This window comes from Bos indicus x Bos taurus, chromosome 2 (assembly GCF_003369695.1).
Source record: "Bos indicus x Bos taurus breed Angus x Brahman F1 hybrid chromosome 2, Bos_hybrid_MaternalHap_v2.0, whole genome shotgun sequence".
In the NCBI taxonomy this organism is placed as follows: Eukaryota; Metazoa; Chordata; class Mammalia; order Artiodactyla; family Bovidae; genus Bos; species Bos indicus x Bos taurus.
This window is the reverse complement of record NC_040077.1, coordinates 111,972,959-112,117,137: the sequence shown is the minus strand read 5'-3', so window position 1 is coordinate 112,117,137 and position 144,179 is coordinate 111,972,959. Positions and strand designations below refer to the sequence as shown.

The 144,179-nt window shown below is 43.9% G+C and overlaps 1 protein-coding gene and 1 pseudogene across 1 annotated transcript; both read left to right on the top strand.

Annotated features, from left to right (window-relative positions):
• The first annotated feature begins 41,190 nt into the window (after nt 1-41,190).
• LOC113881156 lies at nt 41,191-41,779 on the top strand (annotated as a pseudogene).
• A 21,829-nt stretch (nt 41,780-63,608) lies between these two features.
• SERPINE2 (serpin family E member 2) lies at nt 63,609-133,894 on the top strand. The gene is made up of 9 exons (XM_027514776.1): nt 63,609-63,792; nt 103,487-103,767; nt 106,821-107,048; nt 114,142-114,339; nt 124,422-124,620; nt 126,625-126,725; nt 128,897-128,983; nt 132,023-132,106; nt 133,263-133,894. The coding sequence occupies exons 2-9, from the start codon at nt 103,509-103,511 to the stop codon at nt 133,298-133,300; spliced, it is 1,194 nt and encodes a 397-aa protein (XP_027370577.1). The 5' UTR covers nt 63,609-63,792; nt 103,487-103,508; the 3' UTR covers nt 133,301-133,894.
• The last annotated feature ends 10,285 nt before the right edge of the window (nt 133,895-144,179 follow it).

The window sequence follows — 144,179 nt, the reverse complement described above, 5'->3', positions numbered from 1 at the left end:
GCTTTGTAGTAGAGCTTGAAGTCAGACAGGTTGATTCCTCCAGTTCCATTCTTTCTCAAGATAGCTTTGGCTATTTGAGGTTTTTTGTATTTCCATACAAATTGTGAAATTATTTGTTCTAGTTCTGTGAAGAATACTGTTGGTAGCTTGATAGGGATTGCATTGAATCTATAAATTGCTTTGGGTAGTATATTCTTTTTCACTATATTGATTCTTCCAATCCAGGGCTTACCAATGGATGATGAAATTATTTATAGGTTCTTTTGATTTCCCTTTTTATAATTTCTATGCTTTCAACATTTGTAATTTTTATAAACAGAAAAATATGTAAACAATAAAGAAACTTTATTCTATAGTAAAAAAAAAAACACATTCCAAACACATTAGGGGCAGACAAATTCTGTTTTATTCCACTTATTCAAAATGCCTAGACTTGTTAAATTCATACAGTCAGAAAGTACATTGGTAGATACCAGGAGCTAGGGGGTAGAGAGGGTGGGGAGGGGGAATGGGGAGTTAGTGTTCAATGGAGACCAAGTTTTAGTTTAGGAAGATGAATAATTCAGGAGATGGATGATGGTGAGAGTTTCATTGTACATTCGTACAACTATGTGAATGTACTTAGTGCCACCGAACTGTTCAGTTAATATGGTTAAAATAGTATGTTTTATATTATGTGACTTTTACTACAATTTAAAAAAAAAAGCATATGATCCTGGCCCTGTCACTTTGTCATGTCACCATGGAGGAGGTATGAACCTCTCTGAGGCTCAGTCTCCTTACCTAAGAAATAGGGATCACCGTAAGAATTAATGATATTTTGTAGAGTCCATCTGGTGGCTCAGATGGTAAAGATTCTGCCTGCAATGCAAGAGACATGGGTTCTATCCTAGGGTTGAGAAGATCCACTGGAGAAGGAAATGGCAACCCACTCCAGTATTCTTACCTGAGGAATCCCATGGACAGAGGAGCCTGGCGGGCTACAGTCCATGGAGTCCCAAAGAATCAGACAGGACTGAGCAACTAAGAACACACACACACACACACACACACACACACACACACAAATACACAAAGCACCAGTTCAGTGCCTTTCCCCTATACAGCAAAGAGTCAGTCAATGCTAGCCAGTATTACTGTTCTTCCAGTGAACACATTTTTTTTTTTTTTTTCTGGGTGACATTAAGTGTCTACACTTGGTATGGCACAGTAGTAACAGGCTTAATGGGAATGTTTCTGAAGCTGGAGAAGAAACATCATTGCTTCTAGAGAATTAACAAAGAGATTTTCCTGTGTTCTGAAATTCCTAGAGGAAGATTTGGTAATGCTCTTGAATGCAACCAGCGCAGGTCATGGCTTTTTCTGCCTCTAGGAAGGCAAGTACTCTCACCATTACTGATGATAGGATTATTTATCTTAATTTAAAAACCTCTTCCAAAAAGAAATTACCTTTCCTCTCTTGAAAACCTGCTTTAGGTAGCAGCTTCTTGGCAACTCTTACAAACTAGATAAGCCCATGTCCTGCTAAGTTTTCATGTGATTACTGACTTTCCACCTTTCATTCACTTTTTAGCAATCTTCTCTTGTTCTAAATTGTGGGCAGTGGATTCTAAAGATCTAACCTAATCACAGCAAGTTCCTAAGAGCATTAAATCCCTCCTTGTGTCCCCCTCTGGATTTCCCTGATACAATGAGACTACTGTTCAAAGCATCACCAGGCACTTTTAGTGTCTTCTGAATCATTAATATTAGTCGTTAAGTCGTGTCTGACTCTTTCACGACTCCGTGGACTATAACCCGCCAGGCTCCTCTGTCTGTGGGATTCTCCAGGCAAGAATACTGGAGTGGGTTGCAATAATGAATCATTAAGAGAATCAATAATAATAAGTCAAGTTGGGATGCTAAATACATTTTCCCCTCTGCCAATTTCATGGAAATGGCAAATCTGCATGTTGTTGGTAAGATAAAACTCATGGCTTGCAATCGTGAATCAGAAATCATGATGTTGATAAGCCATCTGCTCTGTTCCCTAGTCCTACCAGATAGCAGAACATTATTATTTTCTAGGATCATTCTGGCTGCTATTACTTAAATCTTGTGTCTCAGTTTCGGGGCCTCCCCGATGGCTCAGCAGTAAAGAATCTGCCTGCAATGCAGGAGACATGGGTTCCGTCTCTGGTTCAGGAAGATCCCCTGAAGGAGGCAATGGCAATCCACTCCAGTATTCTTGTCTGGAGAATCCCATGGACAGAGGAGCCTGGGGGGCTACAGTCCATGGAGTCACAGAGTTGGACACAACTAAGCAAGTAAGCACACATGCACATCTCTCAGTTCAAGACAAGGGCTGTACACTGATAGCTCATGTAACTAATACTGTCCCCAGGTGAGTTTTCTTTGGAAGACATAGGATAAAAACCTTTTTATTTTTTTGCTTTTAAGTGATCAAGTACTCCCCAGTTCAATGTGGTTCCTACCACTTTCCTTTTCATTTTTATTCACTTATGCCATTGCCTGAGGCATCTGAAATGATTTCTAGAGAGATGTAGCAATTTCACTGGAAGATGTTCGGTAGTGTTGGCTAATAGACCCACATAGGATTATTAATGACTCCTAAGTCTGCTAGGCACACCCATGCAGAGCTGGTTTGTTCATCCTGACTCATGGATTCATATTTCAAGTTTACTCAGATAGTTAATTGTCAGATTGTTTGATTCCAAGAACCACAGGCTAACTTTCACTGGGTTATGGTACTTTGGTATTTCCTAAGATGTGCTATAAAAACACCAGAAACAATATACCTGAATTTTTCCTTCAGTGGAATGTTTAATTTTTAATTTAGAATTTTAAATAAAATCTAAACTGGCCCAATAAATCCCAGGACAAAAGTGAAAAATGTACCCAGGAGACTGAGTTCTTGTGGCAGAACAAACACCAAACAGCTAATATCAGTTTTCCCACTTTTGATCTCAAGTTAGTGGATGTTCCACACAACAAGTGTTCATTGGTCAAATATATTGGGCAAATTCTCTGATTGTTGTTGAGTTCAGCTCAGTCACTCACTCATGTCGGACTCTTTGTGACCCTATGGACTGTAGCTCATCAGGCTTCCCTGTCCATCACCAACTCCCAGAGCTTGCTCAAACTCATGCCCATTGAGTCGGTGATGCCATCCAACCATCTCATCCGCTGTTATCCCCTTCTCCCTCCTGCCTTCAGTCTTTCCTAGCATCAGGATCTTTTCTAACGAGTCAATGCTTCAAATCAGGTGGCCAAAGTATTGGAGCTTCGGCTTTAGCATCAGTCCTTCCAATGAATATTCAGGACTGATTTCCTTTAGGATGGATTGGTTGGAACTCCTTGTAGTCCAAGGGACTATCAAGAGTCTTCTCCAACACCACAGTTCAAAAACATCAATTCTTTATCCATACTGGACTACTGGAAAAACCATAGCTTTGACTAGACCGACCTTTGTTGGTAAAGTAATGTCTCTACTTTTTAATATGCTGTCTAGGTTTGTCATTTAATATGCTGATTTTTGTTGCTGTTGTTATTTAGTTGCTAAGCTGTGTCTAACTCTTGTGATCCAATGGACTATAGGCCGCCAGGCTCCTTTGTTCATGGGATTTCCTAGGCAAGAATACTGGAATGTGTAGCTATTTCCTCCTCCAGGGGATCTTCCAGACCCAGAGATCAAAGCTGCATCTCCTGCATTGGCAGGCAGAATCTTTACCACTGAGCCACATAGGTAAAGAAAGCCCAAATTCTCTGATAAATGTAGTCAAATGTAGTTTTTACTGTAGAATCTGTGTTGTCAGTATGTTCCAAGAAAAGATACAGTACATGCTACTTTGTAAATTCATCTGTCTAGCAAAATCTATGCCCAGAGCCTCTGTTCACCAGTATTGTAAGGCACATACTTTGAAAAAAATGCCAGTGCAATCTGTTGGGCAGAATTTAGGACAAATGCTAAATACTTTAGCATCACCCCTGGTGACTGAGCCACCCTTAAAAATTATAAGACCTTTATGAGACCTTGAGCAAGTTTCAAAACTCCTGTGAGTCACTCTGTCTTCATCTGGAAAGTGAATAAGTTTTCTTCCAGCTCGAAGTTTCTGATTTGCCCCAGAGCATTATGATATGGCATTTGGTCTTTTTCACTAAGTAGCTAAAGGGGATGAAGAAAAGGAATGCTATCCTATAAAACAGAGTTCTAGGACTTCTCAGACCCACCTGACTTGGCAGAAATACAGTTAGGATTTCAAGGCTAAGTGGTTATTTTTCCCCAGAGACACGCCGATTTGCTCCTTAAGTGGCATTTCAAGCCTTTGTGTGTTAAGATCACTAAAAATGTCTGCTGATGGCTGCTTCATCAATTCAAGATTTTTCATGGAATTATCATGAGAACTCTTACTCATTTGAATAAGGAAATTGAGAGAGGCTAACAGACTTTATTATTCAGTTTCTTAAACATGATAGAAGTGGGTCTGAAGTTAGGACCCCTCCAGTGTTTCCAGTTTATCCTCGGGTTAGATTTTCTTTCTTCATTACACTAAGCAAGGATGGAAAAGGAGGTCACAGACTCAACTCCTCTCCCTCTGAGTCTTCACTTCCTGGGGTTTAAATCTAATGACTCATCTTCAGGATTGGCTTAAATGACCAGACAACAACCCCACTATTTTCAACATTCAGAAAGAAGTAGAAGCAGTTTGTGCAAGTCACAAATACAGGTCACCAACCTCTGCAACTTATGAGTTTTCTTTCTAATTCCAAGAAATAAAAATAAATATTTCTGCTTGTTTCCCAACCTAAGGAAGAAAACAGGTTTTTTGGTTATGTATGAGAACAGAGCTTTGTCTGAAAGTTATTCTTCCAGGTAGGTAAGAAGGTTGTTATAAAGTAAAATTCCCATTAAGCAACTATTCTTATTACTGTTTGTTCTTATCACAGATGCAAACATATGCTTTGATTTTTTTTTTTTTCTGGATGGTAATCTGTACTTGAAGAATTAAAAGTCTTCTGTTACAAATTTGAGAGAGTCCAGGAAAGCTACCTAACTGTCCTCTATGAGGAGCTGCCAATGTTTGGTGGTGGACGGAACCCATACATGAATTTATATCTAAGTTTTCTATCAAAATTTGGTGAAAATGAGGAAAAAAAATTGGAAGTTGTGTTGACTGAAAGAGATGGAAATAAAACTCAGACTAGCATTTCAGCCAAAAAGACAATGTGTTGGCTGGGAAGTCTGATATGTGCATCTTGCTTCAAGGATAGTGAGATCTGAGACTGTTTGTGACACTTGAACTCGCTCCCTCTTCATCTTTCCATTCACCACTGCTCGGTTTTAGTCTCAGGCACTTTCTCCATCTGACCTGAAGACTCTATTCATGGCCCCAAGCACCCCTTGTCTATCTTCTGATTCTGGAGGAAGAAAGAGACTATCTTCCAGTATTCTCAATATAAAAATCTCATGGAAGGCTCTGGTGGGACTTGCTTGAGTCACATGCTCATGGCTACTCCAATAAACGTGACCAGAGTAAAGAGCTACTCTGATTGGCCAATCTTAGGTCATGTGCCCACGCTAGGTCAAGAAAAGCATGGCTGATATCCCACTATCATGGTGGAAGGGACAGTTTTCCAAAAGAAGAAAGTCTGACAGGCACACACAAGGGATGGCTAATACAAAAGACACCGGCTTCCTGACAACCATAGCACTGGAGAGCTGAAGGGAACTTCAGCTCAGCTAGCCTCCTCTCCCTATGCAAGGCACTGCTAAGGACTCCTAGCAGTTGTGATATCTTATACCACATGTGTAAAACCTCTTCCCCAACTATCCCCCTCTCTCTGAGATGCATGAGAATTGGAGACTTGACACCCAGACACTCAAAAATGTGCCAGCAATAAAAAGAGGTTTAGTGAGACAAAATGCCTCGAATTCAAAGAAAACATTTTAAAAATGTATCTGTTGAAAAATTATGCTTCATTTGTGTGCTTGTGTGCTCGTGCTCAGTCACGTCTGACTCTTTGTGGCCCCAGGGACTGTAGCCTGCCAGGCTTCTCTGCCCATGGAATTTTCCAGGCAAGAAAATTCTGGAGTGTGTTGCCATTTCCTACTCCAGGGGGGATCTTCCCAACTCAGGGATCAAACCTGCGTCTTTTGAGTCTCCTGCATTAGATAAAGAATCTAATCTGTATTAGATTCTTTACCACTAGCCTCAACTGGGGAACTCCTATGTTTCATTTAGACTTCAAGAATTCCCTCTCACCCCAATCCCCCCACCTCTAGTATTCAGTTGCTTAAAATGAGGTTAAAAACATTTTTTTAAATACTATCCTTCTATCTTACTCAGATATCCCCCAACCCAGAAGCTAGTCAACTGTTATGAGAACTATGAATCATCCTATGATTGAATACTCAATACTAATACTAATACTGAATACTCAATACTCAGCCTAAAAACATTTGCTGAAGATTTTAGGTAGAGTCAGTGATTCATGGTAGAACATTCTTAAAATTCCAGCTTGCCCTCTGAGTCATGGTTTTCACACTTCCTATTTCCCTTCCTGAGACATCCATCTTTCCTTTCACATCTATATCCCTTCTCCCTTTTCTTTTCAACTTCACAGAGAAGCTCTCTTGCCTGATGTATAATAAAGGCCACTTATCTGTTATTCTCTATTATAGAGCTTCATTTGCTTCCCTCATGGGGCTAATCACACTTGACTACAGGTTTATTTATTTCTTTGCCTGTCTCCTGTTAGTCCTAGATTGTAAGACCCATGAACTCAGGGACATGCATTATTTGCTAACACACATCGAGCAACTAGCACAATGTCTGGCACATTGTAGAGAATGAAAAATGACTCTTATCAAGGGGAAGAGTTGGGGAAGGGATTGTTAGGAAATTTGGGACGAACATGCACACACTGCTATATTTAAGATGGATAACCAACAAGGTCCTACTGGGAACTCTGTAGCTTCCACAGGGAACTCTGCTCAATGTTATGTGGCAGCCGGGATGGGAGGGGAGTTTAGAGGAGAATGGATACATGAATATGTAAGGCTGAGTCACTCTGCTGTGCACCTGAAGTTGTCACAACATTGTTAATCAGCTATACTCCAATATAAAATGAAAAGTTAAAACCAAAACAAAAAAGAAAAATGACTGAATAAAGTTAGCCAGAAGAAAGAAGTAACTTAGGACTTCTTGGTTATTAGCCAGGCTAAGAAAAGTAGGGAGAATTTAACCTACTAGGCACTGACCATTTCTTTTTTGCAGAAACTGAGAAGGTGATGAGCTGGAGTGGCAGGAGGGGACCAGAACCTCCGCTTTAACCATCTTGTATGATTCCTCCCATCTCCCAGTTTCCATTTCACTATATGTTGTCCACTCTTTGCCCTGGCAAAACTTGCTGTTAGGAAGGAGCGAATAAACTCCTACACTCTATTGTATGTGACTAAGAACAGCTTAACATAATAACTTTTTAATAGAACTGATACTGAAGCTGAAGTTCCAATACTTTAGCCACCTGATGCGAAGAGCTGGCTCACTGGAAAAGACCCTGATGCTGGAAAAGACTGAAGGCTAGAGGAGAAGGTGGTGGTAGAGAAAGAGATGGTTAGATAGAATCACCGACTCTATGGACATGAATTTGAGCAAACTCTGGGAGACAGTGGAAGGCAGAGCAACCTGGCGTGCTGCATTCCGTGGGACCACAAAGAGTCAGACGTGACTTAGCAACTGAACAGCAACAACAAAGCCTCAAACATCCGGCTATAGATTTCCGCCTTGGAAGCTGGGGGACTTAGGCAATATATTGGGTGTCCATAGAGTCTGGGAAAAAAGTAAATAAGTAAAATATTCTCTGTGAGACTCTCAGTATATAAAGAAATAGCATAACATTATGTTTCTATACTTAATGGACACCCTGTATTTCCTATCTATATTCATATTTCTTATAATGTGTTCATGAAAGGAAAGGAATCTTTAAAATGCACACTTTTAGAAGGTTCTGGGGCTGAGAGAAAATAGATTTTTCTTGATTAAAAGTAAAGAAGAGAAAAGGCAAATAGTCTAGCACTCTGGAGAAATTTTCATGAAAGGCTTTGGGATAAGGGAGAGAGCAAAGTGGGAAAACACAAGAAAAGGAGAGGGACTTCCCTGGCTATCTAGTAATTAAGATTCCATGCTTCCAGCTCAGAGAGTGCAAGTTCAACCCCTGGTCTGGGGACTACGATCCCACATGTCATTCGGTGTGCAAAACAAAAAGTAAAGATGAATGGGAAAAAGGAAAATGGGGCAAAGCCTTCTTAACTTGATGAGTTCTAAGAGGAAAGCTGGAGGGAACTACTTTCTCCTGGAGCAGATTAACCAAGGTATTCCCTTCTCCAAGGGATCTTCCCGACCCAGGGATCAAAGCCGAGTCACCCACATTACTGGCAGATTCTTTACTGTCTGAGCCATCAGGGAAGCCCTAACAAGGGTATAAAGTGTGTTTACTTGTTGGAACATTTTTTTTTCTTTGATCTTATGAAGACTTGAATCTGAAGTCGGAATAAATACATCCTTTACCACTGGCTCAAAGAATTGTCTAGTCAATATCAACGGAATTTAGATTTCTTAAAAAAAGTCTGCTTCTTCTGGGACACACCCTCTTGGTTTATAGGCTTTTACTAATCCCTCTTAAAACACAGAAATGCATTTAATCACTCTCTGAGTATGAATCCAAAGTAAAAACTCTATCATAGTGCCCTATTAATAAAGGCACTAGGTCATCCATGTTTCCATGGATGAAGTCTCTACGCAGTAGCCTGGCCACAGTAGCCTGGTTGTTGTTTAGTTGCTAAGTCATGTCTGACTCTTTTCGACCCCATGGACTGCAGCAGGCAGGCTTGCCTGTGCTTCAACTATCTCTGGAGTTTGCTCAAATTCATGTCCATTGAGTCAGTGATGTTATCTAGGGCATCTCATTTCCAGACCAGCCATTCCCAGATGATATGGTCTTTTGAGTCCTTGCAGCTGAGCTCACCTCTACCCTGTTACCTATTTCTCCAACTCAGCACTTCAGTGCTCTAAGTAGTATTTATGCCACAGAGTCAACTAAGTGCAACTTACTCAGGAAAATGTAAATAATGCTACCAACCATTATAGATGTTGGGACTTGCTTTACATTACCCTCCCCAACCCCATGGAAGCCACCACTAGAGTTTTAAGGGTGATGAAATGAATAGCTAGGTCCTAGAAATCGTCTCGACCCCAGAAAAGACTTGCTGATATCACAGAAACCAAGAGAAGCAGACCTGACTTCCTTCTACTTGTGGTGCTAGTGAAAGTGACACTGACCCATACAAAAGAACCTGAAACCGAGGCTCAAGTGGCAACTCATGTGCAGGTCATGTGTTTCTGAACCCTGATGACCACTTTTCTGTGGTCAAAGAATAAACATAGTGGTAATAGTGTGCCGTTGTCCCCACCAACAAATCTGCCAAGGGGATTTCTCAATACCTTTGTTCTTAACATTAAAGAATAATTTGTTGATACCTTAGTAAATAAGGCCATTGCTTCAAGTATGTGAAATATTTTGATACACCACAAAAGTTTTGAGTTTCCTGTATGTTATTTGTAACCATTTTGAATGGTGGATCCTACTGCTTGATTGAATTTGTATTGGAAATTTCTACACTAACTGACCGTATCCTCTCTGTTAAGTGGTTTGGGAAATCATGAATCCTGGAATTTAATTACATGGATGTATTTTTCCAATAAGGACTTGTTCAGTTTTGGCTGTAGATACACCTTGGGTCAGAACAAGCTGCTTTATGAAAAATAAGGTACATAAATCACTTAGAAAGAGAAACTCCTGAGGTGATGCTACAGCATAAACTAGCACAGTTGTGAAACTCCAAAATGTCTCCAGTCTGTGTCAGTTCTAGTCACATAACTGCAGTCAGGCTGAATCCCTTCTGACCTTTCATTTTACAGGTGAAGACCAGAGAGACTGAAAGCTGTGTCCAAAGTTAGGGAGCTGGTTACTAACAGACCAAGACCAACTCTATACCTTGACACTAAAATGAAGCCCTGCTTTTGCCTTCACATCCTTTTCAAGCCAAACCCGTTCATTATTATTTATTCAATCAGCATGAGCTTATTGGCTGATTACAAAGTACCAGGCACTGGGATTTGACTGTGAAATAATGCAGAATTGGTCACTGCCCTCATGGAGCTTACATCCGGCTGAGTGAAATAGATGAACACATAAGTAAGATGATTACAATGCGTGTGTTCAGTCATGTCCAATTCTTTGTGACCCCATGGGCTCACCAAGTTCCTTTGTCCATAGAATTTTCCAGGCGAGAATACTGCTGTGGGTTGCCATTTTCTCCTTCAGGGGCTCTTTCCAATCCAGTGATCAAACCTGTGTCTCTTGCATCTTCTGCACTGGCAGGTGGATTCTTTACCACTGCCCCACCTAGAAAGCTCCCAGATGATTACTAATTAGCCTATAAGCTCTTAAAAATATTTTTTTAACAGGATGAAGAGAAAAACAGGGAAGTATCTACTTTAGATACAGCAGCTGCCTATCAAATAATAGCTCCCAACTTTAGACACAAGAGGCATTTAAGGTCAGATCTCTGAGGGGAGAAAAAGAGATAGCCATGAGAAGAGTTCGGAGGGGCATAAGAAAAAGATTCTGAGCATACAAAGGTGCTTTCAATGTTGCTGAGCATGAAGGTCAATCCAGACTGTTCTCTGACATGCTTAAGATGTCCAAGGATGAACCATGCCTGACTCTTACATATACCTGGTTCAACTCTTCATTCAATTCAAAATAATAAAGCTGGCTTAAAACTCAACATTTAAAATAACTAAGATCATGGCATCCAGTCCCATCACTTCATGGCAAATACAAAAATGGAAACAGTGACAGACTTTATTTTCTTGGGCTCCAAAATCATTGCAGTGACTGTAATCATGAAATAAAAGACGCTTGCTCCTTGGAAAGAAAGCTGTGACAAACCTAGACAGAGAATTAAAAAGCAGAGACATCACTTTGCCCACAAAATGTCCATATAGTCAAAGCTATAACTTTTCCAGTAGTCATGTATGGATGTGAGAGTTGGAACATAAAGAAGACTGAGAGCCCAAGAATTGATGCTTTCAAATTGTGGTTCTGGAGAAGATTCTTGAGAGTCCCTTGGGCAGCAAGGAGATCAAACCAGTCAATTCTAAAGGAAATCAACCCTGAATTTTCACTGGAAGGACTGAAGCTGAAGCTTTGCTCATTTTCATACTCGTAGCTCTGCTCAAACCAGCTTGACTTCTTCCCGATTAGACTGAGAGCTGAGCTTCCTGGCAAGAGGGAAAAAAATCAAATATAGGACTTAGGAAATTATTCAGATGATTCATGAGCAGGTGAGAATCCCACCTGTTCTCGTCAGGTATTATATGGTCAGGCCACTCAAGATGGCTGTTCTCTTGCTCTCTGTACATTTGGGCTTTAACAGTCCCTGCTTCACCTACACGGTACTTCCATAAATGTGTTTGCTCCTTGTCCCTCAGACCAGAAGAGCTCCACCTGCTGGTTGGACAAAGGGAACCATTCACCCTTGTGAAGGTCATTAACCTGAGGGTCTGTGAAGGACATTCCCCCCGCTGCTGGTTTCCCTGATAGCTGATGCACTACCCTGATGTCAATTCCCCTATAAGAGGTAACCTCCTCTCCCACAGGTAACGAAGCCTTCTGCTCTGTCCTGCCCGCTGTCAACTGCACGCTGTGGGAGCCTCATTGCCCCAGGACCTTGCATCAGCTGTGTAAGCCCCCATCTGTTAAATCACTGGTGTCTCTGTCACTGTCTCAGGCTCTTTCTTCCGTCTCGAGGCTGGGCAGCTACAAGGCTGGCAGGCCTGAGGGATACAGGCCAACAGTTATACTTATTGCATAATGAGCTTGTTTTTCAATATTTTATACACTAAACAGATGTGTAGCAAAAACGATGCCCAGAAAGTACAATTACAGTGGACTTGCTCATTTGATAACATGGAAACTTCTGATTGCATCTGAATCTATCGGCCACCTTCAAATTTGTTCTGTTAAAATATCCCAGAGTCACTTATGTTCATCTTTTTGAAAAATAAATCTATTCTCCCTTTTGGGCATAAATAGGATTGTTTCCTCAAAGTTTCAGCCAAACCCCACTAGACTCCATAACATCAGACCTCACACGCTATGATATAAATGTTTTGTAGATAACGCGTATCTAAACCCACCCTGTCTGTCTGACTCAGTCAATAACTTGACCTCCCAGATAATCCTGGATTTAACTGCTGCAGCTTGCCTGAAGACTGGTTGCTCTCCAGCCAGCCGATTCAGCTGGAATGGAAGTAACGAAACTGGGACTACAGACTTGGTTCCCCTGAGGACTAATTAGTTTATCACAGAGAAAAAATTTGTCCAAACTTCCCCCACAACCCCAGCCATCTATTTTGGAAGTGCACTTACTGGGGAAGGAAGGTATTCTAACTCACTCTCCCCAAATCTACAGACTCCCTCTTCTTCTCGACATTTTCTTGCCAGGGATGTTTAGAGTCATTAGCTCAGTTTCCTTTTTTTCAGAGTTATTTCTTCTATGCCCGGATTCCTACCTCCTCCTAACACTCCACTGAAATAATTCCTTCTAAAAACCTCCAACAATCTGCTAACTGCTCTGAGAAAGGACCATTCAGAGCCAATCTATTCTCCCGGGAAGAAAAACAGTGGCAAACATAGTCTTGCTCATAGAAGATAAATGAGCCCTAGTAGAGGCTGTGCTGTCAGCTCCTTCCCCAGCTGCTGGGGCGGTTGGAAGTGAAGGCGTTCAGCTGGGTTGCTCTTTGGGAATCCGCGGCAGCTGAAAGCAGCTGTCTGTCCCGAAGTCTTTACCTTTCTGGGGACCCCATGCGATGACTGGTTGGTGGAGAAGTGAGTATAAAGTGTCAGTCCTCTCTCCTTAAATTAAGACCACCCTACAGGACCATCCTTTCCCCAAGCCCTCTGTGGGATGGACAGAAACCTTTGTTTCAAATGCCGTGACAAAACACCATCTCTTGATGAGAACTACCTTGGACTCTCCACCATAGAAGGGACAGCAGTTGACCCTGACAGACATATAAACACATTTTATGGGGTCTGGGTTGGCCTCTTCTTCCCACAGGACCTCAACCAGCAACACTGTGTGAGCATCTGATCCACTGACATGGGTCCTGCATAACGTCATATTGGACCAAAGAACCCACTATAGAGCACAGAGGTGTTGCAGGGGTCACATGACCATGGGCACTACTGGTCCCATGACTTACTATACCACTCCGAAACTGCTGGCCTGATAGAACAATAGAATGGACTTTATAAGGTATAATTAAGGCACCATCTTGAAGGTGATACCCTGAAAAGGAGCTACCTTCCCTCCCCTCCACCCCGCCAGGACTCAGCATATACTCTAAATCAGTCACCACTGCATGATGTTGGCTCACAGAAGGTAGAACACAGGTATCTAGAATCAATGGGCGGAAGTAGGAGTGGTCCCATCGGCCATGATGCCCAGTGAAATGCTCTTGGTCTTCAAAACTCTACTTCCTATGGATGTAAAGGTCCTAGTTCCCAGAATGGAAACATGCACCAAGGGGCAAGGCAAGGGTCCCACTAAACTTTAAGCTACTGGGCTGCACCAGTCACTTCGCTCTCCTTGTGCCAAGAAACAAGAAGGTAAAGCAAGTTGCCTCTACCCTGGCAGGAGTGGTTGATTCTGATACTCACACGAGATGAGGCTGCTGTTCCAGAAGGAAGATTACATTTCGTACCCAGGTGACCCACCTGAGCCTCTCTTGGTAATGTCATGCCCAGTTTTGATAGTGAATGGGTAACGGTAGCAGCTGCAGCCTGAGAAGGGCAGACTGACCAATGTTCAGACCTCTCAGGCTGGGGGTTCTGGGTCATCCCACCAAGGAACCCCGCTGAACCAGCAGAAGTGACAGCTGAGGGTGTGAGAGATCTGGAATAAGCAGATTAGTGGCAGCTCTGAGATGAGCTAAAGTGATGGGACCCATAGTTCATCCTACTAACAGTTTTCTTCCAAGTATCTCTAGAGAAATAGATCAATAGAATCCAAGGAGAGTTATCCCCAGAATGTATTATATGACAAAGAGTGGATCCAAGCAGTGTAGAGGGTAAACAGCTGTGCACATGTTCGGGTACAACCCAGATCCTCCCTCTCAAGACTCTGATACCTTCGCCCTCTATTGCTGCAAATTGACAGCAGAGGACTTTCAGATGAGTCGTCTTCCAGAAACTGTCCTCTGCCAAGTAGAGCCACTTCACACAAAACCATGCCTTCTTCTCACTGGCAGCCCATGTTCAGTGACCGGATAATCCTAGGAGAATATAAATAACCACCCCCTTTGCCTCAAGGCAGGATTCACTGAAGGACCATCTCAGTTTCTGAGCTCCCCATAAAACAGGGTGAGGCCTTTGTGACTGCTGTTGTTGTTGTTCTTCAGTCGCCAAGTCGTGTATGATTCTTTGCAACTTCATGGACTGCAGCATGCCAAGCTTCCCTGTCCTTCACTATCTCCCAGAGTTTGCTCAAACTCATGTCCATTGAGTCGGTGATCCATCCAACCATCTCATCCTCTGTCATCCCCTTCTCCTCCCTTCCTCTATCTTTCCCAGTATCAGGGTCTTTTCCAATGAGTGGACTCTTCGCATCAGGTGGCCAAAGGATTGGAGCTTCAGCTTTAGCATCGGTCTTTCCAATGAATATTCAGGGTTGATTTCCTTTAGGATTGATTAGTTTGATCTCGTTGCTGTCCAAGGGACTCCTAAGAGTCTTCTCCAGCACCACAGTGCAAAAGTATCCATTCTTTAGTGCTCACTCTTGTTTATGGTGTGTTACAATCCAATTTGTTCCTCTGACCAACTCACAATCTCCCATGGGTACTAAGATTGCTGACACTCCCCAATGAACTTTTTACTGACCAACCTCCAACTCACAGTCTGTTCCCTGGGGAAGCTAAGACAGGAGCTTGAATATAAAAATCAGGTATCACAAAGGGTTTAAGGAGAGTGTGGATTCTGAAGATCCATAGAGCTAGTTCCAATTCCATGTACTACTTACTACCTGTGAACTTGTAAGCAAGATGCTTACTTTCTGTTTCTGCATCTGTAAAATGATAATAAGAATGTGACATTCAATGGCATTGAAATATGTATAATATCATATAAGAAACGAATCACCAGTCCAGGTTCGATGCAGGATACAGGATGCTTGGGGTTGGTACACTGGGATGACCCAGAAGGATGGTATGGGGAGGGAGGTGGGAGGGGGGTTCAGGATTGGGAACATGTGTACACCCGTGGCGGATTCATGTTGATGTATGGCAAAACCAATACAATATTGTAAAGTAATTAGCCTCCAATTAAAATAAATAAATTAAAAAAAAAGAATGTGGCATTCAAATGGCTGCTGCTGCTGAGTAAATTAGATATGATAAAGTTGTTAGCACAGTGTTTGGCATAATAAGCACTCAAATGAAAGCACATATGCTTAAATGTGCCTTCTGCTGGGTTCCTCCTGAAGCAGACCTTGAGTCTAGTTATTTCAATGTGGGTAGATTACTGGGGAGGTGATCCCAGGAAGCATTCACTGGGGAAAAAGTATGTGAGATGGAGAAAAAAGAGGAAGCCAACAAGGTAGTTAATGATGTGGGCAATTAGGACTCAGTCCCACCAGGGAACTCTGAAAGGTTGGGTAGAACTCGCTTTCCTCAAGAAGGGTAAGGAAGGACTTCCCTGGTGGTCCAGTGGTTAAGAACCCGCCTGCCGATGCAGGAGACACCAGTTTGATCCCTGGTCCAGGAAGATCCCCCATGCTTCAGGGGCAACTAAGCCCTGTGCCACAACTACTGAGCCCAGGCTCTAAAGCCCATGCATAGTGACTTTTTGGCCCGAATGCCATAATTACTGAAGCCCAAGCATCGAAAACCCACACTTCACAACAAGAGAAGCTCCCTGCTCACTGCAGCCAGAGAAAGGTTATGCAGCAACAGAGATGCAGCACAGCCAAAAATAAATAAATACATGATTTATTAAAAAAAGAAAAGTAAGGAAGCTGGGACATTGCCCCTAACTACTATCTGTCATCTGCCGGATCCTTTCCCTAGAGTGTTAATTCCTTGGTAATTTTCATTCTGCCTCACCTGCTCTGGAGCAAACACAATCCAGCAAAGAGAGGGAATACTTAGGCAGAGTGTGAGAGGTGCCTGCAGTTAGAAGCCATAGGTGTGTGGGAATGGTGGATGCTGGGGTTTACAGGCGAGGCAATGACAGCACTTGCTGCTGTCTGTGTTTGCACATGTTATACAATAACAGTAATCTTCTTACACATTTTCACTTTATTCATACAATTTCATTTTCTCTGATCCTCTCCCTTTTTTGTGTTTGGGAGAGTATAGTGGGTTGGGTGTATGCATGCATGTGTGCTCAGTTGCTTCGGTTGTGTCCAACTCTTTATGACCCCATGAACTGTAGCCCATCAGGCTCCTCTAACCATGGGGAGTCTCCAAGCAAGAATACTAGAGTGAATTGCCATGCCCTCCTCCAGGGGATCTTCCAGACCTAGAGACTGAATCTGCATCTCCTGAGTCTCCTGCATTACAGACAGATTATCTATCCCTGAGCCACCAGAGAAGCCCCATAGTGGATTGGATGGTGTCCCCCCCAAAAAGATACAACTGCATCATAACCCCTGGGACCTGTAAAAGTCAACTTACTTGGAGAAAGGGTCTTTGCAGATGTAAGTCAGTTAAGGATATTGAGATATGGATCTGGGTGGGCCCTAAATTCAATGGTAAATGTCCTTATAAGATAGAGAATCTTATGACTGAGGAGGAGGAGGCAATGTGACCATGGGGTCAGAGATGGGACTGATGTTGCCACAGTCAAGGAATACCTGGAGCCACCAGAAGATGGAAGATGCAGGAAAAGATTCTTCCCTAAAGACTGGAGGGCCACAGCCCTGCCGACACCTTAGATTTGGTCTTCTGGACTGCAGAACCATGCAAAGAATCAATTTGTGTCTGATGTTTTAAGCCTCTCAGTTTATGGCAATTTGTCATAGCAGGCCTAGGAAATGAAAATAGGAAGTCTCCATAAATTTGTTTCTGAATGTGTTTGGCATTCTTTCGAGAAGGGCAGTAGCCATTGCCCTCTTAGAGCCTTTTTGTTTTGTTTTTAAGATTTATTTATTTTATTTTTTGGTTGTGGTGAGTCTCCATTGCTACGGGTGGGCTTTCTCTAGTTGAGGCGAGTGGGGCATGCTCTTTGCTGCAGTGCTCGGGCTTCTCATTACTGTGGCCTCTCCTGTTGTAAGGCATAGGCTCTAGGTGCCTGGGCTTCCACAGTTGCAGTGTGGGCTCAGTAGTTGTGGCACACAGGCCTAGTTGCCTTGTGGCATGTGGGATCTGCTGGGATCAAGGATCGAACCAGTGTCCCTTGCATTGCAAGGCGGATTCTTAACCACAGGACCACCAGGGAAGCCTAAGACAGCTTTTTGCTGCTGTTGCTGCTGCTAAGTCACTTCAGTCGTGTCCGACTCTGTGCGACCCCATAGACGGCAGCCCACCAGGCTCCGCCATCCCTGGGATTCTCTAGGCAAGATCACTGGAGTAGGTTGCCATTTCCTTCTCCAATGCATGAAACTGAAAAGTGAAAGTGAAGTCGCTCAGTCATGTCCGACCCTCAGTGACCCCATGGACTACAGCCCACCAGGCTCCTCCGTCCATGGGGTTTTCCAGGCAAGAGTACTGGAGTGGGGTGCCATCGCCTTCTCCAAAGACAGCTTTTTACTGAGGAATAAAGAAGCTTGCACACAGACCAGTCCTCCAGTCCTACCCAGGCTCTCCCTTGGAGGATCTACACTGACTGCATTTCCCTGACTGGCAGAGGCACACCACGCCTTGAGAACCAGGAGATTCTCAGCACTGGTCCCCTGGCTCCAGACCACAAGCATTATCCTTCTCTGAGGTTCTCTGGCCATTTCAGAGAAGCCAAAGGAGATGGAATCTCTTCTGTACTCACTTAGGCAGTCTGGGTAGAAAAAAATGAGTTAAATTAGAGCTAATTGAAGAAGCTGATTACTCTATTGGAAGCATTTCAAAATGCATTCTGCAAATTGATGAACAAGATGGATATTTATTCCACAATCATTTTTCAGCTTCTCTGGGGCACCAGGAATTTTCCTGGGTGCTAACAGAGATAGGACTCCATAGCGAAAAGTAATGATTTTCTTTTCTATAAAATGGTTTATTGAGGTGCATATTCTCACTCCAGACAAGGGTTTGTGCATGTGGTATGTCAGTGGGGTGAAGATCCGTTTTGACTCTGTTCAGAGTTCTAGTCCTCTGTCTGACCTGTTACTTGGGGATGGATGCTCCTCCTATGATTTGCTTACTTCTGAATGTGCTGTTCTGTATAATGTAGCAGGGAGCCCTGTCTCTAGGGGATATTAGGTGCAAAAGCTAAAAGGCTCCCTGGAGCTCCTTTCACATTTTAGAGGACAACATCTACAGGCTTAAAACGGGGGGAGAGAGGGAGCAGAATATGATCCTTTCCACCCATCCTTCCTGGGCCATTTAGTCCAACCTCCTCCAAAATGCTTCTCAGACTTTTCTGGCCCAAGTAACCCATCTACCGATGGTGCTCTGGGCTGAGCCACCTATGCTGACCTGTACATCTATATTGTTATTTGCCTACTTTGTTAAGTGCAGGGACAGGATCCTAACATTGTCCTAGCTCAGGAAATCTAGTAGATGTTCAGTAATTTGTTTGAATGAGTATAGAATGGAATTCATTAAGCATTTGGGGGAAAAAATGAATAAATCATGACATTTCTCTGCTCAAAGCCTCCTGCTATCATATCACACTCAAAGGCCAAGGTCAAGGTTAGTACAGTAGCTTAAAGACTCCCTGTGACCCAGCCATCTGCCACCTATAGGACCTCATCTCCTATCAGTCTTCCTCTTGCTCATATCTTGGGCCTTCTTGTTGTTCTTTGAACACACCAAGTGTACTCTTTCCTCAAGACCTAACAAGCCTTTCCAGATTCAGCAAATAAAATACAGCATGCCCAGCTCAAGTTGATTTTCAGATAATTTTTTTTAGTATAAATATGTCCCATGCAATATTGGGGACATACTTATACTAAAAATAATTTGGTTTTTTATCTGAAGTTCAACTTGAACTGGACGTCCTATATTTTATCTGGCTACCCTATGTGGTGATTCTTCCACACAGACCACCCTTTCCCTGGGCCCAGTCTGCATGGCTCCATTCCTCACTTCCCTCAGATAGCATCCCATTAGAGAGGGCTGCCCTGGACACTCTGTCTAAAAGAGCAGGTCACCATCATCAACTCCATCCCTCTCCACCCCCATTCCCAAACTAATTCTTCTTCTTAACACTTAGGACCCCCTGACAGAGTATTTTTATAAGGCTCTTGTCCAGATTCTCTACCTGCCTTGTCAACCCCACGTGAATAGGGATTTGTTTCATTTACTGACATTTTTTTTTTTTTCATTCCTGAGACAGAGTTGGCACAGGATAGATCCTTAGCAACTATTTGTTGAATAAATAAATATCAGTGGCTTATTATTGTTGTTCAGTCTCTAAGTTGTGTCCAACTCTTTGCGACCCCACGGGACTGCAGCATATCAGGCTTCTCTGTCCTCATCTGTAACACAGAGTTAGCTCAAGTTCATGTCCATTGAGTAGGTGACACTCTCCAACCATCTCATCCTCTGCTGCCTTCTTCTCCTAATCTTTTCCAGCATTAGGGTCTTTTCCAATGAGTCAGCTCTTAGCATCAGGTGGCCAAAGTCCTGGAGCTTCAGCTTCAGCAATAATTCTTCCAATGAATATTCAGAGTTGATTTCCTTTAGGCTTCCCTGGTTTGATCTCATTGCTATCTGATGGACTCTCAAGAGTCTTCTCCAGCCCCACAGTTTGAAAGCATCAGGTCTTCAGTGCTCAGACTTTTATGGTCCATCTCTCACATCCATACATGAGCTTTGACTATATGCACCTTTGTCAGCAACATGATGTCTCTCCTTTTTAATATGCTGTCTAGGTTTGTCATAGCTTTTTCTTCCAAGGAGCAAGTGTCTTTTAATTTCATGGCTGAAGTCACCACCCACAGTGATTTTGGAGCCCAAGAAAAGAAAATCTGTCACTGCTGCTACTCTTTCCCCTACTATTTGCCATGAAGTGATGGGACCAGATGCCATGATCTTAGTTTTTCTAATGCTGAATTTTAAGCCAGCTTTTTCACTCTCCACTTTCACCATCATCAAGACGCTCTTTAGTTCCTCGTCACTTTGTGCCATTAGAGTAGTATCATCTGCATACCTGAGGTTGTTGGTATTTCTCCTAGAAATCTTGATTCCAGCTTGTGAGTCTTCCAGCCTGGCATTTTGCATGATGTACTTTTCATATAAGTTAAATAAACAGGGTGACAATATACAGCCATATCGTACTTTTTTCACAATTTTGAACTAGTCAGTTGTTCAATGCAATGTTCTAACTGTTGCTTTTTGACCCACATACAGGTTTCTCAGGAGACAGATAAGGTGGTCTGGTATTCCCATTTCTTTAAGAATTTTCCACAGTTTGTTTTAAATTGTTGATTTCTATAGAGATGATTTGTGTGCTGTGCTTAGTTGCTCAGTTGTGTCCAACTTTTTGCGACCCCATGGACTGCAGCCCACCAGGCTCCTCTGTCCATGGGGATTCTCCAGGCAAGAATACTGGAGTGGGTTGCCATGCCCTTCTCCAGGGGATCTTCCCAATCCAGAGATTGAACCCATGTCTCCCGCATTGTGGGTAGACTCTTTACCAGCTGCACTACCAGGGAAGTCCAGAGATGATTTGCAGGTAAATATTTAAGTGTTAGATTTTAATATTTGTATTCTATCAAGAAAATAGTCTCTCTCACCTTCCCCTTCTCACATCATGACAGACCCTATCCATAAGAAAACACCTTAAACAAGAAGGGAATAGTTTTCTCCAGTCGAATCTTTTACCTTCTTTCTTCCATGCTGAAATCCAGCTTTGAAACATGGAAGTGTTTTTTAAAATGTAGTTGATATACAATATTATGCCAGTTTCAGGCATACTATGTCATGATTCAATATTTGCATACATTATAGAATGTTCACCATAATAAGTCTGGTAGCCAGATATCTGCCCCCATACAAAGTTATTACAACATTATTGACTATACTCCTAATGTGGTTTATTCCATCTCTGTGGCTTATTTATTTTATAACTGGAAGTTTGTACCTCTTCAGTTCAGTTCAGTTCAGTTCAGTCACTCAGTCGTGTCTGACTCTTTGCAACTCCATGGACTGCAGCACACCAGATTTCTCTGTCCATTACCAGTTCTCAGAGTTTACTCAAACTCATGTCCGTTGAGTTGGTACCTCTTAATGCTCTTTAATATTTTCCCCACCCCACCCCACTCCCCTATGGTGACCACCCACTTGTTCTCTATATCTGTAAATCAGTTTTCATTTTGTTTTGTTTGCTTTGTTTTCTAGATACTGCATATAAGTGAGATCATATCATACTTGTCCTTCTCTGTCTGACTTATTTCACTTAGCAAAATACCCTCTAGATCTGCCCATGTTGTCCCAAATGGCAAGATTTCATATTTTATTTCATTGTATATGTGTATATTTGTGCATGTGTACTATATATGTATATATACACAAAGCTTTTGCATAGAAAATGAAGCTATCACCAAAATGAAAAGGCAACCTACTGAATGGAAGAACATATTAGCAAAAGGTATATCCCCTAAGGAATTAATGTCCAAAATAGACAAAGAGCTCATACAACTCAACATCAAAAAAACAGACAACACTGTTTAAAAAAAAAAAAAAAAAATGGGCAGGGGACCTGAATAGACATTTTTCCAAAGACACAGAGGGCCAACAGACAGGAAAATATGCTCAATGTCACTCATCATCAGGGAAATGCAAGTCAAAACCACAATGAGGTTATCACCCCAAATCTGTCAGAATGGCTATCATCAAAAAGTCTACAAAGAACAAGTGTAAATAACAAGTGACAAGGATATGGTGGAAAGGGAACCATATGCACTATTGATGGGAATGTAAATTGGAGTAGCCACTATGGAAAAAAGTATGGAGATTCCTCAACAAATTAAAAATAGAACTGCCATATGACTCAGCAATTTCACTTCTGGGTATTTACCTGAAGAAAACATAGGCAGGACTTCCCTGGTGGTCCAGTAGTTAAGAATCTGCCTGCCATCGTAGGGGACATGGGTTCATTCCTGGTCTGGCAAGATCCCACATGCTGAGGAGCAACTAAGCCCATGAACCATAACTATTGAGCCCATGCTCTAGAGCCTGGGAGCCGCAACTACTGAAGCCCACACACCCTAGAACCTGTGCTCCGCAACAAGAGAAGCCGCCTTAATGAGAAGCCTAAGTACCACAGTTAGAGAGTAGTCCCTGCTCGCCACAACTAGAGAAAGGCCATGTGCAGCAACAAAGAGTCAGCACACCCAAGAAAGCAAGCAAGCATATGTACCCCAATGTTAACTGCAGTATTATTTGCCATAGCTAAGATATGGAAGTAATCTAAGTGTCTGTAGTTAGATGAATGGACAAAGAAGAAATCATTTGTTTAAAACGTATAAGTTCTCATCCTTTAGTTGTCAGAAAAGTATAGCATTAGAAGTCCAGCTGACTCTTGAATTAGAGGATTCATTTGACCTTCACTTTTCCCTGAAGTGGCCTGAGGACCAATTTATCTCTAATTAACAATCTAGGGAAGGCAAAAATGAACGTTAGTCATTAAGGGAATGACCCATGTTATTTCATCCCATGTTCTACTTTTCTATTTGTCCCTTCATATAAGGGGATGGGGAGAGAATTGCCTGTTTTACTAGAGTTCAGATAGAAAGAAAATTGTAGCTGTTGTATCAACTGCCAGGTGAGGCCCACTGTTGTGATTCCTATTTGTCTAGCACTTGAAGGACTAGGCATTGCTTGGAAACATGTAATAGGCAGGTCCCTTAGGAGCTGCAAAGTTGACAACAAGGAAAGTGATGCTGAGTTCATCCAGCCAGTATCCAACAGGACAGATTTTGCCTTCTGAATCTTTACCCAAAGCAGATATTGGAGCCAGGATCACACTGGTGTTCAGTTGACTAAGTGGGGCCCAGGAGAACCCAAAATTCCAAAGCCCTCCAAAACTCCAGTAGTGAAGAGTCTCTGTGACTTCTCCCTGCCCCTACTACCACTACATTGGGCAGGGTTCTGTCACTATGTGCCTGACTTCCTGCCAACCAACACTTGAGTCCAGGCTCTGCCTCAAGAATCTGGAGGTCCCTGCCATGCATTAATCTTCAGGATGTCTTCCACTTATTCAGAAATTGTAGTGATAATATAGCCTCTGCCCAAACAAGAGTCTTCAAAGGCATTCAAAACTTTCCATTATCTACTTTTCCCCACCAGATCAGCCTGCACCCACTCATATCTCTAATTTCTACCTGTCTTTCTGGTCTATATTACCCTCCAGGTGTTCTTTCAGATGCTCTCTTTGACATGTCTTTACCCTAAAACTTACCTCATTTTCAAGATCCTCTTAAGCCTTTATCGATTTCTGCTCGAAGGCCGGAAAGGTCCAAGTTTAAGCATTTCATTAAATACTCACTGCATTTTAAAGTTTTCTATTGTTTTTTTAACCAAGTAAATTGTAAGTACCTTGAGATCTTGAATAATTATATAGAAAATAAAAACTATACCTGATGATCGATTTATTTGTAAATGGCCCCAGTGGCATAACATATAAAACCTAACACCAACACCTAAGTTCATAGCTACACCCTTGGTTTTCTCTTATAAGTAACTAGAAGAAAAGGGGTCTTTGTTGGTTCACAATACTGGCCTTAGGCTTATTTGACCAAATTTGGGAAATCCTATTATCTTGACATTGGTCCAATAAAGGCTGGTTTATAGACTCTTTTTAAGGAGTCAAAAATAAACATGTATATGCTTAACATTGATTATACGTTATCTTTAATCCTTATTACAAATGTATGCAAAAGGATTGTTATCCTCATGTTAAGAGTTTAGAAAAGCTTAGTCAGGTAAGAAATGTGCCCAAGCTCACATAGCTAGTCAGGATTTGAATTACAGGTTGGTCTAACTTTCAGGGCATTTCCCATTCATTCTGTAGGTATTACAGATCTTAAGCACGAACACCATTATTGTAGAAAATGGTGAAGAAAAGTGTGTGGGCTCACAGGAGCTGTCAAATGTTCAAATAAACTGGCAGCATCATGAGCCTAGAAATTAGTCAATACACGATTTCTTTACATTCCCACGGATATTTGAAAAATCTCAAATCACAAAGTCTTCAGAAAACACCACGTTCACTCAAAATTTTGACTTGCTAAACCTGAGAGTACCCAGAAAATATTAAACATCAAGATATGATTGATTGTCCTCTTGGGGGATGGGGGTGGGGGACGGTGCAGAGAGTCAATGTTTTAATTTTCCTCAAGTTTGGTAGAGCTTTTTTTTTTAAAAAAAGGTCTTCCTTTAGAAGACTAAATGCTTAATCCAAATGAGTCCTGGGACTCCACAGTGCTTCGCCTTACACAGTTGCATTTTAAAAATGCATGGCTCAACAGCCAAAAAGATTACATAATAGAAATTTCATTCTTTACTTGCATCTCTTATAGAATATCAAGAGATCAAATTCTTAAATCATGGGAATGCGTATCCAAATCCTGTTTCCTCTTATACCTATTTCTCTTCTACACTGAGGCTGTTGAAAGCCTCTCATTTACCAAATCCCCAAAATTCTTTCTGACATTCAACCCACATGAACTCTCTTCTCTTCCATCCTCCTTTCTGGTCCACTATCCCTCTCATATCCATTCTTCTCATTTGACACCACACACAGAGACAGACAGACACACACACACATATAGACAACCAGACTAGCAGCATTGCAACATTCCTAAGTGTGAGAAATAAAAAATGGCCACAATTTTTCATGCTTCTCTATATCCATACCATTTGCAATGTGATTTTGTATCTCCTCTTCTGGACATAGAAGGCTCTATGTGCCAATTCTGAGTTTAGAGTTCAAAAAATACCTTGCCTGTTCTCTCTTTCTAACTTCCTCCCTCCCTGCCACCCCCACCCCCCACCACCGCATTTCTCTCTGTCTCTCTCTCAGCCTGGACATGGCTATATGAACAAGTATAGGTAGCATGCTGGAAGATGAGTAGAGGAGAGCCTGGTAGTTCCATCTGAGAACATCTTAGATAAATATATAGTGAAAGTGTTAGCTGCTCAGTCGTATCTGACTCTCTGCAACCCCATGGACTGGAGCCAGCCAGGTTTCTCTGTCCATGGGATTCTCCAGGCAAGAATACTAGAGTGGGTTGCCATTTCTTTCTCCAAAACATGTAAGAGTATAGCCAATATCAGCAAAGCCAGCCAGCAGCCAGCCCATGAACCCATCACCTATGCATGAGCAAGTCCAGCTGAGACCAGAAGAACCACCGTGCCAACACACAAATTGATGAGCTAAGTAATGTTTGCTGTTTTAAGCCACTGCTTTTTGGAGTGGTTGTTACACAGCACTAGCTAACTGATAACATTTGTGAAAGAGAGAAATCAAAACTAGAATCAGAAGAGAAAAAGAAAATCCTCATAAAAAATTTCAAATTCATATGACATTCATATGTCATTCTGTTATTCATATGCAATTCTGCATATATATGGAATCTAGAAGAAGAATTTACTTACAGGGTAGCGATGGAGAAACAGACATGGAGAACAGACTTATGGACATGGGGAGAGGGGAGGAGAGGGTGAGATATATGGAGAGAGTTACATGGAAACTTATATTACCATATGTAAAATAGATAGCCAACAGGAATTTGCTGTATGGCTAAGAAACTCAAACAGGGGCTCTGTATCAACCTGGAGGGGTGGGATGGGGAGAGAGATGGGAGGGAGGTTCAAAAGGGAGGGGATATATGTATACGCTCCAAAATCACTGCAGATGGTGATTGCAGCCATGAAATTAAAAGATGCTTACTCCTTGGAAGGAAAGTTATGACCAATCTAGATAGCATATTCAAAAGCAGAGACATTATTTTGCCAACAAAGGTCCGTCTAGTCAAGGCTATGGTTTTTCCAGTGGTCATGTATGGATGTGAGAGTTGAACTGTGAAGAAAGCTGAGCACCGAAGAATTGATGCTTTTGAACTGTGGTGTTGGAGAAGACTCTTGAGAGTCCCTTGGACTGCAAGGAGATCCAACCAGTCCATTCTAAAGGAGATCAGTCCTGGGTGTTCTTTGGAAGGACTGATGCTAAAGCTGAAACTGCAATACTTTGGCCACCTCATGCAAAGAGTTGACTCATTGGAAAAGACTCTGATGCTGGGAGGATTGGGGGCAGGAGGAGAAGGGGACGACAGAGGATGAGATGGCTGGATGGCATCACTGACTCGATGGACGTGAGTCTCAGTGAACTCTGGGAGTTGGTGATGGACAGGGAGGCCTGGCGTGCTGTGATTCATGGGGTTGCAAAGAGTCAGACACAACTGAGCGACTGAACTGAACTGAACTGATGGCTAATTCATGTTGAGGTTTGACATAAAACAACAAAATTCTGTAAAGCAATTATACTTCAGTAAAAAAATAAATTAAAAAAATGTTTTTGTTCCCTCCTGGTAGAAGCTGATATTTACCAATGAGAGTTTCTCATAGTCAGCAGCACTGAGTTCAGTGTTACCATCACCTTCTTCTTTTGATCTGATCTACCGAAATAACTCTGGTTAAAAAAAAAAGTACCCATGGACTTCCCATGACAAATGTAAAACTTTTCTCCAGCCCCTACTTATCATATTGAATAACAATTTAATCTGCAATTTTCTATATAATCCAAAGCAAAGGTCTTTTCTATCACACACGTGGCTTCTGGTCAGAGTCCACTGCTTGAGGGTTTTGCTGAGAGTAGTGCCTACATATCAAAAAAGCATTAATCATATTCTGTGAAAGGTTTATGTGTGAGCAACAGCAATGTATAAGTCATTGCTTCCTGACAGAACTGTAATAAAATCTACATATTGGCCTCATCCACTTAGGAAATATTCCCCTTCTGAGGATATTTGTTTGCTTTCAGACATAAATTTTTTGAAGTTAGAGTACATACTTCTGAGATACTGCCAAAGAACTGCTTACATCACATCCAAATTCTATCCCCAGAAGATATTCTGTAGCTTGTTTTCTTTAAAGCAGAGCTATAACATAATAATGATGATAAGGCATTTCCTCAAGATTTAACAAACACATTTCAAGATAAATTGGATTAGGAAATAATATGTAATGTCACCATCTGGTGACTTCTCCAAAATGTTACAACTATCTCCATGCCAATAATCAACATTTTTATTAGTGCCTTAAAGCAAGAAAAGATGTTTTTTAAAAGAACATATGGGAATTGTTTTGTAATATTTAATAATCTACTAAAGAACAGTGTACTGGAGTGTCTTTGAGGGTTCTGTGCTTATAGCACAGAAGTCAATTGTAACTAAATTAAGCAAAAAGGAACTTGTTGAGAAGGATATGGGATGACTGTCATAATCAAAAGAAAAGCTAAAATGAACAAATAAAAAGCCCCCACAGACTACTGAAAAGACAAGAAACAGAGTAGTTCCAAGTATGAGGTGCCAGGATCTCTTTACTATGTCACCCCTTCAGATTGTCATTGTCTTGATGAACAGCCTCCAGCTGTTTTCAGTCTTTTTGTGCCGATTTTCTTTATGATTCCACTTCCAGGAAGACACTTGGCCTAACTTGTGACACCTACTTACTCTTGCCCAAGGGAGGGCTAGGTTGCCTCAGATCCGAAAGGAGTGCATTCAGTGGTGTGTATAGAAGAAAAGGAGGTGGGTCCCCAAAGCAAATCAGGGCTCCGTAATCTGAATAACAAAAAGCAGGTGCTGAGAACTCAAACGTCAGAAGTCTACACAGACAACTACGCCCAGAAGACTTTGGAAAGCTGAATAAAACCTAAAGAAATATCTCCCTCCCATTGCTCCATCATCTTCAGCTCTATGTCAAGACTTACCTGTTGTGCTTACCACTCAGTTGTGTCCAACTCTTTGCAACCCCATGGACTGTAGCCCACCAGGCACCTTTGTCCATGGGGATTCTCCAGGCAAGAATATTGGAGTGGGTTGCCATGACCTCCTCCAGGGGATCTTTCCAACCCAGGGATTGAACCCAGGTCTCTTACATTGCAGGCAGATTCTTTATCATCTGAGCCACCAGGGAAGCCCAAGAATACTGCAGTGGGCCCCAACCCAGGAAATGAACTGAGGTCTTCTGCATTGCAGGCATATTCTTTACCAGCTGAGCTACCAGGGAAGCCTATCAAGATTAAGATATCACTAAAAACAATTCATAGACTAGGCCTGGAGTGAAGATGGGGGATAAAATATGTTAAGGGCAATTTGAAAGGAGAGAAGGTATTAGCTTTCAGCTTAATTAGGCATAAAAAAGATCTTACTATAGTCACTAATTCAGATGACCATTATATCTACTAAGGTGGGCAAGAATCCCTTAGAAGAAATGAAATATCCCTCATAGTCAATGAAAGAGGCCGAACTGCAGTACTTGGGTGCAATCTCAAAAACGACAGAATGATATTGGTTCATTTCCACGGTAAACCATTCAGTATCACAGTAATCCAAGTCTATGCCCCAACCACTAATGCCCAAGAAGCTGAACAGTTCTATGAAGACCTACAAGACCTTCTAGAACTAACACAAAAAAGGTGTCCTTTTCATCATACGGACTATAATGCAAAAGTAGAGAGTCAACAGATATTTGGAGTGATAGGCAAGTTTGGCCTTGGCGTACAAAATGAAGCGGGGCAAAGGCTAACAGTTTTGCCAAGAGAAAAATACACTCTTCCAACAACACAAGCGACAACTCTTCAAATGTACATCACCAGATTGTCAATACTGAAATCGGACTGATTATATTCTTTGCCGCCACAGATGGAGAACAGTTAGCAAAAACAAAACCTGGAGCTGACTGTGACTCAGATCATGAACTCCTTATTGCAGAATTCAGACTTAAATTAAAGAAAGTAGGGAAAACCACCAGGACATTCCCTGGTAAATCAAATTCCTTATGATTATACAGTGGAAGTGACAAATAGATTCAAGGGATTAGATCTGATAGACAGAGTGCCTGAAAAACTATGGACAGAAGTTCATAATATTGTATAGGAAGCAGTTATCAAAACCATCCCCAAAGAAAAGAAATGCAAAGAGGCAAAATGGTTGTGTGAGGAGGTCTTACGAATAGTAGAGAAGAGAAGCAAAAGGCAAAGGAGAAAAGCAAAGATATACCCATTTGAATGCAGAGTTCCAAAGAATAGCAAGGAGAGATAAGAAAGCCTTCTAAGTTAACAATGCAAAGAAATAGAGGAAAACAATAGAATGGGAAGGACTAGAGATCTCTTCAAGAAAATTAGAGATATCAGGGGAACATTTTATGCAAAGATGAGCACAATAAAGGACAGAAACAATATGGACCTAACAGAAGCAGAAGAGATTAAGAAGAGGTGGCAAGAATACGAAGAAGAACTGTACCAAAAAGGTCTTAAGAACCCAGATAACCATGACAGTGTGATCACTTACCTAGAATCAGACATTCTGGAGTGTGAAGTCAAGTTGACCTTAGGAAGCATCACTATGAACAAGTTAGTAGAGTTAATGGAATTCCAGTTGAGCTATTTCAAATCCTGGACATGGAACAACAGACTGGTTCCAAATAGGAAAAGGAGTACTTCAAGGCTGTATATTGTCACCCTGCTTATTTAACTCATACGCAGAGTACATCATGAGAAACGCTGGACTGGAAGAAGCACAAGCTGGAATCAAGATTGCCAGGAGAAATATAAATAACCTCAGATATGCAGATGACACCACCCTTATGGCAGAAAGTGAAGAGGAACTAAAAAGCCTCTTGATGAAAGTGAAAGTGGAGAGTGAAAAAGTTGGCTTAAAGCACAACATTCAGAAAACAAAGATCATGGCATCCGGTTCCATCATTTCATGGGAAATAGATGGGGAAACAGTGGAAACAGTGTCAGACTTTATTTTTGGGGGCTCCAAAATCACTGCAGATGGTGACTGCAGCCATGAAATTAAAAGACGCTTACTCCTTGGAAGGAAAGTTATGACCAACCTAGATAGCATATTCAAAAGCAGAGACATTACTTTGCCAACAAAGGTCCATCTAGTCAAGGCTATGGTTTTTCCTGTGGTCATGTATGGATGTGAGAGTTAGACTGTGAAGAAGGCTGAGCGCCAAAGAATTGATGCTTTTGAACTGTGGTGTTGGAGAAGACTCTTGAGAGTCCCTTGGACTGCAAGGAGATCCAACCAGTCCATTCTGAAGGAGATTTCTTTGGAAGGAATGATGCTAAAGCTGAAACTGCAATACTTTGGCCACCTCATGCGAAGAGTTGACTCATTGGAAAAGACTCTGATGCTGGGAGGGATTGGGGGCAGGAGGAGAAGGGGACGACGGAGGATGAGATGGCTGGATGGCATCACTGACTCAATGGACATGAGTCTGGGTGAACTCTGGGAGTTGGTCATGGACAGGGAGGCCTGGCGTGCTGCGATTCATGGGGTTGCAAAGAGTCAGACATGACTGAGCGACTGAACTGAACTGAACTGAAAAGATGGTGCTGTTAAGGTGCTACACTCAATATGCCAGCAAATTTGGAAAACTCAGCAGTAGCCACAGGACTAGAAAACGTCAGTTTTCATTCCAATCCCAAAGAAAGGCAATGCCAAAGAATGTTCAAACTACTGCACAATTGCACTCATCTCACACGCTAGCAAAGTAATGCTCTAATTCTCCAAGTGAGGCTTCAATTGTATGTGTACTGAGAATTCCCAGATGTTCAAGCTGGTTTTAGAAAAGGCGGAGGAACCAGAGATCAAACTGTCAACATCCACTGGATCATAGGAAAAACAAGAGAATTCTAGAGAAACATCTACTTTTTGCTTCACTCACTTTGCTGAAGACTTTGACTGTGTATATAACAACAAACTGTGGAATATTCTTGAAGAAATGGAAATACCAGACCACCTTCCCTGTGTCAACTAAAAATAGATGTACAACTTGAGAGCTGTGTGTTAAGTTTTATTGGGGGCAAAATGAGGACTGCAGCCCAGGAGGCAGCATCTTAGATAGCTCTGAGAGACTGCCCCAAAGCTGCAGTGGGGGAAAGTCAATATACAAGGTTTTGGTGAAGAGGGAGTTCAATGCCATGAAGCACTCATTTTACAAAAGGTTCCCTGGTGGCTCAGATGGTAAAAGCGTCTGCCTGCAATGCGGAAGACCAGGGTTCGATCCCTGGGTCGGGAAGGTCCCCCAGAGAAGAAAATGGCAACCCACTCCAGTACTCTTACCTTGAAAATCCCATGGGTGGAGGAGCCTGGTAGGCTACAGTCCATGGGGCCCCAAAGAGTCAGACACGACTGAGCAACTTCACTTTCACTTTCTTTTGTTAGTCATGAGGATCTGATGTCACCATCAAGGGATTTGGTGCTTCTCTAGATATGAGGAGATGCAAGGATTGAGATCATAAAATCCGTTCCTAAAAACATCCAACTACTTAAATACCTGTTCCACCAGATCCCCTGTAGCACAGAGTGCCTCTCTCCACCCTGAACTCCCACAGAGGTTGTTGAAGGTCAACAGCTATAGCAGAATGGGGTTCAGTCTCCATAGAGGCAGATGGCAAATGCCTTTGTTGTTCAGTCATTGGCAATGCTCTTGGTAAGTGCCAATTTGTAGTTGACATGGCCTGTTGTAGTCATAAATCCGACAATACTTTGGGGGGCATTTCATAACCATCTTGTCCCACGTTGCTGGGAAGGCTTGTTCCCAGTTCTGAAGAAGGTTTTGGTTGATAAGCCACTCAATGTGTTATTACTGGACTAGGTCTTAATAGTCAAAAATCTCTGGACACCTGTCTTCTAGTAATGGTCCAGGAAAGTATTCTCTCTCATTGCATCTTTTCATACCTAGAGTTATACTATTACAATCACTGATCATATATCGAGCCATACATTTGATCAGCTGCTTCAAGTCTATCATCATTTTCCTTGGAGGCTCAGTCATACCCTTGGAATATAAGAAATAATAATCTTGTGAAACAAGCAAAATGCAAATGTTAATAATATTAGTGGAATTAAAAGCAAATATTTTAACCATGAGCCTCCCACACCAAACCAGTTTTTTTTTTAAAGATCATCAAAACTAGGGAATGGGTCACTTAAAGCAGAAATCTGATTTTTCATGTGGTTCAAATGTGTTACATTAAAGGATTTATCAGGTGTGAAAATACAGCATTCAGTTTGAATTATAGCACAGATATCTCCCTGAGATGCTGTAAGGTGTCAAGGGCCTTGCAGTGTGTAGCATTGCCTTTCTCATCATAGAGATCTCAGAATTCAATAGGCTAATAGCCCAATTACTATCATTTAAAGCTTTTGAAAGTTGTTAAGGCTATCCTCTAACCCCATCGAAGGCACACGTGCACACACACACACACACACACACACACACACACACAGCTGCTAAATGGTCATACCAGTAGAATACAGATCCTTGACCCACTGTGATCATACCAGTGGTAGATTGGTTGGGGTTACCTCTATTTTGTTAACATGTATGACCTTAAATTTATGGGAATCCCAGGTTACACCTTCGTATCCATCTCTGTAGATGTGAAGGCTATAACTTAATGCTACAAATCCACTGAGTTCTATACCAATCACTCTCTCTAAGGGTAAAAATAGACATAGCTTATAAAGCACCCAGTCTTGTCTCATAATTACCAGGTTGATCATTTTTAGTGTGATTTAACCCTTCCCAACATAGAGGAGCTTTTAAACTTAAATGACCATAGCCTGGTGTTAACCGTGTAGATCCACCCCATAATTGTGGGAATTTTCCTTTTAATAGATGAGAGGTTAATTTTTTTTATTGATACTTAGCTCATCACTCTGATTGAATTTGAATGACCCTAAGAGAAAACTTAAATCTATGGCCAGCATCAGAGCAGGTATTATTAATTTGCCAGGTGAAAGGATCCCATCTAGTAATATCGTGAAAATAGAATAGGACTGAACATTCATCTAAAATAAATTCCTAGGGGGTATCCAATCAGAGCCCTAGAGCACAGAAATCCACCAAGGTAACCCAGAAGTACTGCTGCTGCTAAGTCACTTTAGTCATGTCCGACTCTGTGTGACCCCATAGAAGACAGCCCACCAGGCTCCCCCTGGAAGAATCCCTGGGATTCTCCAGGCAAGAACACCAGAGTGGGTTGCCATTTCCTTCTCCAATGCATGAAAGTGAAAAGTGAAAGGGAAGTCGCTCAGTCGTGTCCGACTCCTAGCGACCTCATGGACTGCAGCCCACCAGGCTCCTCCGTCCATGGGATTCTCCAGGCAAGAGTACTGGAGTGGGGTGCCATTGCCTTCTCTGAACCCAGAAGTACTAGACACAGGTTATTGGCCACAACCAAACAATTGGTTTGAGTTTTAAACTAGCATAGACTCGTGTCCATGATAGAAAACATTTGATTGATAGGCATAGGTCCAAGGATTCAGGGACATCATAAATGACCGTAAGAGTCAGATCAGCATTTTGGGCAAGCTGTCTACTTCTGATGTCATCTTCTCCTCACCCTAGTGTAGTGTAGTTTTCTCTGTTTGAACATTGTTTTAAGGTGAGTCTGAGGTCAGCAAGCCTCTCTATGGACCAGTCCAGCTTAGGGGCCTTTGAAAGTGGGAGTTAACCCAAGAGTTAATTTCCCTTCAATTTCACTGGCCATGAGCTAGTTAAGAGTACCTGATAGAAAGGTCCTTCCATCCAGGTTGGAGACAATTTATTTATTTATTTTTTGGAGACAATTTCTTGAATTATGTCTGCTTCCAGTCTTGGTTGCAGGTCATGTGTGAAGTGTCTGATCTTCATCCAAAGACAGATTACTGAGATAAGCTTCAGAAACAACCTTAGCATATCCTTTAATAATTCAATTAAATTTTACATTAATATACCCTAACAGCAAAGAACTATCCAGGAAATGAGCCTTAGTAGATACAGACCTCCATTAACAAACTGGGATTTAACATTCATTGAAACATCTCTTTCTCCCTAAAATCACCATCATTTTTACCAAATATAACTAAGACCTGTTTGTAATATAGGTCTGGTCTCAATAATCTTGGCCTGATGATTTATATAACCATAATTGATCATAGACTCTTGCTTTTGCTGGGACTTTTACAGAGTCTCAGACTGAACTTTTAAAATAAGACTTTTCAGGGCTAGGAAAGTCATGCCAAAGGCTTATCACAGATTTTGCCTAACAGATCTAAGTAAATTTCTCCCGTCTCAAGGTCTCCAAAATTCCTTGAGATTCTGTACCTGTTATTGGGATAACCTTCCTAACTTACCTGATAAAGTTACTGGAAACTAAGAGCTTCCAGTTTCTGGAAGGTTCGGATAGAGAGAAAAGATAAATGTTTCAATTTGTTTATAAAATATAATTTTACCAAAGTACTGTCATAATTAGTTTCAGGGGAAGGTTTTTTTTCTTACACCTGGAAAACACAGATTCAAATCAGTAATTTTTCAGATAGAAACCATAAAAGTTATAAGCATATTCACCAGTTCATTCAGTCCTTTTGTTAACCTTTGTGAAGTCATCAGGTTTTCCATTAGAATCCTTACCCAGTTCAGGAACTGGTATTTATCCAAAAGTCCTTTTTATAAATCTTCTTGAAGAGGAAGCATTTTTGCGAAATTTGGTTAGTGCTATGACAATATTTTGAAACAGTAACTAGAATTATACCTGATAACATTTTACCCAAACATATCAGAATTTTGGAAATTTCATACAGTTTCTAGGATATCTATATTAGTAACATTTAACATCTGCCTCCAATGCGGAAGACACGGGTTCCATCCCTGGGTCGGGAAGATCCCCTGGAGAAGGAAATGGTAACCCTCTTCAGTATTCTTGCCTGGAAAATCCCATGGATGGAGAAGCCTGGTAGGCTACAGTCCATGGGGTCGCAAAGAGTCAGACACGACTGAGCGACTTCACTTTCACTTTCACCATGCACTATAACCTGAGACTTATTACTCACTTGACAATACTCCCCATGTAATTCTGTATACAAAATGAACCTAATTAGTGTAATATCTCTCTTTGGGATGTTTCAGGGGCCCTCTGAAGCATCCCAAAGTTAGCTAGAAATCTTCTTCATTAGAATGATTCAGGAAGTCTTGTCAACAAATATCAAAATGATTTAAAACACTCAGTCAGATAGGTTTATAGGCCATTGTGAAACAATAGCTATTCATTTCGCCAAAGTAACAATAAAGGATTTCAGAACAGATCATTTAAGAGATAAAGAAACTTAAATCTATTATCACAGGCAGTTCAATATCTGAAGAAAAGATGTCCTCTTAACAGAGAGAAAAGCTAAATTCAAGCTTTTGCATGAGCTCATTTTACTTAAAAGGTAAATTTAATTAACTTTATTTTAAACTTAGACCTAACCATATGCAAAACTCTTTCTTCATGGTTCACTTTTCACAAAACTTACCACTTTCTGTACCCATTACTGTCTTCTCCCATCCTAAAAAGCCACCTGTAAATCAGGCTTACTTCCTTTTCCCTTCATAAAATGCAATTCCATTCCCCATACCTTCTTTACCAAAAACACACTTCCTATTTCCCTTAGGCAACCAAGAACTGATTTTCATATTAGCATTTTATAGATTGTGAGAATAAATACCAGTGATAATTTCTAAAACCTTATTTTCTTAGAGAGAACATTTTAGGATAGCACCAAACATCATTTATTTTTAATCCTAAATCTCTTTAGTTTCTTTGTAAGAGGAAATCAGTGTTTAGTAGCAAATGTTTCAAAATCTTATTTTATTTGGAAATGACATAGCTATTCAATTGACTTCCAATAGTTTAGCACAACCCTTAGAAGTTCAAGTTACCCCAATCCGGAGAGACTATTTTATAAACATATTCCTAAAGAGCATAATTACTTTTAATAGAGTCTATCTAAAGGCTCATATCTCATTTACATTGTTTTAGAAGTTTCTTCACTTGAGGTAATTTCCTTGCTGACAAACTTGTAACAGATATAATGATATTTAACATTTTAAACCTGGGCATCTCTTTGCCTTTTGTTTCATTTGGAGTGTGACTCCTGGCTGGTGAAGTTCTGGTTTGTTTGCTTTTGTTGGTTTGGTTTGAGTACACAGATATCTGGTTTTAAATAAACATATTTAACATATTAAACCTAGGTACAATGAAAATATTCTCCTTAATGTTAATTACTCTTAGACATGACTACATTATTTAGATCAACAAATAAACATTAATATCAGGTATTTAATACTGAATATTTTCCAGTTCACATGAACCTGAAATTCATTTAGGTTACTTTCTCTTGTATTTAGAATTATTTGATTTGTAAGTGCTTATAAGGCCAATTAGGTTAGAGCTCATTTACAAACTGATCTCAGCAATCAACAATATTATAAAAAAAAACAAAGACACACATTGAGACATACATGTATTCAAATAGACACAAGAGATCCTATAGCTTTATTTTCCAAACTTAGTTATGAATAAAAAATAGTTGGAATACAATTTTAAAAGGCTTTGTTCCCCTTTTTTTCCTTTTGGTTTCAGGAATTAGAGATGGTCTAGATAAGTGATCCAGAGAGCTCTGGTCTAAAGGTATAGGAGAAGTTATTTCCTCAGGGCAAGAATTCTTAATGAGATATTTTTCTTCAAGCTTCCTCTGGAGTCTAAAGAATATTGTGACCAAATTGTCAAAAATCATATCTTTTTGTGACCATAGTTTTATAGCCAAAATTTAGACCAGATAGTGCTCAACTTGGCTGATAACAAGGGCAGATCTGTCTTAGCAGGGATTATCCCTCTGGGGAAGTAGGGGTCTTAGTTTGATCAGTCCCCGGCTGTTGATTATAGGAGGAAGTCCTGGACATAAGGGAACTTCAGTCCATTTTCCTATCCTATGTCAATAAAGATCTAAGATTTTTTAGGCCATTTTTCTTGTCATTGGATCACAGCTATAGACTGACCCATCAACATTTTTTTTTAGTTTTTTCCCAAGGGGTTCCCAGATGGAACCTTGCAGTGTGGAACCTTAAGGAGTGTGGAACCTTACAGTGAGCAATTCCCATATTAGCTCGAGCAGTTTGTTCCAGATATCTGTGTACTCAAACCAAACCAACAAAAGCAAACCAAACCAGAACTTCACCAGCCAGGAGTCACACTCCAAATGAAACAAAAGGCAAAGAGATGCCCAGAAATCAAAAGCCAAATAAATGCCAAACGTGACTTCCCAGTTCGACTAGACCTGTACCTGGCAAAGTCAGTTCTAGCAGCCTTTTTTTAGTTTTGATATAGTTTCAAGAAATTTCTTGTTGATTTTCTGTGAAGAATTTACTCTATCATTTCCTGTTTTAGAAGCTTCTAGATACCAGTCAAATCACGGCCGGCCTTTTCTAATCGTGTGTGCAAAAATATCAATTTAGAATATCAAAACAACCCCAATTTGACCATTTTAGGTTGAGATCTCTTTTAGTATAATTTCTCCAATTAACTAGGTACTTGCAAGTATGAGCTCCATACGTATTGTACATGAATCTGGCTAGAGTGTTAGTCAGAGGCTGGCTTTCTGACACCCCTTCTGTTTCCCATTTTAAGCTGAATTTGTCAGGTATAAAAATCACTCATGAACTTGTGTAGTGGGCCCGTGTGCTGCTTGTGAGCTTAACTCCTCCTGGAGCCTCCCCAAAGTCATTTCAGCTCCTCTTACGTGTCTCAGATTCTGCCTCCAGCGATCCCACCATGGCTGCTCAGGTTGCTGAATGGGCAGTTCTTATGGCAACCCCCAGACGAGCAAGTATTTTAATTAATGAGTGGGTTTCCCTATGGGACCACTGCACAGTATGAGGACTAGGCCTCCACCATGCCCGTAAATTTCTCAGGCACCTGAGAAAACCAAAACTGGCCAGGAGGAGTCTTGTCCCTTTCCTTCAGAGCAGAGCTCTCAACTATTTTCCTCACTTTTATCCTGACAAATTCTACAATGGCAGTTAAATTGAGGAAAATTGTCAGATCAGCCTGTTACTTAACCAGTTAGCCAAGACCATTCAGTCTCCTACAACAGAGTGACCTCGGCATCTTTCAGCCAAGCCCCAGGTATTTCTTGATTCATGGTTGCCATAACTGTCGACTTAAAAAAGATGTACAACTTCAGAGCTGCGAGTTAAGTTATGGCAACTATGAAGGGACCCAGAGTGGACTTCCTTCCTTCCACTGGACTCTGCGAGGGACTGGAGCTTTGGTACCAGCAGTGGCCACTTGTACCCATCCACCTCCTTGGGGAGTGCAGATGAATTTGGGTAAGACTCTCCTGGTTCTCGAATCTCCCATATTGGTTGAGATTCTGAGTTTTATTTGGTGGTGGAGCAGGTTACCTGCCTCCTCCCAGTAGAAAAGATACTGGCAGGGGGGCTGCCCAGGTGCAACATCTGGGGCACACCCACTCTTGGTCTGGACAATGAGTGGGGCTTGGTTGAAAGATACCAAGAAATTCTCACCCAGTCAAAAGATACTGGGTAGGAGGCTGGCTGACAGATGGCAGGGGAATTGCCCACCCAGTGGAAAGGTCCTGGGGAGGGGGGCTTGAGTGGAAAAAAATCAAGAAATACCTGGGGCTCGGCTGAAAGATGCCGAGGTTACTCTATTGTAGGAGACTGAATGGTCTTGGCTAACTGGTTAAGTAAGAGTCTGATCTAACAATTTTCCTCAATTTGACTGCCATTATAGAATTTGTCAGGATAAAAGTGAGGAAAATAGTTGAGAGCTCTGCTCTGAAGGAAAGGGACAAGACTCCTCCTGGCCAGTTTTGGTTTTCTCAGGTGCCTGAGAAATTTACGGGCATGGTGGAGGCCTAGTCCTCATACTGTGCAGTGGTCCCATAGGGAAACCCACTCGTTAATTAAAATACTTGCTCGTCTGGGGGTCGCCATAAGAACTGGCCATTCCTTCTCCAGAGGATCTTCCTGACCCAAGGATCGAACCCAGATCTCCCACACTGGAGGCAGACGCTTTACCATCTGAGTCACCAGGGAAGTCCATGATGAACTTAGACAGTGTATCAGAAAGCAGAGACATCATTTTGCCAACAAAGGTCCATGTAGTCAAAGCTATGATTTTTCCAGTAGTCATGTATGGATGTGAGAGTTGAACCATAAAGAAGACTGAGTGACGAAAAATTGATGCTTTTGAACTGTGGTACTGGAGAAGACTCGCAGAGTCCCTTAGTCAGCAAGGAGATCCAACCAGTCAATCCTAAAGGAAATCAGTCCTGAATATTCATTGAAATGACTGATGTTGAAGCTGAAGCTCCAATACTTTGGTCACGTGATTCAAAGAGCCGACTCATTGGAAAAGACCCTGATGCTGGGAAAGATCATAGGCAGGAGGAGAAGCGGGTGACAGAGGATGAGATGGTTGGATGGCAACATTAACTGAATGGACACGAGTGAAGGAGACAGTGAAGGACAGGGAGGCCTGGCAAGCTGCAATCCATGGGATTGCAAAGAGCTGGACACAACTGAATGGCTGAAAACAACAACATAGTCACTAAGGCAAAATGAAAAAGGGAGTAGAGAATATGGGGAAGTAAAAAGACACATAAACAACGAAAAGTGAAGAAGATAACAAAAAAAGAAGCCAACTCACGGACATAGAGAACAAACTGGTGGTTACCAGTGGGAGAAGCAAGGGAGGGACAATATAGGGGGAGAGCATAAAGAGATACAAGCTATAAGGTATAAAACAAGCTACAAGTAGGATTTCCCTGGTGGTCCAGTGGCTAAGACTCTGTGTTCCCAACTCAGAGGTCCTGGGTTTGATCTTCAGTCAGGGAACTAAAGCCCACGTGCCACCAGCTAAAATTTTGCATGTTACAACTGAAGATCCCTGTGCTGTGCAACTAAGACTCACTCAGTGCAGCCAAATAAATAAATATGTAATCAATCATATGGATTAAATATTATCTTTCAGTCATACAGAGTGAAGAAAGTCAGAAAGAGAAAGATAAATATCATATATTAATGCATATATATGGGGATCTGGGGAAATGGTATTGCTGAAACTCTTTGCAGAGCAAGAATAGATATGCAGATATAGAGAACAGACTTGTGGCCATAACGGGGGAAGGAGAGGGTGGGACAAACTGAGAGTAGCATTGACAGGTATCCACTACCACGTGTAGAATAGATAGCTAGTCAGAAGCACAGGGAGCTCAGCTCAGTGCTCTGTGGTGACCTAGAGGGGTGGGATGGGGGAGGTGGAAGGGAGCCTCAAGAGGGAGGGAATACATGTATATATATAGCTGATTCACACTGTTGTACAGCATAAACTAACACAACATTGTAAAGCAATTATCCTCCAATAAAATGTTAAATTTATTTTTTTTAAAGCTACAAAGATATATTGTGCAACATGGGGAAGATAGCCAATATTTTGCGATAATTATAAGTGGAGTATGGGGTTTCCCAGATGGGTCAGTGGTAAAGAATCCACCTGCCAATGCAGGAGATGCAGGAGATGCAAGAGATGCGGGTTGAAAACATCCCCTGAATAAGGAAATGACAACCCACTCCAGTACTCTTGCCTGGGAAATTCCATGGACAGAGGAGCCTGGAGGGCTATAGCCTGTGGAGTTGCAAAGAGTTGGATGACTAGCAACTAAACCACCACCACCATAGATGGAGTATAACCTTTACAACTGTGAATCACTATATCACACACCTGTAACTTACATAATATTATACAGCAACTATACATCAATTAAAATATAATGAAACTTTTCAGTTTTAAAAAGTGAAGGAAGCCTCAGTCAGACGAGTGTGGAGATGCTTCGCAATGGCTGCCCAAGGAGAACCCCAAGTTTTGTTCAAACTTGTATTGGTTGGTGATGGTGGTACTGGAAAAACTACATTCGTGAAATGTCATCTGACTGGTGAATTTGAGAAGTGTGTAGCTACCTTGGGTGTTGAGGTCCATCCTCTTTTGTTCCATACCAAGAGGACCGATTAAGTTCAATGTATGTGATACAGCTGGTCGGGAGATGTAACATCGAGAGTTACTTACAAGAACGTGCCTAACTGGCATAGAGATCTGGTATGAGTGTGTGAGAACATCCCGATTGTGTTGTGTGGCAACAAAGTGGATATTAAGGACAGAAAGGTTAAGGCAAAGTCCATTGTCTTCCACCGAAAGAAGAATCTTCAGGACTATGACATTTCTGCCAAAACGAACTACAACTTTGAAAAGCCCTTCCTCTGGATTGCTAGAAAACTGACTGGAGATCCTCACTTGGGGACTGTCGCCATGCCTGCCTGCTCTTGCCCTGCCAGAGGTGTTCATGGACCTGGCCTTGGCTGCACAGTACAAGGACGATTTAGAGGTTGCTCAGACAAATGCTCTCCTGGATGAAGCTCGTGACCTGTGAGAAAGTGAAGCTGGGGCCCAGTGTCAGAAGTCTAGTTATATAGGCAACTATCCTATGATGTCAGTGGTGCGGTGTGTTTGCCACTTTATTATATATCTAAGCAGAACATGTGCTTAATCTTTGGATGCTGAAGGAGATGGATGGGCTTTGGAGTGAATATGGCAGTTTAAAAAAAAAATACCTTCATTTTTTGGACCTGCATATTTAGGTGTTTTGGAACACAGTTGCCATGAAATTAAAAGATGCTTACTCCTTGGAAGGAAAGTTATGCCCAACCTAGATAGCATATTCAAAAGCAGAGACATTACTTTGCCAACAAAGGTTCGTCTAGTCAAGGCTATGGTTTTTCCTGTGGTCATGTATGGATGTGAGAGTTGGACTGTGAAGAAGGCTGAGCGCCGAAGAATTGATGCTTTTGAACTGTGGTGTTGGAGAAGACTCTTGAGAGTCCCTTGGACTGCAAGGAGATCCAACCAGTCCATTCTAAAGGAGATCAGTCCTGGGCGTTCTTTGGAAGGAATGATGCTAAAGCTGAAACTCTAGTACTTTGACCACCTCATGCAAAGAGTTGACTCATTGGAAAAGACTCTGATGCTGGGAGGGATTGGGGGCAGGAGGAGAAGGGGACAACAGAGGATGAGATGGCTGGGTGGCATCATTGACTCGATGGACGTGAGTCTGAGTGCACTCTGGGAGTTGGTGATGGACAGGGAGGCCTGGCATGCTGCGATTCATGGGGTCGCAAAGAGTCGGACACGACTGAGCGACTGATCTGATCTGATCTGATCTGATAGTCATATTATAATATTGAGAGGTGGAATCTTGTTTAGAATCAAAGTAAAGTTATATTTCAAATATCCTTAAAAAAAAAAAAAAGGTGAAGGAGAAGGAAATTGATCCATTATGAGGGAAAATGCCATGATAATTACTACTTCCCTGTAAGACCATATAGACTAAACAGATCCACACTGAGTGCTTACCTATGGTAACATCGCTGCACTCTATATCTTAAATGTGACTTCAAGGACAATTCCAAGTTTTGTATTTTCTAAGCTTATTCTGCTAAAACTATCTCTGTCCTCTCTTCTTTGTACCTAAACTGACTTCTGTTGTTCTTGTTGTTCAGCTGCAAAGTCTGAACTTTATTATCCCATAGACTGCAGCACATCAGGCTTCTTTGTTCTTCACTAACTCCCAGCTCAGTTCAGTTCAGTTGCTCAGTCATGTCCAACTCTTTGCAACCCCATGAATTGCAGCACACAGGCCTCCCTCTCCATCACCAACCCCTGGAGCTTACCCAAACTCATGTCCATTGAGTCGATGATGCCATCCAGCCATCTCATCCTCTGTTGTCCCCTTCTCCTCCTGCCCTCAATCTTTCCCAGCAACAGGGTCTTTCCCAGTGAGTCAGCTCTTTGTATCAGGTGGCCAAAGTATTGGAGCTTCATCTTCCACATCAGTCCTTCCAAGGAATATTCAGGGTTGGTTTTCTTTAGGATTGACTGGTTTGATCTCCTTGCTGTCCAAGGGACTCTCTGAGTCTTCTCTGGCACCACAGTTCAAAAGCATCAATTCTTCGGTGCTCAGCCTTCTTTATGGTCTAATTCTCATATTCATACATGACTACTGGAAAACCCATAGCTTTGACTATACAGACCTTTGTCGGTAAAGTGATGTCTCTGGTTTTTAATACACTGTAGAGGTTTGCCATAGCTTTTCTTCCAAGGAGCAAGTGTCTTTTAATTTCATGGTTACAGTCACCATCCACAGTGATTTTGGAGCCCAAGAAAATAAAATCTGCCACTGGTTCCATTTTCCCCTCATCTATTTGCCATGAAGTGATGGGACCAGATGCCTTGACTTTTGCCTCTTATAATTAACTTACTTTTATACTGTTATTATTAGTGATGGTGGAGAATAACATGTCATTGCCCTTCCTACAAATATCTCCTTGTGTGCTTACCATTATTAAACCAATTCCAGTCCTGCTGTGAACCAAGCTGAAGGATCAAATGATCTTTTCTCATCAATCCTATGTACTCAGCCCTTAACAAGTTTTCTGAAAGAAAAGGTAAAACCTTCACTATGTTTTCAGAAGGGGTAGAGGTCCCTCTGTTCTCCATTCAGGATGGAAATGATTTTTTAAAAAGGAAGAATCATACTGAACTGATGGAATTTGATCCCTATCCTTCCTTTACAATATATGCATGTGGGACTTCCCTAGTGCCCTAGTGGTAAAGAATCCTCCTGCCCATGCAGGCAACATGGGTTCAATCCCCAGTCTGGGAAGATCCCACATGGCTTGAGGCAACTGAACCCATGCTCCATAACTACTGAGCTTATGCAGCCTAGAGCCCCTGCCCCATAAGAAAAGCTGCTGCAATGAAAAGCCCTCACCTGGCAACTAGAGAGTAGACCTTGCTCCCCACAAATAGAGAAAAGTCTGTGCAGAAATGAAGACCCAGCTCAGCCAAAAATAAATAAATAACATTGTAAAAATACATGCATATATATTAATATACATGTGAATATCCTCTCACATGAATGCAATGGCAGAAGTTCCCTAAGGCATATTAAGGCACCTCAAGGCACCTCAGCCTGAGAGTATCGCAGCATTCTAGATTGATGAAGAAAGGGCAGAAGCCAAAATAAGGAGCCAGGGCAAGGGCAGCGGGCAGCACCAGTTCTAAGACCAACCAGACCAACCAATCATGCACTGTAATAATAATATCACACAGTATTTACGTGTGCTGGGCTTTAGGTCAAGTGCTTCACACGCATGGCCTCATGAAATCCTTTTATCTACCCTTGCTCTAGGGTTATTTTTCTCATCTATGGGAAAAGAAACTAGGTCTCAGGGGGTGAAGAAATCTACTCAAGATTTTACTTCATAGGAAGTGTCAGAGCCAGAACTCAGAACAGGAAATCTGGCTCCAAGACCCGGACTAGAAATGGCTGGGTGATACCAGGGTGATCCCCTGTGCTGGAGGTAGAGATGGAGTGCCCAGTCTGGTGGGAAGCTGCCTGAGGATTCTGGAGGAAGGTGGTGAATAGCCAGCACCCCAAGAGAACAATTTCTGGACCGGGCAGGCTAAGGGAAATCCTGCGGAGAGGAGAGTCTAATGAGTGGAGGCATGGGCAGTTCTAGTGTTACACCTCAGCAAAAATCCATATGGCAGTGTCGAAGTCTGATTGTCTCAGGCAAGCCCAGGATGAAGACCAGAGACCCGGTAGGTGTTGTTCAAACTGTACTCATGAGCCAATGAGAGACAAGCCTGGCAACATATTCAGTTGCCAAACCACCAGAGCCACACTTGTGTCTGACCCGGAGCCAACAGTTACCTAAAAGATCAGAGCGGGAACCAGAACCTGCATACTCCCTCCAGCCCTGCTCACAGCCAGCACTGTGTGTGGCCCCTCACTGGATCCAGCCAGATCCTGATCCATTCCCTGCTGGACTAGAACCCTAAAAACCTGCTCAGCCCCTTTCTGCCTCCTTGTTTCTCCAGTGAGCTGAACCCTGTTCCTCAACCCAACAGCCATTTGTCAGTAACGCTGCTTCATCCTGGATATATCCCCCCTGGATTCAAAATACCAACCATTGATGTTGGTTACTATGGCTACTCAGAGATCTTATTACTGTACCCTTGGTCTTCAAACTGGACCAGCTTTCTGCTTATGCCAGGCCTGATTAAACCCAATCTTACCTCATAGTTAAGATGGCTAGCTACCTTCCTTGGGCAGGATCTCCTAAATGGTCACTCCCAATTGTTCCAGTCCCTGCAGCTCTAGCCCAGTCTGAGTCTGCTTACCTGCCCCACAGGCCTGTGGAGGAGTCCGTACATCCTTGGGGACCAACTTGGAATACGTCATCATAACACAGGCTGCAAACAGAAGGCAGGTTTGATGGACCAGCCCTACATGATGAGGGGCAGGCACTGCGCTCCTTAGCATAGGCCACCAGGACAAGGACCACTGCGAGCTGCCTGGCTCCACACAAGCAGGGCTGGGAGTCACGGGACCTGATGTGACCTTGCTCCCTCTTGTACGCCCTCCCACTTCTCGGGATCTGTCCTGGATATTCTGTTTTCGGGGGCCTGCCTCCTCTCACCTCTGCCCAGAATTCCCCTAGATATCCACTGGCTTTTCCCATTTTGAAACTGCATTTCTTCTTTACTCATTGCATTTTGGGGAGGAAAAAAAAAGTTATGAAAGCCCTTCCTGTGCTGTCCTCTTGACCGGGCTCCTCGCAGGTGGCACCCTGGTCTTACAGGTATTGGGCTATTAAAGCCAATGGCTTTACTCAGGTCAGGCAAACTGAACCACTCGGGGCAGCCCTCACAAAGAATAACATCAGCCCCGCTGTTGCTCAGTTGCTATCAGAAGTGGGGATGAAGGAAGTACTTTTTTCCCCAAAAGTCTGCAATTCTGCCCCTTGAGGCAGGACTTTTAAGCTCAGGAATGAGAGTGAGTTTCAGGAGTCCACAATAGGAGTCACTGTATTTATATAAAAGGTTGTGAAGGTTCATTTTCCTGAAAATGGGATCCACGGCTTTGACGAGACACTACCCTCCGCCCACCCTTTCTCCATCCTATCACTACTCTTCCTGGACTATATCTGCACCTGTGTTCTTCCTCCATCACCATGGTCTGAGCCATCAGAGCTTCTGCAATTTCTTCCCAGGGGCCTCCTGACCTATGCTCGTGCCACCCTTTACCAGCAGACTCAAACCAGGGCCAGAATGATCTTTTAAAATGCAGTGCTGATGGGGGCAGCCTGTTGACTTAGAGGGTTCCACCCTTCCACTCCCATTCATCCACTGAAATATTTTGCTTTTGCTTCTTTCATTTCTTCCCTTTTGCTCTGCTCTCCATGGGTGTTCTGCTTTTGTCAGCGCACTTCTCATGATTCTTGTGATCCTGATTCAAGATGAATATTTGGAGAGATGGTACATAGAGAGGTGGGAGGAAAAAGGTGAGGTTGGGGACTTCTCTGGCAGTCCAGTGGTTAAGACTCCACACTTCCAATCAGGGAATGCGGGTTTGATCCCTTATCAGGGAACTAAGATCCCACCCACAAGCTGTGTGGTGCAGCCAAAATTTTTTTAAAAGGAGAGGTCATGGGAAAGCCATGGCCCTGCAGGCTTGGGCAGGTTGTATGTTGCAGATTGATATGCCATAACAAAAGCACTAGAGGGAAATGGCCTGTAACCCTTCACCTAGTCCTACCAAGGTATCATCTTGCACAACTGTGTGTGTGTGTGTGTGTGTGTGTTTAGTTGCTCAGTTATATTCAACTTTTTGCGACCCCATGGACTGTAGCTTGCCAGGCTCTTCTGTCCATGGAATTTTCCAGGCAAGAACAATAGAGTGGTTTGCCATTTCTTTCTCTGAGGGATCTTCCTGACCCAGGGATTGAACCTTGGTTTCCTGCATTGCAGGCTCGGCATATTCTTTACCATCTGAGCTACTAGGGAAGCACAGCTTAGAGCACATAACTTTATTTCTTTCTTTCTTTTAGAAGAAAGAGAGAAATTGTTATGGTCTCCAGGACCCATCCTGTGTCATCTGGAGCCTGCAGACCTCTTCAGTCTGCGATGTACCACGCCCTCCCCCAACCTCTCAGCCTCATCCTATAGATCTTCAGTTTCCTCCAGGGCATCATGCTAGTGCTTTTCATACACTGTGCCCCATCCCTATACCTTCCTCCTTCTATACCTGCTTTCAGACCTCTGTTCACACACGTCACTTGCTAAGTGAAGTCTTAACATCACTCCTTTTCAGTCTAAATTATACCCTTCCAGTTTTCCCTCACATAGTTTCTTATGCTTTCCTTTCTTACTGATTATCACAGTTTTTCATTTTATGTGTATGTGATTATTGATCAATCTCTTTTTTGCTGCCACTTCTCAGTAAATATTTATTTAAAATGAATGAGTGAGCAAATGGGTGAATTCTAAAAAAGGCTTTGGATTCTCCCCAAAGTTAATTGCTTTAAAATATTCTAAAGTAGGATGTATTCATGATGATGCTTTTGGCTGCAAGTAAAAGAAATAATGATTCAAAATTCCCAAGACAATATGGGCTATTTATTACCTCATATAACTTGGTGTTCCTAGGTAGGGCATCTCCTGAGTTGGTTAATTCAGCAGCTCAGTGACATCATCAAAGACTCAGAGTCTTTCTTTTGTCTCTTCCATCCCCAGCGTGTAACTTAGTTCCTCCCATAGTCACAAGGTGATTGCTGTAGTTCTGGGCAACAAATAGAAGTGATCCCCTCTTTCAGTACAAACCACTTTTTATCATCAAGACAACCTTTTTCAGAAGCTTCCTGCCAATTGACTTCCCTACAGATAATTTCTACCTCTAAACCAAGCACTGGCAAAGAGAATAAAATTATTGCTGACCAAGATTAAAGAGGATTTACTTCTAAGATAGGTATTAGAGACATAGATGGATAGATGCCTGAATGAAATTCTGATTCTGCTAGCAAGAAAGGGGGATGGCATTCACAGACAAACCACTGTTGCTACACAGTGGTTGGCAACTTTACAGACTTATTGCCAGATTTTGATCTGAGTACAGAATGTATTATGTGAATATATATTTTGATATATTAATAGGTGTCAGATAAAATTGCTATTGAGCTAGTTGTCTTGCTGTAGGGTAGTACAGAGTGTATTTTCCCATGAATAAGAGTCAGAAGCATTCAGTGTTACAAAGATATGTATTCTAGAACACATGAAGACCTTTTCTCATGAGTAAATCAGAGTAAACATCCAGGATATAGGTTTAAAGAGGCACTGAGTGGGTTATTTCACATCTACGTCTTAGGATGTACTCCACAGGCCTGCAAGCCCTTATTTGCTCAGCCTCAAGACTGAAAAAAGAGTCCAGAATCAGTTACAGAGACTTCAGTGGTTTAATGGATAGGGAGGAGCTTAGACTTTGGAAGCAAGGTCTTGAAGTGACAGTCCACCGTGTGTGGCAGACAATAGGCAGGACTAGGCAGCAGTCTTCACCGGCGGGGAGAGGAGAGGGGCTGGGAAGGGGGAGAGGGAGGTCACCATCTATACAGAGAATTGACGTTAGGGAAACCAACAGAAGGAGATGGCCCTTTGATAAACTATCCTAGTAAGAGATGGTTCTGATCTAAAGTTTAGAACAATCACCAGCTGGGGCTGAGGGCAAGTATGTTAGCATTCAGTGATTGGGCTCTACGACTAAGAGAAAAGGTCAGTTAGGGAAACAAAGTGTAGGTGAAGCTGGTCAAGCAGGAGATGTACAGTGAGCAAGAGATGGGACACTCTCAGAGCCATTGGGTATCATATATACGGATATAACTTATGCATTAAAACTTTAGCATAGCGACGCTGGCGATGCCCCATGCCTCAGCAGCAACAAACACACATGGTGCCCAGATATTCATTTCTAAATGCTGCTCCCCAATAAAAGGACTCAGGGCTCTTGAAGAAATGACTGATTCTAGGACTCTGTAGAGAATATAAGATGAGCCTATACCATCATATAAATGCCCTAACAACTTGATAATATATTGCTCACTGTTTAGTGTTTAAGACAAGAAAAGAGCTTATTAAAATGCAAATATTATTTGAAAGGAAGTGAATCTTCCCAGGTGGCGCTAGTGGTAAAGAACCTGCCTTGCCAATGCAGGAGACATAAGAGATTCGGGTTAGATCCCTGGGTCCAGAAGATCCCCTGGAGGAGGGCATGGCAACCCACTCCAGTATTCTTGCCTGGAGAATCCCATCAACAAAAAGAAGCCTGGCAGATTACATTCCATAGGGTTGCAAAGAGTCGGACACAACTGAAGCAACTTAACATTAGCATGAAGCAAGTGTTACATTTGCTTATCACCTTGCCTGGCCCATCCTCTGGAATGAGGCACAGAGAAGGTGACTTTTGATGTGTCAGGGTAAGATCCTAAGTTTATTGAGCTTTCCAGGAGATGGGAAGAGGAGGAGCCCCCTTTAGGAAGGCTGTAGGGAGTCTGTGTGGGAATGCTGGGGGTCAGAGGAGGGTGAAGAAAGTGAGAAGCCCCTGAAGGCAGTGGAAATGTGCAAACAAACACCTCACTCACCTGATCATTTCTCCAGGGGGTGGTTGTCTCTGCTGGACACGAAGGAAGGGCCAAGCTAGGAGGAGCTGGGAAGCAGGGTCTGAGAAGAAGCTGCATGATGTTGCGTTTACTTTCCTTTTGAGGGCCCCCACCCTTGTCCTCATTCTTTCAAACCTCAGAATGTAAATTAGATAGAATAGTCTCAAAAAGACCAAATTTATCCAAAGCACTACTTTTTCCATTTCTTGCAAGCAACATGGGATGCCCAGGAGGCAGCACAGAATCAGGAAATCCAAGTTAGAGTAATGATCATCAGAGCTGTTTACTGAGAATTTTTCAGGTGCTCTTTACATGCTTTTCATCTTACCTTTTCAACAGGCCTATGAAACCTCATTAACAATGAATAACGGGAAGTTTAGTGCTATGTTCAGGGGCTTACCTAAGATTTTAGGCTAGAAGATAGGGGTGCCTGGATTTGAACAGGGGTCTACCTGACCGCAAGCATAGGTTCCTATCCAGTTACCCATATCATCCCATGGTTTACCCATGTGACCTTGGGCAAGTCAACTGGGTTCTTGGATCCCAGCTGCCTTGTATATAAGTGAGTTTGAGCAATCTTCTTAAATTTGAATGTTCATATGGCTCAAGTGGGGATCTTGTTCTGATTCACTAGGTCTGGGATAAGGCCTGAGATTCTGGATCTCTAACAAGCTACTCAGTGATACTGATACCACCAGTCTAAGGACTATGTCTTCAGAAGTAAGGGTTTGACCAAACAGAGAAAGAAAAATAACGTATGATATCGCTTATGTGTGGAATCTAAAAAACAGTGAAGCAAATGAACTTATTTACAAAACAGAAATAGACCCTGTTAAATTAAAATTGAGGAAATCTTATTCAGAATTCATAAGCAGGAGAGCTGGCCTCTGACCTGCTTCTGACCTGCCTGGGCACTGCCAGGATTCTGTGACTGCCTGTAAGCACAGCAGATCAGGCAGCACTTTAGATAAGAAAGAGAGCGGGCCCTATAATTTCTTAAACCCCTGAGGGTCTGGCCAGGACCCCTCTCCCCTTAGGGCCTTAGCCCAGGGCCTAAGAAATGTTGTGACTTACAAGGTGAAACAAGCAGCACCGCAAATGTAAAACCAGAGCTGCATTTTTGCATGCAAACTAATGATACCAGTTTCTGGCCTGAGATTATAAGGGGGAGCCCCCCAAACTGCAATTCAAATTCTCACCCGTGGAGTGGATGCACCTCCCAGGACACTTTCTCACTTGGGATTCCAGATTGCTGTTAACGGGGGACTTCCCAGCACTGTTCAATTCTGGTGGTCGGCCCAATTTGGTGATGTATATGCTGTCCTATATGCAGGTCAGGAAGCAACAGTTAGAACTGGACATGGAACAACAGACTGGTTCCAAATAGGAAAAGGAGTACGTCAAGGCTGTATATTGTCACCCTGCTTATTTAACTTCTATGCAGGGTACATCATGAGAAACGCTGGGCTGGAAGAAGCACAAGCTGGAATCAAGATTGACGGGAGAAATATCAATAATCTCAGATATGCAGATGATACCACCCTTATGGCAGAAAGTGAAGAGGAACTCAAAAGCCTCTTGATGAAAGTGAAAGAGGAGAGTGAAAAAGTTGGCTTAAAGCTCAACATTCAGAAAATGAAAATCATGGCATCTGGTCCCATCACTTCATGGGAAATAGATGGGGAAACAGTGGAAACAGTGTCAGACTTTATTTTTTGGGGCTGCAAAATCACTGCAGATGGTCATTGCAGCCATGAAATTAAAAGACACTTACTTCTTGGAAGGGAAGTTATGACCAACCTAGGTAGCATATTAAAAAGCAGAGACATTACTTTGCCAAGAAAGGTCCATCTAGTCAACGCTATGGTTTTTCCTGTGGTCATGTATGGATGTGAGAGTTGGACTGTGAAGACAGCTGAGTGCCGAAGAATTGATGCTTTGGAACTGTGGTGTTGGAGAAGACTCTTGAGAGTCCCTTGGACTGCAAGGAGATCCAACCAGTCCATTCTAAAGGAGATCAGTCCTGGGTGTTCTTTGGAAGGACTGATGCTAAAGCTGAAACTCCAGTACTTTGGCCACCTCATGTGAAGAGTTGACTCATTGGAAAAGACTCTGATGCTGGGAGGGATTAGGGGCAGGAGGAGAAGGGGACGACAGAGGATGAGATGGTTGGATGGCATCACCAACTCAATGGACATGAGTTTGAGTGATCTCCGGGAGTTGGTGATGGACAGGGAAGCCTGGTGTGCTGCAATTCATGGGGTCGCAAAGAGTCAGACACAACTGAGCGACTGAACTGACTGAACTGACTGATGCTGTTACTTCTCTCTGTTGTTTCTATTTCTTTCCTTTTAATGACTGTATATTGAGATTAAGTCAAATAATCTATAAAAAACTGAAATTGCTTATTTGTGAATAAAGAGTGGTTTATTTTGTTAACAAATCCTTCAAACCTAAAACTCAAGTAAAACTTTTGGTAAAACAGGCCCACAGACACAGAAAACAAACTTATGGTTACCAAAGGATAAAGGGGTGAGGGGAGTTAGAAGTTTGGAACTCACACACACACACACACACACACACACGTAAACAACAAGAATCTACTGTATAGCACAGGGAACTCTACTTAATATTTTGTAATAACCTATAAGGGAAAAGAATCTGAAAAAGAATAGATATAAACATATATAACTGAATCATTGTACTGTACATCTGAAACTAACACAACTTGATAAATCAACTATACTTCAATTAAAATTTTTTTAAAGAAGTAAAGGCTTGGACTACATCAGTGTTTAGATGTATGTGTATAAATGATGTATATGATAGGCCTGTTAAAAAAATTCATATTGAGATGGCTGCTGAATGAATAGATCTTGAGATGGATTCCCAGGTGCAACTTTAATAAGAATTTCAAAGATGATCTTGCAGCCATCTTTGGATTATACTTTTAAGAAATGCTGGCCTGTTAATCAGTAAGGTTCCTTCTTCACTCCAGAAGTCTTTGAAGAAATGTTCAATGCTAAGATGATACAGCATTAACACGTCAACAGCATGTGTTAATAGATACAGTTAGTCAAAGATCACACTTACAGGTTCAGTCATTGGTTCCTAGATCCTTCAGGGTCAGTTCAGTTCAGTTCAGTCACTCAGTCGTGTCCAACTCTTTGCGACCCCATGAATTGCAGCACGCCAGGCCTCCCTGTCCAACACCAACTCCCGGAGTTCACTCAGACTCACGTCCATCAAGTCAGTGATGCCATCCAGCCATCTCATCCTCTGTCGTCCCCTTCTCCTCCTGCCCCCAATCCCTCCCAGCATCAGAGTCTTTTCCAATGAGTCAACTCTTAGCATGAGGTGGCCAAAGTACTGGAGTTTCAGCTTTAGCATCAGTCCTTCCAAAGAATGCCCAGGACTGGTCTCCTTTAGGATGGACTGGTTGGATCTCCTTGCAGTTCAAGGGACTCTCAAGAGTCTTCTCCAACACCACAGTTCCAAAGTATCAATTCTTCGGCGCTCAGCTTTCTTCACAGTCCAACTGTCACATCCATACATGACCACTGGAAAAACTATAGCCTTAACTAGACGCACCTTTGTTGGCAAAGTAATATCTCTGCTTTTGAATATGCTATCTAGGTTGGTCATAACTTTCCTTCCAAGGAGTAAGCGTCTTTTAATTCCATGGCTGCAATCACCACCTGCAGTGATTTTGGTAGAAATGCACAAAGCATAGTTTGGAAAGACTACAGAGGCTTCTTTAGTGGTCCCCTATGGAATTACTACTTTAAAAATGACAATGGATTTCTATGTCTGGTATGATTTAATAATTGACTTTTTCTTTAATAAGAACCAGTCTTATTATTATTATCTCAGGGTCTCATAAGGATGGGACATGATTATCCGCATTAAATCTAAAATGGTGTATAAGGAGAGCTGATAAGGGGGAAGCTGAAGAGGGTAGAACACAAGGACCTTCTCCACAACAAAGATGCTGGAAGCTTGGGACAGCAAGAACTGCCCTACAGGGAGGCAAGAGGCAGTGCATTTCAGCTCCTGCCCTGTGACTGGCTACAGAGATTATTAAACACACTGTGATTTTTTTTTTTTTTTCAATTTCTTTTTCACTCAGAAGCCATTCTTGAGATTTTAAACCCTAGTTATTCTCTCTGCAATCTGAGTCACCTTTGATAATTCAGGGGTCTTCCTGAACACTTGAAGACAGCTTTCTAACCTGGTGAAGTTGGGAACCTAGAAAAAGACATTCCTTCTGTTTAGAACTGGAAATCTCAGAACACTTGGCTTCACTTTCCCCTTCCCAAACATCTGTCCATAGGGACTAGAAAAACAATAATAAATGCTATTATCTATTGATTTTTATGATGTGCCAGGCACTATGGAAGGCACACCAGAAGAGTTGGTATAGAGCAGAATCAACAAAGAACCAAGACAGACCAGTGAAGATCAAATGCGTGACTTCCTCAGTGGCCCAGTAGCCTTTGTTCTCCTAGAGCAAGGTGTCCAGGTTTGATCCCTGATCAGGGAACTAGATTTCACATGCTGCAATTAAAACCTGGAGCACCCAAATAAATAAACATTAAAAAAAACAAAAACAATCAATTGTGTGTTTCAGAATTAACAATAATAATGTTGAGGGCTGAATGTTTGTGTTCTCCCAGAAAGAACAACAGTGCGTGCATGCTAAGTGGCTTCAGTCATGGCTGACTCTTTGCAACCCTTTGGACTATAGCCCACCAGGCGCCTCTGTCCATGGGATTTCCCAGGCAAGGATACTGGAGTGGGTTGCCATTTCCTCCTCCAGGGGATCTTCCTGACCCAGAGATCGAACTCACATCTGTTATGTCTCCTGCATTGGCAGGTGGGTTCTTTACTTCTAAGTGCCACCTGAGATGCCCCAAACAACAGTAATGTTATGAATGAATGCTTGTCCCCCCAAAATTTATCTGTTGTAGCCCTATTCTGCAGTGTGACAGAATTTAGAAACAGGGTCTTTATGGAAGAAACTAAAATTAAATGAGGTCATGAGGGTGGGGCCCTGATCCAATAGGCTTAGTTTCCTTGTAAGAGGGACTTCAGAGTTCTCTTTTTCTCTCTCCCATTCATAGGCACAAAGAAGAGATCATGTGAGCACACATTGGAAAGAAGGCACCCAGAACCAAAGGGGGAGTGTCTCATCAGAAACTGACCATGCTGGCACCCTATCTTGGAATTCCAGCCTCCAGAACTGAGAGAAAATAAATTTCTGTTCCTTAAGCCACTCAGTCTATGTATTTTGTTATGGCAGCCCAACCAGAGTAATATAAGTAATAATATCTGTGAAGTTCTTTGGATTTCAAAAAATGCTTACTGCTAAATATCATATTCTCTCTCATGACAAACCTGAAAAGGCATTGCTATTCTTCTCTCAAACTGAGGCTCAGAGAAATCAAATTACTTGCTCACAAACACAATCAAGAGGAGGCAGAATGGGACAATAACCTAGGCCTTCTGGTTCCCAGTGTCTGGTCTTCTAGTTCTACCCCCATGCAATGGTATAGGGAGCTAGAAGAGAACACAGAAATGAAAACTTAAAGATATGAAAAAAATTGTGATTGCCTTCAAGTTACAGCCTAAACCAAAAGCTTATAACCAAGACAGGATGTGGTCATGAGACATAAACAACCCATACTTAGAGCTGCAAGAGTGCTGAGTGAGGAGATCTCAATACCAGCTAGGCTGAGAAGGGGAAATTGTGAAGCATGAAAATTATTAATTCAGTGGCAGAGAAAGATAGTGAACTAAGTCCAAAATTGATACCTCCCATCCTACGGGTCCTTTGCAAAGTGATTTTGCCACTTCTCTTGTTTTATGCTAAAATGTATCTCTCCAAAATTCATATGTTGAAGCCCCAACCACTGTGGGGCTAATTTGAAGATAAGCTTTTCAGGGAAGTAATTAGGATTGTTTTTCAGTTGCTAAGTCACATCTGACTCTTTGCAACCCTACTGCCTGCAGCATACCAGGCCTCCCTGTCCTTCACGGTCTCCTGGAGTTTGCTCAAATTCATGTCCATTGAGTCAGTGATACCATCCAACTATTTCATTCTATGTCATCCCTTTCTCTTCCTGCCCTCAATCTTTCCCAGCATCACGGTTTTTTCCAATGAATTGGCTCTTTGCATCAGATGGCCAAAGTATTGGAACTTCAGCATCAGTCCTTCCAATGAATATTCAGGGTTGATTTCCTTTAGGATTAACTGGTTTGATCTCCTTGCTGTCCCAGGGACTCTCAGAGTCTTCTCCAGCACCACAGCTGGAAAGAATAAATTCTTCACTGCTCAGCATTCTTTACGGTCCACCTCTGACATCTGTACATCACTACTGGAAAAACCATAGCTTTGACTATGCAGACCTTTGTCAACAAAGCGATGTCTCTGCTTTTTAATACGCTATCTAGATTTATCATAGCTTTTCTTCCAGGGAGCAAGCATCTTTTAATTTCATGGCTGCAGTCAGTACTGCAGTGATTTTGGAGCCCAATAAAAAGAAAATCTGCCACTATTTTCATTTTTTTCCCATCTATTTGCCATGAAGTGATGGGACCGGTGAGTTTTAAGGCAGACTTTTCACTCTCCTCTTTCACCTTCATCAAGAGGCTCTTTAGTGCCTCTTTGCTTTCTGCCATTAGAGTGCTATTTTCTGCATATCTGTGAGGAAACAAGTGTGAGGCTCTTCTCTAATATGACTGGTGTCCTTATAAAAGGAAACAACAACAAAGATCTCTCTCTCTCTCTTCATGCACACAAAAAGACTACAGGAGGACACAGTGAGAAGGCTGCCATGTGCAAGACAGGAAGATAGGTTTCACCAGAAACCAACCCTAAGAGTACCTTGATCTTGCATTTCTAAGATCTCTGTGTGAGAAAAAATGTCTGTTGTTTAAGTCTGTGATATATTATTCTGGCAGCTCTAGGAGACTATTGTCTCTCTCATCAAGAAGCAGAGTCTACTACTCCTCCTTCTTTGAGATAGTCCTACTTTGAATGTCACAGAAGTGACTGAATGCAACAGAGGTGTATGTATGTGAAAGTCGCTCAGTTATGTCCGACTGTTTGTGACCCCACGGACTATACAGTCCATGGAATTCTCCAGGTCAGAATACTTGAGTGGGTAGCCTATCACTTCTCCAGAGGATCTTCCCAACTCAGGAATCGAACTGGGGTCTCCTGCATTGCAGCTGAGATACCAGGGAAGCCTTGCAACCGGAAGTGACACTGTACTAAATCCAAGGCTAGTCCTTAAGAGGTCTTGCAAGTTCTGGTTTCACCCTCTCAGAGTCTTGTGCTATCATGTAAAGAAGTCTGCATATTGCTGGAAAATCAATGTAGAAAGAAGCCTCTTAGTTTGAAATATGAAAGGAGGGGAAAGGCCCATAAAGATGAATGAAGTGGAGGAGAGAGAAGATGGAGTTCCAGCCAAGCCTGTTTAGGGTCCATATATGTGAGTGGCACCATCTTAAATCTTACAGCTGCGCATGTCCGACAACACTAGGTGAGTCAGAGATGAACCATCCTAGCTGAAGTGTGCCCAGCTAACCCATAAAACTGTGAACTAATGAAGTAGCTACTTTAAGCCATTAAGATTAGGATAGTACATAATACAAGGCTAGAAATTGATACAGGTGGAAAGAAAAGGTATTTGGGGTAGATAGAATGGTTCAAACAAGGGTACAATAGTAGAAAACTATAATATAAATTTAGATGAGCAATTCTCATTGGTAAAGCCTTTATGAACATATTAGAAAAAATAAGAGGATAAGGTTAGCAAGGTAGGTTAGAGTTAGAGTGTGGTGAGGTTTCAATGTAATAATTTCTTACTGAGCACTTACTATCTACATTCAGCTAAACCCTTTTCATGGACCAGCTGGTTCTCACATAACTCTCGTGTAGGTTATACTATTACTTGAGGCTCAGAGGTTAAGTTACTTGAAAAAAAAAATGTTTTGATGAGACTGGTATTTGAACTCAGGCACTCTAACTCCAGAACCTATGACACCAACCTCTACAAAAGATGGCCTAAGCCAAAGAATTTGGACCTTAGTGATAAGCATGAAACCATTTTAAGCAATGAAGTGGCATAATTGAAGCAGTGCTTTAGAAAATTAAGCAGGCAGAGGTGGATAGAATCTGGAAGCAGAAAGTTTAGGATACATTGGAGTGGTCCAGGTATGAAGTGAAAAGAGTCTGAACTAATTTGAAAAAAAAAAAAGAGCAAGGGATAAATATGAGAGACATCTGCTGCTGCTGCTGCTGCTAAGTCCCTTCAGTCGCGTCCGACTCTGTGTGACCCCATAGATGGCAGCCCACCAGGCTCCCCCATCCCTGGGATTCTCCAGGCAAGAACACTGGAGTGGGTTGCCATTTCCTTCTCCAATGCATGAAAGTGAAAACTGAAAGTGAAGTCGCTCAGTCGTGTCCTACTCTTAGCGACTCCATGGACTGCAGCCTACCAGGCTCCTCCATCCATGGGATTTTTCAGGCAAGAGTGCTGGAGTGATGAGAGACATCAGGAAGACGCTATTAATCCCATCCAGGAAATGGCTGGATATAGGATAAACAAAGGAAAGAGGTGTTGTCAGAATTCATTTCCATCTTCTCGTTTCTGTGACTGAGATGGTAGTCATCCCTTTAAAACCCTTGTGGCAGCGGTCCCCAACCTCTTAGATCCAATGCCTGATGATCTGAGGTGGAATTGACATAATAATAATAGAAATAAAGTTCACAATAAATGTAATGTGTTCGAATCATTCTGAAACCAGCCCTCTTATCCCCTACCCATGGAAAAATAATAGTATTCCATGAAACTGTTCCCTGTTGCCCAAAAGGTTGCAGACTGCTGCCTTATGGAGTTCAGGAGGAAGAGATGCTTTGGCAGGGAGATAATAAATTGGCTTTAGACATGTTAGGTGGGAGGCGATGGTGGGATATGAATTAGAAGTATCTGCCAGGTATTTGGAGATAATAGGAGTAGGAACTTGGACAGGGGTCAAGGCCATCTGTAGATACAGGCTTGAAAATCATCCAGAACTAAGAAAAATTACACGCATCTAGAATGTCTCTGTTAAGAGTCCTTGGTTACAAGCAACAGAAACCAAATCTAACTAAAGAAGAGTCCAGTGAGGACTTCTAATCAGAAGAGTCAGGGACCAAGGTGGTTCTGGAGATCCAGATGGGAAGAACTCATAAACAATCTTAGCAAGCTAGGATGAGTCAGTTCCAACTACTTTCCCCACTCCTTTCAGTATTCAGGGTCCTGGGAAGGGATCCAGTGAGTTTGGTCATATGTCCATCCCTTGGCTAGAAGAAGTTAAAGACACCATGTCATCCACTGCTAACAAGGTGATGCATAAAGCAGGAGAGGTAATTCTCCAAAGGCAACCAGATTTGGCAATCAAAAGACAGGGAATAGATGGGGGTGGCCACAAACCAATCAATGGTCCTGCCACTGACAGAATATTTGAAGGAGAGGAGACAGCTAAGGGCAGACAAGTATATGGCACATGTGGCATATGTGGCAGGAGGAAGATTTAATGAGCCAAAGATAAAGGCTGGCTGAGGAACTGGAGGATAGAGAAAAAGCAAAGGAATTTCAAAAATGGACAAAACAGCAGAGTTCAATGGTGCTAAGAGAACAAGGGTGATAATGAATGATGGAAAACCACTGGGGTTGGCATTGGAAGTTACTGGTAACTTTTGAGAGAGAAGGGGCGTGAGGGAGATACAGTGACGCAGGTATGAAGAGAGGGCAGAGAGGGTATAAAAGAAGAGACGTGGCATCCCTGTTCAGTGATAAAAGGAAGAAGAGTTAGGCTCTTGTTTTAATGGGTGAGCATCACAATGACCCTCAGCACCCAGGGCTTTCCATTTTCTTTGGTCAAATACAAGTAGCAAGTCATCCTCAACACAGCACCTAGCGATATCTTTTCTCTGAAGCTCTTGGGGGAAAGTATTGATGACAATGGGAAAGCGTGAATTGTTTCAGAAGTTACAGCAAGAGGAAACTGGATTTATTTGAAAGCCAACTTGAAAGAGAAATAAAAAGACAATTGCCTATTATAAGCTAAAAAAAAAGAGAAAGAAATTAGACCAATGCAACAGCCCCAGAAACTAATTGTCTAAGTGAACTATTGTAACCAATCTCCTTGCCTCTGGTTAAAACCATCTTATGAAACAGCATTTGCATCTGTGAAGTTGTGTAACAAGTCGAGTTGTGATGAAATGTATTTTAAATAGAGGTTAGATAGGAGAGGAGCAACGATTATTACCTTATTATAGAAACATCAGTAGTTCTTCCAGACAAAACACCATCACCCATTGGGAGCTAAGGGTAGTTTTTATTTAAATACAAGGTCATACTGTTTGGGTGTTTGAGGGAATGGTGGGGGTGGGGCGGGGGGGGGTTGGATTTTCATCTTCTTCCAAAGCACTCAAAGCTGGACCTCTTCCAAGAGAGGAAACGAGACTAAATAGATCATTTGTTTTATTCTGTTTGGGCATTTTCTTGCATTTCTCCCAACTGCAGCTTATGGACACAAAGCCAAACTCAGAGACTGGCTGGAGCTGGCTAAACTCCAGGTCACTTGAAAAAAAAATTTTTTTTTAAGGAATAAACAATTTGAAGCTCTATCAGAGGATTAAGGCAAGCCACACAATTGAAGGACAAAATGAAATCCTGCTATGAATGTGAAGTCGTAAAAAAAGAAGTGGATAGGAGCATTAAATGATTTGGATTTTTCAAACAAAACAGAGGTAGAGACAGGAGGGAAATGCTGATTGAAAATGCACACCAGTGAAAAATCCATTTCAGTGAGGGTTAAACACCAGAGGAACTGCTGCTCATGGGCACCAAGTGAGGTAGGAACAACACAGCTACTTTTGGGCAGCCCCTAATGATGGGTATCAACGTGCCTGGTCACTTGAGTGACATGGAAAGCTTGGGAGATTGCACCTATGTCCTCTTGCTGGCAATGGGGAGACTGGCCAGCAGCCTCCATGCACATTCTGTAGCAAGCATAGTTGATATTCCCAGCATATCGCACTGGCAGAATGGGTCTTTGTCTTGAATCACTTCCCTCTGGGAGGCACTCATTGGCAGTCTCATCCAATGTCCAAGGAGAGAGAAAGGCCCATTAGTGGCTAGGCATAGTTCAGCATATTAGTTAACACTGCATCCTGTCTGATTTCAGAATTGACAAGTCATGTACAGTATTGCTCAAAACATTCCTTCGACAGTCCTGGGTAGAGTGGAGAAGTGAATGGTCAGAGACAAGTTCCAAAGATTTCGGACTGTCTTTTAGAGATGAAGAATCTGAACCCTCACTATGTTCTAATTGGGAAAATAAAACATTTTTCACCTTAAAAAAAAAGTTGATTCCATTAAAACAAGAGACTGACACCCTCTAAAATAATATTCATTTCTTTCAAAAATCAGAGTAATTTTACCAAAAAATTTGAAATTGAAAGTAATTACCAAAGTGTTTGAGACATGAATCAATCTAGCCATGTTAATATCCTGATTATGATATTATACAGTAGTTTCACAAAATGCTACCCAATTATCTCAATAAAAGTGTTCAGTTTAAAAAACATGATGGAGTAAGCAGATAAGAATCCACCTGCCAATGCAGGGGACATGGGTTTGATCCCTGGTCCAGGAAGATTCCACATGCCACAGGAGCAACTAAGCCAGTGTGCCACAGATACTGAGCCCACGTGCTGCAACTACTGAAGCTCGCGAGCCCTCAAGCCTGTGCTCCACAACAAGAGAAGCCACCGCAATGAGAAGCCAGTGCATTGACCCTAGAGAGTGGCCCCCACTCGCCACAAGTGGAGAAAGCCCACACACAGCAACAAAGACCCAGTGCAGCCAAAAATAAATAAAATGTTTTCAAAAGTGATAGAGATAGAAATGGATGGGGGGGATCATGCAGGCTTTCATAAGCTGGCTTCACCTACATCTTGGTTCTCATTTGTTTCTCCTCTAGTCCCCTGGATGACTCCTATCTGGAAGACATTAATCCCAGTTTCTCAAACACATGAATCCCAGTTTCTCCATCTCTGGGCTTTCTCCTCTAACCTCTTCCACCTCCATCTCATTGTTCCCAGCTCCAGCTCACCCTGCCAGATGAGACCAAGCGATAACCCTGTCCCTGGAGCAATACCTAACCTTGCTAAGAGTCACTTGTCCACCCATTAGTCAACAAATACTTATTGAGCAACTACTTTGATGGAGTACTGGCTTCAGGCACTAAGAACTAGGTGAGTTAGAAATCATATTCAACTGGTTTCTCTTCCCTGCTTTCTGGGAGTATATATTCTAATGAAGAAGGATGGGGAAAAAACTAGCCAAGAAACAGGTGGAAGAGAAAAATCATGATGAGAGTTACGAAGAATGTAATGGGTTGGAGAAAGGAAGAAGTGGCTTTAGCTCAAGTGACCAGGAAAGGTTTTCTAGAGATGGTGACATTTGAGTTGTGACCCGAGGTAAAAGGAAGTAGTCATGAGGAAGACCATAGGGAGAAAAAAAAAGCATTTCTGGCAGAGGGAACAACAAGAAAAAAGGATCTGTATCATGCATATAACTGAATATAAATACTAGACATGAGAGTAAAGCAGTGAAAGGCATTTTCTCTTTGTGGACTGTTTCCTTTTTGTTTTAGGACCAAACCTCCCATAGATAGTTTCCCTATATGAGAGGCTGTGAAAACCCTTCTAAGAGTCCAAGATGCTCTCATCAGTACGTGCAAGCTTAGTTCAAGGATGTGTTTCAGATTTACATTTTTTTTTTTTTCACACTTGGGGCCGTAGGCCTGGTGATGAGGATTCCGCACTGTATAAGGGCGACATAAATTATATGTCATTAAAGTTGGGTACCCACGAACCTAAGTTGACGCAAAGGAGGGCTGAATACGGGAGATCTGGGTAACACAGATGGAAGCGGGACAGTGATTTGTCGCCAGCCTCTGGGGTCTGTGCCTCTCTGCAGCGCACAAGGTCCCATCGGCGGCAGTAACCGGTTGGGAAGGGCCAGATGCCCTGGGCTCTGCGGCTACCTTACGCTGTCACCACAAGCAGGAATTCAGTTTTCTGGATTCCCTCGTCTGCCTATTGCCTAGGGCGACCAGCGGCCGCTCCTCTGTCCCCGAGGCCGGGAGAAGTCGGCTCTGGGGCACCCGGCGATCTGTCCGTCCCCAGCCGCGACCTGGCACCGTTCACCCCATCACCCGGAACGGTAGGCAGTCTCCCGGGCGTCCCAACCCGTCTCTCCTGGGGTGGGCTGGGGGATGCGGGGTTGGGGAACAAGCCCAGACGACTCGGCTGGCGTCCCAGGGACGCACCGCGAGTCCTCGGGTCCCTCCCCACCTCCCACACCCCCCGCCGAGCCCGGCGACCCACGTGCAGCACGGCCCGGGCTGGCGCCGCACCTCGGGGTCGGCGTGTCTCCCGGCGCTTTCCGGGCGCAGCCCCGGGACGGGGACCCGCGGGGAGGGGGTGGCCTCAGCGGGGCGGCGGCGGGAGCGGGGGCGCCCCGGAGTGCGGGCGCGGGGACGCGGCAGCCGCCGGCACACAAAGAAGGCGGCGGGAAGGCGGGGCGGGGCGGGCCGGGGGCGGGGGCGGCAGGAAGGGGCGGGGGCCGCGCGGGCAGCCGATAAAGCCCCCGCCGCTGTGGCCGGCGGTTCGCGCTGTAGGGCTGCCGGGCTGCGCGGCTTGTGCAGGCGCCGCCGCCTCTCTCCTCGCCGCTCTTCCTCCTCAGACTTCCCCCGCCCCGCCAATACCCGGCTCCGGCTCGGGCCGCGCTGCGCCCCGCGGCAGCCACCTGGGGATCACGATCGAGGGGCGGTGAGTACGGGGCTGCGCGCCCGCGGCCGATCCCGGGCGCCCGAGGGGCGGGAGGGAAGCGGCCGGGGCTGCCCGCCACGCCGGGGACGGTCCCGGGGCTCAGCGCGCCGCAGGCTCCGCGCCGCGACCTTGCGCCCGGCCGGGAGGCTGCGGGGCGAGCGGGGCCCGAGGGCGCCGGCGTCGGGCGGAGGAACTTTCTCAGTCTCGCCCGACCGGGCTGCCTCGGCCACGGCGGCGTGCGGGCCCGGCCCCGCGGGGAGTCGGGGTGGGACCAGGGCTGGTAGCCGAGGGGCCGCGCGTGCGGTGGCGTCCAGGTGTGCCCGCGACCGGGAGTTCTGGAGCCGCCGTGGCTGCTGCCGGTCCGTCCTAGCGGGCGCCCCTGACCCTGAACTTGGGGTACCCAGGTACTCGCGGGCGTCCCCTACCCCGTACTTTACTGGTGCACCTTCTGTTAGGGAGGACTCCTACGGACTCCTACTTGTTACCGCTGCCTGAGCAGGGTAGGGGTAACCGGTGGTTTGGGGGAGAACCTTTAAATTGGTTTCCTGCTTCCGATTTAACACTGTGGAGCAGATCTTTCTTTCTTTCTTTTTTTTTAAATCGCCTGTCGCAATGGGACTTACAATACTGATTAGTGCCTACAGGTAAGGTGAAAGTACTCAGAAATTCTGGGGGAACTGGGTGTTTAATTTGCCTACAAACTGAGTGCGGAGGGAAGGCTTCTATTACATAAGACAGCACTCCACCTTCAGGTGTCATGGAAGATGCTCTCAAAGGTTTTACTGTTTTAATGAACGAAAAATAATCTTCGCCTATGTCTCTCTTGAGAAATCTCTAATGCTGCTGTGGCTTGCTTTGACTACTTCTCAGGGAGCGTTTTTATATTTATATTCTTATATTTAGCATCAACATAAAAAGGTGTTTGAAGATTTGACTTCCTCTTTCAAGCCAGGAAGCAGTTTACTCCTCTGAACTGTTAAGGAGCAATCTACGTGATAATTTTATACTTTGGAGATTTTATATCGAAAGTTGAACACTGATAACTGGGAAAAATGTAAGCGTTGCTAATTTGTATATATAAAGCACACTTCAGAAATTGAAGATACCTTCCATGCTGTCTGCATATCTAAATCAGTAATTATGTGCTGTTTGCAGTATTTTAGTGAAAATTTTCTTCAGGCATGCAAATAAAGGTTTTAGCTGAAATCATGTAAGGTTTCTTTCAACTCTGAGTTTTGATTCTTTCTTGAAATGAGGTTCAAAAATATTGTACAGTGTAGGGCAATTACTGAAGGTCAGCAAGGTGTCATCTTTCTTTTTTTTAATTCTTTAAAAAACGAATCTATGCAGAAAATTTCATCCCCCGTGAACTTTACTTATTAGTGTAATTTTTAAAGGACAGAAATGAGTCAGTCTCTAAAGGACAGTAATTTTCAGTTCCACACGTCAGTAACTAGATACTAGTCAGAGATTGTTTGAGGTGGCAGAGTTGGAAATGAGGTGGGGACCTAGTCAGGTCCCAGCTACCCGTCTCTGTGGCTGTCCTCTGCCAACCTGTCCCACAGCATGGACAGTTGACCCGTGGGCTTTCTCTCCTCCCCTCGTCCCACAGTTCATGTGGAAGATGCTCCCATGCCTGCTTCTTTGACCATCTCAATTCCAGGGACCTCCACCCACTCTCACTACTGGGTCCTGTACATCCGGGTCTTGCCCTCACCCAGAGTTGCTCAGCTTCTGAAATCAGCATCTCAGTGTCTCTGCACTGCAAGCTCCTTCCTTCCGGGTTGCAGACTGGTCCTCCCATCACAACTCTTCTTGACCACAGGAGATCTCTTCCCTACCCACCTTCCACTTTGGCAGGTGACTCATGACCCATTCAAATCCTGAAAGACAATGCTGTGAAAGTGCTGCACTCAATATGCCAGCAAATTTGGAAAACTCAGCAGTGGCCACAGGACTGGAAAAGGTCAGTTTTCATTCCAGTACTAAAGAAAGGCAATGCCAAAGAATGCTCGAACTACCGCACAATTGTACTCATCTCGCACACTAGTAAAGTAATGCTCAAAATTCTCCAAGCTAGGCATCAGCAGTACGTGAACCATGAACTTCCTGATGTTCAAGCTGGTTTTAGAAAAGGCAGAGGAACCAGAGATCAAATTGCCAACATCCGCTGGATCATGGAAAAATCAAGAGAGTTCCAGAAAAACATCATTTCTGCTTTATTGACTATGCCAAAGCCTTTGACTATGTGGAAAATTCTTCAAGAGATGGGAATACTGGACTATCTGACCTGCCTCTTGAGAAACCTATATGCAGATCAGGAAGCAACAGTTAGAACTGGACATGGAACAACAGGCTGGTTCCAAATAGGAAAAGGAGTACGTCAAGGCTGTATATTGTCACCCTGCTTATTTAACTTCTATGCAGATTACATCATGAGAAACGCTGGGCTGGAAGAAGCACAAGCTGGAATCAAGATTGCCGGGAGAAGTATCAATAACCTCAGATATGCAGATGACACCACCGTTATGGCAGAAAGAAGAGGAACTAAAAAGGCTCTTGATGAAAGTGAAAGAAGAGAGTGAAAAAGTTGGCTTAAAGCTCAACATTCAGAAAACGAAGATCATGGCATCTGGTCCCATCACTTCATGGGAAATAGATGGGGAAACAGTGGAAACAGTGTCAGACTTTATTTTTGGGAGCTCCAAAATCACTGCAGATGGTGATTGCAGCCATGAAATTAAAAGACGCTTACTCCTTGGAAGGAAAGTTATGCCCAACCTAGATAGCATATTAAGAAGCAGAGATACTACTTTTCCAACAAAGGTCCGTCTAGTCAAGTCTATGGTTTTTCCAGTGGTCATGTATGGATGTGAGAGTTGGACTGTGAAGAAAGCTGAGCACTGAAGAATTGATGCTTTTGAACTGTGGTGTTGGAGAAAACTCTTGAGAGTCCTTTGGACTGCAAGGAGATCCAACCAGTCCATCCTAAAGAAGATCGGTCCTGGTTGTTCATTGGAAGGACTGATGCTGAAGCTGAAACTCCAGTACTTTGGCCACCTCATGCAAAGAGTTGACTCATTGGAAAAGACTCTGATGCTGGGAGGGATTGGGGGCAGGAGGAGAAGGGGAGGACAGAGGATGAGATGGCTGGATGGGATCATTGACTCGATGGACGTGAGTCTGAGTGAACTCTGGGAGTTTGTGATAGACAGGGAGGCCTGGCGTGCTGCGATTCATGGGGTTGCAAAGAGTTGGACACGACTGAGCGACTGAACTGAACTGAATGACCCCTTCTGCCAGGAAAACAGGAATCACTGGATTGATGTCTGTCCATGTCCTACCCCATTTCCTTCCCGCAGACTTTTCCACAGTTACCCACATCCAGGAAATCTTAAGCAGCTGTTGTGTCCAAGCACTTTGTTAGGCCCTGATGTATGGTAAACAGCAGGTCCCTGCTCTCCTAGAACAGTCTTTCTTGTGGAAGCAGGCAGACACAAAGCAAATGTAACTATGCTCTGATAGAGTTGCAATAAGGTAGAATAATAGAAGAAAAATTGGGGGATGGTCAGGGACTTAAGAGAAGATCAGAGAGACAGACACACATATGACAGTGCTCCATGTCTCCCCATGAACTTTTTAAAAAATTTATTTATTTATTTTAATTGGAGGGTAATTACTTTACAATGTAGTGGTGGTTTTTGCCATACATTGACATGAATCAGCCATGGGTGTACATGTTATCAGTATTTTTAAAACACCATAACCTCCTTGTCCCTGCATCCCCAACTCAGCTACAGTGACCACCTGTGTATCCAAGTCTTCTTAAGTGAGTTAACCCTTCCTTGGGCTTCCCTTTCTTCTCAACTCTCTGCAACCTGGCCAGTCTCACCACAGTAGGAGTTGTTGTTCAGTCGCTCAGTTGTGTCCGGCTCTTCGTGACCCCATGGACTGCAGCACACCAGGCTTCCCTGTCCTTCACCATCTCCCAGAGTTTGCTCAAACTCATGTCCATTGAGTTGAGGATGCCATCCAACCATCTCATCCTTTGTCACCCCGCTCTCCTCCTGCCCTTAATCTTTCCCAGCATCAGGGTCTTTTCCACTGAGTCAGCTCTTCCACATCAGGTGGCCAAAGTATTGGAAGTTAAACTTCAGCATCAGTCCTTTCAATGAATATTCAGGGTTGATTTCCTTTAGGATTGATTGGTTTGATCTACTTGATGTGCAAGGGACTCTTAAGAGTCTTCTCCAACACCACAGCTCAAACTCATCAATTCTTTGGCACTCAGCCTACTTTATGGTCCAACCATACATGACTACTGGAAAAATCATAGCTTAGACTATATGGACCCTTGTCGGCAAAGAGATGTCTCTGCTTTTCAATATGCTGTCTAGGTTTGTCATAGCTTTTCTTCCAAGGAGCAAACGTCTTTTAATTTCATGGCTGCAGTCACCATCTGCAGTGATTTTTGGAGCCCAAGCAAATAAAGTCTGTCACCGTTTCCATTCTTTCCCTATCTAGACACCACAATTCCTGAAGGATCTGAGGAAGTCCTGTAGACCTTTCTGCAGGACTGGGTATGGATCTTTCCTCTTTTTCTCATGGGTACTTTTCTTCTTCCCTAGTTGCTATCTCCTCCTGGTTTGCCTTCTGCCTCCCTGGCAACTCCACTACCTCCTGGGGTTTTCTGGGGCTCAGTTCTCATCCATATTGAGCTCTACGAGGAGTGTTAGAGTTACCATTTTCCCATGGCTTCCACTTTCACCAGTTCAAAGTCCCAGATTGTATCTCCACCTAGTTCCCCACAGTCTAGTGGGCTGATCCATGCTCTTGAGGTAGAAAACCCACAATAAGTCCAAAAGCAATTTTAGTTTTTAATCATGCACCCTACACCTGTTTCATCCTTAGTGAAAACCTGTCCCGTTTTATGTGATGGCGCCACCATTGACCAGGGTGCTAAAGCAGGGACCTCCCAGGGTCACCAGACTCCTCCAGCAACCACCAGCCCCCCAACATCCAGACAGTCACCAAGTCCTGTCCTAGTGCTGGTGCTGTGAAATCCATTAAGCTTCTGCTCCAGTCACCGTGGCCCTGTTCTGCTTTGCAGTCCAGAAGTGGCACAGTGATGGCCAGTGTGCCACTTCTAGCTGGCAGACATGTCGTTGGCCTGAACACAAGTCTACAGAAATTGACTTAATCTTTAGAAAGGTTAAGTTATCACTTGGATTTACAGCTACTCTTAAAAACCAGGGGCCCTGGAACAGGAGGCCTGCATTGCCATGTAGCAGCACGTGGCTGGCATGGAGCTCCCAGGGCCCGGGTAGGCTGGAGACTGCTTGCTTTCCACTCCCCCTGGACCCCCTGGTCCCCGCTTACAGCAGCTTCCCAGTGCCCATGGTCTTCTGAGCTGGCAACCACAGGCTGGGGAATGACCACGGGCAGTCCTGAGTGACTGACGGCACCATCTCCTGCCTGGTCTTTCACGCTAGTTTTGTACCCCTTTCAAACCATCGTCCACGTTGCTGCTGGGCCTACTTGCCGTGGGCCCCTTAAATCAGAATCCGTTTGTGTCCCTCCCGAGAAAACTCAGTGCCTCCCTCTTGGGGACAAAGCCCTATTCTGAAAGAGTAGCTGTGTTGTGTCACAAGGTAGGTATCTCAGACTGAAGAGGTGATCTTTCTGTTCACATTTAAAGGTGCTGTACCAGAGTTTCTCAATATACTTTTGAGCCTCTTCAAGGAGGGTTGCTGATACACAATTCTGGTGTTGTCTCACCTGTGCTGAGATGCAGTCTCTGCTGTTTATAAACTATGTCCATAGACCTCACCACACTCCTCCTGCCCCATTACCCCTGGAGGAGACAGGGCAGGCTGAATTCCACGTCCCAAGGCCATTAGACCTCAGCCCTTGGAACACGGCGGAGCTCATTTCACGTGGTGCCCAGAGTCATGCGCTGTGTTCCCAAGATCGCTTATCTCCCTTTGGGCAGTCCTGTCCCAGAAGTCCTCAGCACTCAGCCAGGGAACTTTCCACAGTGCTCTTCTCTCCAGTACCTCCCCAGGCTGCTGGCCATTAGTAATGACCTTACAAAGGCCAAGCTTCCCACCTCCCTGCTTTGTTGTTGTTCAGTTGCTAAGTTGTGTCCAACTCTTTGTGACCCTGTGGACTACAGCACACCAGGCTTCCCTGACCTTCACTATCTCCCAGAGCTTGCTCAAACTTGTGTCCATTGAGTTGGTGATGCCATCCCACCATCTCATCCTTTGTCACCCCCTTCTCCTCCTGCCTTCAATCCTTCCCAGCATCCAGGTCTTTTCTAGAGAGTCGGCTCTTGGCATCAGGTGGCCAAAGTATTGGAGCTTCAGCTTCAGTGTCAGTCCTTGCAATGAATATTCAGAGTTGATGTCCTTCAGGATTGACTGGTTTGATCTCCTTGCTCTCCAAGGGACTCTCAAGAGTCTTCTCTAACACCACAACTTTATTTTCTTGCAAAACTGAACTCCCTGCAGACTTCTCACACCATGATGCTGCCCTTGCCTCCTTACTTTGGCTCCTACTGGACCTCTGTCTGGAATTCTCATTCTCCATCTTCTGCATTCATTGTCTGGCCAACTTCCACTTTTTCAGGACTCACGGCTAGTGTCACCTGTTCCAAAAAATCTTTCCTGAAGACTGGTAGTGTCCGCCAGTCCTCCCTGATGTACATGTGGTGTGTTTACACACGCATGTACACTACACAGTGAATGCCTTTCTGATGGTGGTTACTGTGTCATAGCAACATGCTCTATCCACCAGATTCCCAAGTGGTGTGAAGTTGTGCCTGAGTTCTGGTTACATTTATACCAGCAATGGTGCATGACCCAAAGGCATTTAATGGATGTTGAACTAAACCATTTTCATATCTTTCATAAGTTGGCTGCACATTTTATGAAACAGTGCTTGTCTTCTGGGCTTAAAGGGAGCTTTGCGTCTAGACCTCTACCCCTGGTGCTGGGACTTCTGCACTTAATCAATCTATATCCTAACATAAAAAGAATATTTGATCAACCATGTCTTCTAAGACAGAACATTACTGAGAAAAAAGTGGAAGTCTAACACAGAAGGGCTTCCGTGGCTGTGCTCAGTTCAGTTATCCCCATTTGAACCCTTTTTGGCTTCGTTCTGTCTTCCTTGAAGTCCACTGGCTATTCTTCATATTTCACAATTTGTACAAAGTAGAATTCTTGTTCAGTTTGTGAGTCGTGTCCCACTCTTTGCGATCCCATGGACCATAGCCCACCAGACTCCTCTGTCCATGGGTTTCTCCAGGCAAGAATATTAGAGTGAGTTGCCATTTGCTTCTCCAGGGGTCTTCCCAGACCAGGGATTGAACCCATGTCTTCTGCGTTAGCAGGTGGATTTTTTACCACTGAGCCACCAGGGAAGCCCACAAGGTAGAATACCTTCTAGCTTATTTCCACTAACCTTTTCAATAATGGCATACCTTCTTTGTGACCCATTTTTTTGTTGTTATGATTTTTTTTTTCTTTCAGTTTTTGCCAGGGCAGTTTTTGGGCTAATGTCTTCAGCTAAGCTTAGTGGAAGAAGGCCTGGGTTGGGAGAGGGTCTGCCCTATGCCATAAAGGATTTATATAGTTGATCATTTGGATCTTAATTTCCTTACCTATACAATAGGTATGTTGAAATAGTGATCTCAAACATGTCTTATTTAAAAAACAAAACAGTTTAACTTCTTGGCTTATTTTCCTTTCTGATCCAGCTTTCTCATAAATATCAGGCCTAGATGAAATTTTTTCTTAAATGCAGTTTTATGTTTATCTGCATGAAATTAATTCTTCTCTTTCATTTTTTATTTTGAACCAAATAAATCATTCAGTTTGGCTCTTTAGGGCTCAGGAATAGCATTGAGGCCCAACAGGAAGATGTATTTGGTTTGTATTCCTACTTGGAGGCATTTATAAAAATGTGTGATACATTGAGTCCCGTATATTGGGATCTTCTTTGTAAACCTCTGTCTCCATTCATAAATGTGTCTGCCTTCTCTTTGCAGAACTATCTTTCCTCATGAGTAGATTGCATGTCTAATCTAAAAATCAATATTGTGTTTAAAAAAATACCCTTAGGTATGGAATGGAGTCAAATGCAATAAACTACATCTTTAGGTTATTTCTTATCTCTAAGTTCACAATTTGTCTAAGAACACTGAAAGACTAGGACAATTTTATTTCTCTTTTGAGAAATGCTACCTTTCACCCAACAGGCCAAGTCAATTTACACAGTAAATGATTCTCCCTTTATTCTGCTGTTAGATTTCCAGGTCTGGATGTCAGCCCAGTCCAAAGAAGTTGGCGTTCCTTCTGGGCCTCTTTTTTGTGCATGGGGATGGCCACTGAGCCTCAGCAGTCTTCTATTGTAATTCCATTCATGCATTTTGACAAACATTTCATCCCCATTTCCTCCCTGAATTCCTTCAAAGGTTGGGGTGGATGCCCTAATTCAAGATGAGACCAGGAACACCCCATGCTCCTGCCTCAGTCTGACCTCAGACTTTGCCCTTTTGCCTTAGAAGATAATTGGAAAATTGGAGCCCACTGTGCCTTTTTATTTTTATCAGTTCATTTTTGGGAGAATGATAATATGCAGACATTTTAATGTAAAACAGAATTAAATCCTATGAAAAGGCAGAAAGGATTTCTTACAGTGATTGTAAACCTTGGTGAATATACTTTGTTTTGTTTTTGTAATGCCCTCCCCCACCTTACAGCAGTAAGGAGTCCAGTAACCTGGGGAATTTCTATGAGCAAGATAAAAATAGCATCAGTCCTTTGTTCCCGGCCAGTGCCCCACCCCCTACATACCCTCTGTATTTAGTGTCAACTGGGAAATAGATGGGGAAACAGTGGAAACAGTGGCAGACTTTATTTTTCTAGGCTCCAAAATCACTGCAGATGGTGACTGCAGCCATGAAATTAAAAGACGCTTACTCCTTGGAAGAAAAGTTATGACCAACCTAGATAGCATATTGAAAAGCAGAGACATTACTTTGCCAACAAAGGTCCATCTAGTCAGGGCTATGGTTTTTCCAGTGGTCATGTATGGATGTGAGAGTTAGACTGTGAAGAAAGCTGAGCCGCCAAAGAATCGATGCTTTTGAACTGTGGTGTTGGAGAAGATTCTTGAGAGTCCCTTGGACTGCAAGGAGATCCAACCGGTCCATTCTGAAGGAGATCAGCCCTGGGATTTCTTTGGAAGGACTAATGCTAAAGCTGAAACTCCAATACTTTGGCCACCTCATGCGAAGAGATGACTCATTGGAAAAGACTCTGATGCTGGGAGCGATTGGGGGCAGGAGGAGAAGGGAACGACAGAGGATGAGATGGCTGGATGGCATCACTGACTCAATGGACGTTAGTCTGAGTGAACTCCGGGAGTTGGTGATGGACAGGGAGGCCTGGCGTGCTGCTATTCTTGGGGTCGCAAAGAGTCGGACACGACTGAGTGACTGAACTGAACTGAACTGAACTGAATACAGCTATAGAAAAAAATAACTGTTTTTGGCCCCAGTTTTTATGGGCCAAATCTTGAAAGTGAATATGGGCAAGTGAGAAAGTTTAACGCCGAATACGAACCCCACTGGAAAATGAACAAGGTGACTGAAAATGAAAATAGATGTTTCTTTCTTTTGAGAAAATGAGTATAAATAATGGCAGTGTTTGTCTTTTATAACCAATGAATCCACTTAGGAGAAAATTATTTTTATTGAGGATTTGGTTACTGATTAGATTATATGCGCTTTAATTACGTCTGATCTTTTGGTTACAAGTGCAGAAATATAATCAAGTGTAATCAAAATAACTGACTCAAAAACACGGAGAGCCTGGGAGGAGCTACTGGCTTACGTTGCTGACCCCGAGCCAGGGCAAGGGTGCTTTGGCCCTGGAGGTGACCGGAACTAGAGACTCACGTCCTTGAGCCTCTTTTCTCTCCCACCCTGTCTTGTCTTGTCTCTGAACATGACTGCAGGCACCTTCAGGCTGACCTCCCTACAGCCTCAAGATCAAAGAGGAAAGATGAGCTTCCGGGCTGTTCAGGTCAGAAAAAAAATCCCAGGGAGGCACTCTGATTGGCTCAGGTTGAGTCATGTGCCTTTCCCTGGACCAATGGCTGTGGTCAAAGGAATAAGTGACTGTGATTGGCCAGGTTCTGAGTCACATGTTCAAAGCCTGCTGTCAGAGGAGGAAGGAGTATTGAGAGAGGTGTGCTGGTTAGTATTTGTATGCAGTTGACAGAGGCTCAGCGTCGTCTCCTCCAGCTTCATGGCTCCTTGTAGGACAGATACGAACATCATTCCCATTCAGACAGTTGTGCAGAAGAGTGTAGAGCAGCCCAGGTATCCGTGGTTACTCATACAGCCTGTATGTGTCAGTGCCAGAGGCTGAACCCAGGTCTGTAAACGCGTGAGCTCTGAGCTCATACTATGAACCGCCAAAGATTTATGACTCATCAATATTTATAACCTCTCAAGAAGAAACCCGTGTCAAACCGTGGGCCTCCTTTCAAGAGACTATCTTCTTTCCTTGCTCTATGATGTCCTTCAATAAGACAAACAAAACAGAGACGAAAAGAGGCTAATACTTTTGTGTTACTTTTGAAGTTACGTTTTCACGCCTTTGGGCCCCTGGGCCCAGTTGTTTCTTAGATACTTGTTTTATTTCCTGGGACTCACACTCTAAAAATTAATACTGACCTTTGGATTGAAAAGGTAGAGTGCATATACCCAGAGTCCAAGGGGATAACGTATCTTTAAGCTGGATTAAACTAAAGAACAAATGTGACATTTTTAAAGGAGGTCTACTCCACAACTGTTTAGAGACTTAGGTGAAAACATTGAGATTTAACTTGTTTTATGGTTTTCTTTGTATTTAACTTTATTTCAGAGTTTGTCATATCTTGTGGTATATATTCTCCCCATCCTCCTCCTCCTCCTTTGTATAGTGTAGTAATTAAGAGTATGGAGGATGTAGAGATGAATGGGCTTTCATCTCTATCTAGATTATATCGGATAGCTGGAGGTCAGGAGGCTGTAGCCAATTTACTAGACTTCTCCAAGCCTCAGTTTCTTCATCTGTGAACTGGGCGTGAAGGTAATCATATCTTAAGTGTTGTGAGGATGCAATGGAGAGTATGCTTTAGGTGCTGAGCACAGAGTCTCGAATGGAGTTGACTTCCAGGACATGAGATGGAGGTGGGGTTCTATTTGTCACAGTAGTCCATGTGAATGTTTCACTCCTCTGGGACCTGCGTTTTCATTGTGCCTTTGACCTCATGAATGAGTGACTTGCTGTCTGTGTTTGCATGCTTAGTTTCCAGACCCTTTTTCTGTAAAACTCTCCTGAGCAGTGTTCCCAGTGATCAGCTGGTCATCTGTTCCACAGGCTTCCAGCTCCTCCAGTATTGGCCACAGAGCAAAGGATAGCTGGTGCATGAAATCAACTCCCTTTTAGTCCACCTTTGAGGAAATGTAAGCAGCAGTGTTACCATTAGGTCTTTATAGGGGTGCATTGCAGGCTCGCCTTGTCAGACTGGGTGCTTTTTTTTTTTTCTTATTGTAGTTATGAAGAATGAATAAATTACACAATAGGAAAAGTAATCTTAGGTAAAAGTAAGCTTTAATATTTAGGTTTCTGCAGATGCAGCATCCAAAGTCTTCTCCTTTTGTTCTTGTTTGTCCGACTGTGAAAAAGTCATTCTGTTGTATTCAGTGATGTCCATATATCCAGAAATAGCCATTTTAAGCACATGGTGAACATACTTAAAACCCATGGTCATCTAATTATGATTTGATTCCTTCAGTATACAAAAGAGTTCTGTGAATGTTGGATTAACCATTGCCAACATTCCTAGATAGGAAATGTATTTTCTACTGCCATTAGTATGATTTAAGAATTTTACTGGCAAATATCCACGTGGGACTTTTTATAGCACCCAGTGTATGCCCGAACCTAAATTGTTGCTCAGACAAAGAGTTGGGAAATGCCAAGGAGATTCTGGGTGATGACTTAATTTAGAAAGAGTTTTCTTTCTAAAAGTGTGAATTTTCTCTTTGAGGTTACTTTAGTGATAGACTCATATCATGTCTTGCCAAACCTGTGTTCGTTTCTTAAAGACACGTTAATTAAAATAGCAACTCAGAAGATTGGCCAGAGATGCTGAACTATTCATAGTGAACCTCTTCTTGTGCAGCTAGGTCATTAATCATGACCAGTGCTAGTCATACTAATGTGAATTGATTCAGCAGTTACTGAACACAGAGTTGTTTCATGCACGTATATCACTTATTAGTCTAAAATTTCTTTAAGAAGGATAAATATATTTTTTATATATACATTGGTAAAAATGTGCTTTTCTCATACCCTCTATCATGTGTTCTAGTTATTTGAGTGTGTCTTCTCTGCCCCACTAGGAAATCTTCAGGCTTTTGTAGTATCTTTTATTCCTCTGGTCTCCTTCTACAGTACTTGACACAGAGGAGCCCAGAAGATGCTTGAAATGGGGAATGAAGTGAAAGATCACTGGGTCATTAGGGTGTCAATTGCTGTGAGACACCTTTTATACATGATCTTGTTGAATCTAAACAGAAGGAAATTAAGTAAGGTGGAAATTAGTCATACTTCACAGGTGAGAACACTGAGATTCAAGTGTGTGAAGCACCCTTCTGAGATTCCTGCCCATGGGGTGTTCACTCCAGGTCTGGGTGTCTCAGTAGAGATTTTTGATTCTGAAACAGTGTTTTCAGGGAACAACTAAGGCTAAACAATGGTGGTTGAACCCACAGACCATGGCTGGATGGAGGGTGACTTGGGAAGTCAAATGAACCTGGACTTAAATGTCTTGTTCTACGCTTAGTAGTTTTATATCTGCAAAATACTCTCTGCGTCCTCCACCCCCGCCCCCACCATCAGTCCTGAGCACCATTTCCAAAGCTAAAGAATGGAGATGATAAAGGATGCAGCTTCATTGCAGAGAGAGATTGAACTGTTCCTGTTTTACAGACAGGGAAATAGGAAGTATTACGAATTAGGTCACTTGACCAGCCCTAGGATGTTCTGTTGGAGAAGGCAATGGCACCCCACTCCAGTACTCTTGCCTGGAAAATCCCATGGACAGAGGAGCCTGGAAGGCTGCAGTCCATGGGGTCACTAAAAGTCGGACACGACTGAGCGACTTCACTTTCACTTTTCACTTTCATGCATTGGACAAGGAAATGGCAACCCACTCCAGTGTTCTTGCCTGGAGAATCCCAGGGATGGGGGAGCCTGGTGGACTGCCGTCTCTGGGGTCGCACAGAGTCAGACACGACTGAAGTGACTGAGCAGCAGGATGTTCTGTGAATGAGGAACTCGGAGGCTTCCTGAGGGTCAGGAAGCTGGGCAAGAAATGGACTGTGTCCAGGTCTCAGTTTCCTCCCCCTTGAATTGAGCATGTGATACCCACTTTCCAGGAGCCTGGGAGGCTCGGCCATGCTGATGCTAAAGCCCTTTACTCAGAGGAGTTTCCTAAATGTCAGTCGCTACAACTCACGTGTGTTCATATGCATGTGTCTGTATGTGTTGAGGTAAGAGTGTGCACAGTGTGAAGTGTTGGCTTGTGGCTAACAAGCACAAACGTGCAGACGGCCCTCTTGGGTAATGTGGCCCTTTCTTTTTCTTTCAGGTTACTCTCCACAAAATCCGTTTTGCCCTAAATTGTGTAGAATTGCTGTTTACTGATTTGTATCCATAATAAAAGTTGGCCATTTAGTCTCTTATGGGCTCCTGGCAGAGATATCAGATCGCATAAAAAATATGGAAGTTTTAATGTATGACTTTGGAAAGTGTAAAATGTTACTTTCACTTTCAGTAAATACTCTAGACTTCAAGACACTGAAGTGTCCCAAATTGCAGCAAGGCCTGCTCTTTTCTGGGTATTTTGGAGATGCCTTAATGAGTCACTAAAAAGCATTGCAGTCATGCTAAGTCAGTCACTTCCGTTGTATCCGACTCTTTGCAACCCTATGGACTGTGGCCTTTCAGGCTCCTCTGTCCATGGGATTCTCCAGGCAAGAATACGGTAGTGGGTTGCCTTGCCGTCGTCTTTCAGGAGATCTTCCCAATCCAGGGATCGAACCCACATCTCTTACATCTCCTACATTGACAGCTGGGTTCTTTACCACCAGCATCATCTGGGAAGCCCCCAGAGGCACTAAAATGGGGGAATTTTGTCTGTGAAAAAGAGAGTGTCCTAGTTCAAAACCTGTGTGAATATGAAGTGAAAATTTTTCTGAAATTGTCCCTCAGCCAAAGAGAGGTTTGCTCTATATTGGGGTCCTTACAAAATCTTCCATTTTGCAAAGATCTTGATATGTTTATTGGTCACAGCTTACCAAAAGCACCGGATGGGTGAGACTCATGAGAATACAGACAGAAAGCACATAAGCCTGAAATCACCTTTATCAATACTTAGTATGAGTGCTTAGAGAGATTGCATGATGAAAAGGCATTTTTTTAAAAAGGCAGAGAAATTGAATACAGGCTTAGTCGTTATTCCTGAGGTCATGGTTTCACAGTCATCAAATGTTGAATGTGTTGTGTTAGTTATGGTCATGCTAGTTGCTGTAAAAAGTAAACCCAAACATGTGCCATGGTGCAGATGTGATGGAACGTTATTCTCTGCTTGCATAAAGCCCCAGATTGGTGCGTTCTTTTCCAACCTGGTGATTCAGTAACACAGCCTCTTTCCATCACGTGGTTCCACTTCGTTTATCAGGTGGATTCCGAGGGCATGATGCTGGTCAGCATCAAGCTGGTGGAACCAGAAAGGTCATGGCAGGTTGCATAGGGCAGGTCTGGATGGGCCAGGCCTGTGGGCAGCATTTCTACTCCCATTTTGTTCACAGCATTTCAGTCTTGTGGTCACTCCCACCTACAGCACAAGCTATTGCCCCATCTTCAGAAGAGGAAACAGGTTTGCTGAGAAGGTTAGCTACTCTGTCAGGTCAAATTTAAGCCACAAAGGGTCACTTTAAAATGTAACACAGCCAGTAATATGCTGTGGGGATCGCGGATATAGTTTTGTCTGTGAGGGCCACTGTTCTGATGATCTGTGGAGGGGCTTCTTATGGCTTAGGATAGACTTTTTTCATGAAGTGTCACACACAGATTTGAAAAGTACAGTATCACAGGGAGCTCGGAAGGAAAGTAGATAATGTGCTGAAGGAAATGGTTAGACTCAAAAAGCAATGACAGGCATGGAGAAGACGTGTGGGGAGAACTCTGAATTAAATTGCTTCATGGAAGGTGGAAATGGAAAGGTTCTATTTCTAGATCATAATATATGTGATTTCACATACTAAGCCATAAAGTTTATTTAGTCATGTTGACCAGAACTTACGGGTTGGGCGTGCTGGGATGAAGGTGTTGGGATTCTCTCGCTGGACAAGGGAACTGTCCTTTTTGGGAGATACTATGTATTCAAGCACAGATGATACTTAGAACATAAAAAAAACAGACTTTCATGCTGGAAGAAGGGGCGCCTTTTGCAGCAGCGTGGCGGACGCTTGGCAGATGTGCTCAGAACACACTGTTCAGCATCCAGGAGCAGAAGGTAAGGTGAAGCTGGGGGAAGGGATCAGCACCAACCCTGAGCTCTGACTTGGGGGGTGAAAGAGGATCCAGAGGGAGTGGACGAGGGGAGGCAAGTGACGGGACCACCTCTGCACTCTATCCGGGAGAAGCCTCTGGCAATGTCTGTCACGTGGTGGTGGGCATGTCCATGTCGTCTAAGGCCTCTTTCTTGCTGTGTGATGTGAGACAGATGACTCAGCCTCTCTGCATCCCTGTTAATTCAGCTCTAACCCAAAGGGCTCATGTGAGATTCAGTAAGACCATGCATTCACAGGGCTGTGCACACAGGAAGAGCTTCATAAACTAGCCCTCCCCTCTCCTGTGTGCAGTGACTCACTAGCTCCCCAGTTATGGTGAACATAACTGGTCCTCAGAAACTGGAGAGACATTCTCCCCTACAAACTGTATTGTTGTTGTTTTTCAGTCGCTCAGTCACATCTTACTCTGAGACCCCATGGACTGCAGCACGCCAGGCTTCCCTGTCCTTCACCATCTCCCTGAGTTTGCTCAAACTCATGTCCATTGAGTCAGTGATGCCATCCAACCATCTCGTCCTCTGTCGTCCCCTTCTCCTCCCGCCTTCAATCTTTCCCAACATCAGGGTCTTTTCTAAAGAGTAGTTCTTCACATCGGGTGGTCAAAGTAATGGAGCTTCAGCTTCAGCATCAGTCCTTCCAATTAATATTCAGGGTTGATTTCCTTTAGGATTGATTAGTTTGATCGCCTTGCTGTCCAAGGGACTCTCAGGAGTCTTCTCCAGCACCACAGTTTGAAAACATGAATTCTTTGGCACTCAGCCCTCTTTATGGTCCAACTATCACATCTATACATGGCTGCTGGAAAAACTGTAGCTTTGACTATATGGACCTATATGGCAAAGTTATGTCTCTGTTTTTTAATATACTGTCTAGTTTTGCCATAGCTTTTCTTCCAAGGAGCAAGCATCTTTTAATATCATGGCTGCAGTCACCATCCACAGTGAGTTTGGAGCCCCCCCAAAAACTGTGACTTCCTGACAAAAAGAAGCCCAGCCTCCTCCATCCCTAATGATCTCTCACTGCAGTATCATATAGCAGAGGTTAGAGATGGGTGAGGAGAACTTCCATTAAGTCACTGATTTTTTTTTTTTTTTTGGTATATCTGGTACTGATTCTCTCTTTTTTTTATTTTATTGGAGTATAATTGATATACAGTACTGTACACCTAAAACTGAAAACCAACATAGTGTTGTAAGTCCTTGATTTTTAATTCCAGAAATCCCTGTTCTCCCTCAGCTTTGTGTAAAGGCCTGTCCCATGAGGAAGAGTTCTGTGGGACCAAAGAGTTGTCAGGTCACCTCTCAGGATGGTGTCTCGTGTGTGGATTTTGCTGTTTGGGGGAGGGGGCAGGTATCACTGATTTGATGGCAGAGCGGAGTCACAGAGCAGGGATGGGGTTTATCCCACACAGGCAGGCCTAGGGCTCAATAGTCTTATTCCATCACCATGTCCAAGTAGACATAGGTTAGAACACCTCCCCTCCCCTGCTCCCCCTCCCCTCGCCAGATTCCTTCAGAAAGCACCAGCAGGGACCTCAGCGAGGAAAACTGAGTCAGACTAAAGGAAGAACCTCAGTATTGGGTGACTGAAGCCAAATTTGAAATTATACTTCCCATCACTTCAGATGGTTTCTAAGTTTTGCATAACTTTGCTGGTTGGATGGTTCTTGCCAGGGTGTGGCAACAGACAACATATACATATAGAGTGGTGTGTTAGTTGCTCAGTTGCATCTGACTCTTTGTGACCCCGTGGACTGAAGCCCACCAGGATCCTCTGTCCATGGGATTCTCTAGGCAAGAATACTGGAGTGGGGTGCCATCCCCTTCTCCAGGGGGTCTCCCCGAACCAGGGATTGAACTTAGATCTCCTGCATTGTAGGCGGTTTCTTTGCCAATTGAGCCACCAGGGAAGATGGGATAAATATAGAGTGGTCATCTTCTTAAATATTCCTTTGGATTTTGTTTAAATACTCGTTGTTGTCTCCTGGGGGATTTTGTCTGGGCCTCGTGTGTACTAAGTCACTTCATTCACTGTTTGTGACCCTATGGGCTGTAGCCTGGCAGGCTCTGTCCATGGGATTCTGCAGGCAGAAATACTGGAGTGGGTTGCCATGCCCTCTTGCAGGGGATCTTCCCGACCCAGGGATCAAACCAGCATCTTGTGTGTCTCCTGCATTGGCAGGTGGGTACTTTACCACTAGTACCACCTGGGAAGCCCTCTCTGGGCCACAGAGGTCTGAATCCATCAAGTCCAGGAATGTTTGTATTCTTGGGAAACACAGCCCTCTTAAAGCCATTGTTTAAAAAGTCACCTGGAGCATTAAAAACCTCAGGTCATCAATTCCTGGTGTGAAAATTTAAGAGTGTTGGGGCTTCAGGCAAGCAGTATTGACTCAAATGTGCAGAACACTTTAAGACAGCATTTGATTGTACGTTTTAAAACAGGGAACGCAAATTGAAATTCCTCCTGGGGGCTTTCGCTCATGCATTCTACGTGCAGTATTTTCAATTAGCTGCAGAAAAAAGTACATTCAGTGTGGGTCTATTTTTACAGCTGGGAATTGCTCTGAGAACACAATTGGTTATTTCATACATGTGAGACTTATTTAAATGACTCGTGGGAGTATTTGCAGTTTAACCAATAATTGAAAATATTATTGCAGTGTGGCAGGTAAAAGTAGGAAGTCATTTTGAATTCTTCCAAGCTCAATAGCCTTATGTTAGTCTTAAGGGGCAGGTGGTCGACAGGGTCAGAGTAGTGTTGAGATTCCACCCTTCCCACTTCATTCCTGGACTCTGCCACAGCATGGAAAGAAAGAGAACTTGCGGCTGCCTGTGGGAGGGCACTCAGCAAGGACTCGAACGAAGCATTAAGGTGTCCTCTTGGCGCTCTCTCCTGTTTTCACGCACCAGGCACAGATAGAAGGTTAGATCAAACATAAGACGCCTCATCCTTCCCCCAGTTCTTCTTGGACTACCTGCTCCATCCCCCCACCCCCACCATACTTTTCTTCCTATTTCACTTCAGCTCCTCACCTAGTGCACTGGTGCAGAAAGCTAGCTTGAGTCTCTCAGAATGGACCCACCAGCCCGTCCGTGGTTGTTCATAAATGTTACGAGAGGCTTGAAATGCGTATTCCCACCGAATTGAAAAGATGTAAATGCTGGTTAGGTAACATTGTATTAAAATGCATTCTTGAACTTCACTGAGAGACCAGTTGTTGGGACTCTGAGCTTCTGCTGCAGGGATGTGTGTGTTCGATCCCTGGTCAGGGAACTAAGATCCCCTATGCCACATGGCAAGCCCCCTCAAAAATGCATCCCTTGGATACATGTTTACGTATAGCTGAATCCTTTCACTGTTCACCTGAAACTATCACAACACTGTTAATTGGCTATGAAAGTGTAAAGTTAAAGTAGCTCAGTCGTGTCCGACTCTTTGTGACCCCGTGGACTATACAGTCTATGGAATTCTCCGGGCCAATACCCTTCTCCAAGGGATCTTCCCAACCCAGGGATCAAACCCAGGTCTCCCACGTTGCAGGTGGATTCTTTACCAGCTGAGCCACAAGGGAAGTCTAAGAATACTGGAATGGGTAGCCTATCCCTTCTCCAGCAGATCTTCCTGACCCAAGAACCAAACTGGGGTCTCCTGCATTGCAGGTGGATTTTTATCAACTGAGCTATCAGGGATATACCCCAATACAAAATTAAAAGTTTTTTTAAAAATAAAATTTAGATATTAGAAAAAATGCATTCTTGCTCCTGCAATTCAATCAAAGCATGGGTTAATTAGGCATTCTGTGAGCAGAATTGAAGTCTTAACCACTAGTATTTAACTTTTCTCAGGATCAACAGTTCTTAGCCAGGGGTGAGCCCCCTTTCTCCCAGCAACGTTTGTCAGTGTCTGTAGACATTTGTTTGTCACAGCCACATGAGTGATGCTACAGGTATCTGATAGGAGAGCCCAGGGAGACAACCAAACACCCTATAATACACAGGGCATGCCTTGCAACACAGAGCTATCCAACACGGAAAGTCAGTAGTGCCAAAGTTGTGAAGCCCTGGTCTAGAAAGTTTTTTGTTTTGTTTTAGAAAAAAAGAAATGACTCCCCAAATAGTGGGTTGGTCAAAAGATTCCTTTGGATTTTTCCATAACATTTAATGGAAAAATCGGAACGAACCTTTCGGTGCTTGCAAGATGGTGGCTTCTGTAATGGATGTTGGCTGTGGTTTAGTTGCTAAATTGTATCTTACTCCTCCAAGGGATCTTCCCCATCCAGAGATCTAACCCATGTCTCCTGCATCACAGGGTGGATTCTTTAGCCACCAGGGAAGCCCCAAATCAGTATTATTACATGAGGTGAATTCAGGTGATCACCAAAGGCCTGGCTTCTTCACTGATGGCCTGGTTACCAAGAGGGCGCTGTGGTGTCCCACGCGCAGCACTGGATGCCGGGGAAGTGTGAACAGGACAGAAGAAGTGCACTTCCCCTCACCCCCACCCTGCCCCCATACCCCACCCCACCCCCGACACAAAGAGAAGAGGAGGCAACAAGTGTGGTAGTCAGAGCAGGATTATAGACGCCTGAAGCTAGAGAGAGCCTGGCAGGTTTTGCATACTGCCAGGGGGAGAGTGTAGCTGCAGAGGAAGCCAGATCAGACCAGACTGGCCGGGTTGGAGGCTGTGGGAGGGTAAGAGCTCAGGGAAGACCTGTTTGATGCAGGTCTTGGTGTCGAGGGTCAAGGTCAGCCTTCCCTATCAGCAAGGTCACTGGACAGGGCAGATTCTGGGCTGGATGTGGGAGGCTGATGTCCTCTTCCATGAATGTCGGTGGCTTGCTGAGTACAAAGGAGGTGGAGAACATAGACCACTCAGGAAGCATCTTAGAGGTAGAAGGATAGAGCTTGCTGATGGTTAAATGGGGTCAGGGAGAAGATGCAGGGTGACTCCCAGACTTTCTGCTTAGACTCTTGGATGGATGGGGAGCTACCCTTATTGGGATGTAGGTAGTACAGGGAGGAACAGCAAGTTTAGAGGAGGGCTCTTTTTTCTTCCCATCCTAGAATTTCTGTGAAAACCGGTAAGGGGACTTCTCTGTATCTTTCTACCTCGTGTCTCTTTTGAAAAGAAACATTGGGTTTTAGAGTCTGCTCTGTGAGCTAAAATCTAACATATTTCTCCCGGGTTGCTTCTTCTCTCCAGTTACCATCATAATAGGCTTTCCTGTGCAGCTCAGAGTGATTTCTAAATGGCTTCCTTGGGCAATCATCAAGCGTTTTCCGTATTAGACTTCCCCTCTACCTAGGTAAATAAAACAGTAATGAGACTCCGCTCACCATTCACGCTTCTGAAACAGGGCTCGTCTGGCTTTGCCACGCTGAAACTGTTTTCTGAATTTTATCAGTCTGGTCCTGCCCTATTTCATTTTCAGCTGGTAGGAAACATGTCTCCTTATGCCTGAGGCTGGCAGTCTCAGAAGAAGCACCAGAAAGTCACTGGAGCCTGATACCCATATCCTAGGTCACCCAGTGACATCAGATACATTTTTCTAAAAAAAAAAAAAAAAAAAATTCTAGAGCAGCCCTGACACCATCACCAGGGCTGTTCCAGGAGGCTTCATGGGGCCCAGCTGCTGCCCTGGGAGGGCAAGGCTGCTCTCAGGTCCCTTCCCTGAGGACCTGTGCCCACACGTGAAACTCTGATAAAGTCAGACGGTAGATCCTTGAAGCCCAAAGAAATGAAGGAAATGGCCCACAGTTGCAAAGAGACCATGAATAAAACAGAAAAGGCAGCTTTAAAAATTCCCTTTGATTTTCAGAGATTGGAATTTGGGGAAATTTTGCAGTTGAGGAAGAACTGTTAGGATGGGCTCAAGAGTCTATGTTCAGAGACTGAGGACAGAGACCCAAGGACTCCTTGGTGTTCAGGAACTGTCCAAAGAACCTGAGCTGTGTCGCCCTTTTTCATTCCTCACATCAGCGCATCAGCAGGGACTACTGTTACATGCCCTGTGCAGTAGGCAGGTGAAGTATAGTGCTTGTCAGAAATCAGGCAGTGAATTGGTGGGGGACCCAGTTTGAATTTGAGTGGTTTGTCTCCGGAGCTTACAGCGGCCAAGACAGCTAAGAATTGGTGCTCTCTCAAAGAATTATGAAAAGGCAGAATTATTCAGACACATAGTTTTGACATCTTTTTTTTTTTTTTAGAATATTGACATTTTTAGTGTGCTTGCAGTATTGGGAAAAGAAAGTAAATAATGAAAAGGTCTGTCTTAAGGTGCATTTGCTGACTAAAATTTTAAAATAATGCTTTTTATTTTTAATTTTTCATTTTAAGATAGTTGCAGATGGATATGCCATAACAAAAAACAGTAGAGGGAAATTGCCTGTAACCCTTCACCTAGTTCCTACAAAGGTATCATCTTGCACAACTGTGTGTGTGTGTGTGTGTGTGTGTGTGTGTGTGTGTGTGTTTAGTCACTCAGTTATATCCTACTTCTTGCGACCTCATGGACTGTAGCTTGCCAGGTTCCTCTGTCCATGGAATTTTCCAGGCAAGAATATTGGAGTGTGTTGTCATTTCCCACGCCAGGGGATCTTCCAGACCCAGGGATCAAACCTGCGTCTCTTGCATCTCCTGCATTAGCAGGCAGGTTCTTCACCACTGTACCACCTGGAAAGCCCTTGCACAACTGTAGTACCCAGCAATATATATTATATTGTACTATATACACTGTACTATAACTACAGTACTGCAACTAAGATATTAACATTGAATTGTATAATCCTCCACCTTGTTCAGATTTCATGCAGTTTTACATGTACTTGTGTGTGTGTGTATTGACTCCTATGCAGCTTTATCATATTGTAGATTCGTGTTACTACCATAGTCAAGACACAGAACAGTTTCATCATCAGGACCCCTCATGTCAGCCTCTTATAGTCACATCCACCCACCTCCCTCTCAGACCGCTGATTCCTGGTTACTACTAGTATGTTCTCCATCTCTATAATTTTGTTATTTGAGAACTATTTTATCAAGGAAATCATACAGCATACATGATTTTGGGGCTTGGGTTTGTTGTTGTTGTTTTGGCTGTGCCGTGTGATTTGTAGGGGATCTTAGTTTCCCAACCAGGCATTGAACCTGGGCCCCAGCAGTGAAACCCTTGAGTCCTAACCACCGGGCTGCCAGAGAATTCCCCAGTGGGTAACCCTTGGGAATGGACTTTTTCACTCAGAGTAATTCCCTTGAGACCCATCCCGGTTGCAGTGTGTATCCATGGCTTGTCCCTTCTTTGTGCTGTGTTCCATGTAGGATGTGCCACAGTTTATTTAACCAGTCACTTGTTGAAGGACATCTTGGTTGTTTCCAGTTTGAAGCTATTACAGATAAAGCTGCTACAACACTGGTGCAGGTTTTTGTGTGATGATGAGTTTCCATTTCTCTTAAGTAAAGTCTAAGATAGCTGGATCGTATGGTTCAACACATACAAGAAACTGCCAAACTGTTGTCTCGATTGGCTGTACCCCTTTACATTCCCACTAGCAATGTGTAAGCAATCCAGATTCTCTGCATCTTCTCCAGCATTTGGTATTATCACTAGTTTTTATTTTAGCCGTTCTGATAGGAGTGTAGTACCAGCCTGTGGTGGTGTTTTAATTTGTGTTTCCCTAAGAGAGTTCCAGAAAAACATCTATTTCTGCTTTATTGACTATGCCAAAGCCTTTGACTGTGTGGATCACAATAAACTGGAAAACTCTGAATGAGATGGAAATACCAGACCACCTGACCTGCCTCTTGAGAAACCTGTATGCAGGTCAGGAAGCAACAGTTAGAACTGGACATGGAACAACAGACTGGTTCCAAATAGGAAAAAGAGTCCATCAAGGCTGTATATTGTCACCCTGCTTATTTAACTTCTATGCAGAGTACATCATGAGAAACGCTGGGCTGGAAGAAGCACAAGCTGGAATCAAGATTGCTGGGAGAAATATCAATAATCTCAGATATGCAGATGACAGCACCCTTATGGCAGAAGGTGAAGAGGAGCTAAAGAGCCTCTTGATGAAAGTGAAAGCAGAGAGTGAAAAGGTTGGCTTAAAGCTCAACATTCAGAAAACTAAGATCATGGCATCTGGTCCCATCACTTCATGGGAAGTAGATTTTTGGGCTCTAGAATCACTGCAGATGGTGACTGCAGCCATGAAATTAAAAGACGCTTACTTCTTGGAAGAAAAGTTATGACCAACCTAGATAGCATATTCAGAAGCAGAGACATTACTTTGCCAACAAAGGCTAAAACTTTGCTATAGTTTTTCCAGTGCAGGTATGGATGTGAGAGTTGGACTGTGAAGAAAGCTGAGCACTGAAGAATTGATGCTTTTGAACTGTGGTGCTGGAGAACAGTCTTGAGAGTCCCTTGGACTGCAAGGAGATCCAACCAGTCCATCCTAAAGGAGATCGGTCCTGGGTGTTCATTGGAAGGACTGATGCTGAAGCTGAAACTCCAATACTTTGGCTACCTCGTGCGAAGAGTTGACTCATTGGAAAAGACTCTGATGCTGGGAGGGATTGGGGGCAGGAGGAGAAGGGGACGACAGAGGATGAGATGGCTGGATGGCATCACCGACTCAATGGACATGAGTCTGAGTGAACTCCTGGAGTTGGTGATGGACAGGGAGGCCTGGCGTGCTGCGATTCATGGGGCTGCAAAGAGTCGGACACGACTGAGCGACTGAACTGAACTGAATGGCTCATGATGTTGAATATCTTTTCATGGGCCTATTTGCCTTTTGTATGTTCTCTTCAAGGAAATGTCAGTCTGTTTCTTTGGCCCATTTTCAGATTGAATTGTTTGGTGTTTTTTTTACTTCTTTGTTATGAGAGTTGTTTGTGTGTTCTAAATACCATATTAGACTTTTGTTAGATAGGATGTTTGCAAATATTTTCTGCTAATCTGTAGCTTGTCTTTTCATCATCCTTGCAGAGTCCTTGGTAGAGCAAATATTTTTTTAGCTTTTTATTTTGTATTGGGGCATAGCCAATTAACAATGCTGTGACAGTTTCAGGTGAATACCAAAGGGACTCAGCCATACATATCCATGTATCCATTCTCCTCCAAACTCCCCTCCCATCCAGGCTGTCACATACAATTGAGCAGAGTTCTCTGTGCTGTACAGTAGGTCCTTGTTGGTTATCCATTTTAAATATAGCAGTGTGTATATGTCCATTCCCAGCTCCCCAACTATCCCTTCCCCCATCCTTCCCCCTGGCAACCATAAGTTTGTTTAGAGCAAATGTTTTTATTTTTTATGAAAATAAAAAATGAAAGTGTTCGTCGCTCAGTAGTGTTCTACTCTCTGCTAGGCTCCTCTGTCCCTGGAATTCTCCAGGCAAGAATACTGGGGTGGGTAGCCATTCCCTTCTCCAGGGGATCTTCCTGACCCAGAGATCAAACCTGGCAAATGGGCAGGCAAATTCTTTACCAGTGAGCCACCAGGTACAGTTCATCAGTTTTTCATTTTGGGGGTCATACTTTTAATTTCAAAGCTAAGACAAAATAGGTTCCTGCCTCCTTTAACTTGCAGTGTCTGATTGTGGGTTCCGAAGGCGGGGGTGAGGGGACAGGATGGATGTTGGATTGTGAAGCGTTGTTCTTCCAGCCTCTGTCTAGTTTAGACTCAGGAGGTGTGTGTCATGATGAGTTGTTCTTAAGGTTATGGCCCCAGGTTAGACCTGGTCCTACAAGGACTATAGGATGATGATGGTGTTAAAAAAAAAAAAAAAATCAAAATCTCTGTTTTCAGAACCATCCACAGTACCTCCTGACACAAAACTTTTTTGCACATGAGATCCTCTGTTGGAGCACTCTCCCCTGCCCCCAGCTTCCTCCCCCTTTGTCCTTTTGAGCTCATCCTGCAAGGCTGGCCCTTCCTCAGAGCACCTCCCCAACCCCTGCCTGTCCCTCCTTCTCCCCAGGTGTGTCTCGGTTCCTCTGTTGTCCATTGTACTTGCTGTCAGAGCACTTGCAAAGCAGATATGTCAGTGTGAATGTAAACATCCACCCAGGATTCATGATGGTCTCATTGAAGTCTGTTTCCCTCTAGTCCAAGGTTTCTCAACCTCGACCCTCTTGACGTTTTGGAATGGACAGGTCCTTGTGCAGGGCTGTCCTAAGCCTTGGAGGGTGTTGAGCACCACCCTGGCCTCTGCCCACTAGATGCCCATAGCACCCTACCCTCTACACCCAGTTGTCATGACCGAAGACCTCCAGCTGTTTCCAGATGTTCCCTGGGGGACAGACCACCCCAGTGGAGAACCGCATCACTAGACTGTTCCAGAGGGTAGGCGCCGAGCCCGTTCTGTCCAGGTTCTCCCCCTAGTCCTCCTGGCACACCAGTGCCTCGTTAATATTTGTGAAATTGATAAATGGAAGAACGGTACCTCCTCATTAAACAGTTCTTTATGTGGCATCCTCAGAAAGACCACCTGATTTCAAAAGAACCAAATGGGTTTCGTTGTGAATTTGAGCCTTCGAAATCTAGAGTTCCTCTTCTTAGCTGAGTATGGTTTCCTTACCCCCTTCCCCTGCTGCCTGGAGTAAGGATGCAGGAGTCTTTGACTTCCTGCCTGATTAAAGCCCACATCCTCTGTTAACACAGCCAGGGCAGGGGCCCTCAGAGCCTAGAAAAAGCATCTCCATCATTCCCAGAGCTAGGAGGCCTCCTGCTACCTCTGAATGCTCCTTCTGAGGAGCATCTCTACGGGCAGAACAGGAACCTCCTGCAGGTGGCATTTTGCGGGTAATTTGGCGCAGGGCTTGCCTGGAGACGCAATTCAGCATTCATCAGCTGAGTCACCTCCCCTCTCTTGCTGGCCTCTGCTCCCTTTTCATGAGAAAAGGGAGGAAAATAGAGGTTTGGGCTCAGTTTTGCTTAGCTAAGCATGTAACTGAATATAATTAGTTCAGAAACATGCCAAGGAGTAAGCGCAGTCAGCCGTAAGTATAAATGTAGGGTATGTGTGAGCAGTTTAGGCTTTTCTCTGTACCTGGCAGTTTTGGTGCCGTGAGCCTGAATGATAGAGTGGGCTTTGCTTTGCATGTGTGCTCAGTCACATCCAACCCTTTGTGATCCCATGGACTGTATGTAGCCTGCCAGGCTCCTCCATCTATGAAATTTTCCAAGCAAGAATACTGGAGTGGGTTGCCATTTCCTTCTCCAGGGATCAAACCCGCGTCTCTTGCATCTCCTGCATTGGCAGATGGATTCTTTACCATTGAACCACTGAGGTGGGCGGTGGGGCGGAGAAAGAAAGGACTGCTGGGTGTGGAGGAGTAGGCAGTGGGGAGGGGGCAGGCTGATGGGGGTAATAACTGGTTACTCTTGCTTTATGGGAGGAACATCAAGGGTGAGCCGCAGCAGAGGGAGGCTCGGGCTGGTCCTCCCGAGGTGCAGGAGCAACTGGGCCTGCTGTTAACGCCTTCCGTGCTGCTCCTTGCAGGGGGCTCGGGGTGACATGGGCACCACCCCCTGCTCCAGCCGCAGAACTTCACAGGCTTGTAGAAGAGCCTGATTTGATAAGGCGGCTGACAGGCCACAGCTTTATCTAATGGTAACACAAAGCTTCCCGTCTGGGATTCCCAAAAGGGATGGGCAGGCTGCCTTCCTCCCCTAGGTAGAGAAGCCTGGGGTCCAAAGTTCCAGGGAGAGTCAATGTGACATTTGTCGCTTTGATAAGAAACAAGTCTTGTGATCGGACTGAAGCGTCGATTCTAAGTTAAGGAAAGTCAGTCATGACACACGAGGGAAGAGTGCACATGTGTGCTTTTTTGTGCTGGAACAGCCTTCTTATCCTCGGCACAACTAACATTTGGGGCCGGATGACTCTTTGCAGCGGGGAGCCGGCTCAGGCAGCGTCCCTGGCCTCAACCCATGAAAAGCCAGCAGCACCCCCTCCCACGTACGGCAAACCCAAACATCTCCGGACCTTGCCAAATGTCCCTTGGGGCAGGGGAGGGGGGCAGTGTCACTCCCCCTCCCAGTTGGAACCATGGCCCTAGAGGAACAAGCATTCTCTTCAGTTCCTGTGCTCTGTAGAGCTGTGGTCACTTGTTTACTCTGAGTATTTGATGATTTAAGCACAGGACAGAGAGGTAGAAAGAAGGCAGTGTTTCTTTACTCTTCCCTCAGCTGACCCTTTAAACTGCATCCCAAGAGTCAGCATGATAGACTGGCTAAATGTGTCAGTTTTCAGACATCTCTTCACCTTGTATGATCTGTATGAGCTGGGAGGTTTATTTAATTTTTCTGGGCAGAATGGTGTATGTAACCTCCCAGGCACTTACAGCCCACTAAGATTGTGGGCTCCAACTCGCAGTGGCAAGCCTCTGAAAATAACGGGTACATAGAGTTAACATCAAAGCACACAGAAGCTGGAGGAAAAGGGCACAGAGCTGCTAAGAGGTCACCAACAGTGTCCCTCCCTTGGAAATTTAGGTTGCAGTGACCATTGCTGTTGCAATTATCTATTGCAAAGAATATTGTGTGATTTTGCTACGAGAAACAACTCCACAGTGAACCTTTTTAGGCTCAAATCTTTTATAATTATTATTGTTACTTTAAGATTGAAGAGCTCTTACTGTTCCAGTAGGTATACACACTTTTAAGAATTTTCATACCAAGAATTGTTTTTCAGAAAGAATTTTATCAATTTACACTTTCAGCACTTACTGTTCACTCTTTTTTTTTTTTTTTAAGCAACAAGTCTAGAGAGCATTGATTTCTGACCTATGAATTGAAGACCTGTAGACGACAACAGAGTTATTCTCAAGGGTCAGAAAAGTCATGTTCCTGGTCTAACTTTCAGTATAGACTGAATAAATAATATCTCAAAACATGATTGTCTTAAAATGTATCAAGATGCTACTATATATAAATAGAAATAATTTGCATTTTAATGGTGTTTATGGATTCATGGTAGTATTTTATTGTGTCTTTTCACCAATACTAAAAATATAATTAGTCATGAAGCATCCATAATACTTTTCTTAGGTCTCAAAAATGTGCTGCCTTGTTCTAAAGATTGAGAACCACCAGTCCGTATCACTCTAATATTTTAGGCTATTGATTAGAAAGTCATCCATATAAACTGTTGTGTCTTAAAGATTTGTCAATAAGGAAGTCTATAGGACTTGACATCACATGTAAAACATTTAATGGCCCAAATCAGCAGCCTAAAAAAACATCTCACACAACCATTAAAGGTTTTTTGGAACATACTTACCTGCCTCCCATGCTCAGTTGCTCAGTCTTGTGAAAGTCTTTGTGTACCCATGGATGTAGCCTGCCAGGTTCCCCTGTCCGTGGGATTTCCCAGGCAAGAATACTGGAGTGGGTTGCCATTTCCTCTTGCAGGAGATCTTTCTGACACAGGGATAAAACCCACGTCTCCTGCATCAGCAGGTGGATTCTTTACCACTGCACCACTTGGGAAGCCCTACCTATCTCCACTCCCACCATATAAAACCCCTTCTTTCTCTTATAAAGATTTGGGAACACACCAGCACTGTATTGCTCTGTGTAAATAGTCTGGTGGTGGTTTAGTCACTCAGTCGTGTCTGACTCCTGCGACCCCATGAACTGTAGCCCGCCAGGCTCCTCTGTCCATGGGATTCTCCAGGCAAGAATACTGGAGTGGGTTGCCATTTCCTCTTGCAGGAGATCTTTCTGACACAGGGATAAAACCCACGTCTCCTGCATCAGCAGGTGGATTCTTTACCACTGCACCACTTGGGAAGCCCTACCTATCTCCACTCCCACCATATAAAACCCCTTCTTTCTCTTATAAAGATTTGGGAACACACCAGCACTATATTGCTCTGTGTAAATAGTCTGGTGGTGGTTTAGTCACTCAGTCGTGTCTGACTCCTGCGACCCCATGAACTGTAGCCCGCCAGGCTCCTCTGTCCATGGGATTCTCCAGGCAAGAATACTGGAGTGGGTTGCTGTCTCCTTTTTCGTAAATAGTCTAAAGAAGTTGTAAAGATACAGACAGGGCTCTATTAAGGTGGAAGTATTGTTTGACCTGTTTTCTTAGCTCGATCCTTGAGACTTTCTTAATAGCTATTGAAATGAAAATCAGAGACTGTTTGAGCATCAAGGGAGACGAAACAACATTTACTGAGCCCCCTCCTCTGAGCCAGGCACTGTGCTCGGTCCTGTCTGCCTTTCTGTTGTGCAGATGGCATTCCCATGACCACCCTTGAAATTTGATTTCTAATACAGTAAATGAGAAAGCTGAAGTTGATAAAGATTGTGACTTACCTTGGATCTCTTTGTTAGTGGATGGTAAAACTGGGATTTGAGCCTTAGATAAATTTACCCTGACACTTAGAGGAAAAGAAAATAAATGTCTCATTATCTTGTATTTTAAAAATTGGACAATTCTCAATTTTTAAGAAAAGAACCATAAAAAAAGAGATGGACAACTAACAAAACCCCAATTACCTTCTTTCTCCTAGCCTTTCCCTTTCACCCCAAAAGAGATTTCAGAATGAATGGTGTGTGGATGAAAGGCACTTGGATGTCGGTTAGAGTGTACTTACAATGTGTGTCTCTTGGTTGAAGGAACCTTTTAGACGCTGATGCCATACATTTCCGTGGCTGAACATTTCTTTCCTGGGTATTTTTAGGTTCCTTTTTGGCAAAGGGAATTAGTGTCACAGATCAAGCATCTGCTTTGAAGTCTTAAAAAATTTAAGAAAAAATCCAAAGAGGTCTCTCTAAGCCTCTCTCCAGTAACCTGAAAGGAGACATTTTAAAACCACCAAGCTGCTGTCACTTTGATCAGTTGGCATTTCCTGTTTGTTCTCTTAAGTCTTAAGAATGCTAACTCATTCAGATAACACTCCATACCTTCCCAAGAAGGATATCAAGATGCCCTTTCGTTTTGCTTGTTTATCTAATTTTCTATCTTAAGAGAATGTGGTAGATATTTGGAAACGAGGACAGATTCTGGTGGCCATATATCAGTAATGTTTGTAGAGGTTTGAGGGACTGGAGTCCCCCTCTCTCCATCATAGGACCAGACTTAACCACAGTTACTTGTGCTTTGACAGCTACAGTCACTTTGCAGACACGGACTTCACCTCCGTAGAGCAACTCCTGAAGTTCTCCAGGCTGCCTCTTGCCAAGTACCCTTACCAGTTGGGCCATTGCCTGTTGGCAAAGCATTGGTGAGAAACATTGGCCTGATGGCTAGGCAGCACAGTCCTACTTCAGGCCTCTTAGAGGTCTCAGTCCGGCAGCCCAACACCTTTCCTTCACATTTACTTCTTTGGGAAGCTCTATCAAGAAATCTGTTGGGAGATGTCATGATTCTAATAAAATCTGATGTGCTGTTCTTTTTCTCTACCTCCTGTAGCCCCCTGCTAGAAGAATTGGTTAATCCAGAGGCAAATTAATGAAGGGTCTTAGTTTCTAAGAACCAGGATCCTAGAAGCACTGAAATCAGAAGGATATTAACCATTTCCAGTTTCCTAATACTTGAGAATATGTCAGCGTTTATCAAGGGGAGGGAGCTGATTGTCATGCCTCCCCTCTCCCCCTCATAAACTGGGGGACTCTCCTTGTCATGCTGTGGGCCAGTTGTTCATTCTAGGAGCTTGCATTGTTAGGGTCTCACTCAGGATGGGGTTGATCCAGGAGACTTACCACCTCCACATGAGAGTGATCCGTTTTAATTATCCTAGCTCAACTTCTAATGCCCAGCTCATACCCTCATCTTCTCAGCATCCAGGACTATAAGGGCTGTATAGCCCTGGGAAGCAAACCAGTTCACATGTAAGCAATCTGTCTTCCATAATTTGAATTTTAATATTTGGCTGTAGTCCAGAGAGAGATGTAAATGGATTTTGTATTTTTCCATATTGTTGTTGCCCAGTATCCCCACGGTTAATTTAGGGTTTATTTGATCAGGATACTAAGATTGTGGTCTCTAAATACTGTCTCCCACTAAAAGGAACCAGAGTTCCCTAGAGAAGTATCTGGTTCCAACTGGGACAGGAAGTATGTCAAACAAGCCTAGAACATCTTGCCAAACCAGAAACAAGGGAGCTATTGAGACTGCAGGGTCATATAAAAGGTTCAGGGGCCAGCCTGAAGAGGCTTGTTCTGAGCACCAATAAAAGTAATAGTATCTCAGTCAATCAAAAGCCTTAAAATATGTTGGAAAACATGCATTCATAATTATACTAAGCAAACAAACAAGGAAACCCCCTCTGGTTAACATTAAGAATTCTGGGTAACCAAGTCATTATTTGGAGAATGATATAAGGAATGGATTATTGCCTTTGCTATACAAACTGAACCTCAAGACAACCAAATAGTTGGTTATGGGAAATTTCTTTTTACAGAAATATTCCAACTAATAAAGAAAGAAAGAATTACAACAGCACCATTTGGCAAGCCGTAATAAAACAATGCACTTAGGCAATGATCATGAGTAAGTGCTAACATCACAAAAAAGACACAGACAGCCTCTGTCTCCTGATTCCAGCCCCTTGTACAAAACCTCTGTGAAATACTCTTTCAAAAAAAGAGATTTAAATCTGATCAGCCTCTGGAGCAGAAGTTGGCAAACTTCCTGTGAAGGGCCAGGTAGTAAATGTTTCTTGGCTTTGCGGTCCAACGGGGCAGCTGTCTGTTCAACTTGCTGTAGGAGCTTAAATGTGACCAGAGACAAAGCAACAAAGCGTGGCCAGATCTGACCCAGGAGTTTGCAGACCAACGTTCTAGGTCTAAGTATGGGTTTACAGAAAGGAAGGAAGACAGAGGAGCTTGTTAAACAGCATCACATGAATGCAGTTAGCAAAATCTCAACTGGGAAATGATGGAACAGACAAATTGGTCTCTTCAAAGAAAGACTTCCCCAGGAAAAAGTTAAAAATAAAGTAACTAGGGAAAGATTTTTAAAAAGACAAGAGACATGTCAACCAGTTGCCAGGTATGGAGCTTATTGAGATCCTGATTTAATTATTTAGATCCTGATTTAAATAAACTGCAAAAATGGAAGACAATCGGGGAAATTTGAACACTGATTAGATATTTAACATAATAAATAGTTATTAATTTTTGAGGGGGATAATATGTGTATGTATTCCTTGGGTTTAGAGTATGTATTGAAAATACTTTGAATTATATACTGTCTAGCATTTGCTTCCAAAATAATCTTTGATTTTAAAAGAAAATAAGCCACAAGTTAACAGTTATTTTATCTGGATGTTAGGTATTGAGGATTTATTTTTGCATATACTTGAAATCTTTTATGACAGAAAGATTTTTAAAATATATACGTTTTACCAAATACATTACTTTAAACATATTTTGGAGAATAAGAAGGGATGGAGCATTTTTTATTAGACACTCCTGTGTCCTCTTAAAACAGATGGGAATCATCTGCCTAAAAGTTGGCACCAAAAGTCTTTCCAGTGTTTTTCCCCCAAAACTGTTTATAGACATCTTATTTGTTATTTTAAATAGACTCGGCAGATATCACATTATTTATCATTTGAGCTCACAAGTATATTACTTATCATTTGCTCACATGTTATATGTAAAAGATGTTTTGTTAAAAAAAAAAAAAAGGAGAGAGAATTTATAAGACTGAAAATAAGCTTCATCTTTTGTGACCAGCTCCACTGGTCCCCCGTTGTTTAACTGATGAGCGATTGCAGGAATCTGGCCACAAGGCCTTTCCACAAGGGAGGTAATGTGAGTGACGGCAACTGGCAGGGATGAGACGGTGGGGTGCAACGGGAGCCAGGGATGCAGAAAAGCAGGCGTCAGCTCCAGGGGTGGTTGCTGTGTGGGATGTCTGCCATGGGAATGAGGGCCCTGTGTTACCAGATGCCCATCAATTTTCCTTTTTCCTGAGAAGAACTCTACATCTAGATTGTATGTGACATCTTCTAACTTTACTGGCCTGTTAGGAACCAGGCCGCACAGCAGGAGGTGAGCAAAATGTCTGTATTTACAGCCGCCCCCCATCACTCGCATTACATCCCAAGCTCCGCCTCTTGTCAGAGCAGCCGTGCAATAGGTTCTCACGGGAGTACTAACCCTACTGTGAACTGTGCATGCAAGACAGCTAGGTTGTGTGTTCCTTATGCAGGTCACCCTAAAACCATCCCCCCACTCCCATCTTCGGTCCATGGAAAAACTGTCTTCCATGAAACTGGTCCCTGGTGCCAGAAAGGTTGGGGACTGCTGGCCTGAAATATTTCTAGAGCACCTTGTATTCCAGACCAGACCCTCAAATGGCTGGATTAGACCTCAGATTTAGCTTTCCTCCCCAGTGGCAGGGCCCTAAACGAGAGCCTGAGGGCATGGGGGTTCTAAAGTGCTCTGGCCCTGCTTTCTGTGAACTTCCAGTCTAGTTGGGAGGGAAAAATATACTTGAAAAACAAAATGAGAGGTGCAGATAGAAAATGCTGTGGGAATTCAGAGAAGGGGGTGGCTAGTCCCATCGGAGACAATAAGGGAGTACTTCCCACAGGCCGTGGAAGGAGTTGGGGGAAGCTCTGGTGTGCTAGGTGGAGGGCCAGGGAGAGAAGGAATGCCGCAGACAGGGGCAAGAGCAAGACCCAGCCACGGGAAACCAACCCTTTAAGAGAAGAATTGGGGAACTTTCCTGGTGGTCCAGTGGCTAAGGTGCCACGCTCCCAATGCAGGGGGCCCGTGTTTGATGCCAGGTCAGGCAACTAGATCCTATGTGCCACAACTAAGAGTTTGCACACTGCAACTAAAAAGGATCCCACAACGAAGACCAAAGATCACATGTGCCACAACTAAGACCCAGGGCGGCCAAATAAATGTAAGAGATTTCGGCCAGTGGCCCTCCACGACCCACCAGGGAAGGGTTTTCAGGCCGAGATAGTGTTCTGCACAATCAGATGAATAGTCAGCAAACAGTGGGAAGCATGGCACTGAAATTTGGCTGAGCATGTGAGCTGCACATTGGAGCCATCGTCTTCCTAGAAGTGATGGTTGAGTCACAGGCCCTGTAAAGAGTGTGTTTCTTTAATGGCTGCCCTTGATAGGTGGTACATTTATATAGGTGGTCAGAGTGCTCTCTGGGTCTGGCACTTGCAAGACTGATGGTGGTTTAGTTGCTAAGTTGTGTTCAACTCTTGCGACCCCATAGACTGTGGCCTGCTGGGCTCCTCTGTCCATGGGATTCTCCTGGCAAGAATACTGGAGTGGGTTACCATCTCCTTCTCCAGGGGATCTTCCCGACCTAGGGATCAAACCTGCTTCTCCTGGATTGCAGGCAGATTCTTCCCTGACTGAGCCACCAGGGAAGCCCTGTTTGCAAAACTGCCAACCCATTATTTACAACACTGTGTGTGCATGCGTGCTGAGCCGCTTTAGTCGTGTCTGACTCTCTGCAACCCTACAGACTAGCCCACCAGGCTCCTCTGTCCATGGGATTCTCCAGGCAAGAATACTGTAGTGTGTTGCCATTTCCTCCTCCAGGGGATCTTCACGACCAAGGGATCAAACCCACGTCTCTCGTGTTTCCTGCATCGGCAGGCAGGTTTTTTACCACTAGTGCCATTTGGGAAGCCAGATTTACAACACTAAATCTCACTTAAAGCTCAAAAACATTCCTCACTCTGGAAAGGAAAGATTTGAAGTCAGAAACAAGAAGTTCATGGGGAAACAGAAGCCCACATTTGGAAGGATATACCTATAATAATGGGCTTCCTTGTGGCTCAGCTGGTAAAAAATATGCCTGCGATGTGGGAGACCTGGGTTCAGTCCCTGGGTTGGAAAGATCCCTTGGAGAAGGGAAAGGCTACCCACTCCAGTATTCTGGCCTGGAGAATTCCATGGACTGTTGCAAAGAGTCGGACATGACTGAGTGACTTTCATTTTCACCTGAAATAATGGCTTTATTTATAGGTTTGTGATCTCCCTACAAGAATGGCTTAAAGTAGAGACTTTTCACTACTATGAAAAGATTATTCAAGAAATGGGAGCCTGGTGGGTTGCCGTCTATGGGGTCGCACAGAGTCGGACACAACTGATGTGACTTAGCAGCAGCAGCAGCAGCAGCAGGATCGTCCATATTGATGCTGTGTAATACATTTGGGCGACATCTTTATTCCTTCTTTTACCTGAACATTTAAAGTGTGATTTCTTTCAAAAAAATAAAATAGGATGTTACTATGTTCCTCCCATAATGAGAATCTCTTCCTTCTAGAGAGTAAGCATTTCAAAGCCTGATAACTCTAACAGTTATTTCATGTAAAAGACTGTTTGAAGATGAATATGTATTCATATCAGGAATGTTATCAGCCGATAGTAATGTTTGGATTAATACTCACTGTCCTGGCTACAGAACTTTGGGAAGAAGTAAAAGCTTAATCTTAGACACGCGCACAAGCCAGGTAAGTTTAGACAGCTGAGCATTTAGCCTATGAAACTGAGGCCAAGAAGAAGTTCTGCCCAGAACATCAATCACAAACAGCTCTGATTCCAAGTTCTGCACAGCCCCGGACCCTGTCGCAGTGTACTGTTATGAAACTACACACAGACATCTCTCAAAAACTTCCCAACCCAAGGAACCAAGAAAAACACCCCTGGCAGACTTCCCCCACTTTATAATGAAACTGTTCTTTTAGCTAAAATTCACGACCAAGCAAAATTCTGCTAAATAAGGTGGCTGTTTATTTGGGAGACAGTCTTTGCTGATTCCAAGACCTTGGAATGTAGCTTTTCCTGGTTACTGATCCTTTCTACCCGTTTTACAATCTTCTACATAAATCTATAGTGTTTGGGTAAATCAGCTTTAAGCTAGCAGAGGCTAAACCAATTTGGTGTCCTTTCTGAGTATGCAGATTCAAATATTTGCTAATCCGGGAGAATTTTGTTGGGAGGTTTGGGGAGTATGGATTATGGCACACTGAAGGCAGCTGCCAGAGTCCACCAAAATGCGAGAGTCAACAGTTCACATTGATTAAGTTGGTACCAGTCACCGGATTTGGCCCATTTGTAACAAAGATGGTACTGACTATTTTATATTTATGCTGGCTTTGTAGTATCTCAAAGGTTAAAGCAGACATTTATTTCCAGAAAAAAAAAAAAAAGAAGGGAGGGAGAGGGGATGGATACAGTGTCTAATGTCTAATTTTTAGATGCATTGAGTAAAGCTTCCATAGTCAGGTTTGGGAAGCTCTGCATTGTCAACCAGGCCAAAAGAAACTCAGAGGATTGTTGTGGTATTAGAGCCGGTCCAAGGTGCCAAAGTCGGACTAGGCCACCCTGGCCATAGGAAAGCCCTGAGTGGGAGTGTATGTAGGTCACTTACATGTTTTGAATTTAGACAGGCTGTATTTACACTCATTCTACAGTTAAGCTCTGAATGTTCTGAATTTTTTGTAATGTGCTTGTTTCCCAATATAAAGAATATTCCACCATCACCTTTCACTGATGGCCTTAGTGGTTCACCTTGGGGCCCTGCGTGTTCGGTGGGGAGCAGGTGGGGAAGTAGTGGGTGCCTCTTCCCACTCCAGTGCATTTTACTCTGTTGGAAAATGTTTGAAGCTAAAAGTGAGTGAGGCTCAGGACTAAACAGAATCATTTTTTTAGGACTTCCCTGGTGGTCCAGTGGTTAAGAATCCACCTGCCAATGCAGTGGACAGGGGTTCAATCCCTGGTCCAGGAAGATTCCATGCTGTGGGGCAACTAAACCGTGTGCATAACAGCTGCTCAAGCCTGCGAGCCTAGAACCCGTGCTCCACAACCAGAGAAAGCCTGTGTGCAGCCAGAGAAATATAAATAAGATACATTTTTTAAAAGGAATCATTTTCTAGTCATGCTCAATAACATTATTTTGATGCAATGAAAAATAACAAAAATAGAACGTATATAAGGCATTAAGTTTAATCCCACATGCATTTATTGAACACCTACTGGAGTGGGGAGCAGGAAAAGTAAATAAAGAGGAAGGCAAGAGAACACGGAGCTCCCCAGGTGGCTCAGTGGTAAAGACTCCATCCGCCAATGCAGGAGATGTGGATTCAATCCCTGGGTTGGGAAGGTCCCCTGGAGAAGGAAATGGCAACCCACTCCAGTATTCTTGCCTGAAAAATCCCATAGACAGAGGAGCCTGGTGGTTGCAGAGAGTCAGACACGACTTAGTGACTAAACAAGAACTAAGGGAACACACATTCCCGTGTTGCCTGATGCTGTCCTGGTTCCGTTTCCTTCCCTGGAGCACATGGACACTATTTTCCCCTTCAGGTTACCTCTGCTAAAAGGTTCCCCTCAGTCTTATTCTCTGAAGACACACCCTCTACCTTCCCCATGCAAATACGCATAGTGTCCATGGTATTCTCCAGGCAAGAATACTGGAGTGGGTGCCATTTCCTTCTCCAGGGGATCTTCCTTCCCAACCCAGGGATCAAACCCTGGTCTCCTGCATTGCAGGCAGATTCTTTACCATCTGAGCCACCAGGGAAGCATGTAACAGGAGGACCAGTTGTTTCCTGGAGAAACTTGTGCCCATCAGGAGCTCAGATCTAGGGAGGAGCCAAGTTAGCCACACCTTGAGTTCTGTGCTGGTTTTACCAGTTGTCACTTCCAAGTTCTTGTTTAACGAGAGTATTTGCTTTTCCATAAACACATGTAAATTTCATACCTCTTACTTGTCACAGCCAAAGAAAGCTCAGCAGTAATCAAGGAAGAAAGCGTATTTCAAAGGAATCACCACAACTGGCAATATCTGTAAACAATGCCGTCTTCACAGTTGCTGAATTTGCCGATTGCTCTGCCCTCTTGCAGGTTTACATTTATTTTCACTTAAATTTAGTTTCATTAAGCATTCTTTAGTTAAGAAAATCATATGCTTATCGTAAAAATCATGTACGTGTAGTTAATAAGATAATCGCAGCAACCTGAGAGATTCACTCCTTGTTTCAAACCCTCCAGTGGTTTCTCACGACCTGTAGAATGAAATGCAAGAGCCGGACGGGGCTTGACAAGCCCTTCAGAATCTGGCCCCTTTTGCTTCTTCACCCCCTCCCCGACCCCCCCCTCCCCATGTCCCTTATATTGCAGCCGCATCAACCTCTGATAACCCATCCTCTGCCCCTCCGCCTGGCACATCCTTTCCCCAGATCCGCACTTCTTCTGGTTACTCTGGCCTTGGCACGTGTGTCCCTCTGCAGAAGTGACTTCCCTGCCCATCCAGGCCCATGCTGCCCCACCCCTACTGCTTCCTTCACTTACATCACCATTCATACTGTCATGACCCTGCTCCCTCTCTGTAATGACTCTATTGCCTCCTGGTTTTCTGTGTCTCCTCTGGAATATAAGCTCCCGGAGGGCAGGGATCATGGCCATTTTCTTTACAGTCTGTGCTCAGCACTTAGACAAGGGCCTGGCACACTGCGGGTGCTCAGTAAATATTGGTATGATGGGATGAAGGGTGGTTACGAAAAAGAAATAATGATTAGAGTCGTGTTTGCTGCAGTCTTGGGACCAGCAAGTGGAAGTTTCCTTCCTGTAGCTCCCCATCCCCCTCACAAAATATAAAGGAAAACAGTTTCATCTATGCTGTTCTATCTTGACTATATTAAAGATCTGCAGTTACACTGGATTTAATAAATCATAGCCACCTGGGTACAGAGTTGTTTTGTTGTTGTTAAGTCGCTGAGTCGTGTCTGACTCTTTTTGTGACCCCTAGACTGTAGCCTGCCAGCTCCTTTGTTCATGGGGTTTTCCAGGCAAGAATATTGGAAAGGGTTGCCATTTCCTTCTCCAAGGGATCTTGCCTATCCAGGGATCAAACTTGTGCCTCCTGCATTGGCAGGCGGATTCTTTACCACGGAGCCACCAGGGAAGCCTGAGTACAAAGTAATTCGTCCATAAATGTTTGTTCAGTATAGAACGTAAATATTTTCTCTGTCTCCTCTTTCAGGTTGTCCTTGCCGGAAGGAACCATGAATTGGCATTTCCCCTTCTTCCTGGTGGCCTCCGTGACGTGGCCCTCTGTGTGCTCCCAGTTCAACCCTCTGTCTCTGGAGGAACTCGGCTCCGACACGGGCATCCAAGTTTTCAATCAGATCGTCAAGTCCCAGCCTCATGACAACATCATCATTTCTCCGCATGGGATTGCGTCCGTCCTGGGGATGCTACAGCTGGGAGCGGATGGCAGGACCAAGAAGCAGCTCACCACGGTGATGAGATACGGCGTGAACGGTGCGTGTGTCCGGGCCTGGCTGTATAGGCGTCCCGGGCAGGAGGGCCCCTTGCTCAGCCAGGAGGGGTCTCGCTAGTGCGCCCTGGGCCTGAGGACCAGCCTCCTCTAAGGGCCAGTGGCAGCGCTGGGGCTCGGGAGAGCTGGGCTCTGGGCTTTGCTCTGCAGCTGTGGGGCTACAGGCAGGCACTTGATCTCTGGATGCTCCTGTTTTCTCATCTCAAACAAAACTTCCCATCTGCCCCACCCCAATGGTATACAGGGCTCAGAATGCATTATGGCTGTGAATATGCTTTTAAATCCATAAGCTTGGGGAGGTAGGTGGCTGTGACCATGGAGGGCAGCAGCGGGGAGCCTTGTGCTAGGGAATCCATCTGCGTCTTCACTGGTGGTGGACACATGAGTCTCCGCAGGGGATGAAATTACAAAGAGCTGCACACACACACGCACACACACACACACATGCGTGTAAAACAAGTGCGTGGGAGCCTGGGCCAGTGGCAGTTTTCTGGTTGTGGGTCTGTATCCTACCATCATGCAAGATACTATCATTGGGAAATTCGGGTGAAAGGTAGAAATATACAGGGAAAAATATATGGTGTTGCAACGTCCTGTGACTCTATCACTATTGCAAAATAAAAAGCTTGATTTCTTTTTCAAGTAAGGCCCGATAGGAATGGTTTCGTTTTCTTGAAGGAAAACCCTGTTTGAATTACCTGCCTAAACTTAGGAGCTTACATCTCTAAGCGTTGTCACTCAGCCTTAGCTCAGGTTTTCTTACCTGAGTCCCCATCCACCACCTCCTCCAGGGCATGGGGTATGTGGGGCAGCACTGGTCTTTGGCACCAGCAGGCACCGTGACCTTGAACAATTCCTTTCTCACGTCTGGTTCTTGGTTGCTTTATTGGGAAGTGAAGGTGCTTTCCCACCCACATTCTTCTATTCCCACTTGCCATCAGGTTCTAGGAGTCTTGACCCTGTTGACACTCGGAGCAGAGGAGAGAGATGGGGGTTTGGGAGCTTGAGTGCCTCCCTCTGCACCCCAGCTTGATTCTTCTCTAAGCAGCCTCCTCTGGGGCCACCAGCCCCAGAGGCCTACCCGCCCCCGCCCTCCCACGCTGGCCCTCACTCTTGTTTACACAGCATGAAACCTCCTCTTGAGTTTGCAGTTCGTTCACCTGTTGGAAGCACAGGAGGACTAAATGCTTGGAACGCACTGTGCTGCCCTCGTTGGAAGCCCACAGAACTCTTGGTGATTTATAACTTCAGAGCAAACCACCCATAGGGTTCTTGGCCTCTCCCAGGGCCGGCCAGGCCCTGCCAGCCAACACCATTTTAAAAGAGCAACTAGATTCTTGTTTGTTTTCCTGCCAAGCCACATCCATGTCAGGTAGTATTTCTAAAATGTTGACAATATCGGTCGCTGGGCAGCCTCCCCTGACCGAAGTTAGTTCACACGACAGACTCATCCAGGGGAGCCCGGGTGGGCTGTCAGGCCCTGGTTTGGGCTCAGCCTCTGGGAACTCAGAATGGCGGTACGTGGGTTGTGGAGGGAGGTGAGGCAATCCAGGGCAGGGGAGGAGGACTTACCCTGACCTTTTCTGAGGAGGGGGCCGGGGCCGGTGGAGGAGGCCGTGCAGCTGAAAGGAACGAGTGCCAGGATTGGGCCCTGGCAGCGGCTGGTCCCTTCATCATACAGGGGGCCTGCCCGCTCCTGCTGGGCCCGCCTCTCAGAACCCACGAGGGGTGGGGTCCCCAGAGGCCTCACAAAGGGCCGGACCGTGGGGCTCTCACCTGCCCTTTTCCAGAGTGACCGTCAAGGTGACCCTGCTGGTTGTTTTAGAACAGTGTCATTTTGAAAGGACCCCAAGTGAGTTAGACGGATCTGTAAGTTGAGCTCTCTTGTAGGCACGCATTTCATCCTCTGTGACTTCTTTCCCTCTTTTCCATGCCCTGAAACCAGATGGAGCGCATACAAGTCACTCGTGTAAAATAAAGCTTAGTGAAAAGTGAAAAGTGAAGTTGCTCAGTTGTGTCCTACTCTTTGTGACCCCCATGGACTGTAGCCTACTAGGCTGCTCCGTCCATGGGATTTTCCAGGCAAGAGTACTGGAGTGGGTTGCCATTTACTTCTCTAGGAGATCTTCCGGGCCCAGGGATTGAACCCGGGTCTCCTGGATTGTAGGCAGACGCTTTACTGTCTGAGCCACCAGGGAAGTCAAAAATAAAGCTTATGTTGCCATAGAATGAATCCCCTTTGTGAGCTTGGTATCAAGTAAAAATAACATTGTTCTTGGATGGTGGCGCGTGGCAGTTTTTCGTAGTCTTTCTGACGTTTCTTGATACCTTTTTTTTTTTTTCAAAATAGAGACAAAAAATTGAACTATTAAATCTTTGTCAGGAAAGGAAATAGCGCTTCAGAAGAAAGAGAGACAGATTAGGGAGAGTCCTTGGGCTGATTCCCCCATGGGTACATAACTGACGAGGGTTCCAGTCTCCCTGTTGGCCTGGTGCCAGGAACCTCTTCAGGAGAGCGAGGCCTACACGGGGAAGGTGTGGAGAAGCCCAGGGAGAGGCCTGTTTTCAGGCAAGACGTACAGTTGATCTCGTTTGTCTGTGTGCTCAGTCATGTTTGATACTTTGCGATCCATGGACTGACTGTAGCCCGCCAGACTCCTCTGTCCATGGGATTTCCCAGGCAAGAAAACTGGAGTGGCTTGCCATTTCCTTGTCCAGGAGATCTTCCCAACTCAGGGATCGAACTTGCATCTCCTGCATTGGCAGGCGGTTTCTTTACCACTGAGCCATCTGGGAAGCCCGCAGTTGATCTTGAGGGGTTGTGAATGGTTATGTATCATTTTCCACCCTCCCCTCTTTTCTTAACAGGAGGCCACTGAAAAATCAGATGATTTAGTCTCTTGCTCCTCATACTCATCTTTTTTATTATACTGTTCTTATTTTCCATACTACAGATGATATTTTTTTTTTTTTTTTTTAAAAAGAAAGCCTTGAATTCTTATGGAAATATCTCTGCATTTTCTCCTTTCTGTTTCAGGAGTCGGTAAGATGTTAAAGAAGATCAACAAGGCCATCGTCTCCAAGAAGAATAAAGACATTGTGATGGTGGCCAACGCCGTGTTTGTGAAGAACGACTCTAAGATGGAAGTGCCCTTCGTCATGAGGAACAAGGACGTGTTCCAGTGTGAAGTCCGGAACGCGAACTTCGAGGACCCGGCCTCCGCCTGTGCGTCCATCAACGCGTGGGTCAGGAACGAGACGCAGGGTGAGTGGCCACGGGTCCCAGGGCGAGTGGGGGTGGTTTTCTGCTTTGTGGACAGAGGCGTGAGTTAGGCTCTGAGACCCTACCTGGGGTCAGTGAGTCCAGCGGCCTGGAGAAAGCCCTGGACCCCACTGACTGCACCATCCTCTCCCTCTTAGCAGCCCCACGGCTCAGTCTTCTTCCTTCCCTTTTCCTGCTGTGGGCACAGCTCGTCCCCACCCCCACCACCGGGGACTTGTCTCCCTGTGGCTCAGGGACCAGGGCAGAATACAGCTCCGAGGATTCTTTTTCTTCCTCGATGCATCTCATCTCCAGGTCCCTGCCCCCAGGCTCTTGTCTGTTCTGCAGATTTTTTTTGCTCATTTCTTCCTGCTTCTATACTTGCATCCCCCTTGCCCAGAATTTGCTTCTCAGCCTGTAAGGTTCAGGACTGAGCCCTCCCCACACCTTCCTGCTTCTCTTTATTGAAGTATAGTTGATGTACAGTATTATATAAGGTACGGTGTACAGTGTAGCGATTCACGGGTTTTAGAGGGTGCACTCCATGTACGGTTATTACAGAATATTAGCTATATGCCCCGTGCTGTACAATACATTCTTGTAGCATATTTTCTACATAATCGTTTGGACCTCTCGGCCCCCTGCCCCTGTGTTGCCTCTCTCCTCCCCTTCCTCCCCTCTCACCTGTCATTGCAGGAAGTAGGTGTGTTGGTGGGTTGTGGTTGGCATGTGCTTACACGACTGTGCCCTTCATTAGATACAGCACGTCCACCGTGATGGTCATTTGTGCATGTGCGTCCCTTCCCCCGTGAAACTGAAGAAATGTCTGACATCAGTGTTTTTAGCCTGTTCACATGTGAATGCAGTTTCAGGTGGAAACATTCAGGAGGTGGGATAGGCACAGAACAACAGGGAAAAGTTAAGGCTAGAAACAGAGATTTGGAAACCATCTTTCACAAAGAGGGGAGTTAAGGTCATGAGAATGGAAGCAAAAGAGACTCAAGAAGGAGAATAAGCCCAAAGAGGAAGCTTGGAGAAACTCTGTCTCTTCCGGTCACATCTCTCAAAGCACGGTTCCAGCCTCAGAATGGCCCAGGGCATGTGTTTAGAATTCTGATCCCTGGACCCCCAGTCTGCTGAGGCAGAAGCTCTGAGGCAGGGGCCTAGCCTTCTGCACTAAAGCAAGTTCTCCCCTAGTCTCCCTCCAAACTTGTCAAGGCAAATATTTGCAAACCACATGAAGGGCTAGAAAAGATGCTCCAGAGGGTGGAGGAGAGCCAGGGTGGTGTTGGTAAACCTGTGCCATCCCTTCTAAACAGGACCCTGCACGGTGCAACCTAGGCTCCCTTCCTGAAACCACGAAATGATCAGGAGACCAGCGAGTGGGAGGGGATTAGTGTGACTTCTGAGCCTGTAGGACTGAGAACAGAGACAGGAAGCTGATGGCACTCAGATACAGAGTGGCTGTGTGATGTGACATGTCAGATCCCACCTAGTCTTCTCCTCTGCTGTGTCCTGGGAGCAGTAAGTCCCTTAGGATGCCGCCCGACAGTTTCAGGCCACTTTGAACACACACTGACTCAATGCATTGCTCATAGCATCTGGGGAAAGGAAAACAGTAAGGCTAAACAAGTACTCTTCAACCCTGCAGACCTAACACTAGCTGTCAAAAAAAGATTTTCATACTCTCTTGAAGTGAAATGCATAGCTCCTGTAACCTATGCTCACATACATAAATTTTAAAAAATTAATATAATGCCAAGCTGAAATACTAGGAAAAACAAAAGTAGTTTATGGATGTAGTTCAATAGGTAAACCCTTGGGTACAGCCACCCCTGAATATGCAACAGAATCTTAGAATAAGAATCGACATGGGAATTGACATTCACACTGACTGTGAATTGACAGCCACAAAAGCAGAGTCAGGCCCACTCTACTGGTGACATAAAAACCACAGGCTGTGTTGCCATCACTGATGCAGTTTTTTTCTAAAACACTGCAAAACTCTTTGTAAATTTCCGACCAAAATAAGTACAGGCCCTTCTTGGTTTGCGTGGTCATCACTTTCCTGGCAAATTCAGTGTCTGTCAACAGTACGCAAAATATATGGCAGAAACCAACACAATACTGTAAAGTGGTTATACTCCAATTAAAAATAAATTATTTTAAAAAAAGATACTTTGTGTTTACCAGCAAGAAGAGTGAGGTTCTGGGCTCAGATGACCTTGAGCAGGTTTCTCAGCAACATGACTCTGCAGCGGAGTGTTGGAAAGTTATGCCAGAAGCAGGACCGTTCACGGCGTGGGGCTGTTTTGAACATTACAAGACAGGTAGCATCTCTGGTCACTGTCCACTCAGCCAGAAACACTCCTACAGATTTTCAGACGGCCCCACTCAGAGGCACTTGGCTACATGCGAAGTCTCAGAGAGACACTGGAGGTGAATCAGTCCACATGTGGAAGACCACCACGTGGAGATGACAGATCCTGCCCTGCAGAGGGTGGGGGAGACTTTCCAGTGTGCCAGGGATATGGTGACGGCTTGCCTGGGACACCCTCTCTATGGCCTCGGACCCAGCCACGCGGGCCCCCTCCCAATCTCTCGGCCATCCTGTCTCCAATCACAGACACCCTCGTGCATCCTGCTTCCTGGAATGCTTTCTCTCCCCAGTAGCCCCTGGCCTGTTCATTTCACACTATCTCATGAATGGCATAGCCCTTACAAGCTTAAGTGCCTAGTTTGAATATCAGTTCTGCCACCTACTGGCCGTGTAACCTCAGGCCGGTTACTTAACCTCCCTGTGCCTCAGCATCCTCCTCTGTAAAATGGGGAGATGATATAATAGTGGTACCGGACTTCCCCGACGTCCAGTGATTGGGACTCAGTGCTTTCACTGCCGAGGTCACGGGTTCGATCCCTGGTGGGGGAACTAAAATCCTGCCAGCCTCATGGTGCAGCCAAAAAAAGAAAGACGGAAGGAAAAAAAAGACAGTGGTGCCTACTAGAATTCTTGTAATAACATTAAGGCTGTTATGGGAATATGAATAATACTCATAAGGCATTGAAAGCTGACACTTTAGAAATAATGTTCAGCAAATGTGAGTTATTTTTACAGCTGTGGGTTCATGTAATACTTCCTCAAGGAGCCCACCCATCCCTGATCTCACTGACCAGATCGCATCCCCCTCTTACTTGCCCTCACATCCTTAAGTATCCATACTTTTACTGCAGGATATTTATTACAATTGTATTTCCAAGTCACTTATGTCAGTCTCCACCTCCCTCTAATCTATAGCTTTTTGAGGGACAGGGTTTATTTTTGTTTTGTTTTCTTACCTAAAAGAATCCCTGGCACATGGTAGGCAGGCATCAAAGAATGAATGCGTGGATAGATGATGGATGCATGTTCATGACAATTATTGATGGCAGGTCCCTCCTTGCCTCTAAACCATGCATTTTTTTCTTCTTATTTCTTTGTGCTCCCTTATTATATCTCAGTTCTACCAGTAGCAGTGTTCTTGTTTAATTGCTAGGTTGCATCTGACCCTTTTGTGACCCGCCCCGGACTGTAGCCCACTAGGCTCCTCTGTCCCTGGGATTTGCTAGGCAAGAATACTGGAGTGGGTTGCCATTTCCTTCTCCAGGGGAATTTCCTGACCCAGGGATTGAACCTGTGTCTCCTGCATCGGCAGGCAGGTTCTTTACCACTGAGCCAGCCTAAACCTAGTGGCCGTAAGAGGCTTTATCTGTCTCAGGAAAAAGGGCAGAAGAGATTGCTTCAGACTCTTGGTATGCACCGACAGAAGAGTGAACGTAGCGTCTTAGGTGTGATTTTTCAATAATTGATGACAGGGTGCTTGCTCTTGTACAGCTCACGGTTTAGTTGAGGGAGACAGATGTTACATTTGGCTAGAATAAAATGCTGCAGTGTAACAATAGTGCTGAGCATTGGGTTTTATGGAAACTCCTGGGAGATGGGAGGAGGGTCAGACAAGAGTTGTAAGAGGGGACCATTGAGCTGTATCTCAAAGGTATGTAGGAGTTGGACTGGATGGATAATGGTCCCAGCGAAGGCAAGACACAGCTATTGGGAAACCGACTTGCTGGAGCACAGAATTCTCACTTCCTTCCCACAGGATCCAGTGTTCACAGAGGCCGCTTGCTTAGGAAAATGGCTATTTATAGCGCTTGTGTTCTTGCAGATCCTGCTATAAGGGGGCGTTGGCGCCCCCTGGTGTAAGTAAAGAACAGTGATGACACTGACTGACTTAAGAGAACCCTGCTGGTTAGGGTATCCATCCTGGTGTGCTTCTTAACCATGACTCACATAAACATCTGTTTATTGTCCATCTGAGTCTTCTTGCGCTTCATCTAAAAGGACTTAAAGCTCTCTCTGCTGAATTAGATAGTCTTGCTTCTTCAGAAGCTGTTGGTTTTATTCCCACCATTTAAGGTATTGTAACAGGCATTTATATTAGGTACTTTTTGGATTAAAAGCTACAGTGAACTCATTTTTAATAGTTTTGGTATTAGTGATCTCTCTTAAACCTGTACACACTCGGAGAGACAGATACACACACATACACAGGTGCACACACACACCAACACACAGTTGAATCTTTAAACGCCAAGCAAAAGGAACCTAAATGAAAATCCAAAGCTTCAGGCAGAGATGGCACTTGAGGGGGATCTTCATGCATTCACAAGAGCATACTGAAACCACAACAGCTATGTTTGCTCCTTCACTCCTGCACAAACAAGCTGGACCACCCCGATGTCTTGTGAAGAGCTCTTCCTTAACAAATAGTTTTTTCGTACAGACAGACCCTGGTTCTTTTTAATCTCTGTAATATGAGCCTAGACGGATCCCTGACCCATCAATATAGACACCGATTTTAGTCCTACCTCTTCTTTAAGTAGCTTTGTAATAACCAGGGATTCCAAACTAATGCTCCACATTCCTAAAATCTTAAGAGAAATTAAGCATTTAGCTTTGATAACATTGCATAGGCTGAAATGTTCCTTTATTTTTAACTGGGATTAAATCAACCCAAGAGTTAAAACAAATCAACATGACACCAGTTTATCTTGTACCAACCAAAGCCCTCAATGGCAGTCATACATGTCAGTTATTATCAAACACAGAAATGAATTAATGAGTATAGCTTATGAGGATAAGTAAAATGTTCTTACGGAGAAGGCAATGGCACCCCACTCCAGTACTCTTGCCTGGAGAATCCCATGGACAGAGGAGCCTGGTAGGCTACAGTCCATGGGGTCGCTAAGAGTCGGACACAACTGAGCAACTTCACTTTCACTTTACACTTTCATGCACTGGAGAAGGAAATGGCAACCCACTCCAGTGTTCTTGCCTGGAGAATCCCAGGGACGGGGGATCCTGGTGGGCTGCTGTCTATGGGGTCGCACAGAGTCGGACACGACTGAAGTGACGCAGCAGCAGCAAAATGTTCTTAAAACGGGCTTATAGGGAATTAGTTATCACATCAGATCACATAAGTCGCTCAGTCATGTCCGACCCTTTGCGACCCCATGAATCGCAGCATGCCAGGCCTCCCTGTCCATCACCAACTCCCGGAGTTCACTGAGACTCAACATCCATTGAGTCAGTGATGCCATCCATCCATCTCATCCTCTGTCGTCCCCTCCTCCTCCTGCCCCCAATCCCTCCCAGCATCAGAGTCTTTTCCAATGAGTCAACTCTTCGAATGAGGTGGCCAAAGTACTGGAGTTTCAGCTTCAGCATCATTCCTTCCAAAGAAATCCCAGGGCTGATCTCCTTCAGAATGGACTGGTTGGATCTCCTTTCAGTCCAAGGGACTCTCAAGAGTCTTCTCCAACACCACAGTTCAAAAGCATCAATTCTTTGGTGCTCAGCCTTCTTCACAGTCCAACTCTCACATCCACACATGACCACAGGAAAAACCATAGCCTTGACTAGACGGACCTTTGTTGGCAAAGTAATGTCTCTGCTTTTGAATATGCTATCTAGGTTGGTCATAACTTTCCTTCCAAGGAGTAAGCGTCTTTTAATTTCATGGCTGCAGTCACCATCTGTAGTGATTTTGGAGCCTAGAAAAATAAAGTCTGACACTGTTTCCACTGTTTCCCCATCTATTTCCCATGAAGTGGTGGGACCAGATGCCATGATCTTTGTTTTCTGAATGTTGAGCTTTAAGCCAACTTTTTCACTCTCCACTTTCACTTTTATCAAGAGGCTTTTTAGTTCCTCTTCACTTTCTGCCATAAGGGTGGTGTCATCTGCATATCTGAGGTTATTGATATTTCTCCTGGCAATCTTGATTCCAGTTTGTGTTTCTTCCAGTCCAGCGTTTCTCATGATGTGCTTTGCATATAAGTTAAATAAACAGGGTGACAATGTACAGCCTTGACGTACTCCTTTTCCTATTTGGAACCAGTCTGTTGTTCCATGTCCAGTTCTAACTGTTGCTTCTTGACCTGCATACAAATTTCTCAAGAGGCAGATCAGGTGGTCTGGTATTCCCATCTCTTTCAGAATTTTCCACAGTTTATTGTGATCCACACAGTCAAAGGCTTTGGCATAGTCAATAAAGCAGAAATAGATGTTTTTCTAGAACTCTCTTGCTTTTTCTATGATTCAGCGGATGTTGGCAATTTGATCTCTGGTTCAGTGTTCTTGTCTTGTGCTTTTATCAGATATATTCCTTTGATTATTTTTTATGCTATTATAAGTGGATTTGTTCTCATTTTATTTTTTAATTGGTCATTCTGAGTGTACAGAAACAGAGATTTTTAGTATGTTGCTCTTATATCCTACAACTTTAAAAGAATTTCTTGAAGAAAAGTTTGGTGACTCTAAATAGAGGGTCTCTGAAGTCTTTTCTAGTTCACTGATTTTTAATTTTTTTTTCAGCTTTTAATTTTTAGTGAGGAAAACAATTAGAAGGACAAGAGGATATTGTGGAAGGTCTTTTAAAAATCTTTGAATCTTAAAACTTGTTAGATTTTTTCATTCCCCCTGACCCCTCAGCTGCCTTTGCCCGCTAATGGATGGCCGGTCCCAAGTGTCCTCCATGTCTGTTCTCTGCCTGCACAGGTATGATCGACAGTCTGCTGTCCCCAGATCTTCTCAACGGCGTCCTCACCAGACTAGTCCTGGTCAACGCAGTGTATTTTAAGGGTTTGTGGAGATCACGGTTTCTGCCTGAGAACACCAAGAAGCGCACATTTGTGGCAGCTGACGGGAAATCCTACCAAGTGCCCATGCTGGCCCAGCTCTCTGTGTTCCGCTGCGGTAAGTTCACCCTGGGTGAGGCTGTGTTGTAGAATGTGCCAGCCATGGAAAGGCCCTTGAGTGCTGTCACTAAGTTCAGGGGCAGTCTGCCTTCTCAGTTTTTAAAAAGCACAGGGGAGGGGAGGGCAGGATTTTTTAAAAGCTCATGGTAAGTCTTGGCATTATTTACAAAGGTTATGTATTACTGTGGGCTTTCCTGATGGCTCAGTGGTAAAGAATCTGCCTGCCACTGCAGGAGACGTGGGTTTGATTCCTGGGTTGGGAAGATACCCTGGAGAAGGAAATGGCAACCCCCTCCAGTATTCTTGCCTGGAAATCCCATAGACAGAGGAGCCTGGTGGGCTACAGTCCGTGGGGTCATGAAAGTGTGGGACACCACTTAGCGACTAAACAGCAACATGTATTAGTATGTAACACATGCATCCCTTTTAGGTTGAAATTTAAGGATAAAAGGGCAATTTAGGACCCAAGAAGTATAAATGGACAGTAAACGTATGAATGTGTTGTCAACTCATCATTAGCAATCTTACATTACCAAATTAAAAATGAAAGTAAAAATTAGATTTCTTTTCCACTGATCAGATTAGCAAAAATTGCAAAAGTTGACAAGGCCAGCCCAGTCATGACTCTGGTGTGCGGGCACATGGGCGCCCTTGAGTGCTGTGGGGCTGGGGGGACTGTGGTCTGACTGACTTCCTAGAAGCTGTGCGCCAACAGTTTCACACCAAGGAATTTATAATCTGAAGATAATCACACACTGGCAAACAACTAGAAGCTATACACGTACATGTAGTGGAACACACATGACAATTAGATTTATGTAAGTAGAAAGTTATATAATATGTGGTTGATTTCAGAAAACAAGTTACAGAACAGCAGATGCTGTTTCATCTCGTTTATGTAAAATACTTTCTATATATTCACACAGTCATGTCTTGGAGGATGTTCAATAAGATGTTAAGTGGTAGTATTTCAAATGATTATTTTTGCTTTGAGTTTGAAAATTTTTTAAATGAGCATATGTCAGTTTTATAGCCGGGGGGGTGGGGGTGGGGAATGACCTATTTCTGCCTCATTACCACAGAGAACTAAGGCTGGTGATTATTTGATAAACCTGCTTTCATTGAAATACTTGTGGTCCAGTTAAACTACCTTTTCATTTGTAAGTTAACCTTCATGTCTCCAATCTGTATGTGGATGTGTGGGTCCCAAGCACTGCGTTTGCATATACAGTGTGTATTAGATCAGGCACTTCTCTTCATGTCTCTAGCTGCCTAATTCTTTAGAGTAAGGAATGACTCACGGGAGGGACGCAATAAGCAGTCACTTTTCTTCCTCTTGTCATCTATTAAGCTTCCAGGTGGTATTTTGTCGCCCACTCAGTACATTTTTTTAAAGATAATATGTATTTAAAAGTCCTACAGAAAGGTGTCATGCAAAGAAACTGAGGAGAATAAAAATCTCTTGGGAATTCCCTGGCAGTCCAGAGTCCTAACCACTCTCTCCACACTCTCATGGGTTCAGTCCTTGGTCAGAGAACTAAAATCCCACAAGCCACGCAGCATGGCCAAAAAAAAAAAAGCAAATAAATAAAATTTTAAAAATAGAAGGCAAAAAAAAAAAAAAAATAGAAGGCTCATTTTGTCTATAAATCACTTGCAGGTTACGTTTCCTAGGAAGACATCTTTTGGAAAACTAGAATTGCCTCTAGCTCCTATCCGAAGAAAAGCTATTTTGTTTTAGATCAGTATTTATACATTCTAATAAACCAAATTGGAGAGGGCCTCACTGTATATTTCTATTGCTGAAAAATAACGAATAAGTCAGGAAAGATTCAAATGCAAGGCTTCTGTAGACATTCCCATGAAGAGCAAAATGTAATGTTTGTATTCGTAGGAATTTCTTGAACATATAGGATGTTTCCTGGGAGGGAGTTACATCTCCAGGTGGCTTCTCAATTAAGAACTAATTTATCTAAGAATATGTGTGTGCTTTACAGAAAGCGAGACAAATACATTCTTACGGTCCACGGTGTGGGGAATCTCTTCCCCGCCTTCTCTGATTCATGTTCTCGTTCCTTCATTCCCTTCTGAGCCCCCAGGAGGCCGCATCAGTGGGTTTCCTTGCCCCTGGGCTTCCTGTTGGTTGGCTGATGGGGTGAACCAGCAGGTGGTGGAGTAAAGGGGGAGGGCAGGGTCAGGCATTGGCACTCCAGGGCTCTCCCTGCATCACCGGGCCGCCTCATCCCTCCAGGCAAGGTCTCCCGCTGTCAGGACCTGCCCAAGGGCCCTTTGTCTCTGGGCCAACACCCCCTCCCCTCAGCCCTCCCCGCCTAGGGCTGGTAATGGTGCTCAGGTTTGTGGTCCAGGGTACCATTCTATGACTCCTCTGTGTTCTCCCCTTGCTTCCTAAATGGTCCCTCCATGAATTTAATTGCCCTGTTTGGTGTCCTGCCTGTTAGCCGTTGGACCCTGACTCACCTGTGCTGAATTCAGAGCAGACCATGAAAGTCCTGACGGTCCTGTTCCCTCCCAAGTCAACACTGCAAGTGGCCCGGGGCCGTCCTTCCTGCCCCACTTTCTTTACCTGGGATTGGAACCCAGGGCCTTCCATGGCATTGTCTGTTCCCAGGTTTCCCCATTGGGCCGGCAAGGCAGCTTTTCATGGAAAGAGGGGGCCAGTTTGTCTTGTGAAGAAAGCCCAATAGTCCATGGTGGCCGCAGGCAGGCATTTGTTTTCATGACAGCAGACTGCCCAGCGGGTCACCCATTTCCTGCCTGTCTCATCACTGTCTGACCACATGACCAGCCAGGGCTGGGAGGCAGGCGGTCCTGGCAGTTGGTCACTCACATGGCCTCTGGTGCCTGCTGCCCAGCTTCTCGTAGGCCTCAGCCAAGCTGAGCCATCCTTGGTCACTTTGCTGCAACATTGCTGTTCCATTTACCCATTTATCAGCCTTCCTGACTTTTCACCCGAGATGTCAAGGTCTCTGAGAGGATTCACTTAATAAAACAGTAAGGGAGAGGATGGAAATAAGAGGGGAAAACCCTTCTGACTTAAGTTCCATAAACTGTAAGTACTTTGAGGGCAGAAATTTTTCCATTAAGAAAAAGCTTTAAAATTAGTGGAAGTATATTTCACATTCATTACAAAATCTTCAAACGTAACAGTATGTAAGGTAGAAAAAAAATAATCCCCTTTCTAGTATAAAAACTCCTATTAAGTGTTTGGTGTATCATTTGAGACCTTTTCTGTGGGTATATAAAACGTCTGTGCAACTTTTTGCATACATGGGATTACACTATAATTTCTATTCAGTAACCTTTTTTATTAGACAATCTCCCTTGGAAAACTTTATGTCATTTCTTTGGATCTGCTTGATCCTTTTATCAGCTACATAGCATTCCGCATATCATAGTATCCTCTGGATAGCCATTTACTTTTTTCTGTGACAGCACTAGAATGAGCATTCTTGTACATGAATCTTTAGATGTTTGTGTTGGAACTGCTAGAGATAATTTCCTTGGGAATTCCCTGGTGGTTCAGTGGTTAGGATGCTGCGCTTCCACTGCCGGGGCCCCGGGTTTGATTCCTGGTCAAGGAAATAAGATCCCACAAACCATGCAGCATGGCCAAATGAATAAATTAATAATTCAATAAAGGCAATTTCCTTGGATATGAATTGCTGAGTCAAAGTTGTTAACAAGTTTTTTATTTTTATTGCTATGAATTTAGACTTAAGAGACTCACTTATTTTGAAAAAGACCACAGAAGAATCCAGACATACATGCATATGAATATGTGCACGTGTGTTCTGTGAATACCCAGTATGTTTCCAGCTTCCACTCTCCTCGGAGCTTATGGCTTGTACCTGTGTGTCCAGATGACATGTCCGCTTGGTTGTCTACCAAGTTCTCATCCCGCAGGTAGACACGCTATTGCCCTCACCATCTGCTTCTCCCCGCAGTGTTCCTTTGCCCAACAAATGGCACCAGTACTCAACCCAGTTGCTCAAACCACATCTCCTTCTCCATCAACTCTCCGCAGACTCCCTTTCCATTGCAGCCCGATTGTAGACTACCATGTACAGTGGATCGTGTGCTTCTTTTTCTCAAATATGTATTTCGATTTCTACTTAAGAATAGCCTGAACAGTTCCTTAAGAACTCCGAAATCCACAAAGCTGCTTGTAGTAGAAGTAATTAGAGGGACTTTCATCTACAAGGATTTCTTGATACTGAATATTTAAAATATTCTCTCTCCTTTTTTACAGGCTGAGAAGGGCTCTTAACACTTAAGAACCGTGGTTATCTCCTCCATTATAGGACTTAAAGTAGGAATCAGAGTACTTTACAGGGCTTTCCAGAAAAACCAGACCATCCGCAAAGCACCACCTACAGAAAGTTCTATATCTTCTCTGTATTTTCAAGGTTTGATTCTTTGCCTGTTCATTAAAAGATTTTCTGGATCGCCATTCATCTAAGAGGGCTTCTCTAGTGGCTCAGCAGTAAAGAATCCGCCTGCAATGTAGGGAATACAGGAGATGCGGGTTTGATCCCTGGATTGGAAAGATGCCCTAGAGAAGGAACTGGCAACCTGCTCCAGTATTCTTGCCTGGAGAATCCCATGGACAGAGGAGCCTGGTGGGCTACAGTCCATGGGGGTCACAAAGAGTCAGACACACCAAGCAACTAACATTTTCACTTTCATTCATCTAAAAGAAAAAACTGATTTTTCCCTCTTTCACCTTTTCCCTTCTCTTTAGAATGAATGGGGCTGCTCCATTCACATCTCTATATACTCCAGGAATTTTCCTCACTGGAGAACACTCAGTCTGCTTCCCAGATGTTAAAGGATGGAGGGTCTGGGGCAGAAAGAGGTCTGGGATGGCAACAGGCTCCCTGCTTTGACACAAAATCCCTAGATGCCGCTTCCTCGCCTGGTTCATTCCACCCAGGAGCTGTGCCCCACTGAAGCAGGTGTGGTTTCTCCTGATGGATCAGTTCTGGCACTCAGGAAGTAAAGTATCTTACAAAGCTGCTCATACCCATAGATGAAGGCTTTTTGCTGTGTGCAGCCCCTGGGCTGAGCTCCAGGCACGAGTTATCTCATTTAATTTTCACAACAGCTGTGTAAGGTGGGTACTATCATCCCATTTTACAGATAGAGAAACTGAGACTTGGAGTTCAGGAACTTGCCCAAGTCCCAGAGCTAGTGTGTTGGAGCCAGGGTTTGAATCCAGGTCCTCTGACTCCAGATAATTGTGTCTTTAACCTTTGCCCTCTGTAAAACCATGCTATGAAAGCGGTACTTCCATGATTGGGTGGACAGAGAGGAAAAGTGTTTTTTCACCCCGGTGGCTCAGACGATAAAGAATCTGCCTGCCGCGCAGGAGACCTGGGTTTGATACCTGGATCAGGAAGATCCCTTGGATGGCTACCCACTCCAGGATTATTTCCTAGAGAATTCTGTGGACAAAGGAGCCTGGTGGGCTACAGTCCCTGGGGTCACAGAGTCGGACACGACTGAGCAACTAACACTTTCACTTTCAGTTTCCACAAGCAAAGATAAGCGTGGAAGGGGGCTGTCTATGGAGTCTTCCTAGCTGACATTTGTCATCTGCTCCTGTGATGAGAAGTGGGGCCAGGGAGAAATGGAACATCAGGCAGCTTTGAGCGACTAGATGCAAATTGATTAGCTGTTATTCACCTTACTGATCAGTTAACGATGTATCCCCTCGAGGCTGGATTCCCTGGTAGAAGTAGCAGCTCTCGCCCCACCTAAAACACATTCCAGCTCATAACTTCATTTTTCATGACCCTGATTCTCACCAGAACAGAAAACACTTCTAGAAGTGGTTAATGAACACCTCCGGGTCCTTATTTCATGCAACGGAGCAGTCCTTTATTAGCAACTTCCCAGATTTCACAGTTTCCAAAAATGAGCTCTACCAGCATAGGAACCTAATGTTTTCTTTGAGAATTAAAAGGTTTATTAGGAAGTGGTTTGTTGTTGTTTTTTTTCTCTTTCCCATCATTTTCAGTTTCTGCTGAGACCATTTTATGATGCAGGGGAAAGACACAGAATCTCATCTTGGATTCTCCGGCAGCCCTGAGACAGAACCTGGGTGAGAGTGAGGTCCACGTGTGTCCTGAGCTGAGACCAGCACCCCAGGTGCCTGGGCAGTTCCACAGGCAGAAGCATATGGTGGGAACAGGAGACACCAAGTGACTCACGAATTGCTCGAATAGTTCTTCCTCAAGGAGAGCCTGTCATGTCCTCCTGTAGTGTCATGTATTCTAAGAGCTTCACCATTTTGTCATATTACTGGTGGCTCATACGGTAAGGAATCTGCCTGCAATGCGGGAGACCCAGGTTCGATCCCTGCATTGGGAAGATCTCCTGGAGAAGGGAATGACTACCCACTCATTCTTTCCTGGAGAATTCCATGGACAGAGGATCCTGGCAAACTACAGTCTATAGAGTCACAAAGAGTCAGATAGGACCGAACCACTCACACACACACAGCTAAAGGTGTTTCTTACATACCCTGATAGCTCAGTTGGTAAAGAATCTGCCTGCAATGGCAGGAGACCCTGGTTTGATTTCTGGGTCAGGAAGATCCACTGGAGAAGGGATAGGCTACCCACTCCAGTATTCTTGGGCTTCCCTTGTGGCTCATCTGGTAAAGCATTCCCCTGCAATGCGGGAGACCTGGGTCCAGTCCCTGGGTTGGGAAGATCGCCTGGAGAAGGGAAAAGCTACCCACTCCAGTGTTCTGGCCTGGAGAATTCCGTGGACTATATAGTTCATGGGGTCGCAAAGAGTCGGACACGACTGAGCGACTTTCATTTCACTTCACTATGTATCAAAGTTCGCAGTCTCTCTCACAAAGAGTCAGACAGGACTGAGCGACTTTCACTTCACTTCACTATGTATCAAAGTTCGAAGTCTCTTCCTTCATCAGGACCTCCCTCCCAACCCCTATCTGGAGAAAGGGCTTACTGAAGTTCCTTGTCTCAGATGCAGCGATTAGCAAAGGTCATCCCCAAAAAACAGTCAAGTGAAGATCACGAGAGAAACTCACTTTCTCTTTTCTCTTATCCTTAAATGTTTTGTCCTTCTTGGTCATTCAGAGGAGGAGGAAGAGGGGCCCAGCATTCACTGGGCACCCACCATGGCCGGGCCCTGCTGGGAACCTTGTTTAATCACTAAGTTGTGTCCAACTCTGCGACCCCATGGACTGTATAGCCCGCCAGGCTCTTCTGTCCATGGGATTTTTCCCAGGCAAGAATACTGGAGTGAGTTGCCATTTCCTCCTCCAGGGGATCTTCCCAAGCCAGAGATCAAACCCATGCCTCCTGCATCGGCAGGTGAGTTCTTTACCACTAAGCCACCAGGGAAACCCCGCTGAGTACCTTGTATATGGCTTCATTCATCCTCACAATGATCTTGTGGGCTACACACTTTTTAACTTTTTATTTTATATTAGAGTATAGCTGATTAACAACGTTGGGATAGTTTCAGGTGGGCAGCAAAGGGACTCGACCATACATATACATGTATCCGCTCTCCGTCAAGTCCCCGCTCCAGACTGCCACTTAACATCGAGCAGAGTTCCCTGTGCTATTACAGTAGGACCTGGTTGGTTACATTTTTTCATACTTTTTATTTTCCTGATCTCTCTGTTCTCCAAACCAGGAGGCGCACAGAGGTTAAGGAGCCTCACCAGGATCACCGAGGTCTTCTTCTAAAGTTGGAAGTGTTCAAGAAAACATTTCAGAATTCCACATAATCTAGAAATGCTGGGTTTCCATTCACGTAGTTAATTCTTACAGCTGTCCCATTGCATGGCTAAGGTAAAGGTTTATTGGGATGCTCAGGCATACTCTGTGGAAGGCTCTTTTCCTGGGATGCTCGTGGCCCCTCTGGGCCCCACACCCCCGCCCTGGGCTTCTCCCCAACACCCGCCATGACTGCACTCGTGCTCTCTCTGATGGGCGATCCTCAGTTGTCCTGCTTAGTTTTGTTTTGAATGTTTCACATGGGATTGTTGTTGTTATGTAGTCACTAAGTCATGTCCAGCTCTTTGTGACCCCATGGACTATAGCCCACCAGGCTCTTCTGTCCATGGGATTCTCCAGGCAAGGATACTGGAGTGGGCAGCCATTTCATTCTCCAGAGTCTTCCAGACCCAGGAATTGAACCCAGGAATTGTCTCCTGCATTGGCAGGCAGAATCTTTACCACCAAGCTGCTAGGGAAGCCCCTTCACATGGGATAAAAGGATTCTAAGATCAAATAAATTTAGGAAACCTGGGAATAACTAGAGTTAAACAGTTTTCTTCGGGACCTCTCAGAGCCTTTCTTGAACTGTTGTGTATTATGAATGTGCAAGAAGGATCAAGTGTCCGGAGCTTCCTGGGATGTGGAATTCGTTTTGTCTACCAGGTGTCTTGCAGGCTGTGTGTTCTCTAGATGACTTTGTGAGAAGTGCTGGTTTAAATCACTCTTGGGTCTTTATTAGTAAGCACGGGTACCGTAAACTATCAGAAAGCCCTCATGGTAATTACCGGAATGGATGAAGAATGAGTAGGGAGTCTGGGAGTGAAGGAGGAGTACCTTTGGGTTTAGACGTACTGAGTCATTATGGAGCTCTGCTCCACTTCTCAGCCACGTGTCCCTTCTTGACAAGTTAGTGTCTCTAATTGTAGCCTCCCCGGCTATAAAATTCTTCCCTGGTGGCTCAGACAGTAAAGAATCCACCTGCGATGCAGGAGACCCACGTTTGATCCCTTAGTCAGGAAGATCCCCTGGAGAAGGGAATGGCAGCCCACTCCAGTATTCTTACCGGGAGAATCCCATGGGCAGAGGAACCTGGCTGGCTACAGTCCATGGGGTTGCAAAGTCGGACATGACTGGGTGACTTAACACTTTCACTTTCACAGCTGTAAAATAAGACTGCTTAAATCTACTTTGTGGGGTGCTGTAGATTCTAAATGTGTTGGCATAATTGGTGTGGGCCTGGCACAGAGTGGACCCTAAACAGGGGAAGCTGTTTACTACACCCCCTGCCATAACTCCTTCACACACACAGAGGCTCCACCAAAAGAATCATGCTTAGACAGCTCACATTCACCCCTTCATCCATCTGATACAGGTCAACTTCTTACAAAGCACTGTATTCTATCTACATGCCTTGTGATCTGGTTTAATTCTGCTTAGATTTAGTGTGGCCAAAGGCATTCTAGACATGTCTAGACTAAAGAATTCTTTACCAGGGAAGGAAAAAATAATTGCCCTTGTCTTTTATTTTCTAAGAAAGCTGTTTTTGGAAGCTTTCATAAAAACAGAAAATGAAGGGGGAAAGCAGTGAGTGCTGTGTAGACTAACGTGGCTGGGCATTTATTTGTCTTCTAGAGATCTTATAATACAAAAAATGAAATAAAAGGCGAAGCAGTTAGGACCCAACCACCTGACACACTCACCTGAATGTTATCACGATTTTGAAAATGAGCTGTTTCTCATCTTTTAAAAATACGCATATGGTGCCTGAATATCAGTTGTCTTCTTACTATTAAAAGGACAATGGATGCCCATCCTTTGAAAATGAAGTGTTTGTTGATGCCTCCTATGTGGTATGTGGTGGGGGCTTCCCTGGTGGCTCAGACAGTAAAGAACCCGCCTGCCAGTGCAGGAGATGTAAGAGACGCAGATTTGATCCCTGGGTGGGTGAGGAAGATCCCCTGAAGACGGAAATGGCAACCCAGTCCAGTATTCTTGCCTAGGATAATCCCATGGACAGAGGAACCTGGTGGGCTCCAGTCCATGGCATCACAAAGAGTTGGATGCGACTGGGCGACTCACACACACACTATATGGTAGGTCCCGAAGATTTGAAAGATTCAAAAGGTGAATAAACATGTTTGGGAAATGGGCATATAAAAAATGGAGAACGATAAAAGTATGTGCCCCAAAGTCAACACAATGAAATAAATAAAAAACTACCCTGGCTATCAGCAACCGCTCATGCCCCTTCTGGAAGTCACCAAGGGTGCCCTGAACCTGCCTCTGATTTCTTTAGGGTCTACAAGCACCCCCAGTGGCCTATGGTACAACTTTATCGAGCTGCCCTACCACGGCGAAAGCATCAGCATGCTGATCGCGCTGCCAACAGAGAGCTCCGTCCCACTCTCGGCCATTGTCCCTCACATCAGCACCAAGACCATAGACAGCTGGGTGAGCACCATGGTGCCCAAGCGGGTGCAGGTCATCCTGCCCAAGTAAGTAGCCCCTGTCCCTAAAAGAGAAAACAGCGGGAGCCCTCGAGCCCTGGGAGTGACTGTGTCACATACCGGACAACCGAAGGGTGACGCATCATGAAACCCCACTTTATTTTGCAGAAATTGCATGGTGGGAATACAAAGCTATGCTTTTGTAGAAGTTGGTTTTCAATCCCTGTGCCTCTTCTGTGGCAGGATAATGATGATGGGGAAGCAGAGAAAACAGCCTGGTCACTAAGCCCTCTACCAGACCACAGGCTGCTGTGCCACTACAAGGGTTTATAGTATATCTCACTGTTCATAGGGGGCTTCTCTGGTGGCTCAGTGGTCAGGAATTCACCTGCCAGTGCAGGAGATGAGGGTTTGATCTCTGGGTCGGGAAAATCCCCTGGCATAGGAAATGGCAACCCACTCCAGTATTCTTGCCTGAGAAATCCCATGGACAAGAGGAACCTGGTGGGCTACATCTATGGGGTCGCCCGTTGGATACAATCGAACACACACACATGTATACCTTCCAGTTCTGATAGCTTTTAATTCTCTAATCACTGAGATAAGCAATCAGAGGCATATATTCATAATAAGTATTATAGTAATCCTCCCAAGAGTTTTTTGTTGTAAAATAAGCCTTCACATAAGGCAGTGCTTGCCATAAATGAATAGGCTGGTGATGTACATAAATTATAATTGTAAGTAAATTACCATTACAGCCCATCTGTGATGGGTCTGCTCACTTACCCTTGCTGCTCTCCCACAGGATGTGATAAAATCTGGTAAACACATCTTCTGTTGACAGATTTAATAACTGACATTTACACATGTATAGCTATAATGCCAGATAGTCCAAGCATCCCACAAATCCATATCATATGCAAAGGAATATCGTTCCTAATGTTTACCCCTGTTTTAATGATAAAATGCTTCCAGAATGCAAACACTTAACTAGCAGGAATGTATCTCCTCCCTTTGACCATCCACAACCCCAATAACCATAGTGGTTCTGTGGTTGGATACGGGGGAAGACTGTAGAATACTGAACACTTGTCAAGACCCTGTTACCGAGTCTACTGCTCATCAAGAACAGACCAATAAAGAGATGAGTTGCTGGGGCTTCCCTGGTGGTCCAATAGCTAAGACTTCCTCCCAATGCAAGGGGCCTGAGTTCAATCCCTGGTCAGGGAACTAGGTCCCACATTCCACAGTTAAAGATCCCACATGCCGCAACAAAGATCAAAGATCCCAAGTGCTGCGGCTAAGACCTGGAACAGCCAAATAAATATTCTAAAAGAAAGGGAAGAGAGAGAGAGATGAGTTGCTGGAGCAAGGAATAGCGACTTTATTCAGAGAGCCAGCAGACTATGAAGATGGTGGACCAGTGTCCCAAAGAACCATCTTGCCTGAGTTAGAATTCAGGCTTCTTTTATACTAAAAAGGGAGGGAGTAAAGTTGAACATTTCCTGGTTTCCATCAGTCTCCAGAGGGGATGTGTCAATTTCTTCCTCCCTGCAATCATTCAAAGGTGGGCCTGGCCTATTTCCTATGAGCTAAACAAAAGTGTGTTAGCTTAGTGTTGATTACCTGGGAGGCAGGGTTCCCAGAGATGGGCCAGTAGGTATAATTTAAGCGTAAAGGCAACATCCCTTTAGCAATTAACTTGTAAGAGAATACAGAGATTCTTTCCTATCGCAACCCTGCATCTCCCCATTCAGCATAAGAGAAAGTACTTCCATAGCTCTTCCTCAGGCTAGAATGGGGAGCCTGTTGCCCACGAGGTTGAGGACCCCCCTACTTGCTGTTACTGTTCCGTTTTGCCATATATATGTTTGAGAGATGGATCGTTCTCTACTTACCTGGAACTTTAATCTTGGGGTTAAAATTTAAGATATGACTGTTCAGAGTATACATTTAAAAACATGTTTGTAAACATTTTTTCCCACTGGCATTGAATATATCATTTTGTATCATTTATAATGATGTTCCCCCTGTTTTCTGCTTTTGTGCTAGGTTCACAGCCGTAGCACAGACAGATTTGAAGGAGCCGCTGAAAGTCCTTGGCATCACTGATATGTTTGATCCATCAAAGGCGAATTTTGCAAAAATAACAAGTATGTTCAATTTAGAATTTGCTCTTAAACTTGAACAGTGTGTTATAAACCAAGTTTCTGATTTGTTCAGGAAGAAAAGGTCAGCATTAGGGATGTGTTGCTGTGAAACTCTTCAGGGTTTCATTGGATGCCTCACTGAATGACGCTGCCGAGCCTCCATCACTTATATCAGCATGAGTCATGCATCCCTTACATTTCCCATGTACATTTCATGGGAAACCTACGTGACTGCATGCATTTAAAGAAACATTTCATGTATTGTTTCCATTACCTAAAAATTTGGCTCTTAATTAGATATTAGTCTCTTCTTTTTCCAAATGCACAATTTCCCCCTGTATTTTCAAATTTTCAAGATCAAGAATGTTTGAGCTCTCAAATGGCTTAACTTCCACCAAACAACTGCAGGTGGCAGTATGTGCAAATAGGATTTTGGCATCTCAATCCCATTAATCTGAAATATAAATTCAAAGGAGGCTGATTAATTGCCTTTGCCACACCATCTGGGACACAGCTGGTATGATATCCCTTCATTTGCCAGTTACATGTAATTTTTTTCCCTAGAGTCATATCTCAATGTTTGGTCTTTGTCTTTTTAATTGATAGCACAGCCAGCTCCTTCCACAGACAAGACTTAAACATTATTTGTGCTCTATTTTGTACTTTTCCCCCTGAGTGATAAGAGAATAGTTCAGTACCAACCTCAGTTGCCTTTTAGTGAACACCTGGGTACCTGTCGTGGGGATTAACGCGACTCCCCTGGTAAAACTGCAGCTCCATGGATGTTCTGAGACTCTCATCCTGTGTTAACCAAACTCTCTTCCCTCATCCAGCTGCATTAGCATCACCATGTCTGAAATTCACGATCGTGGGTCTGACTCAGACCTAGAGTCAGCGTCTTTGCTTGAACAAGGCTCCTCATCCCAGTGAAGCCGGGGAAGTGCTGTTTTACCCTGCACTTTCCCCTTCAGGATTACGCATTGTAGCTTACATACTAGATACCTGTGACAGGGTATTCACACGGGTTCCGAGGGAGGAGCAGGTGCCAGAAATTCTCCTGAGACGTCCTGTTTAACCGTGCAGGTGACGAGGGCCCTGGAAATGCGTCTCTCATTCATGATCAGTCACATTAGAGCCGAGCACCAGTGCAGACGGTTTAAAAGCAGACAACACAAAAAGCACTTTTCTCCCTTTGCACCAGACCTGTGTCCCATCAGGGTCAACATTAACTTCTGTTTGCATTCTCCTCAAACTCTGACCCCAGTGGGTGTTGCTGGAATGGTGAGATTTGCTGAGAAGGAAAGGGTGTTCAGTAGAAGGTCCCAGGGGCCTAGCTGCACTTCTGAGCCTGGCTCCTCCTCCTCTGTCACTGCTCTGCCCTTAAGTGAGGGACTTTTGTTAGGAAAAGAGGGCTCTTCCTCTGCCACTAATGAGCCATGTGACTGGGGGACAGTTTCTTAACACTCTGGGCCACAGGTTCCCTGTGTGTAAGTGCTATGTTTTTTCTGGATGTGAGATTCTGTAATTGAAAAGTAATATTGTTGGCTTGCTTCTTCCAGAAAACTAGATTACCTTTTTAAAGCTCCACTCTTTTTATTTTTTTAATAAAATTCTTAAGTGATGGGAGTTGAACCGACAGAGGCACTAACACGCTTGGGGTCCCGGACTCCCTGCTGTGAAGTGAGGTCACAGTTCACTTAGCAGAGACTGAAATTCACCACAGTGACAGTCACCCTACACCCTTCCATCATGGGGACTGTCAGAAGTCACTTCCTCTGACACTTCTTTGTTTTGATTTTTGGGTTTTTTTTTAATTTATTTTTAATTGAAGGATAATTGCTTTACAATATTGTCTTGGTTTCTGCCATCCATCAACATGCATCAGCCATAGGTATACATATGTCCCTCCCTCTGGAACCCCCTCCAACCCCATGCCATCCCTCTAGGTTATCATGGTTTGAGCTCCCCGCGTGTCATACAGCAAATTCCCACTGGCTATCTATTTTACATATGGTAATGTATATGTGGCCATGCTACTGTCTCAATTCATCCCACCCTCTCCTAGCACCTTTTAAGGACTGAAACTTGCCATGGCTTCAAAATTACTTCTCTCACCCAACCCAGTGGCCTGCATATCAAGCAAATGCTGTTTCTGTTTTATTTTCTGGAAACAGGGTCAGAAAACCTTCATGTTTCTCACATCTTGCAAAAAGCAAAAATCGAAGTCAGTGAAGATGGAACCAAAGCTTCAGCAGCAACAAGTAAGTAAGCCCTGGGTCTCGGGGCTGGGAGCAAGTACACCCAGTTCCTTCATCAACTCAGCTACTGTGTCCTGAGCCGCATTTCTAGCCAGGCATTGCGGGTTGACCTCGGGAGACAGTGGTGAATTTGGGGAAACCCGCGTCCGTGAAGCTCAGGGTCTGTTACATTATGGAAAGTACTTCAGTAGAAATTCCTCCAGGACAGGGGTCAGCAGACCTTTTCCGTCAAGAGCTGGATGGGACCTAGTTTATGATTTTGTGGATTGTACAGGCTCCCTCTCCACTTCTCAGCTCTGCCTTTGCAGTGTGAAAGCAGCATAGACCGACTTACAAGCAAATAGGCACGGCTGTGTGCTAGTACGTCTTTCTTCATAAGAACAGGACCCCTCAGACTTGACCTAAGGGTGGTGCTTAACTGACACCCCTGCCCCCACTCTCAGATGGATCAAGCATATTGTGGCTTCTTACTGGCAGTAAAGCCCCATCTTCATATTGAAACACAAAATACTAGCAACTACTAATAGGAAAATAGCCAATTGAGTCTATCTAGGACCAAGTGAAGAATTAGCAAGCAACTGTTGAATTCTGGCAGGATTGCTCCGCAGCCTTCCTCGATAATTAGAACTTCCACATTTGCTTTCTCCTCAATGGCTCATACAATGAAGGAGAAAACAGAACAGTCTTAGGTTGGTTTTGTACCCCCTAATTATCCATATGAAATTGGATGAATAGATCTGGCCAAACTCTGTGAACTCATAAACTGACTGTCTTAGCTTTACTTGTAACTGGGTCAAATATTTCTGGTCATTAAAATGTACCATTTGTACTCAAAATAGACCCTTTATTGCTTTTCTAGAATAAACATTTAATTTTTATTTCCTTAAAATAACATTTAAAACAAAGAGCTAGAAAGTGACATCTAAATTTTGCCAAAGTTATTGAGAAGTGTTGCCAATTAGTACTGTCAGGACCACCTACATAAGTTGCAGGGCCCCGTGCTAAATGAAAACATGGAGCCTTTTGTTCAAAACTTACTAAGAATTTCAAGGACTTCCCTGGTGGTCCAGTGGCTAAGACTGTGCTCCCAATGCAGGGGGCCTGGGTTCAGTCCCTCCTCAGGGAACTAGACCCCACACGCCACAACTAAAGATCCTGCATGCCACAGCTATGACCCAGTACAGTCAAATAAGTAAATAATACTTAAAAAAAAAAAAAAACAATTTCAAATCAACATCCACAAAGCACTAGACCAAGTATACGGCCACTGTGAGTGTGGGGTCCTGTGACGGCCCAGGTCACATGCTCCTGAAGCCAGCCCTGCTGTGTTAGTCTGCTAGGACTGCCATGGCAAGCTACCACAGAGTAGGCGGCTTAAGCAAAAGAAATTTACCTCTCATTTCTGGAGGCAGAAGTCCAGTATCAAGGTGTTGTCAGGGTCGGTGTCTCCTGAGGCCTCGCTCCTTGGCTTGCAGACGGCCACCTGCTCGCTGTATCCCCCCCATGGCCTTTTCTGTCTGTTCACATCCCTGGCCTCTCATTCTCTTCCTGTAAGGGCACCAGTCCTGTTAGATTCGAGCCCTACCTTCACGGCCTCATTTAAACTTAAAGCCTTCCTGGGGCTTCCCTCGTGGCTCAGTGGTAAAGAATCTGCCTGCCAGTGCAGGAGACACAGGTTTGATCCCTGATCCAGGAAGATCCCACATGCCATGGAGCAACTAAGCCCGTGTGCCACAACTACTGAGCCTGTGCCCTGGAGCCTAGGGAGCCAAACCCACTGAAGCCCTTGTGCCCTGGAGCCTGTGCTCCCCCAAAATAGAAGCCACCTCAATGAGAAGCCTGCGTACCGCAACTAGAGAAAAACCTGAGCAGCAACGAAGACCCAGCACAGCCAAAATAAAGTTTTAAAAATTTGAAAATAAACTTAAAGACTTCCCTAAAGACCCTGTACGCAAATACACTCACACTTGGGGCTAGGAATTCAGCAGACAGATTTTGAGGGATACAGTTCAGTCCATATCTCTTACTGACTCTTGCTTTGATTGTAATAACCCTAGGTTGAGTTTGTCTAAGCATAGCTACAGCTGTTACCCTTACAACATCAAGCCCAAGTTATTAAGGCTTCCCAGGGGTTTGAGGAAGAATACTGGGCCATTGCAGCAAGCATGGGGCAGTTATGCCAGGTATCCACCCTTCTGCAAGGCCTTATCACTGGCTTATTAGATCAAAACTACCATTGGGAAACAGGGCAGAGGAAACGTGTCTAAGACCATAAGCGCAGATACGTTTGCTTCCAGTGTCCGCACCAGATGAGCTGAACAGCAGCGTCAGGCAGTAGGCCCCAGATGAGCAGTCTACACTGCCAATATGAAGAAAGTCTAGATGATGAGCTCTAGGGAGAAGGCACAGACAAAATGGATAAGTGAGCTGGTCCTTGGTACCAAGAAAGGATCTGGATAGGCCAGAAGGACCAGGGGCCAGGCCTCAGCTAGGTAGATGGTATGAATGAAGCACAGTTCATAGTAACAGTGAATGTGCGTTGGGTGCTTATTAAGTGGCAAACACTGTTAAAGGACCCACCTGCCTATGCAGGAGGTGCATGAGACACAGGTTCAATCTCTGGGTCTGGAAGATCCCCTGGAGGAGGAAATGGCAACCCATTCCAGTATTCTTGCCTGGGAAATCCCATAGACAGAGGAGCCTGGTGGGCTACAGTCCATGGGGTTGCAAAGAGTCAGACACAACTGAGTGACTGAGCACATACACACACATTGTTCTAAGAGCTGTCATATGTTTCAGTTCATCCTCATAACAGCGCTACCTGGAGTAAGCATGGTTTTTAAAGGAGATGGGCTTGTGTGAACTAAATGAGGCAGATTGGAAAAGGCCTGGCCCATGGTGGCTGTGCCGTCAGTGGTGACCACAGGGCCTGTTGTTTCATGGCCAGCCTCTGGGACAGGAATGATGTCCTGCCTTGAATTACATGCTGCCTTTGCTGGCCTCATGCTGGGTGTACAATGGGTTTTCCTTTTCTTCCTGCAGCTGCAATTCTGATTGCAAGGTCATCACCTCCCTGGTTTATAGTAGACAGACCTTTTCTGTTTTTCATCCGACATAATCCTACAGGTGAGTGATTGCCTTCTCCCATTGTTCTGTAGCTGTGAGTTAACTCCAGCAGTGCAGCTTTGAATCCCTCTGCCATGTGTCAACAAGTGCCAACGCTTTGAGTCATGTAACTGCCCCCTTTGCAGAGAAAGGAGAATCAGACTGTTTTTACATGGTGTGATGGCATCTCTCAAACACAGGATTTTAGGTTTTGTCTCTTTGCTTTTTTTTTTTTAAATATCTGAAGAGCTCTGCAGTCCTTTGGGGCTTTTTGACATCTGCTGACTTTTTATTTTAAATAAATGCAATTAGGTAAATTTTTCAGGAAGCTACATGTCCTCAACCTTTATAAGGGCACCCTGCTGTTATGACCTGAGAATTGTTAGTTCAGTCAGTCTTAGCTCCGTGAGTCATGGCTTCAGAGTTGGCACTGTCTTTTAGCTTCATCTTTAAAGTTAGAATAACAGTAATTCCTACCTCTTAGTACAGTTATGAAGAATAATTAAGACTGTCTTTGTAAAGAGGTTGTCTTCATGTTGGTACAGAGTAGAAACTAACATATTCTAGCTTTTATTCTGCTTTTGATCGATAACCTAAGCTGCCTCCTATCCTTTTATCTCATTGCACTTTAATCATTATAATTAGTATGCTCCTGAGCCAAACAGTCCAAATGGGAGCCTCTAGCCACACGTGAGACTTAGCTTTTTAACTTTAATTAAAATGAAGGGCTTCCCAGGTGGCTCAGTGGTAAAGAATTTACCTGCCAATGCAGGAGACTTGGGGTCAATCCCTGGGTTAGGGAGATCCCCTGGAGAACAAGTGGCAACCCACTCCAGTATTCTTGCCTAGAAAATCCCATGGACAGAAGAGCCTGGCAGGCTACAGTCCATGGGGTTGCAAAGAGTTGGACGTGACTTAGTGACTAAACAACAATTGAAATGTAATTTAAAATTCAGTTTCTTAAACCACATTTCAAAGGCTTAATAGCCACACGTGACCAGTGCTACCATATTGGACAATGAAGATGCAGACCACTCCCATCACTGCAAAAAGTTCCATTGGATAGCATTGCTTAAGAGCAGTGGGGTTAAAGACAGCCCAGAAACCTCCCCTTAGATATATCTTCCATCTTATCTGAAGGACTAGAGTTATGTATTGTTTCCTTTTAATTCTCTAGGTGCTGTCTTATTCATGGGGCAGATAAACAAACCCTGAAGAATATACGGAAGGAACCATGCAAAGCAAAGACTACTTTGCTATGAAGAAAAGACTCCTTTCCTACATCTTTCCTAGTTCTGTTAAATATTTTTGTACATGACTTTCTTTTTCAAAACTAGTTCTTAGGTTCAGAGACTCAATGATGCAGCATTTCTGTTCTGGGAAGTCTTAAGTGGGGTAAGGGGCAGGATGGTGGAACACTGTACTGAGAAATGAATAGAAAGGTTTCAAAATGTCTAAAAGATTCTTTAAACTACTGAGCAGTTACCTAGGTTAACAACCCTCTTGAGTATTTACTGTCCAGTTCAGGATTTTTGTTTTGTTTTGTTTATATGTGTGGCTTTTCAGAAAAATTTAATCATTGTGATGGGGGAGGGGAAAAAAAGGACATTTTATGGTAGCTTTTACTTTTATATGAAAAAAATATTATTGGCCTTTTAAAAAATTTTTTGGGTCTCATCCAAAGTCTTGAAAGTAATCTTGCATTACTTTGGGGGTAGAAATAGTGAAATCTTTAGCTTCTTTGTGTGTTTTTGTTGTTGTTATTTTATATAATGCATGTATCCACTAAAATAAAGTTTAAAAAACTAATGTCTTGCTAGACAAGGTTTGCTGTTGTGCAGTGTGCCTGTCAACTACTGGTCTGTACTCTTTGGATTTGCATTTTTGTATTTTGTACAAAGTAAAAATAAAGTGTTATGAGTAGTAAAAAAAGAAGAAGAAGAAGAAAAAGCCATTTCTCTGCTATTTGAAAATACAACAAAAGAAACAGCCTTTTAAAAATACCTCAGTCTCTTCTAATAAACCTTTGCACTTAGGCAAACAGCAAAAAAAAACCCTGGCCTTCCCATCCCTCACCTAAATCTGGCAGTCACTGTTCCTGCCCCAGCACCTCCCCAAATCTCCCTTCCAGTGCAGGAGAAACAAGAGACCTGGGTTCAATCCCTGGGTGGAAAAGATCCCCTGGAGGAGGGCATAGCAACCTACTCCAGTATTCTTGACTGAAGAATTCTGAGGATAGAAGAGCCTGGCAGGCTACAGTCAGTGGGGTTGCAAAGAGTCGGATGCAACTGAGTGACTTAGCATAGCACACACAGTTCAGTCGCTCAGTCATGTCTGACTCTTCTCGACCCCATGGACTGTAGCACGCCAGGCCTCCCTGTCCATCAATAACTCCCGGAGTTCACCCAAACTCATGTCCATTGAGTCGGTGATGCCATCCAACCATCTCATCCTCTGTCGTTCCCTTCTCCTGCCTTCCATCTTTCCCAGCATCAGGGTCTTTTCTAAGGAGTCAGTTCTTCGCATCAGATGGCCAAAGTATTGGAACTTTAGCTTCAGCATCAGTCCTTCCAATGAATATTCAGGACTGATTTCCTTTAGGATTGACTGGTTTGATCTTTCAATTCAAGGGACTCTGAAGAGTTTTCTCCAACATCACAGTTCAAAAGCATCAGTTCCGGGGAACCACTATCACAGAGAAATCCTGTCTCTAATTTCAGATAGGGTTCCTCAGGCCAGGGCTGAGGCTTCCCAGCAAAGGTAGGGAGGGGTTTGGTAGCAAGAGCAGAAGGAAATTACTCGGTGAACAGTGGCTGTTTCATTTTTGATGATAGGCTAGAACGCTTGTTTTTCAAAGCAAGTTTTTGTGGATTTTTTCTTTGTCTGTTGTGTTTTTGGAAAACTCATCACAATTCTAAGTTTACCTTTTTTTTGTTTGTTTTATTAATTTTCTAGAGATTTTGGGTACCCTTATCTAAATAAGAATAGTTTGTATTCTAAATAAGAATAGTTTGTAAGAACAGTAGTTATCAAAAACTACTTTTTTTTTTAAACCTATTAGCTCTATTCCTCTCCTTGTACATTAAAACCTCACATTCAACTCTTCACCAGTTTGTTGTTTACAATTATTTGTCAGATGGACTGAGTCTTGCTGTTTGCAACTATTTAAATGTGGATACCTTGATTGTTAGGGCTTCCAGGTGGTTCAGAGGTAAAGAATCCACCTGCCAAGCAGGAGCTTCGGGTTTGACCCCTTGATTTGGGTAGATCCCCTGGAGAAGGAAATGGCAACCTTCCCTAGTATTCTCTAGCTACTGTCCATGGGGTCGTAAAGAATCGGATGTGACTCAGCAAGTGAACAATAACAACCTTGATTATTAACCAAGAGAGAAGGGAGAAAGGGGACAATTGTTTTCCTGATTTAAGTGTAAATGCCAAAGAATTATTTTGAATGGTTACCTAAGACCACTTGTATTCTAGCAAACATGCTAGTATAGTTCAGTTCAGTTCAGTTGCTCAGTCGTGTCCGACTCTTTGCGACCCCATGAATTGCAGCATGCCAGGCCTCCCTGTCCATCACCGACTCCCGGAGTTCACTGAGACTCAACATCCATTGAGTCAGCGATGCCATCCCGCCATCTCATCCTCTGTCGTCCCCTTCTCCTCCTGCCCCCAATCCCTCCCAGCATCACGGTCTTTTCCAATGAGTCAACTCTTCACATGAGGTGGCCAAAGTATTGGAGTTTCAGCTTCAGCATCAGTCCTTCCAGTGAACACCCAGGACTGATCTCCTTTAAGATGGACTGGTTGGATCTCCTTGCAGTCCAAGGGACTCTCAAGAATCTTCTCCAACACCACAGTTCAAAAGCATCAATTCTTCGGTGCTCAGCTTTCTTCACAGTCTCATATCCATATATGACCACTGGAAAAACCATAGCCTTGACTAGACGGACCTTTGTTGGCAAGGTAATATCTGCTTTTGAATATGCTATCTAGGTTGGTCATAACTTTCCTTCCAAGGAGTAAGCGTCTTTTAATTTAATGACTGCAATCACCATCTGTAGTGATTTTGGAGCCCGGAAAAATAAAGTCTGACACTGTTTCCACTGTTTCCACATCTATTTCCTATGAAGTGATGGGACCAGATGCCATGATCTTAGTTTTCTGAATGTTGAGCTTTAATATATTTGTATATCCTCTCTTTTTCATTTTATCCTCTCAACTTACTCATCTTTAGCCCTTCCTCCTGTTGACCTAAAACATGTAGAATGCCATGGTATGGCATTCAGCAAAGATGGGTTTATTCAGGATAGGCAGAGAATTACAATTTGGGATATGCAACTGCGGTGAGAGGAGTACTATCTACACCCGTGGCAAGAGAAGGAAATGCTTTTATAGAGGAGAACAGGAAGTTGAGGAGCTGTGATAAAAAGGGTTCATGGCTTCCCACTGGCTGACTCCTTGCCAGAAAAGAAAAGTATTTTTCTTTGTTGGGCTCATCTGTCTTCACAGGTGTGAGAGCTCCCCCTTCTGGTCTCCAGTTTCTATTGCAGTTTCTATTAACATTTTTATTTTTTAGGTTTTTATTTTTTATTACTTTACAATATTGTACTGGTTTTGCCATACATCAACATGAACCCACCACAGGTGTACACGTGTTCCCCATCCTGAACCACCCTCCGACTTCCCTCCCCATCCCATCCCTCTTGGTCATCCCAGTGCATCAGCCCTGAGCATCCTGTATCATGCATCGAACCTGGACTGGCGATTCGTTTCACATATGATAATACACATGTTTCAATGCTATTCTCCCAAATCTTCCCACCCTCGCCCTCTCCCACAGAGTTCAAAAGACTGTTCTATACATTTGTGTCTCTTTTGGTGTCTCGCATACAGGGTTATCGTTACCTGCCGGGAGCCGGCCGGCGGTGAGGAGCTCCACTCATGGCAAAGGTCATGAGGAAGGAGGCTCGGCATACGCAAAGGCGGGATCGAGCCTCAGGAGTCCCCCTGGAAATTCTCGAGCATCTACCCCTAAAACCAGAGTCTGACTACTTTCTGCTTTGTGCTCTCACCTACACCTCTGACTTTACGGGGGGCTGTCCCCCACTACCTCTCTCTGAAAAAAAGAGTTAACTTACAGCTCCAGTTAATAAAGTTCCTGGGTGTGATAGTGTTTCAACCTACAAACTCCTTTGGAAGTCCTCTAGCCTGCCTGAACAGGTTTTTCCGGCCACATGTGATTGCTCAGAGCCTCCCAACTGTGAGAGGCATGAGATGTTCTAAACTGTCTAAATACAGATTCCTTTGAGCAGTTAAAAGATTGATTAGAAATTGTATTGGTGAAGGGTTTTTCACTTGTTGGGCCAATGTTTGCTGCTAAGTCTCCATATCCCTTACCTGCTGTGTCCCTGGCAGTGTATTGATTAATATGATTGGTGTAAGTAATAGCTTTAATGTTTGTAACCTTGGACCCTTGAGTTAATTCTTTTTCTTGTTATAGCCCACCACACCTTTGCCCTATAGGAATGCAACTTTAATGCTTTTGGAGGGTGGCACCTGACTAATCACCTTTAGAGAAAAATAAGTTTTCTGAAGAAAGAGTCTTAAAATGTTAACAGGCCTCTGGGCCAGAAGATGATGCAAATCACCTAAGCTTTTGCATATGATAAGTTTGCAGGAAGAAAGCCTGGCTTGCTGCATGACTCTACCCCTTCCCCCATTATCCTCTATGCATAACTTAAGGTATAAAAACTACTTTGGAAAATAAAGTGCGGGCCTTGTTCACCGAAACTTCGTCTCCCCATGTCGTTCTTTCTCTCACCTTCTGGCTGAATTATTCAGCCTCTTTTCTCCACTGAATTTCCTCACTGAGCTATCCTTATTTAATCACTCTTTATATCTTTAATTAACATTTAAATAAGCTGTTGTTTCCTGATCGCCGATGCCGTCTCCCCTTCGAAACCCCTGGATCCATCGGGGCTGGACCCCGGCAGTTACCATCTTTCTAAATTCCATATATATGCGTTAGTATCCTGTATTGGTGTTTTTCTTTCTGGCTTACTTCACTCTGTACAATAGGCTTCAGTTTAACTTTTTTTATACTCCAGTCAATACCCAGTTTCGATCCTGGCTGACTCCTGTGCTTGTGCTTAGTTGCTCAGTCATGTCTGACTCTTGTGACCCCATAGACTATAGGCCCTGCAGGCACCTCTGTCCATGGAGATTCTCCAGGCAAGAATACTGGGTGGGTTGCCAAGCCCTTCTCCAGGGGATCTTCCCAGCCCAGAGAGCTGATTTGTAAAACTTGTTTATAATTCCTGGATTTAGGGGGAAAGTTCATCGAATTATTTTTCTAAAGTTCAACTTTTATCTTTTGATACACTTAGTAGGTCTGAAGACCTTGCCTTCAAATGATAACATTTATGAAAACTTTGAAGGAAACGAATACATTTAAAATACAGAGATTGCCACAAATATGACAGACCTGGGGTAAAAGATTATATTTGCTGTGCTGTTTTGATTTATAATAAAAATATATATATACAGTATTTGTTCCTCATCCCAGCTTCTGGCACAGAACTCCCAAAACCCTTGGAATGTCTTAAGTGAGAAGCACAGTAAAGGTGCCTTTTGTTATGTTAATATGTTAAAATAACTTGCAGCTCCCAGGGATGGGGACTGGTCATGAGGAATACCAACCATCTGATTCGGGGGCCCCACACCCCAACCTCGGGCTGGGGGGCTGGCTAGAGGTTCTATCAGTCACTGATGGCCAATGATTTCACCAATCATGCTTATGAAACCAGGTGGCTCAGTGGTAAAGAATCTGTCTGCCAGTGCAGGAGATGCGAGTTCAATCCCTGGGTCAGGAAGATGCCCTGGAGAAGGAAATGGCAGCCCACTCCAGCATTCTTGCCTGGGAAATCCCCTGGACAGAGGAGCCTGATGGGCTACAGTCCTTGGGGTTGCCAAGAGTCAGACCCAACTTAGCAACTAAACAGCAGCAACAGCAGCAGGTTATGACATGAAGTCTCTGTGAAAACCCAAGATGACGGCTTGCAGAGCTCCTGGATTGGTGAACTCAACAGTTGAGATACAGGGAGGGCACCATGCTCCTTGAAAACTCCTTTCCCTTGCCCTTCCCTCAGCCCTTGCCCTATTGGTCTCTTCCATCTGGCTGTTCTTATGTCCTCTTATAAGAAACCAGTCATCTAGTAAATGAAATATTCCTCTGCATTCTGGGAGCTGCTCTGGCAAATTTATTGAACCCAAGGAGAGGTCATGGAAACCTCTCACTTATAGCCAGTGGGTCAATGGCAACCTGGGCTTGCACTTGGCATGTCAAATGGAGCAGTCTTATGAGCCCTTAATCTGTGGAATCTGATGCTCTCTTCAGGTGGGTAGTGTTGGAATTGAGTTGAATTGTAGGACTCTCAGCTGGTGTGGGGAAAACCCCCACACAAGCTGGAACTGGGTATCAGAATCTTTATTTGCTATGTAGATATTTGAGCAAACAATTCTTATGTGGATTAGATGTCACATTGAAGTTGGACAGGAGATTGGCTGCGATTTCCCTAAGGTCACAAAATGGTAAACTTACGGAAAAGTGGAGATCAACAACCAGGAAACTCACTCCTTGGACACTTAATGAGATGGGGATTTCAATTCACCTGAGACACAATGGAAAAAGAGTGGGCACTGACCCAAATAAGTTGAAAGTGCTGTCTTGTCAGCCTTTGAGTCTTTGTCCTGAAAAGGAAATGATGACAGATGACCTGAAAAAAATGCCAATCATTTTTACAAAAAGACACAAAGGAGTGGCTTTTGTCCCTGTAGCTCTTTGTTTTTCTGAAAATTAAAAACTGAAGGACACCTGAGCTCCACACTGAAGGACCTAAAAACTGAAAGAGGAAGGGTGGAGTTTGCTGGGAACAAGCGGAGTAGCTGTGATTGGTGGTGACTCCCTAGGAGAGGTGAGGTTTTTTGTAAGCTGATGGCCGATTGCTATGTCCTTGACGTCCTGTGATGCAGAAAGACACTGTGTCCTACCAAGAGTCCACTTTGTCCACTTTGGACGGCCAAAGAGTAGACAACACCACTGGCTAAGCTCCATTTCTTTCAAGATTCCCCAAACTGTACCTCTCACACTCACTGAAATCTTGAAGAAAAAAGGAGGCAGTTGTGATTTAAAGGAGGAATTTGCTAAATGAGAAACCAGTACTCTACACAATACCAGGTACATTGTTGCTTGCAGATTAAATTACTGTATATGAGGTAGCAAAATGTAAACAAGTTTTTTTAACTTCTTAATGCTGTACCTCTTTCATCTAAAGTTTGTAATCCTGGGTCTTCCCTGGTGGTCCAGTGGTTAAGACTTTGCCTTCTAACGCAGGGGATGCATTCCCTGATTGAGGAACTAAGACCCCATGTGCCTTGGGGCCAAAAAACCAAAACATAATTATTGTAATGAGTTCAATAAAGACTTTAAAATGGTCCACATTAGAAACAAAGTTTAATAAAAAATAACAAAAAACTTTGAAGTTTATAATCCCATCTGCAGAAGGTAAAGAGAAGACTGGAGGCCTTCATGCTTGTCCCTCTTGGACAAAAAGCAATCCCAGGATCAAAACCTGAGCGGCAGGTTGTCAGGAGCCTGACCTAATGGTGATCGTTGTTGTTAGTCTGAGGGTTGTGCTGTTTTGACTGCATTTGCCTCATTAACTGTATTGTCTGCTGATAAATATCTCTTACTGACATGTTGTCTTGCTGTAGAGACGCTGATACCAATAGTTTATGTAAAGGAAGTGTCATCAGAGAGTCAGGTAGACCTTCCTCGTCTAACTAGAAATGTCCTTCTCCAGCTGACAATGTCCTCATTTCTCTTCTCTTCTCCAAAACTCATTAAAATAAAGTCACAGGTTCACTGTGCAATTTTACTGCACAACAGATAGGTTAAAAAAGTGTTCTATGAATACTCAAATAATGGGTTCCTCCTCAATTGAAGGGGAATAAACTAACGTATTCCATTTTCTCCATCTCAGAAAATTTTCTTAAAACCCTTACTCTTTGGTCGTTAGTGAGACCTAACAGGTAGCCAGGTTATTGAACAAGAGCCCATGAACACTGAGTGGGAAGCACAGATACTACTAATATCAAGAAAGCTTGCTTCTTTCAGGAGCCTGTGTGCTTGTGGTTATGATTTTTGACTGCATGCATTTTTTTTCTTGGAAAAATTGTCCTCAGTTTGCAAGATTCAATTCAGTCTAGCAATCAGCCTTGGTATCCCAGAAAGAACTGTGGCTTTCGAATGCTCTGAGAAGCAACAGAAGTTGTGAACCATGGTTCTAGAATCTAGCGACCATGCTGGAGGGCTTCACCAATGGAGACGACTCAGGGATCTGCTGAAGGGAAGAAAAAAGGTGGGCCTGAAGATGCAGAGGTGTGCAGCATGCTGCCTGCTGGGCATCCTCAAGGGGCTGCCTGCAGCTGGGGAAAGCTGTGAGCTGGACCCCACCCTTCCCTACCCCCACGAGAAGGATGGCAACATCTGGTGTCAAGACGGACAGTGTCCCTTGCTTCTGCAGTGCATTTTCTTCCATCATAAAAATGAGGAGGAAAGAATAACAAGAAGGGGCCAAAAAAAGAAGAAAAAAAAGGTCTTTTGAACATATTATCTATGACAACCCTTAAATTTTCACTTTTCTAGTAAAGATAAAAAGAGCTCCAAACATTGGCTCTTTCATCAGAAGTAAATTGCTCAGAAAAGGCGAGCTCGCAGAAGAGAGCTGTAAGAGGTCTAGAAAAGTCATATTTCACTATAATTCTATGTAATAAGTCTTTCCTGTTTGGGGAGAAAAGTGTTCCCCCTAATGTTACTTTGCATGCTACTAATACTTCACTGAGAAGTAGGGTTAGAACACCATCTTGTGGCCAAAATCCCTAAAATGCTGAGCACTAAAAAATAGTCTCGTTTGTTTCATTCCTAACTAGGATAAAAGTTTGGGGGGAGTTTTTTTGCCTTTTTTAAAATTAAAGTGTAGTTGATTTACAATGTTGTGTTAATTTCTGTTGTACAGCAAAGTGACTCAGTTATCCACATACATACATTCCTTTAATATTCTTTTCCGTTTTGGTTTATCCCAGAATACTGAGTACAGTTCCCAACAGTAGGACCTTGTTTATCGATTCAATATGTAATATAGAAGTTCCAGTCTATTCCTCTCCCATCCCCACTGGCAACCACAAGTTTGTTCTCTTTATCTGTGAGTTTGTTTTTGTTTCATAATTACATTCATTTGTGCCATATTTTGGATTCCACATATAAGTGATACCATATGGTATTTTTTTCTGACCTACTTCACTTACTATAATGTATAGTTGCAGAGATAGTTTTTACTAATATTTCACTTCCTTAAAACCACATGATACTTTTGAGAATAATATGCCCTATTTTATATATGTATATAATAACATATGAACTATAGTAAAAAAAAATAAGGCTTAGATAACTGAGTCTATAGACATCAATATTACACTTTTGGATAAGGAACTTTTTTGGGGCTGAGGAAACTGGAGGATGGGAGTGTCTGAATTTCAAAGTAAATGACTTCAACATCTTTCTTCTCCAGTACCAAGGTTTAGTCAGTGCTTTCATATGCCACCAACTTCCCACGGTTATAACGACTGTCTTCTCAACATGGACTAAACATCAGTCAAAAAGGGGTCCTGGAATGGTCACTGAGTGCTCTTGGGTACAGTCCTTTGGCAACACCCTCATACCCACATGGTCCTCTTGCTCACACATCAAACTTCTGTAATACTTACTCTCATATAGCAAATTAAGTAGTCGTTCAAGTTGGTCCCAAGTGTCAAGCTATTTCACATGGAAGGGCGAGAGTGTATTAATTGTCTTCTACATTCTAGTTCATGGTATTTTGATTGGTGCTTTTTAAAGGTACCGGCTTCTCTGGTGTTTCAGATGGTAAAGAATCTGCCTGCAAAGAAGGAGACCCAGGTTCAATCCCTGGGTCGGAAGATCCCGAAGAACGATTGGCTACCCACTCCCAGTATTCTTGCCTGGAGAATTCCATAGACAGAGGGGCCTGGCAGGCTACAGTCCACAGGGTCGCAGAGTCGGACACGACTGAGCAACTAACGCCACACTGCTGCTGCTGCTGCTAAGTCACTTCAGTCGTGTCCGACTCTGTGCGACCCCATAGACAGCAGCCCACCAGGCTCTCCGTCCCTGGGATTCTCCAGGCAAGAACACTGGAGTGGGTTGCCATTGCCTTCTCCAACGCCACACTACAAAGTAGTTTTTATGAACTAGAGACCTAGACTTGTTGCACGTGTAACCCTAAAAGCATTCAAGGATTAGCAGATTGAAAAACCTAAGGGTGAAGATAATTCCCCTCCAAACTTGTAGATTACGGTCCTGCAAACTGCCCTGAGCAGGAGAAATATATCCATAGAATTTACAGAGAAGGAAAGGATTACTCAGAAAAAAAAAAAAAGGATTACTCAGTTTACAACTAAGTTCTCCAAAGACTTTTGGGAAAAAATATTCAACTAAATAAAACTAGAACATTGGTCTAGCACATGCTGGATGAGAAGTGGTTGGAGGACACATACCATCTTTTGCTTCCCAGAAACTTTTTATATAGTATCTCTTTTCTCCTATGTTGTCAATGAGATACTTGATGTATTTACTTGTGGATGATACGTTTAAGGGTACCATTTCACTATTGGGTTTGGTCCTCTATCCCTGTGCTGAATTATTAGAGGAGTTGGAATTACTCTCAAAAGAAAGATGAAAGAGTTTACACTTAACCTAACCAATCCAGCCAACTAGGTAATTCTCAAACTCCCCTTCGAAAGCAGTCTCTGTGTTAGCTGTCATAGCTATAAGTCTTCTTTTTTCACCTTGTTTAGTCGCCAAGTTGCATCCAACCCTTTGCGACCCCTAAAGTCCACTGGGCTCCTCCATCCATGGGATTTTCCAGGCAAGAATACTGCAGTGGCTTGCCGTTTCCTTCTCCAGTAAGTCCTCCTAGATGATATTAAGTCCGCTTTGAAACTGCTTGCCTGAGAC

What these genes read in the sequence shown, in the direction of transcription:
- SERPINE2 (XM_027514776.1), top strand. Translation starts at nt 103,509, where the DNA reads ATGAATTGGCATTTCCCCTTCTTCCTGGTGGCCTCCGTGACGTGGCCC. An exon ending in GCTCTCTGTGTTCCGCTGCG is followed by an intron (nt 114,340 to 124,421) that starts GTAAGTTCACCC and finishes TGATTTCTTTAG; the next exon opens with GGTCTACAAGCACCCCCAGT. An exon ending in CAAAGCTTCAGCAGCAACAA is followed by an intron (nt 128,984 to 132,022) that starts GTAAGTAAGCCC and finishes TTCTTCCTGCAG; the next exon opens with CTGCAATTCTGATTGCAAGG.